Source organism: Phoxinus phoxinus, assembly GCF_949152265.1.
Source record: "Phoxinus phoxinus genome assembly, chromosome: 9".
Taxonomy (NCBI): Eukaryota; Metazoa; Chordata; class Actinopteri; order Cypriniformes; family Leuciscidae; genus Phoxinus; species Phoxinus phoxinus.
Window position 1 is genome coordinate 18,435,312 of NC_136884.1, and position 144,179 is coordinate 18,579,490.

At 34.5% G+C, this 144,179-nt stretch overlaps 1 long non-coding RNA gene across 2 annotated transcripts in view; it reads right to left on the reverse strand.

Annotated features, from left to right (window-relative positions):
• The window catches only part of LOC307003922, a 4,309-nt gene extending 3,362 nt beyond the window's left edge, over positions 1-947 (reverse strand). The window contains exons 1-2 of one of the 2 annotated variants that reach the window (XR_013798886.1): positions 446-946; positions 287-383 (exon numbers count right to left, since the gene is read on the reverse strand). This is a non-coding gene — a long non-coding RNA (uncharacterized lncRNA). Of the gene's footprint in view, positions 1-286 lie in introns of both variants that reach the window. The other variant, XR_013798885.1, reaches the window with a different exon arrangement.
• Between the last annotated feature and the right edge of the window lie 143,232 nt (positions 948-144,179).

Consider the following 144,179-nt stretch of genomic DNA (forward strand, 5'->3'; position numbering starts at 1 on the left):
ATGTAATGATGTACATATTATAATAACTAATAATTTTTTTTGCAGATGCATTGGACAATGTTTTAGTTGTTTTAAGACTCCACGTAGATTTTAAACAGATTCATCAAAGACTTTAGACTTTGACAGTGCAGAAGTTGCTAGAATTCAGTGTCAGCATCATGTTACAGCGGTTAAAGTCAGTATCCCACGTGCAAGTCATATTAGCAAATGCATAGCAGACCTTTCCACCTAGGAAAACAACTAAACAGTGAGCTATTTATTTATGCAAACAGCAACTAAAACTTACCAGTAGCTGCTAACTTCTGAGGCAGAATCTTCATCTCTTCGAGTGTGCTTCGACTTTGACTTGAAAATCTTGGCTCTGATGGTCAAATGTAGCTGAACTGAAAAAGACGTGATGTTACACTTTGTGCCAAAAATACGAAATGCTGTCATGATCACTTACCCTTTAGTAGTTCCAAACCATTTAAGACTTTCGTTCATCTTCGATAGAAAAACTGACATTTATATCCCTCCGATGAACGATTCACCAGATCTGTTCACGTTTCAAAAAGTGAATCGCAAAAAACATCACCCAATCCATATCAATCGCGTGGTTTCCTCCAAGTCCTCTAAAGAAACACGATCGCTATAAATATTTTAACAGTTTAAATTTAAACTTCTAAACCTAATCACATTCAAGGACCGCATGCACAGCAACTGAAGCTCTGAGTGAAATGCGAGCGCATTATCATAAGAACCAATCACAGCCGTTCAACGCCTCTGGAACCAATCAGGACTAGTCACGTGTGTTATGCGCATTGTTCAAATTTAAACAAGTAACGTTGCAACACCTTTTTGGAAATTAACATTTCTTTGGAAAATGTATCTATGATGCATTTCAAAAAATATGTTGCTGAAATTATTGTGGGAATTTCAGTAGTACAAAATATAATGTAATAGACAACAGCATTAAGTAGCCTTTTACAACAAATAATAATTGTGGACTTCTTTTTTGGCTGACGTAAAATAAGAAGGAGTCTTTGAGATTGTATTGAAGGTTCAAGATTGACCATTATTTGGCCAAAATAATCCTTGGGTCAAATATGGACTTATTTTTTGGCTGACAGGAGTCTTTGAGTGTGAATAGAAAGTTCAAGATTGACTATTATTTGGCCAAAAATATGTTCCCTGGGTCAAATATGGACTTCTTTTTTGGCTGACGTAACATCAAATGGAGTCTCTGAGTATGTATAGAAAGTTCAATATCGAGGATTTCTTAGGCCGTAAATATTTTCCTTGGGTCAAATATGGACTTCTGTATGGCTGATTTAACATCAGAATGAGTCTTTGAGTATGTATTGAAAGTTCAAGATTGGCCATTATTTGGCCAAAAATATGTTCCTTGGGTCAAAATGGACTTATTTTTTGGCTGACGTAACATCAGGAGTCTTTGAGTATTTATAGAAAGTTCAAGATTGACTTTATTTTGGCCAAAAATATGTTCCTTGGGTCAAATATGGACTTATTTTTTGGCTGACGTAACAATAGGAGTCTTTGAGATTGTATAGAAATTTCAAGATTGACTATTATTTGGCCAAAAATATGTTCCTTGAGTCAAATATGGACTTCTTTTTTGGCTGACGTAACATCAGGAGTCTTTCAGTATGTACAGAAAGTTCAAGATTGACTATTATTTGGCCAAAAATATGTTCCTTGGGTCAAATATGGACTTATTTTTTGGCTGCCGTAACATCAGAAGGAGTCTCTGAGTATTTATAAAAAAGTTCAAGATTGACTATTATTTGGCCAAAAATATGTTCCTTGGGTCAAATATGGACTTATTTTTTGGCTGACGTAACATCAGGAGTCTTTGAGTATGTATAGAAAGTTCAAGATTGAATATTATTTGGCCAAAAATATGTTCCTTGGGTCAAATATGGACTTATTCTTTGGCTGACATGACATCAGGAGTCTTTGAGTATGTATTGAAAGTTCAAGATTGACCTTTATTTGGCAAAAAATATGTTCCTTGGGTCAAAAATGGACTTCTTTTTTGGCTGACGTAACATAAGAAGGAGTCTTTGAGTATGTATTGAAAGTTCAAGATTGACCATTATTTGGCCAAAAATATGTTCCTTGAGTCAAATATGGACTTCTTTTTTGGCTGACGTAACATCAGGAGTCTTTGAGTATGTATAGAAAGTTCAAGATTGACTATTATTTGGCCAAAAATATGTTCCTTGGGTCAAATATGGACTTATTTTTTGGCTGCCGTAACATCAGAAGGAGTCTCTGAGTATTTATAAAAAAGTTCAAGATTGACTATTATTTGGCCAAAAATATGTTCCCTGGGTCAAATGTGGACTTATTTTTTGGCTGACGTAACATAAGAAGGAGTCTTTGAGTATGTATTGAAAGTTCAAGATTGACCATTATTTGGCCAAAAATATGTTCCTTGGGTCAATTATGGACTTCTTTATTGGCTGACGTAACATCAGAAGGAGTCTCTGAGTATGTATAGAAAGTTCAAGATTGACTATTATTTGGCCAAAAATATGTTCCTTGGGTCAAATATGGACTTATTTTTTGGCTGACATGACATCAGGAGTCTTTGAGTATGTATAGAAAGTTCAAGATTGAATATTATTTGGCCAAAAATATGTTCCTTGGGTCAAATATGGACTTATTTTTTGGCTGACATGACATCAGGAGTCTTTGAGTATGTATTGAAAGTTTAAGATTGACCATTATTTGGCAAAAAATATGTTCCTTGGGTCAAAAATGGACTTCTTTTTTGGCTGAAGTAACATAAGAAGGAGTCTTTGAGTATGTATTGAAAGTTCAAGATTGACCATTATTTGGCCAAAAATATGTTCCTTGAGTCAAATATGGACTTCTTTTTTGGCTGACGTAACATCAGGAGTCTTTGAGTATGTATAGAAAGTTCAAGATTGACTATTATTTGGCCAAAAATATGTTCCTTGGGTCAAATATGGACTTATTTTTTGGCTGCCGTAACATCAGAAGGAGTCTCTGAGTATTTATAAAAAAGTTCAAGATTGACTATTATTTGGCCAAAAATATGTTCCCTGGGTCAAATGTGGACTTATTTTTTGGCTGACGTAACATCAGAAAGAGTCTCTGAGTATTTATAGAAAGTTCAAGATTGACTATTATTTGGCCAAAAATATGTTCCTTGGGTCAAATATGGACTTATTTTTTGGCTGACGTAACATCAGGAGTCTTTGAGTATGTATAGAAAGTTCAAGATTGACTATTATTTGGCCAATAATATGTTCCTTGGGTCAAAAATTGACTTATTTTTTGGCTGACGTAACATCAAGAGTCTTTGAGTATGTATAGAAAGTTCAAGATTGACTATTATTCGGCCAAAAATATGTTCCTTGGGTCAAATAAGTACTTCTGTATGGCTGATTTACCATCAGGAGTCTTTGAGTATGTACAGAAAGTTCAAGATTGACTATTATTTGGCCAAAAATATGTTCCTTGGGTCAAATATGGACTTATTTTTTGGCTGCCGTAACATCAGAAGGAGTCTCTGAGTATTTATAAAAAAGTTCAAGATTGAATATTATTTGGCCAAAAATATGTTCCTTGGGTCAAATATGGACTTATTTTTTGGCTGACATGACATCAGGAGTCTTTGAGTATGTATTGAAAGTTCAAGATTGACCTTTATTTGGCAAAAAATATGTTCCTTGGGTCAAAAATGGACTTCTTTTTTGGCTGACGTAACATAAGAAGGAGTCTTTGAGTATAGAAAGTTCAAGATTGACTATTATTTGGCCAAAAATATGTTCCTTGGGTCAAATATGGACTTATTTTTTGGCTGCCGTAACATCAGAAGGAGTCTCTGAGTATTTATAAAAAAGTTCAAGATTGACTATTATTTGGCCAAAAATATGTTCCCTGGGTCAAATTTGGACTTATTTTTTGGCTGACGTAACATCAGAAAGAGTCTCTGAGTATTTATAGAAAGTTCAAGATTGACTATTATTTGGCCAAAAATATGTTCCTTGGGTCAAATATGGACTTATTTTTTGGCTGACGTAACATCAGGAGTCTTTGAGTATGTATAGAAAGTTCAAGATTGACTATTATTTGGCCAATAATATGTTCCTTGGGTCAAAAATTGACTTATTTTTTGGCTGACGTAACATCAGGAGTCTTTGAGTATGTATAGAAAGATCAAGATTGACTATTATTCGCCCAAAAATATGTTCCTTGGGTCAAATAAGTACTTCTGTATGGCTGATTTACCATCAGAAGGAGTCTGAGAGAAAGTATAGAAATTTCAAGATCGAGGGCAATATTTACCTTGAGTAGGTCAAAAGGGACCTCTTTATGGCTGATTTAACATCAGAAGGAGTCTCTAAATGTAAATAGTTTAAATCCATTTGAAGACCCTTTGACCAGAAATAAGTTCAAAAGGTCAGATATAGACATCTATATGGTTTATGAAGCATCAGAAGGAGTCTTTGAGTATGTATAGAAAGTTCAAGATTGACTGTTATTTGGCCAAAAATATGTTCCCTGGGTCAAATATGGACTTCTTTTTTGCCTAACGTAACATTAGAAGGAGTCTCTGAGTATGTATAGGAAGTTCAAGGTTGACTAATATTTGGCCAAAAATATGTTCCTTGGGTCAAATATGGACTTCTTTTTTGGCTGACGTAACATCAGGAGTTTTTGAGTATGAATAGAAAGTTCAAGATTGACTATTATTTGGCCAAAAATATGTTCCTTGGGTCAAATATGGACCTCTTTTTTGGCTGACGTAACATCAGGAGTCTTTGAGTATGTATAGAAAGTTCAAGATAGACTATTATTTGGCCAAAAATATGTTCCCTGGGTCAAATGTGGACTTATTTTTAGGCTGACGTAACATCTGAAGGAGTCTTTGAGTATGTATAGAAAGTTCAAGATTGACTTTTATTTGGCCAAAAATATGTTCCTTGGGTCAAAGATGGACTTATTTTTTGGCTGACGTAACATCAGGAGTCTTTGAGTATGTATAGAAAGTTCAAGATTGACTACTATTTGGCCAAAAATATGTTCCTTGGGTCAAATATGGACTTATTTTTTGGCTGACGCAACATCAGAAGGAGTCTTTGAGTATGTATAGAAAGTTCAAGATTGACTATTGTTTGGCCAAAAATATGTTCCTTGGGTCAAATATGGACTTATTTTTTGGCTGACGTAACATCAGGAGTCTTTGAGTATGTATAGAAAGTTCAAGATTGAATATTATTTGGCCAAAAATATGTTCCTTGGGTCAAATATGGACTTATTTTTTGGCTGACATGACATCAGGAGTCTTTGAGTATGTATTGAAAGTTCAAGATTGACCTTTATTTGGCAAAAAATATGTTCCTTGGGTCAAAAATGGACTTCTTTTTTGGCTGACGTAACATAAGAAGGAGTCTTTGAGTATGTATTGAAAGTTAAAGATTGACCATTATTTGGCCAAAAATATGTTCCTTGAGTCAAATATGGACTTCTTTTTTGGCTGACGTAACATCAGGAGTCTTTGAGTATGTATAGAAAGTTCAAGATTGACTATTATTTGGCCAAAAATATGTTCCTTGGGTCAAATATGGACTTATTTTTTGGCTGCCGTAACATCAGAAGGAGTCTCTGAGTATTTATAAAAAAGTTCAAGATTGACTATTATTTGGCCAAAAATATGTTCCCTGGGTCAAATGTGGACTTATTTTTTGGCTGACGTAACATCAGAAAGAGTCTCTGAGTATTTATAGAAAGTTCAAGATTGACTATTATTTGGCCAAAAATATGTTCCTTGGGTCAAATATGGACTTATTTTTTGGCTGACGTAACATCAGGAGTCTTTGAGTATGTATAGAAAGTTCAAGATTGACTATTATTTGGCCAATAATATGTTCCTTGGGTCAAAAATTGACTTATTTTTTGGCTGACGTAACATCAGGAGTCTTTGAGTATGTATAGAAAGATCAAGATTGACTATTATTCGGCCAAAAATATGTTCCTTGGGTCAAATAAGTACTTCTGTATGGCTGATTTACCATCAGAAGGAGTCTGAGAGAAAGTATAGAAATTTCAAGATCGAGGGCAATATTTACCTTGAGTAGGTCAAAAGGGACCTCTTTATGGCTGATTTAACATCAGAAGGAGTCTCTAAATGTAAATAGTTTAAATCCATTTGAAGACCCTTTGACCAGAAATAAGTTCAAAAGGTCAGATATAGACATCTATATGGTTTATGAAGCATCAGAAGGAGTCTTTGAGTATGTATAGAAAGTTCAAGATTGACTATTATTTGGCCAAAAATATGTTCCCTGGGTCAAATGTGGACTTATTTTTTGGCTGACGTAACATAAGAAGGAGTCTTTGAGTATGTATTGAAAGTTCAAGATTGACCATTATTTGGCCAAAAATATGTTCCTTGGGTCAATTATGGACTTCTTTATTGGCTGACGTAACATCAGAAGGAGTCTCTGAGTATGTATAGAAAGTTCAAGATTGACTATTATTTGGCCAAAAATATGTTCCTTGGGTCAAATATGGACTTATTTTTTGGCTGACATGACATCAGGAGTCTTTGAGTATGTATAGAAAGTTCAAGATTGAATATTATTTGGCCAAAAATATGTTCCTTGGGTCAAATATGGACTTATTTTTTGGCTGACATGACATCAGGAGTCTTTGAGTATGTATTGAAAGTTTAAGATTGACCATTATTTGGCAAAAAATATGTTCCTTGGGTCAAAAATGGACTTCTTTTTTGGCTGAAGTAACATAAGAAGGAGTCTTTGAGTATGTATTGAAAGTTCAAGATTGACCATTATTTGGCCAAAAATATGTTCCTTGAGTCAAATATGGACTTCTTTTTTGGCTGACGTAACATCAGGAGTCTTTGAGTATGTATAGAAAGTTCAAGATTGACTATTATTTGGCCAAAAATATGTTCCTTGGGTCAAATATGGACTTATTTTTTGGCTGCCGTAACATCAGAAGGAGTCTCTGAGTATTTATAAAAAAGTTCAAGATTGACTATTATTTGGCCAAAAATATGTTCCCTGGGTCAAATGTGGACTTATTTTTTGGCTGACGTAACATCAGAAAGAGTCTCTGAGTATTTATAGAAAGTTCAAGATTGACTATTATTTGGCCAAAAATATGTTCCTTGGGTCAAATATGGACTTATTTTTTGGCTGACGTAACATCAGGAGTCTTTGAGTATGTATAGAAAGTTCAAGATTGACTATTATTTGGCCAATAATATGTTCCTTGGGTCAAAAATTGACTTATTTTTTGGCTGACGTAACATCAAGAGTCTTTGAGTATGTATAGAAAGTTCAAGATTGACTATTATTCGGCCAAAAATATGTTCCTTGGGTCAAATAAGTACTTCTGTATGGCTGATTTACCATCAGGAGTCTTTGAGTATGTACAGAAAGTTCAAGATTGACTATTATTTGGCCAAAAATATGTTCCTTGGGTCAAATATGGACTTATTTTTTGGCTGCCGTAACATCAGAAGGAGTCTCTGAGTATTTATAAAAAAGTTCAAGATTGAATATTATTTGGCCAAAAATATGTTCCTTGGGTCAAATATGGACTTATTTTTTGGCTGACATGACATCAGGAGTCTTTGAGTATGTATTGAAAGTTCAAGATTGACCTTTATTTGGCAAAAAATATGTTCCTTGGGTCAAAAATGGACTTCTTTTTTGGCTGACGTAACATAAGAAGGAGTCTTTGAGTATAGAAAGTTCAAGATTGACTATTATTTGGCCAAAAATATGTTCCTTGGGTCAAATATGGACTTATTTTTTGGCTGCCGTAACATCAGAAGGAGTCTCTGAGTATTTATAAAAAAGTTCAAGATTGACTATTATTTGGCCAAAAATATGTTCCCTGGGTCAAATTTGGACTTATTTTTTGGCTGACGTAACATCAGAAAGAGTCTCTGAGTATTTATAGAAAGTTCAAGATTGACTATTATTTGGCCAAAAATATGTTCCTTGGGTCAAATATGGACTTATTTTTTGGCTGACGTAACATCAGGAGTCTTTGAGTATGTATAGAAAGTTCAAGATTGACTATTATTTGGCCAATAATATGTTCCTTGGGTCAAAAATTGACTTATTTTTTGGCTGACGTAACATCAGGAGTCTTTGAGTATGTATAGAAAGATCAAGATTGACTATTATTCGCCCAAAAATATGTTCCTTGGGTCAAATAAGTACTTCTGTATGGCTGATTTACCATCAGAAGGAGTCTGAGAGAAAGTATAGAAATTTCAAGATCGAGGGCAATATTTACCTTGAGTAGGTCAAAAGGGACCTCTTTATGGCTGATTTAACATCAGAAGGAGTCTCTAAATGTAAATAGTTTAAATCCATTTGAAGACCCTTTGACCAGAAATAAGTTCAAAAGGTCAGATATAGACATCTATATGGTTTATGAAGCATCAGAAGGAGTCTTTGAGTATGTATAGAAAGTTCAAGATTGACTGTTATTTGGCCAAAAATATGTTCCCTGGGTCAAATATGGACTTCTTTTTTGCCTAACGTAACATTAGAAGGAGTCTCTGAGTATGTATAGGAAGTTCAAGGTTGACTAATATTTGGCCAAAAATATGTTCCTTGGGTCAAATATGGACTTCTTTTTTGGCTGACGTAACATCAGGAGTTTTTGAGTATGAATAGAAAGTTCAAGATTGACTATTATTTGGCCAAAAATATGTTCCTTGGGTCAAATATGGACCTCTTTTTTGGCTGACGTAACATCAGGAGTCTTTGAGTATGTATAGAAAGTTCAAGATAGACTATTATTTGGCCAAAAATATGTTCCCTGGGTCAAATGTGGACTTATTTTTAGGCTGACGTAACATCTGAAGGAGTCTTTGAGTATGTATAGAAAGTTCAAGATTGACTTTTATTTGGCCAAAAATATGTTCCTTGGGTCAAAGATGGACTTATTTTTTGGCTGACGTAACATCAGGAGTCTTTGAGTATGTATAGAAAGTTCAAGATTGACTACTATTTGGCCAAAAATATGTTCCTTGGGTCAAATATGGACTTATTTTTTGGCTGACGCAACATCAGAAGGAGTCTTTGAGTATGTATAGAAAGTTCAAGATTGACTATTGTTTGGCCAAAAATATGTTCCTTGGGTCAAATATGGACTTATTTTTTGGCTGACGTAACATCAGGAGTCTTTGAGTATGTATAGAAAGTTCAAGATTGAATATTATTTGGCCAAAAATATGTTCCTTGGGTCAAATATGGACTTATTTTTTGGCTGACATGACATCAGGAGTCTTTGAGTATGTATTGAAAGTTCAAGATTGACCTTTATTTGGCAAAAAATATGTTCCTTGGGTCAAAAATGGACTTCTTTTTTGGCTGACGTAACATAAGAAGGAGTCTTTGAGTATGTATTGAAAGTTAAAGATTGACCATTATTTGGCCAAAAATATGTTCCTTGAGTCAAATATGGACTTCTTTTTTGGCTGACGTAACATCAGGAGTCTTTGAGTATGTATAGAAAGTTCAAGATTGACTATTATTTGGCCAAAAATATGTTCCTTGGGTCAAATATGGACTTATTTTTTGGCTGCCGTAACATCAGAAGGAGTCTCTGAGTATTTATAAAAAAGTTCAAGATTGACTATTATTTGGCCAAAAATATGTTCCCTGGGTCAAATGTGGACTTATTTTTTGGCTGACGTAACATCAGAAAGAGTCTCTGAGTATTTATAGAAAGTTCAAGATTGACTATTATTTGGCCAAAAATATGTTCCTTGGGTCAAATATGGACTTATTTTTTGGCTGACGTAACATCAGGAGTCTTTGAGTATGTATAGAAAGTTCAAGATTGACTATTATTTGGCCAATAATATGTTCCTTGGGTCAAAAATTGACTTATTTTTTGGCTGACGTAACATCAGGAGTCTTTGAGTATGTATAGAAAGATCAAGATTGACTATTATTCGGCCAAAAATATGTTCCTTGGGTCAAATAAGTACTTCTGTATGGCTGATTTACCATCAGAAGGAGTCTGAGAGAAAGTATAGAAATTTCAAGATCGAGGGCAATATTTACCTTGAGTAGGTCAAAAGGGACCTCTTTATGGCTGATTTAACATCAGAAGGAGTCTCTAAATGTAAATAGTTTAAATCCATTTGAAGACCCTTTGACCAGAAATAAGTTCAAAAGGTCAGATATAGACATCTATATGGTTTATGAAGCATCAGAAGGAGTCTTTGAGTATGTATAGAAAGTTCAAGATTGACTATTATTTGGCCAAAAATATGTTCCCTGGGTCAAATATGGACTTCTTTTTTGCCTGACGTAACATCAGAAGGAGTCTCTGAGTATGTATAGGAAGTTCAAGGTTGACTAATATTTGGCCAAAAATATGTTCCTTGGGTCAAATATGGACTTCTTTTTTGGCTGACGTAAAATCAGGAGTTTTTGAGTATGAATAGAAAGTTCAAGATTGACTATTATTTGGCCAAAAATATGTTCCTTGGGTCAAATATGGACTTATTTTTTGGCTGCCGTAACATCAGAAGGAGTCTCTGAGTATTTATAAAAAAGTTCAAGATTGACTATTATTTGGCCAAAAATATGTTCCCTGGGTCAAATGTGGACTTATTTTTTGGCTGACGTAACATCAGAAAGAGTCTCTGAGTATGTATAGAAAGTTCAAGATTGACTATTATTTGGCCAAAAATATGTACCTTTGGTCAAATATGGACTTCTTTTTTGGCTGACGTAACATAAGAAGGAGTCTTTGAGATTGTATTGAAGGTTCAAGATTGACCATTATTTGGCCAAAATAATCCTTGGGTCAAATATGGACTTATTTTTTGGCTGACAGGAGTCTTTGAGTGTGAATAGAAAGTTCAAGATTGACTATTATTTGGCCAAAAATATGTTCCCTGGGTCAAATATGGACTTCTTTTTTGGCTGACGTAACATCAAATGGAGTCTCTGAGTATGTATAGAAAGTTCAATATTGAGGATTTCTTAGGCCGTAAATATTTTCCTTGGGTCAAATATGGACTTCTGTATGGCTGATTTAACATCAGAATGAGTCTTTGAGTATGTATTGAAAGTTAAAGATTGGCCATTATTTGGCCAAAAATATGTTCCTTGGGTCAAAATGGACTTATTTTTTGGCTGACGTAACATCAGGAGTCTTTGAGTATGTATAGAAAGTTCAAGATTGACTTTATTTTGGCCAAAAATATGTTCCTTGGGTCAAATATGGACTTATTTTTTGGCTGACGTAACAATAGGAGTCTTTGAGATTGTATAGAAATTTCAAGATTGACTATTATTTGGCCAAAAATATGTCCCTTGAGTCAAATATGGACTTCTTTTTTGGCTGACGTAACATCAGGAGTCTTTGAGTATGTACAGAAAGTTCAAGATTGACTATTATTTGGCCAAAAATATGTTCCTTGGGTCAAATATGGACTTATTTTTTGGCTGCCGTAACATCAGAAGGAGTCTCTGAGTATTTATAAAAAAGTTCAAGATTGACTATTATTTGGCCAAAAATATGTTCCTTGGGTCAAATATGGACTTATTTTTTGGCTGACGTAACATCAGGAGTCTTTGAGTATGTATAGAAAGTTCAAGATTGAATATTATTTGGCCAAAAATATGTTCCTTGGGTCAAATATGGACTTCTTTTTTGGCTGACATGACATCAGGAGTCTTTGAGTATGTATTGAAAGTTCAAGATTGACCTTTATTTGGCAAAAAATATGTTCCTTGGGTCAAATATGGACTTCTTTTTTGGCTGACGTAACATCAGGAGTCTTTGAGTATGTATAGAAAGTTCAAGATTGACTATTATTTGGCCAAAAATATGTTCCTTGGGTCAAATATGGACTTATTTTTTGGCTGCCGTAACATCAGAAGGAGTCTCTGAGTATTTATAAAAAAGTTCAAGATTGACTATTATTTGGCCAAAAATATGTTCCCTGGGTCAAATGTGGACTTATTTTTTGGCTGACGTAACATCAGAAAGAGTCTCTGAGTATTTATAGAAAGTTCAAGATTGACTATTATTTGGCCAAAAATATGTTCCTTGGGTCAAATATGGACTTATTTTTTGGCTGACGTAACATCAGGAGTCTTTGAGTATGTATAGAAAGATCAAGATTGACTATTATTCGGCCAAAAATATGTTCCTTGGGTCAAATAAGTAGTTCTGTATGGCTGATTTACCATCAGAAGGAGTCTGAGAGAAAGTATAGAAATTTCAAGATCGAGGGCAATATTTACCTTGAGTAGGTCAAAAGGGACCTCTTTATGGCTGATTTAACATCAGAAGGAGTCTCTAAATGTAAATAGTTTAAATCCATTTGAAGACCCTTTGACCAGAAATAAGTTCAAAAGGTCAGATATAGACATCTATATGGTTTATGAAGCATCAGAAGGAGTCTTTGAGTATGTATAGAAAGTTCAAGATTGACTATTATTTGGCCAAAAATATGTTCCCTGGGTCAAATATGGAATTCTTTTTTGCCTGACGTAACATCAGAAGGAGTCTCTGAGTATGTATAGGAAGTTCAAGGTTGACTAATATTTGGCCAAAAATATGTTCCTTGGGTCAAATATGGACTTCTTTTTTGGCTGACGTAAAATCAGGAGTTTTTGAGTATGAATAGAAAGTTCAAGATTGACTATTATTTGGCCAAAAATATGTTCCTTGGGTCAAATATGGACTTATTTTTTGGCTGCCGTAACATCAGAAGGAGTCTCTGAGTATTTATGAAAAAGTTCAAGATTGACTATTATTTGGCCAAAAATATGTTCCCTGGGTCAAATGTGGACTTATTTTTTGGCTGACGTAACATCAGAAAGAGTCTCTGAGTATGTATAGAAAGTTCAAGATTGACTATTATTTGGCCAAAAATATGTACCTTTGGTCAAATATGGACTTCTTTTTTGGCTGACGTAACATAAGAAGGAGTCTTTGAGATTGTATTGAAGGTTCAAGATTGACCATTATTTGGCCAAAATAATCCTTGGGTCAAATATGGACTTATTTTTTGGCTGACAGGAGTCTTTGAGTGTGAATAGAAAGTTCAAGATTGACTATTATTTGGCCAAAAATATGTTCCCTGGGTCAAATATGGACTTCTTTTTTGGTTGACGTAACATCAAATGGAGTCTCTGAGTATGTATAGAAAGTTCAATATTGAGGATTTCTTAGGCCGTAAATATTTTCCTTTGGTCAAATATGGACTTCTGTATGGCTGATTTAACATCAGAATGAGTCTTTGAGTATGTATTGAAAGTTAAAGATTGGCCATTATTTGGCCAAAAATATGTTCCTTGGGTCAAAATGGACTTATTTTTTGGCTGACGTAACATCAGGAGTCTTTGAGTATGTATAGAAAGTTCAAGATTGACTTTATTTTGGCCAAAAATATGTTCCTTGGGTCAAATATGGACTTATTTTTTGGCTGACGTAACAATAGGAGTCTTTGAGATTGTATAGAAATTTCAAGATTGACTATTATTTGGCCAAAAATATGTCCCTTGAGTCAAATATGGACTTCTTTTTTGGCTGACGTAACATCAGGAGTCTTTGAGTATGTACAGAAAGTTCAAGATTGACTACTATTTGGCCAAAAATATGTTCCTTGGGTCAAATATGGACTTATTTTTTGGCTGACGCAACATCAGAAGGAGTCTTTGAGTATGTATAGAAAGTTCAAGATTGACTATTGTTTGGCCAAAAATATGTTTCTTGGGTCAAATATGGACTTCTTTTTTGCCTGACGTATCATCAGAAGGAGTCTATGAGTATGTATAAAAAGTTCAAGATTGACTATTGTTTGACCAAAAATATTTTCCATGGCTCAAATATGGACTGCTGTATGGCTGATTTAACATCAGAAGGAGTTTGAGAGAAAGTATAGAAATTTCAAGATCGAGGGCCATATTTACCTTGAGTAGGTCAAAATGCACCTCTTTATGGCTGATTTAACATCAGAAGGAGTCTCTAAATTTATATAGTTTAAATCCATTTGAAGACCCTTTGACCAGAAATAAGTTCAAAAGGTCAGATATGGACATCTATATGGCTTATGAAGCATCAGAAGGAGTCTTTGAGTATGTATAGAAAGTACAAGATTGACTATTATTTGGCCAAAAATATGTTCCCTGGGTCAAATTTGGACTTATTTTTTGGCTGACGTAACATCAGAAGGAGTCTCTATGTATAGAAAGTTCAAGATTGTCTGTTATTTGGCCAAAAATATGTTCCTCGGGTCAAATATGGGCTTCTTTATTGGCTGACGTAACATCAGAAGGAGTCTCTGAGTATGTATAGAAAGTTCAATATTGACTATTATTTGGCCAAAAATACGTTCCTTGGGTCAAACATGCACTTATTTTTTGGCTGACGTAACATCAGAAGGAGTCTCTATGTATAGAAAGTTCAAGATTGACTATTATTTGGCCAAAAATATGTTCCTTGGGTCAAATTTGGACTTCTTTTTTGGCTGACGTATCATCAGGAGTCTATGAGTATGTATAGAAAGTTCAAGATTGACTATTATTTGACCAAAAATATTTTCCATGGGTATGGACTTCTGTATGGCTGTTGTAACATCAGAAGGAGTCTGAGAGAAAGTATAGAAATTTCAAGATCGAGGGCCATATTTACCTTGAGTAGGTCAAAAGGGACCTTTTTATGGCTGATTTAACATCAGAAGGAGTCTCTAAATTGATATAGTTAAAACTTTTGAAGACCCTTTGACCAGAAATAAGTTCAAAAGGTCAGATATGGACATCTAATGGCTTATGAAGCATCAGAAGGAGTCTTTGAGTATGTATAGAAAGTTCATTTGGCCAAAAATATGTTCCTCGGGTCAAGTATGGACTTCTTTATCGGCTGACGTAACATCAGAAGGAGTCTCTGAGTATTTATGAAAAAGTTCAAGATTGACTATTATTTGGCCAAAAATATGTTCCCTGGGTCAAATGTGGACTTATTTTTTGGCTGACGTAACATCAGAAAGAGTCTCTGAGTATGTATAGAAAGTTCAAGATTGACTATTATTTGGCCAAAAATATGTTCCTTGGGTCAAATATGGACTTATTTTTTGGCTGCCGTAACATCAGAAGGAGTCTCTGAGTATTTATGAAAAAGTTCAAGATTGACTATTATTTGGCCAAAAATATGTTCCCTGGGTCAAATGTGGACTTATTTTTTGGCTGACGTAACATCAGAAAGAGTCTCTGAGTATGTATAGAAAGTTCAAGATTGACTATTATTTGGCCAAAAATATGTACCTTTGGTCAAATATGGACTTCTTTTTTGGCTGACGTAACATAAGAAGGAGTCTTTGAGATTGTATTGAAGGTTCAAGATTGACCATTATTTGGCCAAAATAATCCTTGGGTCAAATATGGACTTATTTTTTGGCTGACAGGAGTCTTTGAGTGTGAATAGAAAGTTCAAGATTGACTATTATTTGGCCAAAAATATGTTCCCTGGGTCAAATATGGACTTCTTTTTTGGCTGACGTAACATCAAATGGAGTCTCTGAGTATGTATAGAAAGTTCAATATTGAGGATTTCTTAGGCCGTAAATATTTTCCTTTGGTCAAATATGGACTTCTGTATGGCTGATTTAACATCAGAATGAGTCTTTGAGTATGTATTGAAAGTTAAAGATTGGCCATTATTTGGCCAAAAATATGTTCCTTGGGTCAAAATGGACTTATTTTTTGGCTGACGTAACATCAGGAGTCTTTGAGTATGTATAGAAAGTTCAAGATTGACTTTATTTTGGCCAAAAATATGTTCCTTGGGTCAAATATGGACTTATTTTTTGGCTGACGTAACAATAGGAGTCTTTGAGATTGTATAGAAATTTCAAGATTGACTATTATTTGGCCAAAAATATGTCCCTTGAGTCAAATATGGACTTCTTTTTTGGCTGACGTAACATCAGGAGTCTTTGAGTATGTACAGAAAGTTCAAGATTGACTACTATTTGGCCAAAAATATGTTCCTTGGGTCAAATATGGACTTATTTTTTGGCTGACGCAACATCAGAAGGAGTCTTTGAGTATGTATAGAAAGTTCAAGATTGACTATTGTTTGGCCAAAAATATGTTTCTTGGGTCAAATATGGACTTCTTTTTTGCCTGACGTATCATCAGAAGGAGTCTATGAGTATGTATAAAAAGTTCAAGATTGACTATTGTTTGACCAAAAATATTTTCCATGGCTCAAATATGGACTGCTGTATGGCTGATTTAACATCAGAAGGAGTTTGAGAGAAAGTATAGAAATTTCAAGATCGAGGGCCATATTTACCTTGAGTAGGTCAAAATGCACCTCTTTATGGCTGATTTAACATCAGAAGGAGTCTCTAAATTTATATAGTTTAAATCCATTTGAAGACCCTTTGACCAGAAATAAGTTCAAAAGGTCAGATATGGACATCTATATGGCTTATGAAGCATCAGAAGGAGTCTTTGAGTATGTATAGAAAGTACAAGATTGACTATTATTTGGCCAAAAATATGTTCCCTGGGTCAAATTTGGACTTATTTTTTGGCTGACGTAACATCAGAAGGAGTCTCTATGTATAGAAAGTTCAAGATTGTCTGTTATTTGGCCAAAAATATGTTCCTCGGGTCAAATATGGGCTTCTTTATTGGCTGACGTAACATCAGAAGGAGTCTCTGAGTATGTATAGAAAGTTCAATATTGACTATTATTTGGCCAAAAATACGTTCCTTGGGTCAAACATGCACTTATTTTTTGGCTGACGTAACATCAGAAGGAGTCTCTATGTATAGAAAGTTCAAGATTGACTATTATTTGGCCAAAAATATGTTCCTTGGGTCAAATTTGGACTTCTTTTTTGGCTGACGTATCATCAGGAGTCTATGAGTATGTATAGAAAGTTCAAGATTGACTATTATTTGACCAAAAATATTTTCCATGGGTATGGACTTCTGTATGGCTGTTGTAACATCAGAAGGAGTCTGAGAGAAAGTATAGAAATTTCAAGATCGAGGGCCATATTTACCTTGAGTAGGTCAAAAGGGACCTTTTTATGGCTGATTTAACATCAGAAGGAGTCTCTAAATTGATATAGTTAAAACTTTTGAAGACCCTTTGACCAGAAATAAGTTCAAAAGGTCAGATATGGACATCTAATGGCTTATGAAGCATCAGAAGGAGTCTTTGAGTATGTATAGAAAGTTCATTTGGCCAAAAATATGTTCCTCGGGTCAAGTATGGACTTCTTTATCGGCTGACGTAACATCAGAAGGAGTCTCTGAGTATGTATAGAAAGTTCAAGATTGAATATTATTTGGCCAAAAATATGTTAAGTGGGTCAAATATGGACTTCTTTTTTGGCTGACGTAGAAAGGATACGTCAGCCAAAGTCTCTGAGTCTCTGAGAAGGAGTCTCTGATTATGTATAGAAAGTTCAAGATTGAATATTTTTTGGCTCAATATCTGTTCATTGGGTCAAATATGGATTTATTTTTTGGCTGACGTAACATCAGAAGGAGTCTTAGGTATAGAAAGTTCGTTTTGAGAACTCTTTGGTCAGAATTATGTTTAGTAATTTATATTTTGAATGGTGTCTTCTAGAAATCAATCTGAATGTATAAGTTAATCTTTTTAAGAATCTTTGGCTTTAACCCTTATGTGCTGTTGGGGCTGTTTTCAGCCACTATGGGGTATTTTTGAGTCTTATTTTGGCCATAACTTTTTCCGTGTTTCAGCAAATGGAATGATTTTTGGTGACAAAGCTTATTTTTACACATATTTTAGGAAAATGCTTTGAAAATTTTCAAAAACTTAACAGTACACTCTGGGCAAATTCACTACCCTTTCGTTATGTTCGTGGCTGAAAACAGCCACTACTTTAAACTGCTGTAAAAATTGATCAGATAAATATTTTTTTGCCATTTTTTTTGCATAATCTATTAATCAACATCAGTCCTGTTCAAAACTACTAAATGTTTTTTAAAAAATCAAGATTTTAACTCTTTAATTGCCAAATTCATAAATTATGACACTGATTTGGGAGGGGAAAAAACACAAAATTACTTATTTTCAATATAAAATGTGATTGTGGACTGGATTTTTTTTTACCTTTTATCACAGTCTTGGACATGTCAAAGATTAGAAACAACATTGGTTTTGATGCATTGTTAGTTTTTGTGCAGCATCAGATTTTAACTTTTTCTCCCTCATTTACTGTTCGTGGCTGTTTTTGCCCCATTGACTTCCATTATAACCACATTTTTTGATTGCAAAGCCATGACACCATATAATCATGCATTTTTGATTGTTGGTGGTTTTCCCTGTTGGGAAGAGGTAAAAATTTAAATTTTTACTGTTGATAACCAGGTGGCACCATTAACCCTTTAGATAGGCCTGTGCAAAAATAAGTTTAGTTTCTGGCTTTTACATGGAGTTATATGGAGTATAATAGCATAATAAAGTGTGTGTGTGTGTGTGTGTGTGTGTGTGTGTGTGTGTGTGTGTGTGTGTGTGTGTGTGTGTGTGTGTGTGTGTGTGTGTGTGTGTGTGTGTGTGTGTGTGTGTGTGTGTGTGAGAGAGAGAGAGAACTCACCTTGATGCGTCTGAGAAAATCAAAATATGCACCTCAGAACTACATGGAGTAAACAAAAACAAAGTAAGTGTATTTATGCATCTGCCTTTTGATAATGAGAAATGCAGACTAAATAAAAACTAAGCAAGTGGATTTGAACACTTGCATGCAAGCCTGCTGGTCATTTGATGGTGAGAAGAGCAGGCAACATGAGAAAGGGCTTGACTTGTAGTGAAGTTTTAGAGATGATCATGCAGCCTGACCCCTCCAGCGAGCTGCAGGATGTATTGTCTTCTCCCTCTGACACCACAGACTCAGGAGAGGCAGATCCTGATTTGGATGTGGCACCCTCATCATCCTCTCTAGCTTCCACTGAAGGCGAGGAGGATTCGGAGGATCCTGGGTCTGGGTGGATTGGGAGAAACGGCGAAGTGTGGTTTTCCACCAACGCGGAGACAACTCCCTTTCTTCAGCCTGCCAGAGGCGTGACTCCAGGGCCGACGAGATGATTGACCTCATTGTCAGCATGACCAACCTCCAAAACGCAGAGCTCTGCTGATTTCTTGAACAGATTGAACACAGAATCGATGTTATGGACCCTTGCGATGGCATAGCGCGTCGGCCGTGAAGTCATGCCTCTGGCAGGCTGAAGAAAGGGAGTTGTCTCCGCGTTGGTGGAAAACCACACTTCGCCGTTTCTCCCAATCCACCCAGACCCAGGATCCTCCGAATCCTCCTCGCCTTCAGTGGAAGCTAGAGAGGATGATGAGGGTGCCACATCCAAATCAGGATCTGAGTCTCCTGAGTCTGTGGTGTCAGAGGGAGAAGACAATACATCCTGCAGCTCGCTGGACGGGTCAGGCTGCATGATCATCTCTAAAACTTCACTACAAGTCAAGCCCTTTCTCATGTTGCCTGCTCTTCTCACCATCAAATGACCAGCAGGCTTGCATGCAAGTGTTCAAATCCACTTGCTTTGTTTTTGTTTAGTCTGCATTTCTCACCATCAAAAGGCAGCAGATGCATAAATACACTTACTTTGTTTTTGTTTACTCCATGTAGTTCTAAGAGCTGAGGTGCATATTTTGATTTTCTCAGACGCATCAAGGTGAGTTCTCTCTCTCTCTCTCACACAACACACACACACACACACACACACACACACACACACACACACACACACACACACACACACACACACACACACACACACACTTTCCACCAACCACCAACAATCAAAAATGCATGATTTTATGGTGTCATGGCTTTGCAATCAAAAAATGTGGTTATAATGGAAGTCAATGGGGCAAAAACAGCCACGAACAGTAAATGAGGGAGAAAAAGTTAAAATCTGATGCTGCACAAAAACTAACAATGCATCAAAACCAATGTTGTTTCTAATCTTTGACATGTCTAAGACTGTGATAAAAGGTAAAAAAAAATCCAGTCCACAATCACATTTTATATTGAAAATAAGTAATTTTGTGTTTTTTCCCCTCCCAAATCAGTGACATAATTTATGAATTTGGCAATTAAAGAGTTAAAATCTTGATTTTTTTTAAAAACATTTAGTAGTTTTGAACAGGACTGATGTTGATTAATAGATTTATGCAAAAAAAATGGCAAAAAAATATTTATCTGATCAATTTTTACAGCAGTTTAAAGTAGTGGCTGTTTTCAGCCACGAACATAACGAAAGGATGGGAATTTGAACAATGCACAAGGGTTAAACAAGTTCAGTATTTCAATAAGGAACCTCTAATTTTCTATAAGAGTCTATAAGTGTATATAGTTTAAAACTTTTTGAAGACCTTTGACCAGAAATAAGTTCAATAGGTCAGATATGGACATCTATATTGCTTATGAATCATCAGAAGGAGTCTATGAGTATGTATAGAAAGTTCAAGATCGAGGATTCTATGGCCGTAAATATTTTCCTTGGGTCAAATATGGACTTCTGTATGGCCGATGTAACATCAGAAGGGGTCTAAGAGAAAGTATAGAAATTTCAAGATCGAGTACTTTAGGGCCATATTTAAGTTGAGTAGGTCAAAAGAGACCTCTGTATGGCTGATTTAACATCAGAATGAGATTCTAAGTGTATATAGTTTAAATCCATTTGAGGACCCTGAGACAAGAAATAAATTCAATTGGTCAGATATGGACTTCTATATGGACATCTTATGGCTTATGAAGCATCAGAAGGAGTCTTTGAGTATGTATAGAATTTTCAAGATTGACTATTATTTTGCCAAAAATATGTTCCTTGGGTTTAAAATAATCTTTGAGCAACAACATGTTCAGTATTTCAAAATGGAACCTCTGTTTGTCTGATTTAACATTAGAAGGAGTTCAAGGACTCGATTCGAGAATCGAGGACACTTTTTCCAGTAATATATTCAGACGGTCAAAAGTTGCCTGTAGGGCTTATGTAAAATCGAAATGTTTCAGCGAGCATGTTATAGAAAGTTCAAGTTTCGAGTACTGTTTGGCCAGAAATATGTTGTAAAGTACATAATTGAGGATTTTCATTGCATGAATGCAATTCGTAGTGTATTGTAGAGATAAGAATTTATGAGCTGTTGCGTGACAATGCATACAATAACTAAATAATTCCGATGTGCAACGTAGAGATAACATAAGTGCTGTTGCACTGCATTGCACAGACGATCTAACGATGTGCATTGAAGAATATCATACAAGCTACGGAATGAGTTAGTTCTTGAATGCATTGCAATGCAACAAAATGCATGTTCGTTTTATTGTTATTCTTCAATGCACAACACTTCATCTTATGTGAAAGCGATGCAACAGCAGATTGCATTGCAATCTTAAACGCACTTCGGATTGAGTTAGTACTTAAATGCATTGCAAGCCAACAAAATGCATATTACTTTTATTGTTATTCTTCAATGCACAACGCTTGATTGTATGTGCAAGCGATGCAACAGCAGATTGTATTGCAATATCTTAAACGCAATTCGGATTGAGTTAGTACTTGAATGCATTGCAAGCATACAAAATACATGTTAGTTTTATTGTTATTCTTCAATTCACAACGCTTGATCGTATGTGCAAGCGATGCAACAGCAGATTGCAATTGCAATATCTTGAATGCACTTCGGATTGAGTTAGTACTTGAATGCTTTGCAAGCCAAAAAAAATGCATGTTACTTTTATTGGTTTTCTTCAAAGCACCACGCTTGATCGTAAGAGCAAAGCGATGCAAGCAGATTGCTTTTCAAATATTTTCAAAAAACTTCGGATTGAATTAGTTCTTGAATGCATAGCAATGCAATAAAGTGCATATTACTTTTATTGCTATCCTTCAATGCACAACGCTTGGTTGTTTGTGCAAGCGATTTAACAGCAGATTGCATTGCAATATCTTCAACGCACTTCGGATTGAGTTAGTACTTGAATGCATTGCAAGCCAACAAAATGCATATTACTTTTATTGTTATTCTTCAATGCACAACGCTTGATCGTATGTGCAAGCGATGCAACAGCAGATTGCATTGCAAATATCTTCATAGCACCTCGGATTGAGTTAGTTCTTGAATGCATTGCAATGCAACAAAGTGCATTTCACTTATTCTTCAATGCACAACGATTGATCATATGTGCAAGCGATGCAACAGCAGATTGCATTGCAATATCTTCAACGCACTTCGGAATGAGTTAGTTCTTGAATGCATTGCAATGCAACAAAATGCATGTTCGTTTTATTGTTATTCTTCAATGCACAACACCTCATCTTATGTGAAAGTGATGCAACAGCAGATTGCATTGCAATCTTAAACGCACTTCGGATTGAGTTAGTACTTAAATTCATTGCAAGCCAACAAAATGCATATTACTTTTATTGTTATTCTTCAATGCACAACGCTTGATTGTATGTGCAAGCGATGCAACAGCAGATTGCATTGCAATATCTTAAACGCACTTCGGATTGAGTTAGTCTTGAATGCATTGCAAGCCAACATAATGCATGTTACTTTTATTGTTATTCTTCAATGCACAACGCTTGATCGTATGTGCAAGCGATGCAACAGCAGATTGCAATTGCAATATCTTCAACACACTTCGGATTGAGTTAGTACTTGAATGCATTGCAAGCCAACAAAATGCATGTTAGTTTTATTGTTATTCTTCAATGCACAACGCTTGATCGTATGTGCAAGCGATGCAACAGCAGATTGTATTGCAATATCTTCAACGCACTTCGGATTGAGTTAGTACTTGAATGCATTGCAAGCCAACAAAATGCATATTACTTTTATTGTTATTCTTCAATGCACAACGCTTGATCGTATGTGCAAGCGATGCAACAGCAGATTGCATTGCAATATCTTCAACGCACTTCGGATTGAGTTATTACTTTAATGCATTGCAAGCCAATAAAATGCATGTTAGTTTCATTGTTATTCTTCAATGCACAACGCTTGATCGTATGTGCAAGCGATGCAACAGCAGATTGCATTGCAGTATCTTAAACGCACTTCGGATTGAGTTAGTACTTGAATGCATTGCAAGCCAACAAAATGCATGTTAGTTTTATTGTTATTCTTCAATGCACAACGCTTGATCGTATGTGCAAGCGATGCAACTGCAGATTGCATTGCAATATCTTCGATAAACTACGGAATGAGTTAGTTCTTGAATGCATTGCAGTGCCACAAAGTGCTATTACTCATATGTTATTCTTTAATGCACAACGCTTGATCGTATGTGCAAGCGATGCAACAGCAGATTGTATTGCAAATATCTTCATAGCACTTCGGATTGAGATAGTTCTTGAATGCATTGCAATGCAACAAATTGCATTTTACTTATTCTTCAATGCACAACGCTTGATCGTATGTACAAGCGATGCAACAGCAGATTGCATTGCAATATCTTCAACACACTTCGGATTGAGTTAGTACTTGAATGCATTGCAAGCCAACAAAATGCATGTTAGTTTTATTGTTATTCTTCAATGCACAACGCTTGATCGTATGTGCAAGCGATGCAACAGCAGATTGCATTCCAATATCTTCAACACACTTCGGATTGAGTTAGTACTTGAATGCATTGCAAGCCAACAAAATGCATGTTAGTTTTATTGTTATTCTTCAATGCACAACGCTTGATCGTATGTGCAAGCGATGCAACAGCAGATTGCATTGCAATATCTTCAACGCACTTCGGATTGAGTCAGTACTTGAATGCATTGCAAGCCAACTTGCAACTTTGCATGTTACTTTTATTGTTATTCTTCGATGAACAACGCTTGATCATAAGTGCAAGCGATACAACAGCAATATCTTCAACGCACTTCGGATTGAGTTAGTACTTGAATGCATTGCAAGCCAACAAAATGCATGTTAGTTTTATTGTTATTCTTCAATGCACAACGCTTGATCGTATGTGCAAGCGATGCAACAGCAGATTGCATTGCAATATCTTCAACGCACTTCGGATTGAGTTAGTACTTGAATGCATTGCAAGCCAACTTGCAACTTTGCATGTTACTTTTATTGTTATTCTTCGATGCACAACGCTTGATCATAAGTGCAAGCGATACAACAGCAATATCTTCAACGCACTTCGGATTGAGTTAGTACTTGAATGCATTGCAAGCCAACAAAATACATGTTAGTTTTATTGTTATTCTTCAAAGCACCACGCTTGATCGTAAGAGCAAAGCGATGCAAGCAGATTGCTTTTCAAATATTTTCAAAAAACTTCGGATTGAATTAGTTCTTGAATGCATTGCAAACCAACAAAATGCATGTTAGTTTTATTGTTATTCTTCAATGCACAACGCTTGATCGTATGTGCAAGCGATGCAACTGCAGATTGCATTGCAATATCTTCAATAAACTACGGAATGAGTTAGTTCTTGAATGCATTGCAATGCCACAAAGTGCTATTACTCATATGTTATTCTTTAATGCACAACGCTTGATCGTATGTGCAAGCGATGCAACAGCAGATTGCATTGCAATATCTTCAACGCACTTCGGATTGAGTTATTACTTTAACGCATTGCAAGCCAATAAAATGCATGTTAGTTTTATTGTTATTCTTCAATGCACAACGCTAGATCGTAAGTGCAAGCGATGCAACAGCAGATTGCATTGCAATATCTTAAACGCACTTCGGATTGAGTTAGTACTTGAATGCATTGCAAGCCAACAAAATGCATGTTAGTTTTATTGTTATTCTTCAATGCACAACGCTTGATCGTATGTGCAAGCGATGCAACTGCAGATTGCATTGCAATATCTTCGATAAACTACGGAATGAGTTAGTTCTTGAATGCATTGCAGTGCCACAAAGTGCTATTACTCATATGTTATTCTTTAATGCACAACGCTTGATCGTATGTGCAAGCGATGCAACAGCAGATTGTATTGCAAATATCTTCATAGCACTTCGGATTGAGATAGTTCTTGAATGCATTGCAATGCAACAAATTGCATTTTACTTATTCTTCAATGCACAACGCTTGATCGTATGTGCAAGCGATGCAACAGCAGATTGCATTGCAATATCTTCAACGCAATTCGGATTGAGTTAGTACTTGAATGCATTGCAAGCCAACAAAATGCATGTTAGTTTTATTGTTATTCTTCAATGCACAACGCTTGATCGTATGTGCAAGCGATGCAACAGCAGATTGCATTGCAATATCTTCAGCGCACTTCGGATTGAGTTAGTACTTGAATGCATTGCAAGCCAACTTGCAACTTTGCATGTTACTTTTATTGTTATTCTTCGATGCACAACGCTTCGTGTAAGTGCAAGCGATACAACAGCAATATCTTCAACGCACTTCGGATTGAGTTAGTACTTGAATGCATTGCAAGCCAACAAAATGCATGTTAGTTTTATTGTTATTCTTCAATGCACAACGCTTGATCGTATGTGCAAGCGATGCAACAGCAGATTGCATTGCAATATCTTCAACGCACTTCGGATTGAGTTAGTACTTGAATGCATTGCAAGCCAACTTGCAACTTTGCATGTTACTTTTATTGTTATTCTTCGATGCACAACGCTTGATCATAAGTGCAAGCGATACAACAGCAATATCTTCAACGCACTTCGGATTGAGTTAGTACTTGAATGCATTGCAAGCCAACAAAATACATGTTAGTTTTATTGTTATTCTTCAAAGCACCACGCTTGATCGTAAGAGCAAAGCGATGCAAGCAGATTGCTTTTCAAATATTTTCAAAAAACTTCGGATTGAATTAGTTCTTGAATGCATTGCAAACCAACAAAATGCATGTTAGTTTTATTGTTATTCTTCAATGCACAACGCTTGATCGTATGTGCAAGCGATGCAACTGCAGATTGCAATATCTTCAATAAACTACGGAATGAGTTAGTTCTTGAATGCATTGCAATGCCACAAAGTGCTATTACTCATATGTTATTCTTTAATGAACAACGCTTGATCGTATGTGCAAGCGATGCAACAGCAGATTGCATTTCAAATATCTTCATAGCACTTCGGATTGAGTTAGTTCTTGAATGCATTGCAATTCAACAAAATGCATGTTCGTTTTATTGTTATTCTTCAATGCACAACGCTTCATCTTATGTGAAAGCGATGCAACAGCAGATTGCATTGCAATATCTTCAACGCACTTCGGAATGAGTTAGTTCTTGAATGCATTGCAATGCAACAAAATGCATGTTCGTTTTATTGTTATTCTTCAATGCACAACGCTTCATCTTATGTGAAAGTGATGCAACAGCAGATTGCATTGCAATCTTAAACGCACTTCGGATTGAGTTAGTACTTAAATGCATTGCAAGCCAACAAAATGCATTTTACTTTTATTGTTATTCTTCAATGCACAACGCTTGATTGTATGTTCAAACGATGCAACAGCAGATTGCATTGCAATATCTTAAACGCACTTCGGATTGAGTTAGTTCTTGAATGCATTGCAATGCAACAAAGTGCTTTTACTCATGTTATTCTTCAATGCACAAATGCTTGATCGTATGTGCAAGCGATGCTACCGCAGATTGCATTGCACTTCTTTTCAATGCACTACGGAATTAGTTAGTTCTTGAATGCATTGCAATGCAACAAATTGCATGTTATTTATGTGTTATTCTTTATGTACAATGACAAGGTTCTTTGCACAACGGCATAAGGTTTTCTAAAGCATTGCAACTGCTGCTAAAAAGATTTCCCTTCAATAAACAACTGAATAAATTAAGTTATAGTATGGAAATGCAAAAGCACATGTGTAATTTTATGTCATTTCTTTTTATTGCACAAAGGAATAAGTTAGACCTTTCATACAATGGAATGAAAATACATAAATGTTATCTCTTTAACGCACATGGGAATTAGTTAGTTCTGGTATCGTTAGATCCGCTGTGCAATGCATATACAACAGCACTCATTTGTCTCTTTAATGCACAAAGGAATGATGCATTCGGGCATGCATTGAAATGCAATATGTTATCTCTTTAAATGCACAAGGGATTTAGTTAGTACTTGTATTCAATTGCAATTCAACAAGCTTGTATGATGTTCTTTAACTCACATCGTTAGATCGTGTTGCATATGCAGTGCAACAGCACGTTATCTCTTCGTTGCACAATGGAATAAGTCGGTTCTTGTATGCACTGAAATGCGTGCATGTTCTATGAACATTGCAATGCAATACAACATCACTCATGTTATCTCTTCAATGCACAAAGTAATGCAACATTTCCTTAGTTGGCTTATATGTTATTTTTCAATGCACAACGCAATGCTATTTGTGCAACTATAATTTTATGTTTTCTCTTTAATGCACATGGGAATTAGTTAGATCTGGTATGCAAGTGCAATGCAACAAGCGCATAGCTTGTATGATATTCTTCAATGCACATCGTTAGATCGTCTTTGCAATGCAGTGCAAACAGCACTTATGTTATCTCTACGTTGCACATCGGAATTATTTAGTTATTGTATGCATTGTCATGCAACAGCTCATGAATTATTATCTCTACAATACACTACGAATTGCATTCATGCAATGAAAATCCTCAATTATGTACTTTACAACATATTTCTGGCCAAAGAGTACTCAAAACTTGAACTTTCTAGAACATGCTTGCTGAAACATTTCGTTTTTTCATAAGCCCTAAAGGCAACTTTTGACCGTCTGAATATATTACTGGAAAAAGTGTCCTCGATTCTCGAATCGAGTCCTTAAACTCCTTCTGATGTTAAATCAGACAAACAGAGGTTCCATTTTGAAATACTGAACATGTTTTAGCTCAAAGATTATTTTAAACCCAAGGAACATATTTTTGGCCAAATAATAGTAAATCTTGAAAATTCTATACATACTCAAAGACTCCTTCTGATGCTTCATAAGCCATAAGATGTCCATATACAAGTCCATATCTGACCAATTGAATTTATTTCTTGTCTCAGGGTCCTCAAATGGATTTAAACTATATACACTTAGAATCTCATTCTGATGTTAAATCAGCCATACAGAGGTCTCTTTTGACCTACTCAACTTAAATATGGCCCTAAAGTACTCGATCTTGAAATTTCTATACTTTCTCTTAGACCCCTTCTGATGTTACATCGGCCATACAGAAGTCCATTTTTGACCCAAGGAAAATATTTACGGCCATAGAATCCTCGATCTTGAACTTTCTATACATACTCATAGACTCCTTCTGATGATTCATAAGCAATATAGATGTCCATATCTGACCTATTGAACTTATTTCTGGTCAAAGGTCTTCAAAAAGTTCTATATACACTTATAGACTCTTATAGAAAATTAGAGGTTCCTTATTGAAATACTGAACTTGTTTATAGCCAAAGATTCTTAAAAAGATTAACTTATACATTCATATTGATTTCTAGAAGACACCATTCAAAATATAAATTACTAAACATATTTCTGACCAAAGAGTTCTCAAAACGAATTTTCTATACCTAAGACTCCTTCTGATGTTACGTCAGCCAAAAAATAAGTCCATATTTGACCCAATGAACAGATATTGAGCCAAAAAATATTAAATCTTGAACTTTCTATACATAATCAGAGACTCCTTCTCAGAGACTCAGAGACTTTGGCTGACGTTCCTTTCTACGTCAGCCAAAAAAGAAGTCCATATTTGACCCAATTAACATATTTTTGGCCAAATAATATTCAATCTTGAACTTTCTATACATACTCAGAGACTCCTTCTGATGTTACGTCAGCCAATAAAGAAGTCCATACTTGACCCGAGGAACATATTTTTGGCCAAATAATAGTCAATCTTGAACTTTCTATACATACTCAAAGACTCCTTCTGATGCTTCATAAGCCATTAGATGTCCATATCTGACCTTTTGAACTTATTTCTGGTCAAAGGGTCTTCAAAAAGTTTTAAACTATATCAATTTAGAGACTCCTTCTGATGTTAAATCAGCCATAAACAGGTCCCATTTGACCTACTAAAGGTAAATATGGCCCTCGATCTTGAAATTTCTATACTTTCTCTCAGACTCCTTCTGATCAGCCATATTTAGACAGAATATATTATAGACAGAAGTCCATATTTGACCCATGGAAAATATTTTTAGCCAAATAATTGTCAATCTTGAACTTTCTATACATACTCATAGACACCTGAAGATACGTCAGCCAAAAAAGAAGTCCATATTTGACCAAAGAAACTTATCTTTGGCCAAATAATAGTCAATCTTGAACTTTCTATACATAGAGACTCATTCTGATGTTACGTCAGCCAAAAAATAAGTCCAAATTTGACCCAGGGAACATATTTTTGGCCAAATAATAGTCAATCTTGAACTTTCTATACATACTCAAAAACTCCTTCTGATGCTTCATAAGCCGTATAGATGTCCATATCTGACCTTATCTGAACTTATTTCTGGTCAAAGGGTCTTCAAATGGATTTAAAGTATATAAATTTAGAGACTCCTTCTGATGTTAAATCAGCCATAAAGAGGTCCCTTTTGACCTACTCAAGGTAAATATGGCCCTCGATCTTGAAATTTCTATACTTTCTCTCAGACTCCTTCTGATGTTAAATCAGCCATACATAAGTCCATATTTGAGCCATGGAAAATATTTTTGGTCAAAAAATAGTCAATCTTGAACTTTTTATACATACTCATAGACTCCTTCTGATGATACGTCAGCCAAAAAAGAAGTCCATATTTGACCCAAGAAACATATTTTTGGCCAAATAATAGTCAATCTTGAACTTTCTATACATACTCAAAGACTCCTGATGTTACGTCAGCCAAAAAATAAGTCCATCTTTGACCCAAGGAACATAATTTTGGCCAAATAATAGTCAATCTTGAACTTTCTATACATACTCAAAGACTCCTTCGGATGTTACGTCAGCCTAAAAATAAGTCCATATTTGACCCAGGGAACATATTTTTGGCCAAATAATAGTCAATCTTGAACTTTCTATTCATACTCAAAAACTCCTGATGTTACGTCAGCAAAAAAATAAGTCCATTTTGACCCAAGGAACATATTTTTGGCCAAATAATGGTCAATCTTGAACTTTCAATACATACTCAAAGACTCATTCTGATGTTAAATCAGCCATACAGAAGTCCATATTTGACCCAAGGAAAATATTTACGGCCTAAGAAATCCTCGATATTGAACTTTCTATTCATACATTTTGATGTTACGTCAGCCAAAAAAGGCTGTATGGCTGTATCAGCCATACAGAAGTCCATATTTGACCCAAGGAAAATATTTACGGCCTAAGAAATCCTCGATATTGAACTTTCTATTCATACATTTGATGTTACGTCAGCCAAAAAAGAAGTCCATATTTGACCCAGGGAACATATTTTTGGCCAAATAATAGTCAATCTTGAACTTTCTATTCACACTCAAAGATTCCCGATGTTACGTCAGCCAAAAAATAAGTCCGTATTTGACCCAAGGATCATTTTGGCCAAATAATGGTCAATCTTGAACCTTCAATACATACTCAAAGACTCTTTCTTATGTTACGTCATTCAAAAAAGAAGTCCATATTTGACCAAAGGTACATATTTTTGGCCAAATAATAGTCAATCTTGAACTTTCTATACATACTCAGAGACTCCTTCTGATGTTACGTCAGCCAAAAAATAAGTCCATATTTGACCCAAGGAACATATTTTTGGCCAAATAATGGTCAATCTTGAACTTTCAATACATACTCAAAGACTCCTTCTTATTTTACGTCAGCCAAAAAAGAAGTCCATTTTTGACCCAAGGAACATATTTTTGGCCAAATAATGGTCAATCTTGAACTTTCAATACATACTCAAAGACTCCTGATGTCATGTCAGCCAAAAAATAAGTCCATATTTGACCCAAGGAACATATTTTTGGCCAAATATTATTCAATCTTGAACTTTCTATACATACTCAAAGACTCCTGATGTTACGTCAGCCAAAAAATAAGTCCATATTTGACCCAAGGAACATATTTTTGGCCAAATAATAGTCAATCTTGAACTTTTTTATAAATACTCAGAGACTCCTTCTGATGTTACGGCAGCCAAAAAATAAGTCCATATTTGACCCAAGGAACATATTTTTGGCCAAATAATAGTCAATCTTGAACTTTCTATACATACTCAAAGACTCCTGATGTTACGTCAGCCAAAAAAGAAGTCCATATTTGACTCAAGGAACATATTTTTTGCCAAATAATAGTCAAACTTGAAATTTCTATACAAACTCAAAGACTCCTATTGTTACGTCAGCCAAAAAATATGTCCATATTTGACCCAAGGAACATATTTTTGGCCAAAATAAAGTCAATCTTGAACTTTCTATACATACTCAAAGTCTCCTGATGTTACGTCAGCCAAAAAATAAGTCCATTTTGACCCAAGGAACATATTTTTGGCCAAATAATGGTCAATCTTGAACTTTCAATACATACTCAAAGACTCATTCTGATGTTAAATCAGCCATACAGAAGTCCATATTTGACCCAAGGAAAATATTTACGGCCTAAGAAATCCTCGATATTGAACTTTCTATACATACTCAGAGACTCCATTTGATGGAACGTCAGCCAAAAAAGAAGTCCATATTTGACCCAGGGAACATATTTTTGGCCAAATAATAGTCAATCTTGAACTTTCTATTCACACTCAAAGTCTCCTGATGTTACGTCAGCCAAAAAATAAGTCCATATTTGACCCAAGGATAATTTTGGCCAAATAATGGTCAATCTTGAACCTTCAATACATACTCAAAGACTCCTTCTTATGTTACGTCAGCCAAAAAAGAAGTCCATATTTGACCAAAGGTACATATTTTTGGCCAAATAATAGTCAATCTTGAACTTTCTATACATACTCAGAGACTCTTTCTGATGTTACGTCAGCCAAAAAATAAGTCCACATTTGACCCAGGGAACATATTTTTGGCCAAATAATAGTCCATCTTGAACTTTTTTATAAATACTCAGAGACTCCTTCTGATGTTACGTCAGCCAAAAAATAACTCCATATTTGACCCAAGGAACATATTTTTGGCCAAATAATAGTCAATCTTGATCTTTCTATACATACTCAAAGACTCCTGATGTTACGTCAGCCAAAAAATAAGTCCATATTTGACCCAGGGAACATATTTTTGGCCAAATAATGGTCAATCTTGAACTTTCAATACATACTCAAAGACTTCTGATGTCATGTCAGCCAAAAAATAAGTCCATATTTGACCCAAGAAACATATTTTTGGCCAAATATTATTCAATCTTGAACTTTCTATACATACTCAAAGACTCCTGATGTTACGTCAGCCAAAAAAGAAGTCCATATTTGACCTAAGGAACATATTTTTGGGCAAATATTATTCAATCTTGAACTTTCTATACATACTCAAATACTCCTTCTGATGTTACGGCAGCCAAAAAATAAGTCCATATTTGACCCAAGGAACATATTTTTGGCCAAATAATAGTCAATCTTGAACTTTCTATACATACTCAAAGACTCCTGATGTTACGTCAGCCAAAAAAGAAGTCCATATTTGACTCAAGGAACATATTTTTGGCCAAATAATAGTCAATCTTGAAATTTCTATACAAACTCAAAGACTCCTATTGTTACGTCAGCCAAAAAATATGTCCATATTTGACCCAAGGAACATATTTTTGGCCAAAATAAAGTCAATCTTGAACTTTCTATATATACTCAAAGACTCCTGATGTTACGTCAGCCAAAAAATAAGTCCATTTTGACCCAAGGAACATATTTTTGGCCAAATAATGGTCAATCTTGAACTTTCAATACATACTCAAAGACTCATTCTGATGTTAAATCAGCCATACAGAAGTCCATATTTGACCCAAGGAAAATATTTACGGCCTAAGAAATCCTCGATATTGAACTTTCTTTACATACTCAGAGACTCCATTTGATGTTACGTCAGCCAAAAAAGAAGTGCATATTTGACCCAGGGAACATATTTTTGGCCAAATAATAGTCAATCTTGAAATTTCTATACAAACTCAAAGACTCCTATTGTTACGTCAGCCAAAAAAATAAGTCCATATTTGTCCCAAGGAACATATTTTTGGCCAAAATAAAGTATATCTTGAACTTTCTATACATACTCAAAGACTCCTGATGTTACGTCAGCCAAAAAAGAAGTGCATATTTGACCCAGGGAACATATTTTTGGCCAAATAATAGTCAATCTTGAACTTTCTATTCACACTCAAAGACTCCTGATGTTACGTCAGCCAAAAAATAAGTCCATATTTGACCCAAGGATCATGTTTTTGGCCAATAAATGGTCAATCTTGAACCTTCAATACATACTCAAAGACTCCTGATGTTATGTCAGGCAAAAAAATAAGTCAGTATTTGACCCAAGGAACATATTTTTGGCCAAATAATGGTCAATCTTGAACTTTCAATACATACTTAAGGACTCCTGATGTTACGTCAGCCAAAACAAAAGTCCATATTTGACACAAGGAACATATTTTTGGCCAAATAATGGTCAATCTTGAACTTTCAATACATATTTAAATACTCTTGATGTTATGTCAGCCAAAATATAAGTCCATATTTGACCCAAGAAACATATTTTTGGCCAAATAATGGTCAATCTTGAACTTTCAATACATATTTAAAGACTTCTGATGTTATGTCAGCCAAAAAATAAGTCCATATTTGAACCAACATATTTTTGGCCAAAAAATTGTCAATCTTGAACTTTCAATACATACTCAAAGACTCCTTCTGATGTTACGTAAGCCACAAAAGAAGTCCATATTTGACCCAAGGAACATATTTTTGGCCAAATAATAGTCAATCTTGAACTTTCTATACATACTCAAAGACTCCTGATGTTACGTCAGCCAAAAAATAAGTCCATCTTTGACCTAAGGAACATATTTTTGGCAAATTAATAGTCAATCTTGAACTTTCTATACATACTCATAGACTCCTTCTGATGTTACGTCAGCCAAAAAAGAAGTCGACATTTGACCCAAGGAATATATTTTTGGCCAAATAATAGTCAATCTTGAACTTTCTATACATACTCAAAGACTCCTGATGTTACGTCAGCCAAAAAATAAGTCCACATTTGACCCATAGAAAATATTTTCGGCCAAATAATAGTCAATCTTGAACTTTCTATACATACTCAGAGACTCCTTCTGATGTTACGAAAGCCAAAAAATAAGTCCATATTTGACCCAAGGAACATATTTTTGGCCAAATAATAGTCAATCTTGATCTTTCTATACATACTCAAAGACTCCTTCTTATGTTATACGTCAGCCAAAAAAGAAGTCCATTTTTGACCCAAGGAACATATTTTTTGCCAAATAATGGTCAATCTTGAACTTTCAATACATACTCAAAGACTCCTGATGTCATGTCAGCCAAAAAATAAGTCCATATTTGACCCAAGGAACATATTTTTGGCCAAATATTATTCAATCTTGAACTTTCTATACATACTCAAAGACTCCTGATGTTACGTCAGCCAAAAAAGAAGTCCATATTTGACCCAAGGAACATATTTTTGGCCAAATAATAGTCAATCTTGAACTTTTTTATAAACACTCAGAGACTTCTTCTGATGTTACGGCAGCCAAAAAATAAGTCCATATTTGACCCAAGGAACATATTTTTGGCCAAATAATAGTCAATCTTGAACTTTCTATACATACTCAAAGACTCCTGATGTTACGTCAGCCAAAAAAGAAGTCCATATTTGACTCAAGGAACATATTTTTGGCCAAATAATAGTCAATCTTGAAATGTCTATACAAACTCAAAGACTCCTATTGTTACGTCAGCCAAAAAATATGTCCATATTTGACCCAAGGAACATATTTTTGGCCAAAATAAAGTCAATCATGAACTTTCTATATATACTCAAAGACTCCTGATGTTACGTCAGCCAAAAAATAAGTCCATTTTGACCCAAGGAACATATTTATGGCCAAATAATGGTCAATCTTGAACTTTCAATACATACTCAAAGACTCATTCTGATGTTAAATCAGCCATACAGAAGTCCATATTTGACCCAAGGAAAATATTTACGGCCTAAGAAATCCTCGATATTGAACTTTCTATACATACTCAGAGACTCCATTTGATGTTACGTCAGCCAAAAAAGAAGTCCATATTTGACCCGAGGAACATATTTTTGGCCAAATAATAGTCAATCTTGAACTTTCTATACCTACTCAGAGACTCTTTCTGATGTTACCTCAGCCAAAAAATAAGTCCACATTTGACCCAAGGAACATATTTTTGGCCAAATAATAGTCAATCTTGAACTTTCTATACATACTCAAAGACTCCTTCTGATGTTACGTAAGCCACAAAAGAAGTCCATATTTGACCCAAGGAACATATTTTTGGCCAAATAATAGTCAATCTTGAACTTTCTATACATACTCAAAGACTCCTGATGTTACGTCAGACAAAAAATAAGTCCATCTTTGACCTAAGGAACATATTTTTGGCAAATTAATAGTCAATCTTGAACTTTCTATACATACTCATAGACTCCTTCTGATGTTACGTCAGCCAAAAAAGAAGTCGACATTTGACCCAAGGAATATATTTTTGGCCAAATAATAGTCAATCTTGAACTTTCTATACATACTCAAAGACTCCTGATGTTACGTCAGCCAAAAAATAAGTCCACATTTGACCCATAGAAAATATTTTCGGCCAAATAATAGTCAATCTTGAACTTTCTATACATACTCAGAGACTCCTTCTGATGTTACGAAAGCCACAAAATAAGTCCATATTTGACCCAAGGAACATATTTTTGGCCAAATAATAGTCAATCTTGATCTTTCTATACATACTCAAAGACTCCGGATGTTACGTCAGCCAAAAAATAAGTCCATATTTGACCCAAGGAACATATTTTTGGCCAAATAATGGTCAATCTTGAACTTTCTATACATACTCAAAGACTCCTTTTTATGTTATACGTCAGCCAAAAAAGAAGTCCATTTTTGACCCAAGGAACATATTTTTTGCCAAATAATGGTCAATCTTGAACTTTCAATACATACTCAAAGACTCCTGATGTCATGTCAGCCGAAAAATAAGTCCATATTTGACCCAAGGAACATATTTTTGGCCAAATATTATTCAATCTTGAACTTTCTATACATACTCAAAGACTCCTGATGTTACGTCAGCCAAAAAAGAAGTCCATATTTGACCCAAGGAACATATTTTTGGCCAAATAATAGTCAATCTTGAACTTTTTTATAAATACTCAGAGACTTCTTCTGATGTTACGGCAGCCAAAAAATAAGTCCATATTTGACCCAAGGAACATATTTTTGGCCAAATAATAGTCAATCTTGAACTTTCTATACATACTCAAAGACTCCTGATGTTACGTCAGCCAAAAAAGAAGTCCATATTTGACTCAAGGAACATATTTTTGGCCAAATAATAGTCAATCTTGAAATGTCTATACAAACTCAAAGACTCCTATTGTTACGTCAGCCAAAAAATATGTCCATATTTGACCCAAGGAACATATTTTTGGCCAAAATAAAGTCAATCTTGAACTTTCTATATATACTCAAAGACTCCTGATGTTACGTCAGCCAAAAAATAAGTCCATTTTGACCCAAGGAACATATTTTTGGCCAAATAATGGTCAATCTTGAACTTTCAATACATACTCAAAGACTCATTCTGATGTTAAATCAGCCATACAGAAGTCCATATTTGACCCAAGGAAAATATTTACGGCCTAAGAAATCCTCGATATTGAACTTTCTATACATACTCAGAGACTCCATTTGATGTTACGTCAGCCAAAAAAGAAGTCCATATTTGACCCGAGGAACATATTTTTGGCCAAATAATAGTCAATCTTGAACTTTCTATACCTACTCAGAGACTCTTTCTGATGTTACCTCAGCCAAAAAATAAGTCCACATTTGACCCAAGGAACATATTTTTGGCCAAATAATAGTCAATCTTGAACTTTCTATACATACTCAAAGACTCCTTATGTTACGTAAGCCAAAAAAGAGGTCCATATTTGACCCAAGGAACATTTTTTTGGCCAAATAATAGTCAATCTTGAACTTTCTATACATACTCAAAGACTCCTGATGTTACGTCAGCCAAAAAATAAGTCCATCTTTGACCTAAGGAACATATTTTTGGCCAAATAATAGTCAATCTTGAACTTTCTATACATACTCAAAGACTCCTTCTGATGCTTCATAAGCCATATAGATGTCTATATCTGACCTTTTGAACTTATTTCTGGTAAAAGGGTCTTCAAATGGATTTAAACTATATACATTTAGAGACTCCTTCGGATGTTAAATCAGCCATAAAGAGGTCCCTTTTGACCTACTCAAGGTAAATATTGCCCTCGATCTTGAAATTTCTATACTTTCTCTCAGACTCCTTCTGATGGTAAATCAGCCATACAGAAGTCCATATTTGACCCAAGGAACATATTTTTGGCCGAATAATAGTCAATCTTGATCTTTCTATACATACTCAAAGACTCCTGATGTTACGTCAGCCAAAAAATAAGTCCACATTTGACCCAGGGAACATATTTTTGGCCAAATAATAGTCAATCTTGAACTTTTTTATAAATACTCAGAGACTCCTTCTGATGTTACGGCAGCCAAAAAATAAGTCCATATTTGACCCAAGGAACATATTTTTGGCCAAATAATAGTCAATCTTGAACTTTCTATACATACTCAAAGACTCCTGATGTTACGTCAGCCAAAAAAGAAGTCCATATTTGACTCAAGGAACATATTTTTGGCCAAATAATGGTCAATCTTGAACTTTCAATACATACTCAAAGACTCCTTCTTATGTTACGTCAGCCAAAAAAGAAGTCCATTTTTGACCCAAGGAACATATTTTTTGCCAAATAATAGTCAATCTTGAACTTTCAATACATACTCAAAGACTCCTGATGTCATGTCAGCCAAAAAATAAGTCCATATTTGACCCAAGGAACATATTTTTGGCCAAATAATATTCAATCTTGAACTTTCTTTACATACTCAAAGACTCCTGATGTTACGTCAGCCAAAAAATAAGTCCATATTTGACCCAAGGAACATATTTTTGGCCAAATAATAGTCAATCTTGAAATTTCTATACAATCTCAAAGACTCCTATTGTTACGTCAGCCAAAAAATAAGTCCATATTTGACCCAAGGAACATATTTTTGGCCAAAATAAAGTCAATCTTGAACTTTCTATACATACTCAAAGACTCCTGATGTTACGTCAGCCAAAAAATAAGTCCATTTTGACCCAAGGAACATATTTTTGGCCAAATAATGGTCAACCTTGAACTTTCAATACATACTCAAAGACTCATTCTGATGTTACGGCAGCCAAAAAATAAGTCCATATTTGACCAAAGGAACATATTTTTGGCCAAATAATGGTCAATCTTGAACTTTCAATACATACTCAAAGACTTCTGATGTCATGTCAGCCAAAAAATAAGTCCATATTTGACCCAAAAAACATATTTTTGGCCAAATATTATTCAATCTTGAACTTTCTATACATACTCAAAGACTCCTGATGTTACGTCAGCCAAAAAAGAAGTCCATATTTGACCCAAGGAACATATTTTTGGGCAAATATTATTCAATCTTGAACTTTCTATACATACTCAAAGACTCCTTCTGATGTTACGGCAGCCAAAAAATAAGTCCATATTTGACACAAGGAACATATTTTTGGCCAAATAATAGTCAATCTTGAACTTTCTATACATACTCAAAGACTCCTGATGTTACGTCAGCCAAAAAAGAAGTCCATATTTGACTCAAGGAACATATTTTTGGCCAAATAATAGTCAATCTTGAAATTTCTATACAAACTCAAAGACTCCTATTGTTACGTCAGCCAAAAAATATGTCCATATTTGACCCAAGGAACATATTTTTGGCCAAAATAAAGTCAATCTTGAACTTTCTATATATACTCAAAGACTCCTGATGTTACGTCAGCCAAAAAAGAAGTCCATTTTGACCCAAGGAACATATTTTTGGCCAAATAATGGTCAATCTTGAACTTTCAATACATACTCAAAGACTCATTCTGATGTTAAATCAGCCATACAGAAGTCCATATTTGACCCAAGGAAAATATTTACGGCCTAAGAAATCCTCGATATTGAACTTTCTTTACATACTCAGAGACTCCATTTGATGTTACGTCAGCCAAAAAAGAAGTGCATATTTGACCCAGGGAACATATTTTTGGCCAAATAATAGTCAATCTTGAAATTTCTATACAAACTCAAAGACTCCTATTGTTACGTCAGCCAAAAAAGAAGTCCATATTTGACCCAAGGAACATATTTTTGGCCAAAATAAAGTAAATCTTGAACTTTCTATACATACTCAAAGACTCCTGATGTTACGTCAGCAAAAAAATAAGTCAATTTTCATCAGGAGTCTTTGAGTATGTATAGAAAGTTCAAGATTGAATATTATTTGGCCAAAAATATGTTCCTTGGGTCAAATATGGACTTATTTTTTGGCTGACATGACATCAGGAGTCTTTGAGTATGTATTGAAAGTTCAAGATTGACCATTATTTGGCAAAAAATATGTTCCTTGGGTCAAAAATGGACTTCTTTTTTGGCTGACGTAACATAAGAAGGAGTCTTTGAGTATGTATTGAAAGTTCAAGATTGACCATTATTTGGCCAAAAATATGTTCCTTGAGTCAAATATGGACTTCTTTTTTGGCTGACGTAACATCAGGAGTCTTTGAGTATGTATAGAAAGTTCAAGATTGACTTTATTTTGGCCAAAAATATGTTCCTTGGGTCAAATATGGACTTATTTTTTGGCTGACGTAACAATAGGAGTCTTTGAGATTGTATAGAAATTTCAAGATTGACTATTATTTGGCCAAAAATATGTTCCTTGAGTCAAATATGGACTTCTTTTTTGGCTGACGTAACATCAGGAGTCTTTGAGTATGTTCAGAAAGTTCAAGATTGACTATTATTTGGCCAAAAATTTGTTCCTTGGGTCAAATATGGACTTATTTTTTGGCTGCCGTAACATCAGAAGGAGTCTCTGAGTATTTATAAAAAAGTTCAAGATTGACTATTATTTGGCCAAAAATATGTTCCTTGGGTCAAATATGGACTTATTTTTTGGCTGACGTAACATCAGGAGTCTTTGAGTATGTATAGAAAGTTCAAGATTGAATATTATTTGGCCAAAAATATGTTCCTTGGGTCAAATATGGACTTATTTTTTGGCTGACATGACATCAGGAGTCTTTGAGTATGTATTGAAAGTTCAAGATTGACCATTATTTGGCAAAAAATATGTTCCTTGGGTCAAAAATTGACTTCTTTTTTGGCTGACGTAACATAAGAAGGAGTCTTTGAGTATGTATTGAAATATCAAGATTGACCATTATTTGGCCAAAAATATGTTCCTTGGGTCAAATATTGACTTATTTTTTTGCCTGACATAACATCAGGAGTCTTTGAGTATGTATTGAAGGTTCAAGATTGACCATTTTTTGGCCAAAAACATGATCCTTGGGTCAAATATGGACTTATTTTTTGGCTGACGTAACATCAGGAGTCTTTGAGTGTGAATAGAAAGTTCAATATCGAGGATTTCTTAGGCCGTAAATATTTTCCTTGGGTCAAATATGGACTTCTGTATGGCTGATTTAACATCAGAATGAGTCTTTGAGTATGTATTGAAAGTTCAAGATTGAGCATTATTTGGCCAAAAATATGTTCCTTGGGTCAAAATGGACTTATTTTTTGGCTGACGTAACATCAGGAGTCTTTGAGTATGTATAGAAAGTTCAAGATTGACTTTATTTTGGCCAAAAATATGTTCCTTGGGTCAAATATGGACTTATTTTTTGGGTGACGTAACATCTTGAGTCTTTGAGTATGTATAGAAAGTTCAAGATTGAATAATATTTGGCCAAAAATATGTTCCTTGGGTCAAATATGGACTTATTTTTTGGCTGACATGACTTCAGGAGTCTTTGAGTATGTATTGAAAGTTCAAGATTGACCATTATTTGGCAAAAAATATGTTCCTTGGGTCAAAAATGGACTTCTTTTTTGGCTGACGTAACATAAGAAGGAGTTTTTGAGTATATATTGAAAGTTCAAGATTGACCATTATTTGGCCAAAAATATTTTCCTTGGGTCAAATATGGACTTCTTTTTTGGCTGACGTAACATAAGAAGGAGTCTTTGAGTATGTATTGAAAGTTCAATATTGACCATTATTTGGCCAAAAATATGTTCCTTGAGTCAAATATGGACTTCTTTTTTGGCTGACGTAACATCAGGAGTCTTTGAGTATGTATAGAAAGTTCAAGATTGACTATTATTTAGCCAAAAATATGTTCCTTGGGTCAAATATGGACTTATTTTTTGGCTGCCGTAACATCAGAAGGAGTCTCTGAGTATTTATAAAAAAGTTCAAGATTGACTATTATTTGGCCAAAAATATGTTCCCTGGGTCAAATGTGGACTTATTTTTTGGCTGACGTAACATCAGGAGTCTTTGAGTATGTATTGAAAGTTCAAGATTGACCATTATTTGGCCAAAAATATGTTCCTTGGGTCAAAATGGATTTATTTTTTGGCTGACGTAACATCAGGAGTCTTTGAGTATGTATTGAAAGTTCAAGATTGACCATTATTTGGCAAAAAATATGTTCCTTGGGTCAAAAATGGACTTCTTTTTTGGCTGACGTAACATAAGAAGGAGTCTTTGAGTATGTATTGAAAGTTCAAGATTGACCATTATTTGGCCAAAAATATGTTCCTTGAGTCAAATATGGACTTCTTTTTTGGCTGACGTAACATCAGGAGTCTTTGAGTATGTATAGAAAGTTCAAGATTGACCATTATTTGGCCAAAAATATGTTTCTTGGGTCAAATATGGACTTATTTTTTGGCTGACATAACATCAAGAGTATTTAAATATGTATTGAAAGTTCAAGATTGACCATTATTTGGCCAAAAATATGTTCCTTGGGTCAAATATGGACTTCTTTTTTGGCTGACGTAACATAAGAAGGAGTCTTTGAGTATGTATTGAAAGTTCAAGATTGACCATTATTTGGCCAAAAATATGTTCCTTGTGTCAAATATGGACTTTTGTTTTGGCTGACGTAACATCAGGAGTCCTTAAGTATGTATTGAAAGTTCAAGATTGACCATTATTTGGCCAAAAATATGTTCCTTGGGTCAAATATTGACTTATTTTTTTGCCTGACATAACATCAGGAGTCTTTGAGTATGTATTGAAGGTTCAAGATTGACCATTTATTGGCCAAAAACATGATCCTTGGGTCAAATATGGACTTATTTTTTGGCTGACGTAACATCAGGAGTCTTTGAGTGTGAATAGAAAGTTCAAGATTGACTATTATTTGGCCAAAAATATGTTCCCTGGGTCAAATATGGACTTCTTTTTTGGCTGACGTAACATCAAATGGAGTCTCTGAGTATGTATAGAAAGTTCAATATCGAGGATTTCTTAGGCCGTAAATATTTTCCTTGGGTCAAATATGGACTTCTGTATGGCTGATTTAACATAAGAAGGAGTCTTTGATTATGTATTGAAAGTTCAAGATTGACCATTATTTGGCCAAAAATATGTTCCTTGAGTCAAATATGGACTTCTTTTTTGGCTGACGTAACATCAGGAGTCTTTGAGTATGTATAGAAAGTTCAAGATTGACCATTATTTGGCCAAAAATATGTTCCTTGGGTCAAATATGGACTTATTTTTTGGCTGACGTAACATCAGAAGGAGTCTCTGAGTATTTATAAAAAAGTTCAAGATTGACTATTATTTGGCCAAAAATATGTTCCCTGGGTCAAATGTGGACTTATTTTTTGGCTGACGTAACATCAGAAAGAGTCTCTGAGTATGTATAGAAAGTTCAAGATTGACTATTATTTGGCCAAAAATATGTTCCTTTGGTCAAATATGGACTTCTTTTTTGGCTGACGTAACATAAGAAGGAGTCTTTGAGATTGTATTGAAGGTTCAAGATTGACCATTATTTGGCCAAAATAATCCTTGGGTCAAATATGGACTTATTTTTTGGCTGACAGGAGTCTTTGAGTGTGAATAGAAAGTTCAAGATTGGCCATTATTTGGCCAAAAATATGTTCCTTGGGTCAAAATGGACTTATTTTTTGGCTGACGTAACATCAGGAGTCTTTGAGTATGTATAGAAAGTTCAAGATTGACTTTATTTTGGCCAAAAATATGTTCCTTGGGTCAAATATGGACTTATTTTTTGGCTGACGTACCAATAGGAGTCTTTGAGATTGTATAGAAATTTCAAGATTGACTATTATTTGGCCAAAAATATGTTCCTTGAGTCAAATATGGACTTCTTTTTTGGCTGACGTAACATCAGGAGTCTTTGAGTATGTACAGAAAGTTCAAGATTGACTATTATTTGGCCAAAAATATGTTCCTTGGTTCAAATATGGACTTATTTTTTGGCTGCCGTAACATCAGAAGGAGTCTCTGAGTATTTATAAAAAAGTTCAAGATTGACTATTATTTGGCCAAAAATATGTTCCTTGGGTCAAATATGGACTTATTTTTTGGCTGACGTAACATCAGGAGTCTTTGAGTATGTATAGAAAGTTCAAGATTGAATATTATTTGGCCAAAAATATGTTCCTTGGGTCAAATATGGACTTATTTTTTGGCTGACATGACATCAGGAGTCTTTGAGTATGTATTGAAAGTTCAAGATTGACCTTTATTTGGCAAAAAATATGTTCCTTGGGTCAAAAATGGACTTCTTTTTTGGCTGACGTAACATAAGAAGGAGTCTTTGAGTATGTATTGAAAGTTCAAGATTGACTATTATTTGGCCAAAAATATGTTCCTTGAGTCAAATATGGACTTCTTTTTTGGCTGACGTAACATCAGGAGTCTTTGAGCATGTATAGAAAGTTCAAGATTGACTATTATTTGGCCAAAAATATGTTACTTGGGTCAAATATGGACTTATTTTTTGGCTGCCGTAACATCAGAAGGAGTCTCTGAGTATTTATAAAAAAGTTCAAGATTGACTATTATTTGGCCAAAAATATGTTCCTTGGGTCAAATATGGACTTATTTTTTGGCCGACGTAACATCAGGAGTCTTTGAGTATGTATAGAAAGTTCAAGATTGAATATTATTTGGCCAAAAATATGTTCCTTGGGTCAAATATGGACTTATTTTTTGGCTGACATGACATCAGGAGTCTTTGAGTATGTATTGAAAGTTCAAGATTGACCTTTATTTGGCAAAAAATATGTTCCTTGGGTCAAAAATGGACTTCTTTTTTGGCTGACGTAACATAAGAAGGAGTCTTTGAGTATGTATTGAAAGTTCAAGATTGACTATTATTTGGCCAAAAATATGTTCCTTGAGTCAAATATGGACTTCTTTTTTGGCTGACGTAACATCAGGAGTCTTTGAGCATGTATAGAAAGTTCAAGATTGACTATTATTTGGCCAAAAATATGTTACTTGGGTCAAATATGGACTTATTTTTTGGCTGCCGTAACATCAGAAGGAGTCTCTGAGTATTTATAAAAAAGTTCAAGATTGACTATTATTTGGCCAAAAATATGTTCCCTGGGTCAAATGTGGACTTATTTTTTGGCTGACGTAACATCAGGAGTCTTTGAGTATGTATAGAAAGTTCAAGATTGACTATTATTTGGCAAATAATATGTTCCTTGGGTCAAAAATTGACTTATTTTTTGGCTGACGTAACATCAGGAGTCTTTGAGTATGTATAGAAAGATCAAGATTGACTATTATTCGGCCAAAAATATGTTCCTTGGGTCAAATAAGTACTTCTGTATGGCTGATTTACCATCAGAAGGAGTCTGAGAGAAAGTATAGAAATTTCAAGATCGAGGGCAATATTTACCTTGAGTAGGTCAAAAGGGACCTCTTTATGGCTGATTTAACATCAGAAGGAGTCTCTAAATGTAAATAGTTTAAATCCATTTGAAGACCCTTTGACCAGAAATAAGTTCAAAAGGTCAGATATAGACATCTATATGGTTTATGAAGTATCAGAAGGAGTCTTTGAGTATGTATAGAAAGTTCAAGATTGACTATTATTTGGCCAAAAATATGTTCCCTGGGTCAAATATGGACTTCTTTTTTGCCTGACGTAACATCAGAAGGAGTCTCTGAGTATATATAGGAAGTTCAAGGTTGACTAATATTTGGCCAAAAATATGTTCCTTGGGTCAAATATGGACTTCTTTTTTGGCTGACGTAACATCAGGAGTTTTTGAGTATGAATAGAAAGTTCAAGATTGACTATTATTTGGCCAAAAATATGTTCCTTGGGTCAAATATGGACTTATTTTTTGGCTGCCTTAACATCAGAAGGAGTCTCTGAGTATTTATAAAAAAGTTCAAGATTGACTATTATTTGGCCAAAAATATGTTCCCTGGGTCAAATGTGGACTTCTTTTTTGGCTGACGTAAAATAAGAAGGAGTCTTTGAGATTGTATTGAAGGTTCAAGATTGACCATTATTTGGCCAAAATAATCCTTGGGTCAAATATGGACTTATTTTTTGGCTGACAGGAGTCTTTGAGTGTGAATAGAAAGTTCAAGATTGACTATTATTTGGCCAAAAATATGTTCCCTGGGTCAAATATGGACTTCTTTTTTGGCTGACGTAACATCAAATGGAGTCTCTGAGTATGTATAGAAAGTTCAATATCGAGGATTTCTTAGGCCGTAAATATTTTCCTTGGGTCAAATATGGACTTCTGTATGGCTGATTTAACATCAGAATGAGTCTTTGAGTATGTATTGAAAGTTCAAGATTGGCCATTATTTGGCCAAAAATATGTTCCTTGGGTCAAAAAGGACTTATTTTTTGGCTGACGTAACATCAGGAGTCTTTGAGTATGTATAGAAAGTTCAAGATTGACTTTATTTTGGCCAAAAATATGATCCTTGGGTCAAATATGGACTTATTTTTTGGCTGACGTAACAATAGGAGTCTTTGAGATTGTATAGAAATTTCAAGATTGAATATTATTTGGCCAAAAATATGTTCCTTTGGTCAAAAATGGACTTCTTTTTTGGCTGACGTAACATAAGAAGGAGTCTTTGAGTATGTATTGAAAGTTCAAGATTGACCATTATTTGGCCAAAAATATGTTCCTTGAGTCAAATATGGACTTCTTTTTTGGCTGACGTAACATCAGGAGTCTTTGAGTATGTATAGAAAGTTCAAGATTGACTATTATTTGGCCAAAAATATGTTCCTTGGGTCAAATATGGACTTATTTTTTGGCTGCCGTAACATCAGAAGGAGTCTCTGAGTATTTATAAAAAAGTTCAAGATTGACTATTATTTGGCCAAAAATATGTTCCCTGGGTCAAATGTGGACTTATTTTTTGGCTGACGTAACATCAGAAAGAGTCTCTGAGTATTTATAGAAAGTTCAAGATTGACTATTATTTGGCCAAAAATATGTTCCTTGGGTCAAATATGGACTTATTTTTTGGCTGACGTAACATCAGGAGTCTTTGAGTATGTATAGAAAGTTCAAGATTGACTATTATTTGGCCAATAATATGTTCCTTGGGTCAAAAATTGACTTATTTTTTGGGTGACGTAACATCAGGAGTCTTTGAGTATGTATAGAAAGATCAAGATTGACTATTATTCGGCCAAAAATATGTTCCTTGGGTCAAATAAGTACTTCTGTATGGCTGATTTACCATCAGGAGTCTTTGAGTATGTACAGAAAGTTCAAGATTGACTATTATTTGGCCAAAAATATGTTCCTTGGGTCAAATATGGACTTATTTTTTGGCTGCCGTAACATCAGAAGGAGTCTCTGAGTATTTATAAAAAAGTTCAAGATTGACAATTATTTGGCCAAAAATATGTTCCTTGGGTCAAATATGGACTTATTTTTTGGCTGACGTAACATCAGGAGTCTTTGAGTATGTATTGAAAGTTCAAGATTGACCTTTATTTGGCAAAAAATATGTTCCTTGGGTCAAAAATGGACTTCTTTTTTGGCTGACGTAACATAAGAAGGAGTCTTTGAGTATGTATTGAAAGTTCAAGATTGACCATTATTTGGCCAAAAATATGTTCCTTGAGTCAAATATGGACTTCTTTTTTGGCTGACGTAACATCAGGAGTCTTTGAGTATGTATAGAAAGTTCAAGATTGACTATTATTTGGCTAAAAATATGTTCCTTGGGTCAAATATGGACTTATTTTTTGGCTGCCGTAACATCAGAAGGAGTGTCTGAGTATTTATAAAAAAGTTCAAGATTGACTATTATTTGGCCAAAAATATGTTCCCTGGGTCAAATGTGGACTTATTTTTTGGCTGCCGTAACATCAGAAAGAGTCTCTGAGTATTTATAGAAAGTTCAAGATTGACTATTATTTGGCCAAAAATATGTTCCTTGGGTCAAATATGGACTTATTTTTTGGCTGACGTAACATCAGGAGTCTTTGAGTATGTATAGAAAGTTCAAGATTGACTATTATTTGGCCAATAATATGTTCCTTGGGTCAAAAATTTACTTATTTTTTGGCTGACGTAACATCAGGAGTCTTTGAGTATGTATAGAAAGATCAAGATTGACTATTATTCGGCCAAAAATATGTTCCTTGGGTCAAATAAGTACTTCTGTATGGCTGATTTACCATCAGAAGGAGTCTGAGAGAAAGTATAGAAATTTCAAGATCGAGGGCAATATTTACCTTGAGTAGGTCAAAAGGGACCTCTTTATGGCTGATTTAACATCAGAAGGAGTCTCTAAATGTAAATAGTTTAAATCCATTTGAAGACCCTTTGACCAGAAATAAGTTCAAAAGGTCAGATATAGACATCTATATGGTTTATGAAGCATCAGAAGGAGTCTTTGAGTATGTATAGAAAGTTCAAGATTGACTATTATTTGGCCAAAAATATGTTCCCTGGGTCAAATATGGACTTCTTTTTTGCCTGACGTAACATCAGAAGGAGTCTCTGAGTATGTATAGGAAGTTCAAGGTTGACTAATATTTGGCCAAAAATATGTTCCTTGGGTCAAATATGGACTTATTTTTTGGCTGATATAGAAAGGAACGTCAGCCAAAGACTCTGAGTCTCTGAGAAGGAGTCTCTGAGTATGTATAGAAAGTTCAAGATTGACTACTATTTGGCCAAAAATATGTTCCTTGGGTCAAATATGGACTTCTTTTGTGGCTGACGTAACATCAGAAGGAGTCTTTGAGTATGTATTGAAAGTTCAAGATTGACAATTTTTTGGCCAAAAATATGTTGGTTCAAATATGGACTTATTTTTTGGCTGACATAACATCAGGAGTCTTTAAATATGTATTGAAAGTTCAAGATTGACCATTATTTGGCCAAAAATATGTTTCTTGGGTCAAATATGGACTTATTTTTTGGCTGACATAACATCAAGAGTATTTAAATATGTATTGAAAGTTCAAGATTGACCATTATTTGGCCAAAAATATGTTCCTTGGGTCAAATATGGACTTCTTTTTTGGCTGACGTAACAAAAGAAGGAGTCTTTGAGTATGTATTGAAAGTTCAAGATTGACCATTATTTGGCCAAAAATATGTTCCTTGTGTCAAATATGGACTTTTGTTTTGGCTGACGTAACATCAGGAGTCCTTAAGTATGTATTGAAAGTTCAAGATTGACCATTATTTGGCCAAAAATATGTTCCTTGGGTCAAATATTGACTTATTTTTTTGCCTGACATAACATCAGGAGTCTTTGAGTATGTATTGAAGGTTCAAGATTGACCATTTATTGGCCAAAAACATGATCCTTGGGTCAAATATGGACTTATTTTTTGGCTGACGTAACATCAGGAGTCTTTAAGTGTGAATAGAAAGTTCAAGATTGACTATTATTTGGCCAAAAATATGTTCCCTGGGTCAAATATGGACTTCTTTTTTGGCTGACGTAACATCAAATGGAGTCTCTGAGTATGTATAGAAAGTTCAATATCGAGGATTTCTTAGGCCGTAAATATGTTCCTTGGGTCAAATATTGACTTATTTTTTTGCCTGACATAACATCAGGAGTCTTTGAGTATGTATTGAAGGTTCAAGATTGACCATTTATTGGCCAAAAACATGATCCTTGGGTCAAATATGGACTTATTTTTTGGCTGACGTAACATCAGGAGTCTTTGAGTGTGAATAGAAAGTTCAAGATTGACTATTATTTGGCCAAAAATATGTTCCCTGGGTCAAATATGGACTTCTTTTTTGGCTGACGTAACATCAAATGGAGTCTCTGAGTATGTATAGAAAGTTCAATATCGAGGATTTCTTAGGCCGTAAATATTTTCCTTGGGTCAAATATGGACTTCTGTATGGCTGATTTAACATAAGGAGTCTTTGAGTATGTATTGAAAGTTCAAGATTGACCATTATTTGGCCAAAAATATGTTCCTTGGGTCAAATATGGACTTATTTTTTGGCTGACGTAACATCAGAAGGAGTCTCTGAGTATTTATAAAAAAGTTCAAGATTGACTATTATTTGGCCAAAAATATGTTCCCTGGGTCAAATGTGGACTTATTTTTTGGCTGACGTAACATCAGAAAGAGTCTCTGAGTATGTATAGAAAGTTCAAGATTGACTATTATTTGGCCAAAAATATGTTCCTTTGGTCAAATATGGACTTCTTTTTTGGCTGACGTAACATAAGAAGGAGTCTTTGAGATTGTATTGAAGGTTCAAGATTGACCATTATTTGGCCAAAATAATCCTTGGGTCAAATATGGACTTATTTTTTGGCTGACAGGAGTCTTTGAGTGTGAATAGAAAGTTCAAGATTGACTATTATTTGGCCAAAAATATGTTCCCTGGGTCAAATATGGACTTCTTTTTCGGCTGACGTAACATCAAATGGAGTCTCTGAGTATGTATAGAAAGTTCAATATCGAGGATTTCTTAGGCCGTAAATATTTTCCTTGGGTCAAATATGGACTTCTGTATGGCTGATTTAACATCAGAATGAGTCTTTGAGTATGTATTGAAAGTTCAAGATTGGCCATTATTTGGCCAAAAATATGTTCCTTGGGTCAAAATGGACTTATTTTTTGGCTGACGTAACATCAGGAGTCTTTGAGTATTTATAGAAAGTTCAAGATTGACTTTATTTTGGCCAAAAATATGTTCCTTGGGTCAAATATGGACTTATTTTTTGGCTGACGTACCAATATGAGTCTTTGAGATTGTATAGAAATTTCAAGATTGACTATTATTTGGCCAAAAATATGTTCCTTGAGTCAAATATGGACTTCTTTTTTGGCTGACGTAACATCAGGAGTCTTTGAGTATGTACAGAAAGTTCAAGATTGACTATTATTTGGCCAAAAATATGTTCCTTGGTTCAAATATGGACTTATTTTTTGGCTGCCGTAACATCAGAAGGAGTCTCTGAGTATTTATAAAAAAGTTCAAGATTGACTATTATTTGGCCAAAAATATGTTCCTTGGGTCAAATATGGACTTATTTTTTGGCTGACGTAACATCAGGAGTCTTTGAGTATGTATAGAAAGTTCAAGATTGAATATTATTTGGCCAAAAATATGTTCCTTGGGTCAAATATGGACTTATTTTTTGGCTGACATGACATCAGGAGTCTTTGAGTATGTATTGAAAGTTCAAGATTGACCTTTATTTGGCAAAAAATATGTTCCTTGGGTCAAAAATGGACTTCTTTTTTGGCTGACGTAACATAAGAAGGAGTCTTTGAGTATGTATTGAAAGTTCAAGATTGACTATTATTTGGCCAAAAATATGTTCCTTGAGTCAAATATGGACTTCTTTTTTGGCTGACGTAACATCAGGAGTCTTTGAGTATGTATAGAAAGTTCAAGATTGACTATTATTTGGCCAAAAATATGTTCCTTGGGTCAAATATGGACTTATTTTTTGGCTGCCGTAACATCAGAAGGAGTCTCTGAGTATTTATAAAAAAGTTCAAGATTGACTATTATTTGGCCAAAAATATGTTCCCTGGGTCAAATGTGGACTTATTTTTTGGCTGACGTAACATCAGAAAGAGTCTCTGAGTATTTATAGAAAGTTCAAGATTGACTATTATTTGGCCAAAAATATGTTCCTTGGGTCAAATATGGACTTATTTTTTGGCTGACGTAACATCAGGAGTCTTTGAGTATGTATAGAAAGTTCAAGATTGACTATTATTTGGCAAATAATATGTTCCTTGGGTCAAAAATTGACTTATTTTTTGGCTGACGTAACATCAGGAGTCTTTGAGTATGTATAGAAAGATCAAGATTGACTATTATTCGGCCAAAAATATGTTCCTTGGGTCAAATAAGTACTTCTGTATGGCTGATTTACCATCAGAAGGAGTCTGAGAGAAAGTATAGAAATTTCAAGATCGAGGGCAATATTTACCTTGAGTAGGTCAAAAGGGACCTCTTTATGGCTGATTTAACATCAGAAGGAGTCTCTAAATGTAAATAGTTTAAATCCATTTGAAGACCCTTTGACCAGAAATAAGTTCAAAAGGTCAGATATAGACATCTATATGGTTTATGAAGCATCAGAAGGAGTCTTTGAGTATGTATAGAAAGTTCAAGATTGACTATTATTTGGCCAAAAATATGTTCCCTGGGTCAAATATGGACTTCTTTTTTGCCTGACGTAACATCAGAAGGAGTCTCTGAGTATATATAGGAAGTTCAAGGTTGACTAATATTTGGCCAAAAATATGTTCCTTGGGTCAAATATGGACTTCTTTTTTGGCTGACGTAACATCAGGAGTTTTTGAGTGTGAATAGAAAGTTCAAGATTGACTATTATTTGGCCAAAAATATGTTCCTTGGGTCAAATATGGACTTATTTTTTGGCTGCCGTAACATCAGAAGGAGTCTCTGAGTATTTATAAAAAAGTTCAAGATTGACTATTATTTGGCCAAAAATATGTTCCCTGGGTCAAATGTGGACTTCTTTTTTGGCTGACGTAAAATAAGAAGGAGTCTTTGAGATTGTATTGAAGGTTCAAGATTGACCATTATTTGGCCAAAATAATCCTTGGGTCAAATATGGACTTATTTTTTGGCTGAACGGAGTCTTTGAGTGTGAATAGAAAGTTCAAGATTGACTATTATTTGGCCAAAAATATGTTCCCTGGGTCAAATATGGACTTCTTTTTTGGCTGACGTAACATCAAATGGAGTCTCTGAGTATGTATAGAAAGTTCAATATCGAGGATTTCTTAGGCCGTAAATATTTTCCTTGGGTCAAATATGGACTTCTGTATGGCTGATTTAACATCAGAATGAGTCTTTGAGTATGTATTGAAAGTTCAAGATTGGCCATTATTTGGCCAAAAATATGTTCATTGGGTCAAAATGGACTTATTTTTTGGCTGACGTAACATCAGGAGTCTTTGAGTATGTATAGAAAGTTCAAGATTGACTTTATTTTGGCCAAAAATATGTTCCTTGGGTCAAATATGGACTTATTTTTTGGCTGACGTAACAATAGGAGTCTTTGAGATTGTATAGAAATTTCAAGATTGACTATTATTTGGCCAAAAATATGTTCCTTGAGTCAAATATGGACTTCTTTTTTGGCTGACGTAACATCAGGAGTCTTTGAGTATGTACAGAAAGTTCAAGATTGACTATTATTTGGCCAAAAATATGTTCCTTGGGTCAAATATGGACTTATTTTTTGGCTGCCGTAACATCAGAAGGAGTCTCTGAGTATTTATAAAAAAGTTCAAGATTGACTATTATTTGGCCAAAAATATGTTCCTTGGGTCAAATATGGACTTATTTTTTGGCTGACGTAACATCAGGAGTCTTTGAGTATGTATAGAAAGTTCAAGATTGAATATTATTTGGCCAAAAATATGTTCCTTGGGTCAAATATGGACTTATTTTTTGGCTGACATGACATCAGGAGTCTTTGAGTATGTATTGAAAGTTCAAGATTGACCTTTATTTGGCAAAAAATATGTTCCTTTGGTCAAAAATGGACTTCTTTTTTGGCTGACGTAACATAAGAAGGAGTCTTTGAGTATGTATTGAAAGTTCAAGATTGACCATTATTTGGCCAAAAATATGTTCCTTGAGTCAAATATGGACTTCTTTTTTGGCTGACGTAACATCAGGAGTCTTTGAGTATGTATAGAAAGTTCAAGATTGACTATTATTTGGCCAAAAATATGTTCCTTGGGTCAAATATGGACTTATTTTTTGGCTGCCGTAACATCAGAAGGAGTCTCTGAGTATTTATAAAAAAGTTCAAGATTGACTATTATTTGGCCAAAAATATGTTCCCTGGGTCAAATGTGGACTTATTTTTTGGCTGACGTAACATCAGAAAGAGTCTCTGAGTATTTATAGAAAGTTCAAGATTGACTATTATTTGGCCAAAAATATGTTCCTTGGGTCAAATATGGACTTATTTTTTGGCTGACGTAACATCAGGAGTCTTTGAGTATGTATAGAAAGTTCAAGATTGACTATTATTTGGCCAATAATATGTTCCTTGGGTCAAAAATTGACTTATTTTTTGGGTGACGTAACATCAGGAGTCTTTGAGTATGTATAGAAAGATCAAGATTGACTATTATTCGGCCAAAAATATGTTCCTTGGGTCAAATAAGTACTTCTGTATGGCTGATTTACCATCAGGAGTCTTTGAGTATGTACAGAAAGTTCAAGATTGACTATTATTTGGCCAAAAATATGTTCCTTGGGTCAAATATGGACTTATTTTTTGGCTGCCGTAACATCAGAAGGAGTCTCTGAGTATTTATAAAAAAGTTCAAGATTGACTATTATTTGGCCAAAAATATGTTCCTTGGGTCAAATATGGACTTATTTTTTGGCTGACGTAACATCAGGAGTCTTTGAGTATGTATTGAAAGTTCAAGATTGACCTTTATTTGGCAAAAAATATGTTCCTTGGGTCAAAAATGGACTTCTTTTTTGGCTGACGTAACATAAGAAGGAGTCTTTGAGTATGTATTGAAAGTTCAAGATTGACCATTATTTGGCCAAAAATATGTTCCTTGAGTCAAATATGGACTTCTTTTTTGGCTGACGTAACATCAGGAGTCTTTGAGTATGTATAGAAAGTTCAAGATTGACTATTATTTGGCTAAAAATATGTTCCTTGGGTCAAATATGGACTTATTTTTTGGCTGCCGTAACATCAGAAGGAGTGTCTGAGTATTTATAAAAAAGTTCAAGATTGACTATTATTTGGCCAAAAATATGTTCCCTGGGTCAAATGTGGACTTATTTTTTGGCTGACGTAACATCAAAAAGAGTCTCTGAGTATTTATAGAAAGTTCAAGATTGACTATTATTTGGCCAAAAATATGTTCCTTGGGTCAAATATGGACTTATTTTTTGGCTGACGTAACATCAGGAGTCTTTGAGTATGTATAGAAAGATCAAGATTGACTATTATTCGGCCAAAAATATGTTCCTTGGGTCAAATAAGTACTTCTGTATGGCTGATTTACCATCAGAAGGAGTCTGAGAGAAAGTATAGAAATTTCAAGATCGAGGGCAATATTTACCTTGAGTAGGTCAAAAGGGACCTCTTTATGGCTGATTTAACATCAGAAGGAGTCTCTAAATGTAAATAGTTTAAATCCATTTGAAGACCCTTTGACCAGAAATAAGTTCAAAAGGTCAGATATAGACATCTATATGGTTTATGAAGCATCAGAAGGAGTCTTTGAGTATGTATAGAAAGTTCAAGATTGACTATTATTTGGCCAAAAATATGTTCCCTGGGTCAAATATGGACTTCTTTTTTGCCTGACGTAACATCAGAAAGAGTCTCTGAGTATGTATAGGAAGTTCAAGGTTGACTAATATTTGGCCAAAAATATGTTCCTTTGGTCAAATATGGACTTATTTTTTGGCTGACATAGAAAGGAACGTCAGCCAAAGACTCTGAGTCTCTGAGAAGGAGTCTCTGAGTATGTATAGAAAGTTCAAGATTGACTACTATTTGGCCAAAAATATGTTCCTTGTGTCAAATATGGACTTCTTTTGTGGCTGACGTAACATCAGAAGGAGTCTTTGAGTATGTATTGAAAGTTCAAGATTGACAATTTTTTGGCCAAAAATATGTTGGTTCAAATATGGACTTATTTTTTGGCTGACATAACATCAGGAGTCTTTAAATATGTATTGAAAGTTCAAGATTGACCATTATTTGGCCAAAAATATGTTTCTTGGGTCAAATATGGACTTATTTTTTGGCTGACATAACATCAAGAGTATTTAAATATGTATTGAAAGTTCAAGATTGACCATTATTTGGCCAAAAATATGTTCCTTGGGTCAAATATGGACTTCTTTTTTGGCTGACGTAACAAAAGAAGGAGTCTTTGAGTATGTATTGAAAGTTCAAGATTGACCATTATTTGGCCAAAAATATGTTCCTTGTGTCAAATATGGACTTTTGTTTTGGCTGACGTAACATCAGGAGTCCTTAAGTATGTATTGAAAGTTCAAGATTGACCATTATTTGGCCAAAAATATGTTCCTTGGGTCAAATATTGACTTATTTTTTTGCCTGACATAACATCAGGAGTCTTTGAGTATGTATTGAAGGTTCAAGATTGACCATGTATTGGCCAAAAACATGATCCTTGGGTCAAATATGTACTTATTTTTTGGCTGACGTAACATCAGGAGTCTTTAAGTGTGAATAGAAAGTTCAAGATTGACTATTATTTGGCAAAAAATATGTTCCCTGGGTCAAATATGGACTTCTTTTTTGGCTGACGTAACATCAAATGGAGTCTCTGAGTATGTATAGAAAGTTCAATATCGAGGATTTCTTAGGCCGTAAATATTTTCCTTGGGTCAAATATGGACTTCTGTATGGCTGATTTAACATCAGAATGAGTCTTTGAGTATGTATTGAAAGTTCAAGATTGACCATTATTTGGCCAAAAATATGTTCCTTGGGTCAAAATGGACTTATTTTTTGGCTGACGTAACATCAGGAGTCTTTGAGTATGTATTGAAAGTTCAAGATTGACCATTATTTGGCAAAAAATATGTTCCTTGGGTCAAAAATGGACTTCTTTTTTGGCTGACGTAACATAAGAAGGAGTCTTTGAGTATGTATTGAAAGTTCAAGATTGACCATTATTTGGCCAAAAATATGTTCCTTGAGTCAAATATGGACTTATTTTTTGGCTGACGTAACATCAGGAGTCTTTGAGTATGTATTGAAAGTTCAAGATTGACCATTATTTGGCCAAAAATATGTTCCTTGGGTCAAATATGGACTTATTTTTTGGCTGACGTAACATCAGAAGGAGTCTCTGAGTATTTATAAAAAAGTTCAAGATTGACTATTATTTGGCCAAAAATATGTTCCCTGGGTCAAATGTGGACTTATTTTTTGGCTGACGTAACATCAGAAAGAGTCTCTGAGTATGTATAGAAAGTTCAAGATTGACTATTATTTGGCCAAAAATATGTACCTTTGGTCAAATATGGACTTCTTTTTTGGCTGACGTAACATAAGAAGGAGTCTTTGAGATTGTATTGAAGGTTCAAGATTGACCATTATTTGGCCAAAATAATCCTTGGGTCAAATATGGACTTATTTTTTGGCTGACAGGAGTCTTTGAGTGTGAATAGAAAGTTCAAGATTGACTATTATTTGGCCAAAAATATGTTCCCTGGGTCAAATATGGACTTCTTTTTTGGCTGACGTAACATCAAATGGAGTCTCTGAGTATGTATAGAAAGTTCAATATCGAGGATTTCTTAGGCCGTAAATATTTTCCTTGGGTCAAATATGGACTTCTGTATGGCTGATTTAACATCAGAATGAGTCTTTGAGTATGTATTGAAAGTTCAAGATTGACCATTATTTGGCCAAAAATATGTTTCTTGGGTCAAATATGGACTTATTTTTTGGCTGACATAACATCAAGAGTATTTAAATATGTATTGAAAGTTCAAGATTGACCATTATTTGGCCAAAAATATGTTCCTTGGGTCAAATATGGACTTCTTTTTTGGCTGACGTAACATAAGAAGGAGTCTTTGAGTATGTATTGAAAGTTCAAGATTGACCATTATTTGGCCAAAAATATGTTCCTTGTGTCAAATATGGACTTTTGTTTTGGCTGACGTAACATCAGGAGTCCTTAAGTATGTATTGAAAGTTCAAGACTGACCATTATTTGGCCAAAAATATGTTCCTTGGGTCAAATATTGACTTATTTTTTTTTCCTGACATAACATCAGGAGTCTTTGAGTATGTATTGAAGGTTCAAGATTGACCATTTATTGGCCAAAAACATGATCCTTAGGTCAAATATGGACTTATTTTTTGGCTGACGTAACATCAGGAGTCTTTTAGTGTGAATAGAAAGTTCAAGATTGACTATTATTTGGCCAAAAATATGTTCCCTGGGTCAAATATGGACTTCTTTTTTGGCTGACGTAACATCAAATGGAGTCTCTGAGTATGTATAGAAAGTTCAATATCGAGGATTTCTTAGGCCGTAAATATTTTCCTTGGGTCAAATATGGACTTCTGTATGGCTGATTTAACATCAGAATGAGTCTTTGAGTATGTATTGAAAGTTCAAGATTGACCATTATTTGGCCAAAAATTTGTTCCTTGGGTCAAAATGGACTTATTTTTTGGCTGACGTAACATCAGGAGTCTTTGAGTATGTATAGAAAGTTCAAGATTGACCATTATTTGGCCAAAAATATGTTCCTTGGGTCAAATATGGACTTATTTTTTGGCTGACGTAACATCAGAAGGAGTCTCTGAGTATTTATAAAAAAGTTCAAGATTGACTATTATTTGGCCAAAAATATGTTCCCTGGGTCAAATGTGGACTTATTTTTTGGCTGACGTAACATCAGAAAGAGTCTCTGAGTATGTATAGAAAGTTCAAGATTGACTATTATTTGGCCAAAAATATGTTCCTTTGGTCAAATATGGACTTCTTTTTTGGCTGACGTAACATAAGAAGGAGTCTTTGAGATTGTATTGAAGGTTCAAGATTGACCATTATTTGGCCAAAATAATCCTTGGGTCAAATATGGACTTATTTTTTGGCTGACAGGAGTCTTTGAGTGTGAATAGAAAGTTCAAGATTGACTATTATTTGGCCAAAAATATGTTCCCTGGGTCAAATATGGACTTCTTTTTTGGCTGACGTAACATCAAATGGAGTCTCTGAGTATGTATAGAAAGTTCAATATCGAGGATTTCTTAGGCCGTAAATATTTTCCTTGGGTCAAATATGGACTTCTGTATGGCTGATTTAACATCAGAATGAGTCTTTGAGTATGTATTGAAAGTTCAAGATTGTCCATTATTTGGCCAAAAATTTGTTCCTTGGGTCAAAATGGACTTATTTTTTGGCTGACGTAACATCAGGAGTCTTTGAGTATGTATAGAAAGTTCAAGATTGACCATTATTTGGCCAAAAATATGTTCCTTGGGTCAAATATGGACTTATTTTTTGGCTGACGTAACATCAGAAGGAGTCTCTGAGTATTTATAAAAAAGTTCAAGATTGACTATTATTTGGCCAAAAATATGTTCCCTGGGTCAAATGTGGACTTATTTTTTGGCTGACGTAACATCAGAAAGAGTCTCTGAGTATGTATAGAAAGTTCAAGATTGACTATTATTTGGCCAAAAATATGTTCCTTTGGTCAAATATGGACTTCTTTTTTGGCTGACGTAACATAAGAAGGAGTCTTTGAGATTGTATTGAAGGTTCAAGATTGACCATTATTTGGCCAAAATAATCCTTGGGTCAAATATGGACTTATTTTTTGGCTGACAGGAGTCTTTGAGTGTGAATAGAAAGTTCAAGATTGACTATTATTTGGCCAAAAATATGTTCCCTGGGTCAAATATGGACTTCTTTTTTGGCTGACGTAACATCAAATGGAGTCTCTGAGTATGTATAGAAAGTTCAATATCGAGGATTTCTTAGGCCGTAAATATTTTCCTTGGGTCAAATATGGACTTCTGTATGGCTGATTTAACATCAGAATGAGTCTTTGAGTATGTATTGAAAGTTCAAGATTGGCCATTATTTGGCCAAAAATATGTTCCTTGGGTCAAAATGGACTTATTTTTTGGCTGACGTAACATCAGGAGTCTTTGAGTATGTATAGAAAGTTCAAGATTGACTTTATTTTGGCCAAAAATATGTTCCTTGGGTCAAATATGGACTTATTTTTTGGCTGACGTAACAATAGGAGTCTTTGAGATTGTATAGAAATTTCAAGATTGACTATTATTTGGCCAAAAATATGTTCCTTGAGTCAAATATGGACTTCTTTTTTGGCTGACGTAACATCAGGAGTCTTTGAGTATGTACAGAAAGTTCAAGATTGACTATTATTTGGCCAAAAATATGTTCCTTGGTTCAAATATGGACTTATTTTTTGGCTGCCGTAACATCAGGAGTCTTTGAGTATGTATTGAAAGTTCAAGATTGACCATTATTTGGCCAAAAATATGTTCCTTGTGTCAAATATGGACTTTTGTTTTGGCTGACGTAACATCAGGAGTCCTTAAGTATGTATTGAAAGTTCAAGATTGACCATTATTTGGCCAAAAATATGTTCCTTGAGTCAAATATGGACTTCTTTTTTGGCTGACGTAACATCAGGAGTCTTTGAGTATGTATAGAAAGTTCAAGATTGACTATTATTTGGCCAAAAATATGTTCCTTGTGTCAAATATGGACTTATTTTTTGGCTGCCGTAACATCAGAAGGAGTCTCTGAGTATTTATAAAAAAGTTCAAGATTGACTATTATTTGGCCAAAAATATGTTCCCTGGGTCAAATGTGGACTTATTTTTTGGCTGACGTAACATCAGAAAGAGTCTCTGAGTATTTATAGAAAGTTCAAGATTGACTATTATTTGGCCAAAAATATGTTCCTTGGGTCAAATATGGACTTATTTTTTGGCTGACGTAACATCAGGAGTCTTTGAGTATGTATAGAAAGTTCAAGATTGACTATTATTTGGCCAATAATATGTTCCTTGGGTCAAAAATTGACTTATTTTTTGGGTGACGTAACATCAGGAGTCTTTGAGTATGTATAGAAAGATCAAGATTGACTATTATTCGGCCAAAAATATGTTCCTTGGGTCAAATAAGTACTTCTGTATGGCTGATTTACCATCAGGAGTCTTTGAGTATGTACAGAAAGTTCAAGATTGACTATTATTTGGCCAAAAATATGTTCCTTGGGTCAAATATGGACTTATTTTTTGGCTGCCGTAACATCAGAAGGAGTCTCTGAGTATTTATAAAAAAGTTCAAGATTGACAATTATTTGGCCAAAAATATGTTCCTTGGGTCAAATATGGACTTATTTTTTGGCTGACGTAACATCAGGAGTCTTTGAGTATGTATTGAAAGTTCAAGATTGACCTTTATTTGGCAAAAAATATGTTCCTTGGGCCAAAAATGGACTTCTTTTTTGGCTGACGTAACATAAGAAGGAGTCTTTGAGTATGTATTGAAAGTTCAAGATTGACCATTATTTGGCCAAAAATATGTTCCTTGAGTCAAATATGGACTTCTTTTTTGGCTGACGTAACATCAGGAGTCTTTGAGTATGTATAGAAAGTTCAAGATTGACTATTATTTGGCTAAAAATATGTTCCTTGGGTCAAATATGGACTTATTTTTTGGCTGCCGTAACATCAGAAGGAGTGTCTGAGTATTTATAAAAAAGTTCAAGATTGACTATTATTTGGCCAAAAATATGTTCCCTGGGTCAAATGTGGACTTATTTTTTGGCTGACGTAACATCAGGAGTCTTTGAGTATGTATAGAAAGTTCAAGATTGACTTTATTTTGGCCAAAAATATGTTCCTTGGGTCAAATATGGACTTATTTTTTGGCTGACGTAACAATAGGAGTCTTTGAGATTGTATAGAAATTTCAAGATTGACTATTATTTGGCCAAAAATATGTTCCTTGAGTCAAATATGGACTTCTTTTTTGGCTGACGTAACATCAGGAGTCTTTGAGTATGTACAGAAAGTTCAAGATTGACTATTATTTGGCCAAAAATATGTTCCTTGGTTCAAATATGGACTTATTTTTTGGCTGCCGTAACATCAGGAGTCTTTGAGTATGTATTGAAAGTTCAAGATTGACCATTATTTGGCCAAAAATATGTTCCTTGTGTCAAATATGGACTTTTGTTTTGGCTGACGTAACATCAGGAGTCCTTAAGTATGTATTGAAAGTTCAAGATTGACCATTATTTGGCCAAAAATATGTTCCTTGAGTCAAATATGGACTTCTTTTTTGGCTGACGTAACATCAGGAGTCTTTGAGTATGTATAGAAAGTTCAAGATTGACTATTATTTGGCCAAAAATATGTTCCTTGGGTCAAATATGGACTTATTTTTTGGCTGCCGTAACATCAGAAGGAGTCTCTGAGTATTTATAAAAAAGTTCAAGATTGACTATTATTTGGCCAAAAATATGTTCCCTGGGTCAAATGTGGACTTATTTTTTGGCTGACGTAACATCAGAAAGAGTCTCTGAGTATTTATAGAAAGTTCAAGATTGACTATTATTTGGCCAAAAATATGTTCCTTGGGTCAAATATGGACTTATTTTTTGGCTGACGTAACATCAGGAGTCTTTGAGTATGTATAGAAAGTTCAAGATTGACTATTATTTGGCCAATAATATGTTCCTTGGGTCAAAAATTGACTTATTTTTTGGGTGACGTAACATCAGGAGTCTTTGAGTATGTATAGAAAGATCAAGATTGACTATTATTCGGCCAAAAATATGTTCCTTGGGTCAAATAAGTACTTCTGTATGGCTGATTTACCATCAGGAGTCTTTGAGTATGTACAGAAAGTTCAAGATTGACTATTATTTGGCCAAAAATATGTTCCTTGGGTCAAATATGGACTTATTTTTTGGCTGCCGTAACATCAGAAGGAGTCTCTGAGTATTTATAAAAAAGTTCAAGATTGACAATTATTTGGCCAAAAATATGTTCCTTGGGTCAAATATGGACTTATTTTTTGGCTGACGTAACATCAGGAGTCTTTGAGTATGTATTGAAAGTTCAAGATTGACCTTTATTTGGCAAAAAATATGTTCCTTGGGCCAAAAATGGACTTCTTTTTTGGCTGACGTAACATAAGAAGGAGTCTTTGAGTATGTATTGAAAGTTCAAGATTGACCATTATTTGGCCAAAAATATGTTCCTTGAGTCAAATATGGACTTCTTTTTTGGCTGACGTAACATCAGGAGTCTTTGAGTATGTATAGAAAGTTCAAGATTGACTATTATTTGGCTAAAAATATGTTCCTTGGGTCAAATATGGACTTATTTTTTGGCTGCCGTAACATCAGAAGGAGTGTCTGAGTATTTATAAAAAAGTTCAAGATTGACTATTATTTGGCCAAAAATATGTTCCCTGGGTCAAATGTGGACTTATTTTTTGGCTGCCGTAACATCAGAAAGAGTCTCTGAGTATTTATAGAAAGTTCAAGATTGACTATTATTTGGCCAAAAATATGTTCCTTGGGTCAAATATGGACTTATTTTTTGGCTGACGTAACATCAGGAGTCTTTGAGTATGTATAGAAAGTTCAAGATTGACTATTATTTGGCCAATAATATGTTCCTTGGGTCAAAAATTGACTTATTTTTTGGCTGACGTAACATCAGGAGTCTTTGAGTATGTATAGAAAGATCAAGATTGACTATTATTCGGCCAAAAATATGTTCCTTGGGTCAAATAAGTACTTCTGTATGGCTGATTTACCATCAGAAGGAGTCTGAGAGAAAGTATAGAAATTTCAAGATCGAGGGCAATATTTACCTTGAGTAGGTCAAAAGGGACCTCTTTATGGCTGATTTAACATCAGAAGGAGTCTCTAAATGTAAATAGTTTAAATCCATTTGAAGACCCTTTGACCAGAAATAAGTTCAAAAGGTCAGATATAGACATCTATATGGTTTATGAAGCATCAGAAGGAGTCTTTGAGTATGTATAGAAAGTTCAAGATTGACTATTATTTGGCCAAAAATATGTTCCCTGGGTCAAATATGGACTTCTTTTTTGCCTGACGTAACATCAGAAGGAGTCTCTGAGTATGTATAGGAAGTTCAAGGTTGACTAATATTTGGCCAAAAATATGTTCCTTGGGTCAAATATGGACTTATTTTTTGGCTGACATAGAAAGGAACGTCAGCCAAAGACTCTGAGTCTCTGAGAAGGAGTCTCTGAGTATGTATAGAAAGTTCAAGATTGACTACTATTTGGCCAAAAATATGTTCCTTGGGTCAAATATGGACTTCTTTTGTGGCTGACGTAACATCAGAAGGAGTCTTTGAGTATGTATTGAAAGTTCAAGATTGACAATTTTTTGGCCAAAAATATGTTGGTTCAAATATGGACTTATTTTTTGGCTGACATAACATCAGGAGTCTTTAAATATGTATTGAAAGTTCAAGATTGACCATTATTTGGCCAAAAATATGTTTCTTGGGTCAAATATGGACTTATTTTTTGGCTGACATAACATCAAGAGTATTTAAATATGTATTGAAAGTTCAAGATTGACCATTATTTGGCCAAAAATATGTTCCTTGGGTCAAATATGGACTTCTTTTTTGGCTGACGTAACAAAAGAAGGAGTCTTTGAGTATGTATTGAAAGTTCAAGATTGACCATTATTTGGCCAAAAATATGTTCCTTGTGTCAAATATGGACTTTTGTTTTGGCTGACGTAACATCAGGAGTCCTTAAGTATGTATTGAAAGTTTAAGATTGACCATTATTTGGCCAAAAATATGTTCCTTGGGTCAAATATTGACTTATTTTTTTGCCTGACATAACATCAGGAGTCTTTGAGTATGTATTGAAGGTTCAAGATTGACCATTTATTGGCCAAAAACATGATCCTTGGGTCAAATATGGACTTATTTTTTGGCTGACGTAGCATCAGGAGTCTTTAAGTGTGAATAGAAAGTTCAAGATTGACTATTATTTGGCCAAAAATATGTTCCCTGGGTCAAATATGGACTTCTTTTTTGGCTGACGTAACATCAAATGGAGTCTCTGAGTATGTATAGAAAGTTCAATATCGAGGATTTCTTAGGCCGTAAATATGTTCCTTGGGTCAAATATTGACTTATTTTTTTGCCTGACATAACATCAGGAGTCTTTGAGTATGTATTGAAGGTTCAAGATTGACCATTTATTGGCCAAAAACATGATCCTTGGGTCAAATATGGACTTATTTTTTGGCTGACGTAACATCAGGAGTCTTTGAGTGTGAATAGAAAGTTCAAGATTGACTATTATTTGGCCAAAAATATGTTCCCTGGGTCAAATATGGACTTCTTTTTTGGCTGACGTAACATCAAATGGAGTCTCTGAGTATGTATAGAAAGTTCAATATCGAGGATTTCTTAGGCCGTAAATATTTTCCTTGGGTCAAATATGGACTTCTGTATGGCTGATTTAACATAAGAAGGAGTCTTTGAGTATGTATTGAAAGTTCAAGATTGACCATTATTTGGCCAAAAATATGTTCCTTGGGTCAAATATGGACTTATTTTTTGGCTGACGTAACATCAGAAGGAGTCTCTGAGTATTTATAAAAAAGTTCAAGATTGACTATTATTTGGCCAAAAATATGTTCCCTGGGTCAAATGTGGACTTATTTTTTGGCTGACGTAACATCAGAAAGAGTCTCTGAGTATGTATAGAAAGTTCAAGATTGACTATTATTTGGCCAAAAATATGTTCCTTTGGTCAAATATGGACTTCTTTTTTGGCTGACGTAACATAAGAAGGAGTCTTTGAGATTGTATTGAAGGTTCAAGATTGACCATTATTTGGCCAAAATAATCCTTGGGTCAAATATGGACTTATTTTTTGGCTGACAGGAGTCTTTGAGTGTGAATAGAAAGTTCAAGATTGACTATTATTTGGCCAAAAATATGTTCCCTGGGTCAAATATGGACTTCTTTTTCGGCTGACGTAACATCAAATGGAGTCTCTGAGTATGTATAGAAAGTTCAATATCGAGGATTTCTTAGGCCGTAAATATTTTCCTTGGGTCAAATATGGACTTCTGTATGGCTGATTTAACATCAGAATGAGTCTTTGAGTATGTATTGAAAGTTCAAGATTGGCCATTATTTGGCCAAAAATATGTTCCTTGGGTCAAAATGGACTTATTTTTTGGCTGACGTAACATCAGGAGTCTTTGAGTATGTACAGAAAGTTCAAGATTGACTATTATTTGGCCAAAAATATGTTCCTTGGGTCAAATATGGACTTATTTTTTGGCTGCCGTAACATCAGAAGGAGTCTCTGAGTATTTATAAAAAAGTTCAAGATTGACTATTATTTGGCCAAAAATATGTTCCTTGGGTCAAATATGGACTTATTTTTTGGCCGACGTAACATCAGGAGTCTTTGAGTATGTATAGAAAGTTCAAGATTGAATATTATTTGGCCAAAAATATGTTCCTTGGGTCAAATATGGACTTATTTTTTGGCTGACATGACATCAGGAGTCTTTGAGTATGTATTGAAAGTTCAAGATTGACCTTTATTTGGCAAAAAATATGTTCCTTTGGTCAAAAATGGACTTCTTTTTTGGCTGACGTAACATAAGAAGGAGTCTTTGAGTATGTATTGAAAGTTCAAGATTGACCATTATTTGGCCAAAAATATGTTCCTTGAGTCAAATATGGACTTCTTTTTTGGCTGACGTAACATCAGGAGTCTTTGAGTATGTATAGAAAGTTCAAGATTGACTATTATTTGGCCAAAAATATGTTCCTTGGGTCAAATATGGACTTATTTTTTGGCTGCCGTAACATCAGAAGGAGTCTCTGAGTATTTATAAAAAAGTTCAAGATTGACTATTATTTGGCCAAAAATATGTTCCCTGGGTCAAATGTGGACTTATTTTTTGGCTGACGTAACATCAGAAAGAGTCTCTGAGTATTTATAGAAAGTTCAAGATTGACTATTATTTGGCCAAAAATATGTTCCTTGGGTCAAATATGGACTTATTTTTTGGCTGACGTAACATCAGGAGTCTTTGAGTATGTATAGAAAGTTCAAGATTGACTATTATTTGGCAAATAATATGTTCCTTGGGTCAAAAATTGACTTATTTTTTGGCTGACGTAACATCAGGAGTCTTTGAGTATGTATAGAAAGATCAAGATTGACTATTATTCGGCCAAAAATATGTTCCTTGAGTCAAATATGGACTTCTTTTTTGGCTGACGTAACATCAGGAGTCTTTGAGTATGTACAGAAAGTTCAAGATTGACTATTATTTGGCCAAAAATATGTTCCTTGGGTCAAATATGGACTTATTTTTTGGCTGCCGTAACATCAGAAGGAGTCTCTGAGTATTTATAAAAAAGTTCAAGATTGACTATTATTTGGCCAAAAATATGTTCCTTGGGTCAAATATGGACTTATTTTTTGGCTGACGTAACATCAGGAGTCTTTGAGTATGTATAGAAAGTTCAAGATTGACTTTATTTTGGCCAAAAATATGTTCCTTGGGTCAAATATGGACTTATTTTTTGGCTGACGTAACAATAGGAGTCTTTGAGATTGTATAGAAATTTCAAGATTGACTATTATTTGGCCAAAAATATGTTCCTTGAGTCAAATATGGACTTCTTTTTTGGCTGACGTAACATCAGGAGTCTTTGAGTATGTACAGAAAGTTCAAGATTGACTATTATTTGGCCAAAAATATGTTCCTTGGGTCAAATATGGACTTATTTTTTGGCTGCCGTAACATCAGAAGGAGTCTCTGAGTATTTATAAAAAAGTTCAAGATTGACTATTATTTGGCCAAAAATATGTTCCTTTGGTCAAATATGGACTTATTTTTTGGCTGACGTAACATCAGGAGTCTTTGAGTATGTATAGAAAGTTCAAGATTGAATATTATTTGGCCAAAAATATGTTCCTTGGGTCAAATATGGACTTATTTTTTGGCTGACATGACATCAGGAGTCTTTGAGTATGTATTGAAAGTTCAAGATTGACCTTTATTTGGCAAAAAATATGTTCCTTTGGTCAAAAATGGACTTCTTTTTTGGCTGACGTAACATAAGAAGGAGTCTTTGAGTATGTATTGAAAGTTCAAGATTGACCATTATTTGGCCAAAAATATGTTCCTTGAGTCAAATATGGACTTCTTTTTTGGCTGACGTAACATCAGGAGTCTTTGAGTATGTATAGAAAGTTCAAGATTGACTATTATTTGGCCAAAAATATGTTCCTTGGGTCAAATATGGACTTATTTTTTGGCTGCCGTAACATCAGAAGGAGTCTCTGAGTATTTATAAAAAAGTTCAAGATTGACTATTATTTGGCCAAAAATATGTTCCCTGGGTCAAATGTGGACTTATTTTTTGGCTGACGTAACATCAGAAAGAGTCTCTGAGTATTTATAGAAAGTTCAAGATTGACTATTATTTGGCCAAAAATATGTTCCTTGGGTCAAATATGGACTTATTTTTTGGCTGACGTAACATCAGGAGTCTTTGAGTATGTATAGAAAGTTCAAGATTGACTATTATTTGGCCAATAATATGTTCCTTGGGTCAAAAATTGACTTATTTTCTGGGTGACGTAACATCAGGAGTCTTTGAGTATGTATAGAAAGATCAAGATTGACTATTATTCGGCCAAAAATATGTTCCTTGGGTCAAATAAGTACTTCTGTATGGCTGATTTACCATCAGGAGTCTTTGAGTATGTACAGAAAGTTCAAGATTGACTATTATTTGGCCAAAAATATGTTCCTTGGGTCAAATATGGACTTATTTTTTGGCTGCCGTAACATCAGAAGGAGTCTCTGAGTATTTATAAAAAAGTTCAAGATTGACTATTATTTGGCCAAAAATATGTTCCTTGGGTCAAATATGGACTTATTTTTTGGCTGACGTAACATCAGGAGTCTTTGAGTATGTATTGAAAGTTCAAGATTGACCTTTATTTGGCAAAAAATATGTTCCTTGGGTCAAAAATGGACTTCTTTTTTGGCTGACGTAACATAAGAAGGAGTCTTTGAGTATGTATTGAAAGTTCAAGATTGACCATTATTTGGCCAAAAATATGTTCCTTGAGTCAAATATGGACTTCTTTTTTGGCTGACGTAACATCAGGAGTCTTTGAGTATGTATAGAAAGTTCAAGATTGACTATTATTTGGCTAAAAATATGTTCCTTGGGTCAAATATGGACTTTTTTTTTGGCTGCCGTAACATCAGAAGGAGTGTCTGAGTATTTATAAAAAAGTTCAAGATTGACTATTATTTGGCCAAAAATATGTTCCCTGGGTCAAATGTGGACTTATTTTTTGGCTGACGTAACATCAGAAAGAGTCTCTGAGTATTTATAGAAAGTTCAAGATTGACTATTATTTGGCCAAAAATATGTTCCTTGGGTCAAATATGGACTTATTTTTTGGCTGACGTAACATCAGGAGTCTTTGAGTATGTATAGAAAGATCAAGATTGACTATTATTCGGCCAAAAATATGTTCCTTGGGTCAAATAAGTACTTCTGTATGGCTGATTTACCATCAGAAGGAGTCTGAGAGAAAGTATAGAAATTTCAAGATCGAGGGCAATATTTACCTTGAGTAGGTCAAAAGGGACCACTTTATGGCTGATTTAACATCAGAAGGAGTCTCTAAATGTAAATAGTTTAAATCCATTTGAAGACCCTTTGACCAGAAATAAGTTCAAAAGGTCAGATATAGACATCTATATGGTTTATGAAGCATCAGAAGGAGTCTTTGAGTATGTATAGAAAGTTCAAGATTGACTATTATTTGGCCAAAAATATGTTCCCTGGGTCAAATATGGACTTCTTTTTTGCCTGACGTAACATCAGAAAGAGTCTCTGAGTATGTATAGGAAGTTCAAGGTTGACTAATATTTGGCCAAAAATATGTTCCTTTGGTCAAATATGGACTTATTTTTTGGCTGACATAGAAAGGAACGTCAGCCAAAGACTCTGAGTCTCTGAGAAGGAGTCTCTGAGTATGTATAGAAAGTTCAAGATTGACTACTATTTGGCCAAAAATATGTTCCTTGTGTCAAATATGGACTTCTTTTGTGGCTGACGTAACATCAGAAGGAGTCTTTGAGTATGTATTGAAAGTTCAAGATTGACAATTTTTTGGCCAAAAATATGTTGGTTCAAATATGGACTTATTTTTTGGCTGACATAACATCAGGAGTCTTTAAATATGTATTGAAAGTTCAAGATTGACCATTATTTGGCCAAAAATATGTTTCTTGGGTCAAATATGGACTTATTTTTTGGCTGACATAACATCAAGAGTATTTAAATATGTATTGAAAGTTCAAGATTGACCATTATTTGGCCAAAAATATGTTCCTTGGGTCAAATATGGACTTCTTTTTTGGCTGACGTAACAAAAGAAGGAGTCTTTGAGTATGTATTGAAAGTTCAAGATTGACCATTATTTGGCCAAAAATATGTTCCTTGTGTCAAATATGGACTTTTGTTTTGGCTGACGTAACATCAGGAGTCCTTAAGTATGTATTGAAAGTTCAAGATTGACCATTATTTGGCCAAAAATATGTTCCTTGGGTCAAATATTGACTTATTTTTTTGCCTGACATAACATCAGGAGTCTTTGAGTATGTATTGAAGGTTCAAGATTGACCATGTAATGGCCAAAAACATGATCCTTGGGTCAAATATGTACTTATTTTTTGGCTGACGTAACATCAGGAGTCTTTAAGTGTGAATAGAAAGTTCAAGATTGACTATTATTTGGCAAAAAATATGTTCCCTGGGTCAAATATGGACTTCTTTTTTGGCTGACGTAACATCAAATGGAGTCTCTGAGTATGTATAGAAAGTTCAATATCGAGGATTTCTTAGGCCGTAAATATTTTCCTTGGGTCAAATATGGACTTCTGTATGGCTGATTTAACATCAGAATGAGTCTTTGAGTATGTATTGAAAGTTCAAGATTGACCATTATTTGGCCAAAAATATGTTCCTTGGGTCAAAATGGACTTATTTTTTGGCTGACGTAACATCAGGAGTCTTTGAGTATGTATTGAAAGTTCAAGATTGACCATTATTTGGCAAAAAATATGTTCCTTGGGTCAAAAATGGACTTCTTTTTTGGCTGACGTAACATAAGAAGGAGTCTTTGAGTATGTATTGAAAGTTCAAGATTGACCATTATTTGGCCAAAAATATGTTCCTTGAGTCAAATATGGACTTATTTTTTGGCTGACGTAACATCAGGAGTCTTTGAGTATGTATTGAAAGTTCAAGATTGACCATTATTTGGCCAAAAATATGTTCCTTGGGTCAAATATGGACTTATTTTTTGGCTGACGTAACATCAGAAGGAGTCTCTGAGTATTTATAAAAAAGTTCAAGATTGACTATTATTTGGCCAAAAATATGTTCCCTGGGTCAAATGTGGACTTATTTTTTGGCTGACGTAACATCAGAAAGAGTCTCTGAGTATGTATAGAAAGTTCAAGATTGACTATTATTTGGCCAAAAATATGTACCTTTGGTCAAATATGGACTTCTTTTTTGGCTGACGTAACATAAGAAGGAGTCTTTGAGATTGTATTGAAGGTTCAAGATTGACCATTATTTGGCCAAAATAATCCTTGGGTCAAATATGGACTTATTTTTTGGCTGACAGGAGTCTTTGAGTGTGAATAGAAAGTTCAAGATTGACTATTATTTGGCCAAAAATATGTTCCCTGGGTCAAATATGGACTTCTTTTTTGGCTGACGTAACATCAAATGGAGTCTCTGAGTATGTATAGAAAGTTCAATATCGAGGATTTCTTAGGCCGTAAATATTTTCCTTGGGTCAAATATGGACTTCTGTATGGCTGATTTAACATCAGAATGAGTCTTTGAGTATGTATTGAAAGTTCAAGATTGACCATTATTTGGCCAAAAATATGTTTCTTGGGTCAAATATGGACTTATTTTTTGGCTGACATAACATCAAGAGTATTTAAATATGTATTGAAAGTTCAAGATTGACCATTATTTGGCCAAAAATATGTTCCTTGGGTCAAATATGGACTTCTTTTTTGGCTGACGTAACATAAGAAGGAGTCTTTGAGTATGTATTGAAAGTTCAAGATTGACCATTATTTGGCCAAAAATATGTTCCTTGTGTCAAATATGGACTTTTGTTTTGGCTGACGTAACATCAGGAGTCCTTAAGTATGTATTGAAAGTTCAAGATTGACCATTATTTGGCCAAAAATATGTTCCTTGGGTCAAATATTGACTTATTTTTTTTTCCTGACATAACATCAGGAGTCTTTGAGTATGTATTGAAGGTTCAAGATTGACCATTTATTGGCCAAAAACATGATCCTTGGGTCAAATATGGACTTATTTTTTGGCTGACGTAACATCAGGAGTCTTTTAGTGTGAATAGAAAGTTCAAGATTGACTATTATTTGGCCAAAAATATGTTCCCTGGGTCAAATATGGACTTCTTTTTTGGCTGACGTAACATCAAATGGAGTCTCTGAGTATGTATAGAAAGTTCAATATCGAGGATTTCTTAGGCCGTAAATATTTTCCTTGGGTCAAATATGGACTTCTGTATGGCTGATTTAACATCAGAATGAGTCTTTGAGTATGTATTGAAAGTTCAAGATTGACCATTATTTGGCCAAAAATTTGTTCCTTGGGTCAATATGGACTTATTTTTTGGCTGACGTAACATCAGGAGTCTTTGAGTATGTATAGAAAGTTCAAGATTGACCATTATTTGGCCAAAAATATGTTCCTTGGGTCAAATATGGACTTATTTGTTGGCTGACGTAACATCAGAAGGAGTCTCTGAGTATTTATAAAAAAGTTCAAGATTGACTATTATTTGGCCAAAAATATGTTCCCTGGGTCAAATGTGGACTTATTTTTTGGCTGACGTAACATCAGAAAGAGTCTCTGAGTATGTATAGAAAGTTCAAGATTGACTATTATTTGGCCAAAAATATGTTCCTTTGGTCAAATATGGACTTCTTTTTTGGCTGACGTAACATAAGAAGGAGTCTTTGAGATTGTATTGAAGGTTCAAGATTGACCATTATTTGGCCAAAATAATCCTTGGGTCAAATATGGACTTATTTTTTGGCTGACAGGAGTCTTTGAGTGTGAATAGAAAGTTCAAGATTGACTATTATTTGGCCAAAAATATGTTCCCTGGGTCAAATATGGACTTCTTTTTTGGCTGACGTAACATCAAATGGAGTCTCTGAGTATGTATAGAAAGTTCAATATCGAGGATTTCTTAGGCCGTAAATATTTTCCTTGGGTCAAATATGGACTTCTGTATGGCTGATTTAACATCAGAATGAGTCTTTGAGTATGTATTGAAAGTTCAAGATTGTCCATTATTTGGCCAAAAATTTGTTCCTTGGGTCAAAATGGACTTATTTTTTGGCTGACGTAACATCAGGAGTCTTTGAGTATGTATAGAAAGTTCAAGATTGACCATTATTTGGCCAAAAATATGTTCCTTGGGTCAAATATGGACTTATTTTTTGGCTGACGTAACATCAGAAGGAGTCTCTGAGTATTTATAAAAAAGTTCAAGATTGACTATTATTTGGCCAAAAATATGTTCCTTGGGTCAAATATGGACTTATTTTTTGGCTGACGTAACAATAGGAGTCTTTGAGATTGTATAGAAATTTCAAGATTGACTATTATTTGGCCAAAAATATGTTCCTTGAGTCAAATATGGACTTCTTTTTTGGCTGACGTAACATCAGGAGTCTTTGAGTATGTACAGAAAGTTCAAGATTGACTATTATTTGGCCAAAAATATGTTCCTTGGTTCAAATATGGACTTATTTTTTGGCTGCCGTAACATCAGGAGTCTTTGAGTATGTATTGAAAGTTCAAGATTGACCATTATTTGGCCAAAAATATGTTCCTTGTGTCAAATATGGACTTTTGTTTTGGCTGACGTAACATCAGGAGTCCTTAAGTATGTATTGAAAGTTCAAGATTGACCATTATTTGGCCAAAAATATGTTCCTTGGGTCAAATATTGACTTATTTTTTTGCCTGACATAACATCAGGAGTCTTTGAGTATGTATTGAAGGTTCAAGATTGACCATTTATTGGCCAAAAACATGATCCTTGGGTCAAATATGGACTTATTTTTTGGCTGACGTAACATCAGGAGTCTTTTAGTGTGAATAGAAAGTTCAAGATTGACTATTATTTGGCCAAAAATATGTTCCCTGGGTCAAATATGGACTTCTTTTTTGGCTGACGTAACATCAAATGGAGTCTCTGAGTATGTATAGAAAGTTCAATATCGAGGATTTCTTAGGCCGTAAATATTTTCCTTGGGTCAAATATGGACTTCTGTATGGCTGATTTAACATCAGAATGAGTCTTTGAGTATGTATTGAAAGTTCAAGATTGACCATTATTTGGCCAAAAATTTGTTCCTTGGGTCAAAATGGACTTATTTTTTGGCTGACGTAACATCAGGAGTCTTTGAGTATGTATAGAAAGTTCAAGATTGACCATTATTTGGCCAAAAATATGTTCCTTGGGTCAAATATGGACTTATTTTTTGGCTGACGTAACATCAGAAGGAGTCTCTGAGTATTTATAAAAAAGTTCAAGATTGACTATTATTTGGCCAAAAATATGTTCCCTGGGTCAAATGTGGACTTATTTTTTGGCTGACGTAACATCAGAAAGAGTCTCTGAGTATGTATAGAAAGTTCAAGATTGACTATTATTTGGCCAAAAATATGTTCTTTTGGTCAAATATGGACTTCTTTTTTGGCTGACGTAACATAAGAAGGAGTCTTTGAGATTGTATTGAAGGTTCAAGATTGACCATTATTTGGCCAAAATAATCCTTGGGTCAAATATGGACTTATTTTTTGGCTGACAGGAGTCTTTGAGTGTGAATAGAAAGTTCAAGATTGACTATTATTTGGCCAAAAATATGTTCCCTGGGTCAAATATGGACTTCTTTTTTGGCTGACGTAACATCAAATGGAGTCTCTGAGTATGTATAGAAAGTTCAATATCGAGGATTTCTTAGGCCGTAAATATTTTCCTTGGGTCAAATATGGACTTCTGTATGGCTGATTTAACATCAGAATGAGTCTTTGAGTATGTATTGAAAGTTCAATATTGGCCATTATTTGGCCAAAAATATGTTCCTTGGGTCAAAATGGACTTATTTTTTGGCTGACGTAACATCAGGAGTCTTTGAGTATGTATAGAAAGTTCAAGATTGACTTTATTTTGGCCAAAAATATGTTCCTTGGGTCAAATATGGACTTATTTTTTGGCTGACGTAACAATAGGAGTCTTTGAGATTGTATAGAAATTTCAAGATTGACTATTATTTGGCCAAAAATATGTTCCTTGAGTCAAATATGGACTTCTTTTTTGGCTGACGTAACATCAGGAGTCTTTGAGTATGTACAGAAAGTTCAAGATTGACTATTATTTGGCCAAAAATATGTTCCTTGGTTCAAATATGGACTTATTTTTTGGCTGCCGTAACATCAGAAGGAGTCTCTGAGTATTTATAAAAAAGTTCAAGATTGACTATTATTTGGCCAAAAATATGTTCCTTGGGTCAAATATGGACTTATTTTTTGGCTGACGTAACATCAGGAGTCTTTGAGTATGTATAGAAAGTTCAAGATTGAATATTATTTGGCCAAAAATATGTTCCTTGGGTCAAATATGGACTTATTTTTTGGCTGACATGACATCAGGAGTCTTTGAGTGTGTATTGAAAGTTCAAGATTGACCTTTATTTGGCAAAAAATATGTTCCTTGGGTCAAAAACGGACTTCTTTTTTGGCTGACGTAACATAAGAAGGAGTCTTTGAGTATGTATTGAAAGTTCAAGATTGACTATTATTTGGCCAAAAATATGGTCCTTGAGTCAAATATGGACTTCTTTTTTGGCTGACGTAACATCAGGAGTCTTTGAGTATGTATAGAAAGTTCAAGATTGACTATTATTTGGCCAAAAATATGTTCCTTGGGTCAAATATGGACTTATTTTTTGGCTGCCGTAACATCAGAAGGAGTCTCTGAGTATTTATAAAAAAGTTCAAGATTGACTATTATTTGGCCAAAAATATGTTCCCTGGGTCAAATGTGGACTTATTTTTTGGCTGACGTAACATCAGAAAGAGTCTCTGAGTATTTATAGAAAGTTCAAGATTGACTATTATTTGGCCAAAAATATGTTCCTTGGGTCAAATATGGACTTATTTTTTGGCTGACGTAACATCAGGAGTCTTTGAGTATGTATAGAAAGTTCAAGATTGACTATTATTTGGCAAATGATATGTTCCTTGGGTCAAAAATTGACTTATTTTTTGGCTGACGTAACATTAGGAGTCTTTGAGTATGTATAGAAAGATCAAGATTGACTATTATTCGCCCAAAAATATGTTCCTTGGGTCAAATAAGTACTTCTGTATGGCTGATTTACCATCAGAAGGAGTCTGAGAGAAAGTATAGAAATTTCAAGATCGAGGGCAATATTTACCTTGAGTAGGTCAAAAGGGACCTCTTTATGGCTGATTTAACATCAGAAGGAGTCTCTAAATGTAAATAGTTTAAATCCATTTGAAGACCCTTTGACCAGAAATAAGTTCAAAAGGTCAGATATAGACATCTATATGGTTTATGAAGCATCAGAAGGAGTCTTTGAGTATGTATAGAAAGTTCAAGATTGACTATTATTTGGCCAAAAATATGTTCCCTGGGTCAAATATGGACTTCTTTTTTGCCTGACGTAACATAAGAAGGAGTCTCTGAGTATATATAGGAAGTTCAAGGTTGACTAATATTTGGCCAAAAATATGTTCCTTGGGTCAAATATGGACTTCTTTTTTGGCTGACGTAACATCAGGAGTTTTTGAGTATGAATAGAAAGTTCAAGATTGACTATTATTTGGCCAAAAATATGTTCCTTGGGTCAAATATGGACTTATTTTGTGGCTGCCGTAACATCAGAAGGAGTCTCTGAGTATTTATAAAAAAGTTCAAGATTGACTATTATTTGGCCAAAAATATGTTCCCTGGGTCAAATGTGGACTTCTTTTTTGGCTGACGTAAAATAAGAAGGAGTCTTTGAGATTGTATTGAAGGTTCAAGATTGACCATTATTTGGCCAAAATAATCCTTGGGTCAAATATGGACTTATTTTTTGGCTGACAGGAGTCTTTGAGTGTGAATAGAAAGTTCAAGATTGACTATTATTTGGCCAAAAATATGTTCCCTGGGTCAAATATGGACTTCTTTTTTGGCTGACGTAACATCAAATGGAGTCTCTGAGTATGTATAGAAAGTTCAATATCGAGGATTTCTTAGGCCGTAAATATTTTCCTTGGGTCAAATATGGACTTCTGTATGGCTGATTTAACATCAGAATGAGTCTTTGAGTATGTATTGAAAGTTCAAGATTGGCCATTATTTGGCCAAAAATATGTTCCTTGGGTCAAAATGGACTTATTTTTTGGCTGACGTAACATCAGGAGTCTTTGAGTATTTATAGAAAGTTCAAGATTGACTTTATTTTGGCCAAAAATATGTTCCTTGGGTCAAATATGGACTTATTTTTTGGCTGACGTAACAATAGGAGTCTTTGAGATTGTATAGAAATTTCAAGATTGACTATTATTTGGCCAAAAATATGTTCCTTGAGTCAAATATGGACTTCTTTTTTGGCTGACGTAACATCAGGAGTCTTTCAGTATGTACAGAAAGTTCAAGATTGACTATTATTTGGCCAAAAATTTGTTCCTTGGGTCAAATATGGACTTATTTTTTGGCTGCCGTAACATCAGAAGGAGTCTCTGAGTATTTATAAAAAAGTTCAAGATTGACTATTATTTGGCCAAAAATATGTTCCTTGGGTCAAATATGGACTTATTTTTTGGCTGACGTAACATCAGGAGTCTTTGAGTATGTATAGAAAGTTCAAGATTGAATATTATTTGGCCAAAAATATGTTCCTTGGGTCAAATATGGACTTATTCTTTGGCTGACATGACATCAGGAGTCTTTGAGTATGTATTGAAAGTTCAAGATTGACCTTTATTTGGCAAAAAATATGTTCCTTGGGTCAAAAATGGACTTCTTTTTTGGCTGACGTAACATAAGAAGGAGTCTTTGAGTATGTATTGAAAGTTCAAGATTGACCATTATTTGGCCAAAAATATGTTCGTTGAGTCAAATATGGACTTCTTTTTTGGCTGACGTAACATCAGGAGTCTTTGAGTATGTATAGAAAGTTCAAGATTGACTATTATTTGGCCAAAAATATGTTCCTTGGGTCAAATATGGACTTATTTTTTGGCTGCCGTAACATCAGAAGGAGTCTCTGAGTATTTATAAAAAAGTTCAAGATTGACTATTATTTGGCCAAAAATATGTTCCCTGGGTCAAATGTGGACTTATTTTTTGGCTGACGTAACATCAGGAGTCTTTCAGTATGTACAGAAAGTTCAAGATTGACTATTATTTGGCCAAAAATATGTTCCTTGGGTCAAATATGGACTTATTTTTTGGCTGCCGTAACATCAGAAGGAGTCTCTGAGTATTTATAAAAAAGTTCAAGATTGACTATTATTTGGCCAAAAATATGTTCCTTGGGTCAAATATGGACTTATTTTTTGGCTGACGTAACATCAGGAGTCTTTGAGTATGTATAGAAAGTTCAAGATTGAATATTATTTGGCCAAAAATATGTTCCTTGGGTCAAATATGGACTTATTCTTTGGCTGACATGACATCAGGAGTCTTTGAGTATGTATTGAAAGTTCAAGATTGACCTTTATTTGGCAAAAAATATGTTCCTTGGGTCAAAAATGGACTTCTTTTTTGGCTGACGTAACATAAGAAGGAGTCTTTGAGTATGTATTGAAAGTTCAAGATTGACCATTATTTGGCCAAAAATATGTTCCTTGAGTCAAATATGGACTTCTTTTTTGGCTGACGTAACATCAGGAGTCTTTGAGTATGTATAGAAAGTTCAAGATTGACTATTATTTGGCCAAAAATATGTTCCTTGGGTCAAATATGGACTTATTTTTTGGCTGCCGTAACATCAGAAGGAGTCTCTGAGTATTTATAAAAAAGTTCAAGATTGACTATTATTTGGCCAAAAATATGTTCCCTGGGTCAAATGTGGACTTATTTTTTGGCTGACGTAACATAAGAAGGAGTCTTTGAGTATGTATTGAAAGTTCAAGATTGACCATTATTTGGCCAAAAATATGTTCCTTGGGTCAATTATGGACTTCTTTATTGGCTGACGTAACATCAGAAGGAGTCTCTGAGTATGTATAGAAAGTTCAAGATTGACTATTATTTGGCCAAAAATATGTTCCTTGGGTCAAATATGGACTTATTTTTTGGCTGACGTAACATCAGAAGTCTATGAGTATGTATAGAAAGTTTAAGATTGACTATTATTTGGCCAAAAATGTTTTCCTTGGGTCAAAATGGACTTATTTTTTGGCTGACGTAACAATAGGAGTCTTTGAGTTTGTATAGAAATTTCAAGATTGACTACTATTTGGCCAAAAATATGTTCCTTGGGTCAAATATGGACTTCTTTTGTGGCTGACGTAACATCAGGAGTCTTTAAATATGTATTGAAAGTTCAAGATTGACAATTTTTTGGCCAAAAATATGTTGGTTCAAATATGGACTTATTTTTTGGCTGACATAACATCAGGAGTCTTTAAATATGTATTGAAAGTTCAAGATTGACCATTATTTGGCCAAAAATATGTTTCTTGGGTCAAATATGGACTTATTTTTTGGCTGACATAACATCAAGAGTATTTAAATATGTATTGAAAGTTCAAGATTGACCATTATTTGGCCAAAAATATGTTCCTTGTGTCAAATATGGACTTCTTTTTTGGCTGACGTAACATAAGAAGGAGTCTTTGAGTATGTATTGAAGGTTCAAGATTGACCATTTATTGGCCAAAAACATGATCCTTGGGTCAAATATGGACTTATTTTTTGGCTGACGTAACATCAGGAGTCTTTGAGTGTGAATAGAAAGTTCAAGATTGACTATTATTTGGCCAAAAATATGTTCCCTGGGTCAAATATGGACTTCTTTTTTGGCTGACGTAACATCAAATGGAGTCTCTGAGTATGTATAGAAAGTTCAATATCGAGGATTTCTTAGGCCGTAAATATTTTCCTTGGGTCAAATATGGACTTATGTATGGCTGATTTAACATCAGAATGAGTCTTTGAGTATGTATTGAAAGTTCAAGATTGACCATTATTTGGCCAAAAATTTGTTCCTTGGGTCAAAATGGACTTATTTTTTGGCTGACGTAACATCAGGAGTCTTTGAGTATGTATAGAAAGTTCAAGATTGACCATTATTTGGCCAAAAATATGTTCCTTGGGTCAAATATGGACTTATTTTTTGGCTGACGTAACATCAGAAGGAGTCTCTGAGTATTTATAAAAAAGTTCAAGATTGACTATTATTTGGCCAAAAATATGTTCCCTGGGTCAAATGTGGACTTATTTTTTGGCTGACGTAACATCAGAAAGAGTCTCTGAGTATGTATAGAAAGTTCAAGATTGACTATTATTTGGCCAAAAATATGTTCCTTTGGTCAAATATGGACTTCTTTTTTGGCTGACGTAACATAAGAAGGAGTCTTTGAGATTGTATTGAAGGTTCAAGATTGACCATTATTTGGCCAAAATAATCCTTGGGTCAAATATGGACTTATTTTTTGGCTGACAGGAGTCTTTGAGTGTGAATAGAAAGTTCAAGATTGACTATTATTTGGCCAAAAATATGTTCCCTGGGTCAAATTTGGACTTCTTTTTTGGCTGACGTAACATCAAATGGAGTCTCTGAGTATGTATAGAAAGTTCAATATCGAGGATTTCTTAGGCCGTAAATATTTTCCTTGGGTCAAATATGGACTTCTGTATGGCTGATTTAACATCAGAATGAGTCTTTGAGTATGTATTGAAAGTTCAAGATTGGCCATTATTTGGCCAAAAATATGTTCCTTGGGTCAAAATGGACTTATTTTTTGGCTGACGTAACATCAGGAGTCTTTGAGTATGTATAGAAAGTTCAAGATTGACTTTATTTTGGCCAAAAATATGTTCCTTGGGTCAAATATGGACTTATTTTTTGGCTGACGTAACAATAGGAGTCTTTGAGATTGTATAGAAATTTCAAGATTGACTATTATTTGGTCAAAAATATGTTCCTTGAGTCAAATATGGACTTCTTTTTTGGCTGACGTAACATCAGGAGTCTTTGAGTATGTACAGAAAGTTCAGGATTGACTATTATTTGGCCAAAAATATGTTCCTTGGTTCAAATATGGACTTATTTTTTGGCTGCCGTAACATCAGAAGGAGTCTCTGAGTATTTATAAAAAAGTTCAAGATTGACTATTATTTGGCCAAAAATATGTTCCTTGGGTCAAATATGGACTTATTTTTTGGCTGACGTAACATCAGGAGTCTTTGAGTATGTATAGAAAGTTCGTTTTGAGAACTCTTTGGTCAGAAATATGTTTAGTAATTTATATTTTGAATGGTGTCTTCTAGAAATCAATCTGAATGTATAAGTTAATCTTTTTAAGAATATTTGGCTTTAAACAAGTTCAGTATTTCAATAAGGAACCTCTAATTTTCTATAAGAGTCTATAAGTGTATATAGTTTAAAACTTTTTGAAGACCTTTCACCAGAAATAAGTTCAATAGGTCAGATATGGACATCTATATTGCTTATGAATCATCAGAAGGAGTCTATGAGTATGTATAGAAAGTTCAAGATCGAGGATTCTATGGCCGTAAATATTTTCCTTGGGTCAAATATGGACTTCTGTATGGCCGATGTAACATCAGAAGGGGTCTAAGAGAAAGTATAGAAATTTCAAGATCGAGTACTTTAGGGCCATATTTAAGTTGAGTAGGTCAAAAGAGACCTCTGTATGGCTGATTTAACATCAGAATGAGATTCTAAGTGTATAAAGGTTAAATCCATTTGAGGACCCTGAGACAAGAAATAAATTCAATTGGTCAGATATGGACTTCTATATGGACATCTTATGGCTTATGAAGCATCAGAAGGAGTCTTTGAGTATGTATAGAATTTTCAAGATTGACTATTATTTTGCCAAAAATATGTTCCTTGGGTTTAAAATAATCTTTGAGCAACAACATGTTCAGTATTTCAAAATGGAACCTCTGTTTGTCTGATTTAACATCAGAAGGAGTTCAAGGACTCGATTCGAGAATCGAGGACACTTTTTCCAGTAATATATTCAGACGGTCAAAAGTTGCCTGTAGGGCTATGAAAAAACGAAATGTTTCAGCAAGCATGTTATAGAAAGTTCAAGTTTCGAGTACTGTTTGGCCAGAAATATGTTGTAAAGTACATAATTGAGGATTTTCATTGCATGAATGCAATTCGTAGTGTATTGTAGAGATAAGAATTTATGAGCTGTTGCATGACAATGCATACAATAACTAAATAATTCCGATGTGCAACGTAGAGATAACATAAGTGCTGTTGCACTGCATTGCACAGACGATCTAACGATGTGCATTGAAGAATATCATACAAGCTACGGAATGAGTTAGTTCTTGAATGCATTGCAATGCAACAAAATGCATGTTCGTTTTATTGTTATTCTTCAATGCACAACACTTCATCTTATGTGAAAGCGATGCAACAGCAGATTGCATTGCAATCTTAAACGCACTTCGGATTGAGTTAGTACTTAAATGCATTGCAAGCCAACAAAATGCATATTACTTTTATTGTTATTCTTCAATGCACAACGCTTGATTGTATGTGCAAGCGATGCAACAGCAGATTGTATTGCAATATCTTAAACGCAATTCGGATTGAGTTAGTACTTGAATGCATTGCAAGCATACAAAATACATGTTAGTTTTATTTTTATTTTTCAATTCACAACGCTTGATCGTATGTGCAAGCGATGCAACAGCAGATTGCAATTGCAATATCTTCAATGCACTTCGGATTGAGTTAGTACTTGAATGCTTTGCAAGCCAAAAAAAATGCATGTTACTTTTATTGGTTTTCTTCAAAGAACCACGCTTGATCGTAAGAGCAAAGCGATGCAAGCAGATTGCTTTTCAAATATTTTCAAAAAACTTCGGATTGAATTAGTTCTTGAATGCATAGCAATGCAATAAAGTGCATATTACTTTTATTGCTATCCTTCAATGCACAACGCTTGGTTGTTTGTGCAAGCGATTTAACAGCAGATTGCATTGCAATATCTTCAACGCACTTCGGATTGAGTTAGTACTTGAATGCATTGCAAGCCAACAAAATGCATATTACTTTTATTGTTATTCTTCAATGCACAACGCTTGATCGTATGTGCAAGCGATGCAACAGCATATTGCATTGCAATATCTTCAACGCACTTCGGATTGAGTTATTTAATGCATTGCAAGCCAACAAAATGCATGTTAGTTTTATTGTTATTCTTCAATGCACAACGCTTGATCGTATGGGCAAGCGATGCAACAGCAGATTGCATTGCAATATCTTAAACGCACTTCGGATTGAGTTAGTACTTGAATGCATTGCAAGCCAACAAAATTCATGTTAGTTTTATTGTTATTCTTCAATGCACAACGCTTGATCGTATGTGCAAGCGATGCAACTGCAGATTGCATTGCAATGTCTTCAATAAACTACGGAATGAGTTAGACCTTGAATGCATTGCAATGCCACAAAGTGCAATTACTCATATGTTATTCTTTAATGCACAACGCTTGATCGTATGTGCAAGCGATGCAACAGCAGATTGCATTGCAAATATCTTCATAGCACCTCGGATTGAGTTAGTTCTTGAATGCATTGCAATGCAACAAAGTGCATTTCACTTATTCTTCAATGCACAACGCTTGATCATATGTGCAAGCGATGCAACAGCAGATTGCATTGCAATATCTTCAACGCACTTCGGAATGAGTTAGTTCTTGAATGCATTGCAATGCAACAAAATGCATGTTCGTTTTATTGTTATTCTTCAATGCACAACACCTCATCTTATGTGAAAGCGATGCAACAGCAGATTGCATTGCAATCTTAAACGCACTTCGGATTGAGTTAGTACTTAAATTCATTGCAAGCCAACAAAATGCTTATTACTTTTATTGTTATTCTTCAATGCACAACGCTTGATTGTATGTGCAAGCGATGCAACAGCAGATTGCATTGCAATATCTTAAACGCACTTCGGATTGAGTTAGTACTTGAATGCATTGCAAGCCAACAAAATGCATGTTACTTTTATTGTTATTCTTCAATGCACAACGCTTGATCGTATGTGCAAGCGATGCAACAGCAGATTGCATTGCAATATCTTCAACGCACTTCGGATTGAGTTAGTACTTGAATGCATTGCAAGCCAACAAAATGCATATTACTTTTATTGTTATTCTTCAATGCACAACGCTTGATCGTATGTGCAAGCGATGCAACAGCAGATTGCATTGCAATATCTTCAACGCACTTCAGATTGAGTTATTACTTTAATGCATTGCAAGCCAATAAAATGCATGTTAGTTTCATTGTTATTCTTCAATGCACAACGCTTGATCGTATGTGCAAGCGATGCAACAGCAGATTGCATTGCAATATCTTCAACGCACTTCGGATTGAGTTAGTACTTGAATGCATTGCAAGCCAACTTGCAACTTTGCATGTTACTTTTATTGTTATTCTTCGATGCACAACGCTTGATCATAAGTGCAAGGATACAACAGCAATATCTTCAACGCACTTCGGATTGAGTTAGTACTTGAATGCATTGCAAGCCAACAAAATACATGTTAGTTTTATTGTTATTCTTCAAAGCACCACGCTTGATCGTAAGAGCAAAGCGATGCAAGCAGATTGCTTTTCAAATATTTTCAAAAAACTTCTGATTGAATTAGTTCTTGAATGCATTGCAAACAAACAAAATGCATGTTAGTTTTATTGTTTTCTTCAATGCACAACGCTTGATCGTATGTGCAAGCGATGCAACTGCAGATTGCATTGCAATATCTTCAATAAACTACGGAATGAGTTAGTTTTTGAATGCATTGCAATGCCACAAAGTGCTATTACTCATATGTTATTCTTTAATGCACAAGGCTTGATCGTATGTGCAAGCGATGCAACAGCAGATTGCATTGCAATATCTTCAACGCACTTCGGATTGAGTTATTACTTTAATGCATTGCAAGCCAATAAAATGCATGTTAGTTTTATTGTTATTCTTCAATGCACAACGCTTGATCGTATGTGCAAGCGATGCAACAGCAGATTGCATTGCAATATCTTCGATAAACTACGGAATGAGTTAGTTCTTGAATGCATTGCAGTGCCACAAAGTGCTATTACTCATATGTTATTCTTTAATGCACAACGCTTGATCGTATGTGCAAGCGATGCAACAGCAGATTGTATTGCAAATATCTTCATAGCACTTCGGATTGAGATAGTTCTTGAATGCATTGCAATGCAACAAATTGCATTTTACTTATTCTTCAATGCACAACGCTTGATCGTATGTGCAAGCGATGCAACTGCAGATTGCATTGCAATATCTTCAATAAACTACGGAATGAGTTAGTTTTTGAATGCATTGCAATGCCACAAAGTGCTATTACTCATATGTTATTCTTTAATGCACAAGGCTTGATCGTATGTGCAAGCGATGCAACAGCAGATTGCATTGCAATATCTTCAACGCACTTCGGATTGAGTTATTACTTTAATGCATTGCAAGCCAATAAAATACATGTTAGTTTTATTGTTATTCTTCAAAGCACCACGCTTGATCGTAAGAGCAAAGCGATGCAAGCAGATTGCTTTTCAAATATTTTCAAAAAACTTCTGATTGAATTAGTTCTTGAATGCATTGCAAACAAACAAAATGCATGTTAGTTTTATTGTTATTCTTCAATGCACAACGCTTGATCGTATGTGCAAGCGATGCAACTGCAGATTGCATTGCAATATCTTCAATAAACTACGGAATGAGTTAGTTTTTGAATGCATTGCAATGCCACAAAGTGCTATTACTCATATGTTATTCTTTAATGCACAAGGCTTGATCGTATGTGCAAGCGATGCAACAGCAGATTGCATTGCAATATCTTCAACGCACTTCGGATTGAGTTATTACTTTAATGCATTGCAAGCCAATAAAATGCATGTTAGTTTTATTGTTATTCTTCAATGCACAACGCTTGATCGTATGTGCAAGCGATGCAACAGCAGATTGCATTGCAATATCTTCGATAAACTACGGAATGAGTTAGTTCTTGAATGCATTGCAGTGCCACAAAGTGCTATTACTCATATGTTATTCTTTAATGCACAACGCTTGATCGTATGTGCAAGCGATGCAACAGCAGATTGTATTGCAAATATCTTCATAGCACTTCGGATTGAGATAGTTCTTGAATGCATTGCAATGCAACAAATTGCATTTTACTTATTCTTCAATGCACAACGCTTGATCGTATGTGCAAGCGATGCAACTGCAGATTGCATTGCAATATCTTCAATAAACTACGGAATGAGTTAGTTTTTGAATGCATTGCAATGCCACAAAGTGCTATTACTCATATGTTATTCTTTAATGCACAAGGCTTGATCGTATGTGCAAGCGATGCAACAGCAGATTGCATTGCAATATCTTCAACGCACTTCGGATTGAGTTATTACTTTAATGCATTGCAAGCCAATAAAATGCATGTTAGTTTTATTGTTATTCTTCAATGCACAACGCTTGATCGTATGTGCAAGCGATGCAACAGCAGATTGCATTGCAATATCTTCGATAAACTACGGAATGAGTTAGTTCTTGAATGCATTGCAGTGCCACAAAGTGCTATTACTCATATGTTATTCTTTAATGCACAACGCTTGATCGTATGTGCAAGCGATGCAACAGCAGATTGTATTGCAAATATCTTCATAGCACTTCGGATTGAGATAGTTCTTGAATGCATTGCAATGCAACAAATTGCATTTTACTTATTCTTCAATGCACAACGCTTGATCGTATGTGCAAGCGATGCAACAGCAGATTGCATTGCAATATCTTCAACGCAATTCGGATTGAGTTAGTACTTGAATGCATTGCAAGCCAACAAAATGCATGTTAGTTTTATTGTTATTCTTCAATGCACAACGCTTGATCGTATGTGCAAGCGATGCAACAGCAGATTGCATTGCAATATATTCAACGCACTTCGGATTGAGTTAGTACTTGAATGCATTGCAAGCCAACTTGCAACTTTGCATGTTACTTTTATTGTTATTCTTCGATGCACAACGCTTGATCATAAGTGCAAGCGATACAACAGCAATATCTTCAACGCACTTCGGATTGAGTTAGTACTTGGAATGCATTGCAAGCCAACAAAATGCATGTTAGTTTTATTGTTATTCTTCAATGCACAACGCTTGATCGTATGTGCAAGCGATGCAACAGCAGATTGCATTGCAATATCTTCAACGCACTTCGGATTGAGTTAGTACTTGAATGAATTGCAAGCCAACTTGCAACTTTGCATGTTACTTTTATTGTTATTCTTCGATGCACAACGCTTGATCATAAGTGCAAGGATACAACAGCAATATCTTCAACGCACTTCGGATTGAGTTAGTACTTGAATGCATTGCAAGCCAACAAAATACATGTTAGTTTTATTGTTATTCTTCAAAGCACCACGCTTGATCGTAAGAGCAAAGCGATGCAAGCAGATTGCTTTTCAAATATTTTCAAAAAACTTCTGATTGAATTAGTTCTTGAATGCATTGCAAACAAACAAAATGCATGTTAGTTTTATTGTTATTCTTCAATGCACAACGCTTGATCGTATGTGCAAGCGATGCAACTGCAGATTGCATTGCAATATCTTCAATAAACTACGGAATGAGTTAGTTTTTGAATGCATTGCAATGCCACAAAGTGCTATTATTCATATGTTATTCTTTAATGCACAAGGCTTGATCGTATGTGCAAGCGATGCAACAGCAGATTGCATTGCAATATCTTCAACGCACTTCGGATTGAGTTATTACTTTAATGCATTGCAAGCCAATAAAATGCATGTTAGTTTTATTGTTATTCTTCAATGCACAACGCTTGATCGTATGTGCAAGCGATGCAACAGCAGATTGCATTGCAATATCTTCGATAAACTACGGAATGAGTTAGTTCTTGAATGCATTGCAGTGCCACAAAGTGCTATTACTCATATGTTATTCTTTAATGCACAACGCTTGATCGTATGTGCAAGCGATGCAACAGCAGATTGTATTGCAAATATCTTCATAGCACTTCGGATTGAGATAGTTCTTGAATGCATTGCAATGCAACAAATTGCATTTTACTTATTCTTCAATGCACAACGCTTGATCGTATGTGCAAGCGATGCAACAGCAGATTGCATTGCAATATCTTCAACGCAATTCGGATTGAGTTAGTACTTGAATGCATTGCAAGCCAACAAAATGCATGTTAGTTTTATTGTTATTCTTCAATGCACAACGCTTGATCGTATGTGCAAGCGATGCAACAGCAGATTGCATTGCAATATCTTCAACGCACTTCGGATTGAGTTAGTACTTGAATGCATTGCAAGCCAACTTGCAACTTTGCATGTTACTTTTATTGTTATTCTTCGATGCACAACGCTTGATCATAAGTGCAAGCGATACAACAGCAATATCTTCAACGCACTTCGGATTGAGTTAGTACTTGGAATGCATTGCAAGCCAACAAAATGCATGTTAGTTTTATTGTTATTCTTCAATGCACAACGCTTGATCGTATGTGCAAGCGATGCAACAGCAGATTGCATTGCAATATCTTCAACGCACTTCGGATTGAGTTAGTACTTGAATGCATTGCAAGCCAACTTGCAACTTTGCATGTTACTTTTATTGTTATTCTTCGATGCACAACGCTTGATCATAAGTGCAAGGATACAACAGCAATATCTTCAACGCACTTCGGATTGAGTTAGTACTTGAATGCATTGCAAGCCAACAAAATACATGTTAGTTTTATTGTTATTCTTCAAAGCACCACGCTTGATCGTAAGAGCAAAGCGATGCAAGCAGATTGCTTTTCAAATATTTTCAAAAAACTTCGGATTGAATTAGTTCTTGAATGCATTGCAAACCAACAAAATGCATGTTAGTTTTATTGTTATTCTTCAATGCACAACGCTTGATCGTATGTGCAAGCGATGCAACTGCAGATTGCAATATCTTCAATAAACTACGGAATGAGTTAGTTCTTGAATGCATTGCAATGCCACAAAGTGCTATTACTCATATGTTATTCTTTAATGAACAACGCTTGATCGTATGTGCAAGCGATGCAACAGCAGATTGCATTTCAAATATCTTCATAGCACTTCGGATTGAGTTAGTTCTTGAATGCATTGCAATTCAACAAAATGCATGTTCGTTTTATTGTTATTCTTCAATGCACAACGCTTCATCTTATGTGAAAGCGATGCAACAGCAGATTGCATTGCAATATCTTCAACGCACTTCGGAATGAGTTAGTTCTTGAATGCATTGCAAGCCAACAAAATGCATGTTAGTTTTATTGTTATTCTTCAATGCACAACGCTTGATCGTATGTGCAAGCGATGCAACAGCAGATTGCATTGCAATATCTTCAACGCACTTCGGATTGAGTTAGTACTTGAATGCATTGCAAGCCAACTTGCAACTTTGCATGTTACTTTTATTGTTATTCTTCGATGCACAACGCTTGATCATAAGTGCAAGCGATACAACAGCAATATCTTCAACGCACTTCGGATTGAGTTAGTACTTGGAATGCATTGCAAGCCAACAAAATGCATGTTAGTTTTATTGTTATTCTTCAATGCACAACGCTTGATCGTATGTGCAAGCGATGCAACAGCAGATTGCATTGCAATATCTTCAACGCACTTCGGATTGAGTTAGTACTTGAATGCATTGCAAGCCAACTTGCAACTTTGCATGTTACTTTTATTGTTATTCTTCGATGCACAACGCTTGATCATAAGTGCAAGGATACAACAGCAATATCTTCAACGCACTTCGGATTGAGTTAGTACTTGAATGCATTGCAAGCCAACAAAATACATGTTAGTTTTATTGTTATTCTTCAAAGCACCACGCTTGATCGTAAGAGCAAAGCGATGCAAGCAGATTGCTTTTCAAATATTTTCAAAAAACTTCGGATTGAATTAGTTCTTGAATGCATTGCAAACCAACAAAATGCATGTTAGTTTTATTGTTATTCTTCAATGCACAACGCTTGATCGTATGTGCAAGCGATGCAACTGCAGATTGCAATATCTTCAATAAACTACGGAATGAGTTAGTTCTTGAATGCATTGCAATGCCACAAAGTGCTATTACTCATATGTTATTCTTTAATGAACAACGCTTGATCGTATGTGCAAGCGATGCAACAGCAGATTGCATTTCAAATATCTTCATAGCACTTCGGATTGAGTTAGTTCTTGAATGCATTGCAATTCAACAAAATGCATGTTCGTTTTATTGTTATTCTTCAATGCACAACGCTTCATCTTATGTGAAAGCGATGCAACAGCAGATTGCATTGCAATATCTTCAACGCACTTCGGAATGAGTTAGTTCTTGAATGCATTGCAATGCAACAAAATGCATGTTCGTTTTATTGTTATTCTTCAATGCACAACGCTTGATCTTATGTGAAAGTGATGCAACAGCAGATTGCATTGCAATCTTAAACGCACTTCGGATTGAGTTAGTACTTAAATGCATTGCAAGCCAACAAAATGCATTTTACTTTTATTGTTATTCTTCAATGCACAACGCTTGATTGTATGTTCAAACGATGCAACAGCAGATTGCATTGCAATATCTTAAACGCACTTCGGATTGAGTTAGTTCTTGAATGCATTGCAATGCAACAAAGTGCTTTTACTCATGTTATTCTTCAATGCACAAATGCTTGATCGTATGTGCAAGCGATGCTACCGCAGATTGCATTTCAAATATCTTCATAGCACTTCGGATTGAGTTAGTTCTTGAATGCATTGCAATGCAACAAAATGCATGTTCGTTTTATTGTTATTCTTCAATGCACAACGCTTGATTGTATGTTCAAACGATGCAACAGCAGATTGCATTGCAATATCTTAAACAGACTTCGGATTGAGTTAGTTCTTGAATGCATTGCAATGCAACAAAGTGCTTTTACTCCTGTTATTCTTCAATGCACAAATGCTTGATCGTATGTGCAAGCGATGCTACCGCAGATTGCATTGCACTTCTTTTCAATGCACTACGGAATTAGTTAGTTCTTGAATGCATTGCAATGCAACAAATTGCATGTTATTTATGTGTTATTCTTTATGTACAATGACAAGGTTCTTTGCACAACGGCATAAGGTTTTCTAAAGCATTGCAACTGCTGCTAAAAAGATTTCCCTTCAATAAACAACTGAATAAATTAAGTTATAGTATGGAAATGCAAAAGCACATGTGTAATTTTATGTCATTTCTTTTTATTGCACAAAGGAATAAGTTAGACCTTTCATACAATGGAATGAAAATACATAAATGTTATCTCTTTAACGCACATGGGAATTAGTTAGTTCTGGTATCGTTAGATCCGCTGTGCAATGCATATACAACAGCACTCATTTGTCTCTTTAATGCACAAAGGAATGATGCATTCGGGCATGCATTGAAATGCAATATGTATATTATTCTTTAATTCACAACATTATATCGTGCAATGCAACAACATATGTTATCTCTTTAAATGCACAAGGGATTTAGTTAGTACTTGTATTCAATTGCAATTCAACAAGCGCACAGCTTGTATGATGTTCTTCAACGCACATCGTTAGATCGTGTTGCATATGCAGTGCAACAGCACTAACGTTATCTCTTCGTTGCACAATGGAATAAGTCGGTTCTTGTATGCACTGAAATGCGTGCATGTTCTATGAACATCGTTAGATCGTCTGTGCAATGCAATACAACATCACTCATGTTATCTCTTCAATGCACAAAGTAATGCAACATTTCCTTAGTTGGCTTATATGTTATTTTTCAATGTACAACGCAATGCTATTTGTGCAACTATAATTTTATGTTTTCTCTTTAATGCACATGGGAATTAGTTAGATATGGTATGCAAGTGCAATGCAACAAGCGCATAGCTTGTATGATATTCTTCAATGCACATCGTTAGATCGTCTGTGCAATGCAGTGCAAACAGCACTTATGTTATCTCTACGTTGCACATCGGAATTATTTAGTTATTGTATGCATTGTCATGCAACAGCTCATAAATTCTTATCTCTACAATACACTACGAATTGCATTCATGCAATGAAAATCCTCAATTATGTACTTTACAACATATTTCTGGCCAAAGAGTACTCGAAACTTGAACTTTCTATAACATGCTTGCTGAAACATTTCGTTTTTTCATAAGCCCTACAGGCAACTTTTGACCGTCTGAATATATTACTGGAAAAAGTGTCCTCGATTCTCGAATCGAGTCCTTAAACTCCTTCTGATGTTAAATCAGACAAACAGAGGTTCCATTTTGAAATACTGAACATGTTTTTGCTCAAAGATTATTTTAAACCCAAGGAACATATTTTTGGCCAAATAATAGTAAATCTTGAAAATTCTATACATACTCAAAGACTCCTTCTGATGCTTCATGAGCCATAAGATGTCCATATAGAAGTCCATATCTGACCAATTGAATTTATTTCTTGTCTCAGGGTCCTCAAATGGATTTAAACTATATACACTTAGAATCTCATTCTGATGTTAAATCAGCCATACAGAGGTCTCTTTTGACCTACTCAACTTAAATATGGCCCTAAAGTACTCGATCTTGAAATTTCTATACTTTCTCTTAGACCCCTTCTGATGTTACATCGGCCATACAGAAGTCCATATTTGACCCAAGGAAAATATTTACGGCCATAGAATCCTCGATCTTGAACTTTCTATACATACTCATAGACTCCTTCTGATGATTCATAAGCAATATAGATGTCCATATCTGACCTTTTGAACTTATTTCTGGTCAAAGGGACTTCAAAAAGTTTTAAACTATATCAATTTAGAGACTCCTTCTGATGTTAAATCAGCCATAAAAAGGTCCCTTTTGACCTACTCAAGGTAAATATGGCCCTCGATCTTGAAATTTCTATACTTTCTCTCAGACTCCTTCTGATCAGCCATATTTAGACAGAATATATTATAGACAGAAGTCCATATTTGACCCATGGAAAATATTTTTAGCCAAATAATAGTCAATCTTGAACTTTCTATACATACTCATAGACACCTGAAGATACGTCAGCCAAAAAAGAAGTCCATATTTGACCAAAGAAACTTATCTTTGGCCAAATAATAGTCAATCTTGAACTTTCTATACATACTCAAAAACTCCTTCTGATGCTTCATCAGCCATATAGATGTCCATATCTGACCTTTTGAACTTATTTCCGGTCAAAGGGTCTTCAAATGGATTTACACTATAAAAATTTAGAGACTCCTTCTGATGTTAAATCAGCCATAAAGAGGTCCCTTTTGACCTACTCAAGGTAAATACGGCCCTCGATCTTGAAATTTCTATACTTTCTCTCAGACTCCTTCTGATGTTAAATCAGCCATACAGAAGTCCATATTTGAGCCATGGAAAATATTTTTGGCCAAATAATAGTCAATCTTGAACTTTTTATACATACTCATAGACTCCTTCTGATGATACGTCAGCCAAAAAAGAAGTCCATATTTGACCCAAGAAACATATTTTTGGCCAAATAATAGTCAATCTTGAACTTTCAATACATACTCAAAGACTCATTCTGATGTTAAATCAGCCATACAGAAGTCCATATTTGACCCAAGGAAAATATTTACGGCCTAAGAAATCCTCGATATTGAACTTTCTATACATACTCAGAGACTCCATTTGATGTTACGTCAGCCAAAAAAGAAGTCCATATTTGACCCAGGGAACATATTTTTGGCCAAATAATAGTCAATCTTGAACTTTCTATTCACACTCAAAGACTCCTGATGTTACGTCAGCCAAAAAATAAGTCCATATTTGACCCAAGGATCATTTTGGCCAAATAATGGTCAATCTTGAACCTTCAATACATACTCAAAGACTCCTTCTTATGTTACGTCAGCCAAAAAAGAAGTCCATATTTGACCAAAGGTACATATTTTTGGCCAAATAATAGTCAATCTTGAACTTTCTATACATACTCAGATAGTCTTTCTGATGTTACGTCAGCCAAAAAATAAGTCCACATTTGACCCAGGGAACATATTTTTGGCCAAATAATAGTCAATCTTGAACTTTTTTATAAATACTCAGAGACTCCTTCTGATGTTACGTCAGCCAAAAAATAAGTCCATATTTGACCCAAGGAACATATTTTTGGCCAAATAATGGTCAATCTTGAACTTTCAATACATACTCAAAGACTCCTTCTTATTTTACGTCAGCCAAAAAAGAAGTCCATTTTTGACCCAAGGAACATATTTTTTGCCAAATAATGGTCAATCTTGAACTTTCAATACATACTCAAAGACTCCTGATGTCATGTCAGCCAAAAAATAAGTCCATATTTGACCCAAGGAACATATTTTTGGCGAAATATTATTCAATCTTGAACTTTCTATACATACTCAAAGACTCCTAATGTTACGTCAGCCAAAAAATAAGTCCATATTTGACCCAAGGAACATATTTTTGGCCAAATAAGAGTCAATCTTGAACTTTTTTATAAATACTCAGAGACTCCTTCTGATGTTACGTCAGCCAAAAAAGAAGTCCATATTTGACTCAAGGAACATATTTTTTGCCAAATAATAGTCAATCTTGAAATTTCTATACAAACTCAAAGACTCCTATTGTTACGTCAGCCAAAAAATATGTCCATATTTGACCCAAGGAACATATTTTTGGCCAAAATAAAGTCAATCTTGAACTTTCTATACATACTCAAAGACTCCTGATGTTACGTCAGCCAAAAAATAAGTCCATTTTGACCCAAGGAACATATTTTTGGCCAAATAATAGTCAATCTTGAACTTTTTTATAAATACTCAGAGACTCCTTCTGATGTTACGTCAGCCAAAAAATAACTCCATATTTGACCCAAGGAACATATTTTTGGCCAAATAATAGTCAATCTTGATCTTTCTATACATACTCAAAGACTCCTGATGTTACGTCAGCCAAAAAATAAGTCCATATTTGACCCAAGGAACATATTTTTGGCCAAATAATGGTCAATCTTGAACTTTCAATACATACTCAAAGACTTCTGATGTCATGTCAGCCAAAAAATAAGTCCATATTTGACCCAGGGAACATATTTTTGGCCAAATATTATTCAATCTTGAACTTTCTATACATACTCAAAGACTCCTGATGTTACGTCAGCCAAAAAAGAAGTCCATATTTGACCCAAGGAACATATTTTTGGCCAAATAATATTCAATCTTGAACTTTCTTTACATACTCAAAGACTCCTGATGTTACGTCAGCCAAAAAATAAGTCCATATTTGACCCAAGGAACATATTTTTGGCCAAATAATAGTCAATCTTGAAATTTCTATACAATCTCAAAGACTCCTATTGTTACGTCAGCCAAAAAATAAGTCCATATTTGACCCAAGGAACATATTTTTGGCCAAAATAAAGTCAATCTTAAACTTTCTATACATACTCAAAGACTCCTGATGTTACGTCAGCCAAAAAATAAGTCCATTTTGACCCAAGGAACATATTTTTGGCCAAATAATGGTCAATCTTGAACTTTCAATACATACTCAAAGACTCATTCTGATGTTAAATCAGCCATACAGAAGTCCATATTTGACCCAAGGAAAATATTTACGGCCTAAGAAATCCTCGATATTGAACTTTCTATACATACTCAGAGACTCCATTTGATGTTACGTCAGCCAAAAAAGAAGTCCATATTTGACCCAGGGAACATATTTTTGGCCAAATAATAGTCAATCTTGAACTTTCTATTCACATTTAAAGACTCCTGTCAGCCAAAAAATAAGTCCATATTTGACCCAAGGATTATTTTGGCCAAATAATGGTCAATCTTGAACCTTCAATACATACTAAAAGACTCCTTCTTATGTTACGTCAGCCAAAAAAGAAGTCCATATTTGACCAAAGGTACATATTTTTGGCCAAATAATAGTCAAACTTGAACTTTCTATACATACTCAGAGACTCTTTCTGATGTTACGTCAGCCAAAAAGTAAGTCCACATTTGACCCAGGGAACATATTTTTGGCCAAATAATAGTCAATCTTGAACTTTTTTATAAATACTCAGAGACTCCTTCTGATGTTACGTCAGCCAAAAAAAAAGTCCATATTTGACCCAAGGAACATATTTTTGGCCAAATAATAGTCAATCTTGAACTTTCTATACATACTCAGAGACTCTTTCTGATGTTACGTCAGCCAAAAAATAAGTCCACATTTGACCCAGGGAACATATTTTTGGCCAAATAATAGTCAATCTTGAACTTTCTATACATACTCAAAGACTCCTGATGTTACGTCAGCCAAAAAAGAAGTCCATATTTGACTTAAGGAACATATTTTTGGCCAAATAATGGTCAATCTTGAACTTTCAATACATACTCAAAGACTCCTTCTTATGTTACTTCAGCCAAAAAAGAAGTCCATTTTTGACCCAAGGAACATATTTTTTGCCAAATAATGGTCAATCTTGAACTTTCAATACATACTCAAAGACTCCTGATGTCTTGTCAGCCAAAAAATAAGTCCATATTTGACCCAAGGAACATATTTTTGGCCAAATAATATTCAATCTTGAACTTTCTATACATACTCAAAGACTCCTGATGTTACGTCAGCCAAAAAATAAGTCCATATTTGACCCAAGGAACATATTTTTGGCCAAATAATAGTCAATCTTGAACTTTTTTATAAATACTCAGAGACTCCTTCTGATGTTACGGCAGCCAAAAAATAAGTCCATATTTGACACAAGGAACATATTTTTGGCCAAATAATAGTCAATCTTGAACTTTCTGTACATACTCAAAGACTCCTGATGTTACGTCAGCCAAAAAAGAAGTCCATATTTGACTCAAGGAACATATTTTTGGCCAAATAATAGTCAATCTTGAAATTTCTATACAATCTCAAAGACTCCTATTGTTACGTCAGCCAAAAAATAAGTCCATATTTGACCCAAGGAACATATTTTTGGCCAAAATAAAGTCAATCTTGAACTTTCTGTACATACTCAAAGACTCCTGATGTTACGTCAGCCAAAAAAGAAGTCCATATTTGACTCAAGGAACATATTTTTGGCCAAATAATAGTCAATCTTGAAATTTCTATACAATCTCAAAGACTCCTGATGTTACGTCAGCCAAAAAATAAGTCCATTTTGACCCAAGGAACATATTTTTGGCCAAATAATGGTCAATCTTGAACTTTCAATACATACTTAAAGACTCCTGCTGTTACGTCAGCCAAAACAAAAGTCCATATTTGACACAAGGAACATATTTTTGGCCAAATAATGGTCAATCTTGAACTTTCAATACATACTCAAAGACTCCTTCTTATGTTACGTCAGCCAAAAAAGAAGTCCATATTTGACCCAAGGAACATATTTTTGGCCAAATAATGGTCAATCTTGAACTTTCAATACATATTTAAAGACTCCTGATGTTATGTCAGCCAAAAAATAAGTCCACATTTGACCCAGGGAACATATTTTTGGCCAAATAATAGTCAATCTTGAACTTTTTTATAAATACTCAGAGACTCCTTCTGATGTTACGGCAGCCAAAAAATAAGTCCATATTTGACCCAAGGAACATATTTTTGGCCAAATAATAGTCAATCTTGAACTTTCTATACATACTCAAAGACTCCTGATGTTACGTCAGCCAAAAAATAAGTCCATATTTGACTTAAGGAACATATTTTTGGCCAAATAATGGTCAATCTTGAACTTTCAATACATACTCAAAGAATCCTTCTTATGTTACTTCAGCCAAAAAAGAAGTCCATTTTTGACCCAAGGAACATATTTTTTGCCAAATAATGGTCAATCTTGAACTCTCAATACATACTCAAAGACTCCTGATGTCTTGTCAGCCAAAAAATAAGTCCATATTTGACCCAAGGAACATATTTTTGGCCAAATAATATTCAATCTTGAACTTTCTATACATACTCAAAGACTCCTGATGTTACGTCAGCCAAAAAATAAGTCCATATTTGACCCAAGGAACATATTTTTGGCCAAATAATAGTCAATCTTGAACTTTTTTATAAATACTCAGAGACTCCTTCTGATGTTACGGCAGCCAAAAAATAAGTCCATATTTGACACAAGGAACATATTTTTGGCCAAATAATAGTCAATCTTGAACTTTCTGTACATACTCAAAGACTCCTGATGTTACGTCAGCCAAAAAAGAAGTCCATATTTGACTCAAGGAACATATTTTTGGCCAAATAATAGTCAATCTTGAAATTTCTATACAATCTCAAAGACTCCTATTGTTACGTCAGCCAAAAAATAAGTCCATATTTGACCCAAGGAACATATTTTTGGCCAAAATAAAGTCAATCTTGAACTTTCTGTACATACTCAAAGACTCCTGATGTTACGTCAGCCAAAAAAGAAGTCCATATTTGACTCAAGGAACATATTTTTGGCCAAATAATAGTCAATCTTGAAATTTCTATACAATCTCAAAGACTCCTGATGTTACGTCAGCCAAAAAATAAGTCCCTTTTGACCCAAGGAACATATTTTTGGCCAAATAATGGTCAATCTTGAACTTTCAATACATACTTAAAGACTCCTGCTGTTACGTCAGCCAAAACAAAAGTCCATATTTGACACAAGGAACATATTTTTGGCCAAATAATGGTCAATCTTGAACTTTCAATACATACTCAAAGACTCCTTCTTATGTTACGTCAGCCAAAAAAGAAGTCCATATTTGACCCAAGGAACATATTTTTGGCCAAATAATGGTCAATCTTGAACTTTCAATACATATTTAAAGACTCCTGATGTTATGTCAGCCAAAAAATAAGTCCATATTTGACCCAAGAAACATATTTTTGGCCAAATAATGGTCAATCTTGAACTTTCAATACATATTTAAAGACTCCTGATGTTTTGTCAGCCAAAAAATAAGTTCATATTTGAACCAACATATTTTTGGCCAAAAAATGGTCAATCTTGAACTTTCAATACATACTCAGAGACTCCATTTGATGTTACGTCAGCCAAAAAAGAAGTCCATATTTGACCCAGGGAACATATTTTTGGCCAAATAATAGTCAATCTTGAACTTTCTATTCACATTTAAAGACTCCTGTCATCCAAAAAATAAGTCCATATTTGACCCAAGGATTATTTTGGCCAAATAATGGTCAATCTTGAACCTTCAATACATACTCAAAGACTCCTTCTTATGTTACGTCAGCCAAAAAAGAAGTCCACATTTGACCAAAGGTACATATTTTTGGCCAAATAATAGTCAATCTTGAACTTTCTATACATACTCAGAGACTCTTTCTGATGTTACGTCAGCCAAAAAATAAGTCCACATTTGACCCAGGGAACATATTTTTGGCCAAATAATAGTCAATCTTGAACTTTTTTATAAATACTCAGAGACTCCTTCTGATGTTACGTCAGCCAAAAAATAAGTCCATATTTGACCCAAGGAACATATTTTTGGCCAAATATTAGTCAACCTTGAACTTCCTTTACATACTCAGAGACTCCTTCTGATGTTACGTCAGCCAAAAAAGAAGTTCATATTTGACCCAAGGATCATATTTTTGGCCAAATAATAGTCAATCTTGAACTTTCTATACATAGAGACTCCTTCTGATGTTACGTCAGCCAAAAAATAAGTCCATCTTTGACCTAAGGAACATATTTTTGGCAAAATAATAGTCAATATTGAACTTTCTATACATACTCAGAGACTCCTTCTGATGTTACGTCAGCCAAAAAATAAGTCCACATTTGACCCAGGGAACATATTTTTGGCCAAAAAATAGTCAATCTTGAATTTTATATTCATACTGAAAAACTCCTGATGTTACGTCAGCCTAAAAAATAAGTCCACATTTGACCCAGGGAACATATTTTTGGCCAAATAATAGTCAATCTTGAACTTTCTATACATACTCAGAGACTCCTTCTGATGTTACGTCAGCCAATAAAGAAGTCCATATTTGACCCGAGGAACATATTTTTTTGCCAAATAATGGTCAATCTTGAACTTTCTATACATACTCAGAGACTCCTTCTCAGAGACTCAGAGACTTTGGCTGACAATCCTTTCTATGTCAGCCAAAAAAGAAGTCCATATTTGACCCAAGGAACATATTTTTGGCCAAATATCAGTCAACCTTGAACTTCCTATACATACTCAGAGACTCCTTCTGATGTTACGTCAGCCAAAAAAGAAGTCCATATTTGACCCAGGGAACATATTTTTGGCCAAATATTAGTCAATCTTGAACTTTCTATACATACTCATAGACTCCTTCTGATGTTACGTCAGCCAAATAAGAGGTCCATATTTGACCCAAGGAACATATTTATGGCCAAATAATAGTCAATCTTGAACTTTCTATTCATATTCAAAAACTCCTGTTACGTCAGCCAAAAAATAAGTCCATATTTTACCCAAAGAACATATTTTTGGCCAAATAATAGTCAATCTTGAACTTTCTATACATAATCAGAGACTCCTTCTCAGAGACTCAGAGACTTTGGTTGACGTTTCTTTCTATGTCAGCCAAAAAAGAAGTCCATATTTGACCCAAGAAACATTTTTTGGGCCAAATATTAGTCAACCTTGAACTTCCTATACATACTCAGAGACTCCTTCTGATGTTATGTCAGCCAAAAAAGAAGTCCATATTTGACCCAGGGAACATATTTTTGGCCGAATAATAGTCAATCTTGAACTTTCTATATATACTCAAAGACTCCTGATGCTTCATAAGCCATACATATGTCCATATCTGACCTTTTGAACTTATTTCTGGTCAAAGGGTCTTCAAATGGATTTAAACTATATAAATTTAGAGACTCCTTCTGATGTTAAATCAGCCATAAAGAGGTCCCTTTTGACCTACTCAAGGTAAATATGGCCCTCGATCTTGAAATTTCTATACTTTCTCTCAGACTCCTTCTGATGTTAAAACAGCCATACAGAAGTCCATATTTGACCCATGGAAAATATTTTTGGTCAAATAATAGTCAATCTTGAACTTTCTATACATACTCATAGACTCCTGATGATACGTCAGCCAAAAAAGAAGTCCATATTTGACACAAGGAACATATTTTGGCCAAATAATAGTCAATTTTGAACTTTCTATACATACTCAGAGACTCATTCTGATCTTACGTCAGCCAAAAAATAAGTCCAAATTTGACACAGGGAACATATTTTTGGCCAAATAATAGTCAATCTTGAACTTTCTATACATACTCAAAGACTCCTGATGTTACGTCAGCCAAAAAAGAAGTCCATATTTGACCCATAGAAAATATTTTTGGCCAAATAATAGTCAATCTTGAACTTTCTATACATACTCATAAACTCCTTCTGATGCTTCATAAGCAATATAGATGTCCATACCTGACCTATTGAACTTATTTCTGGTCAAAGGGTCATCAAAAAGTTTTAAACTATATACACTTATAGACTCCTTCTAATGTTAAATCAGACAATTAGAGGTTCCTTTTTGAAATACTGAACTTGTTTATGGCCAAAGATTCCTTAAAGATTAAGTTATAGCCTACATTCAGATTATTTTCTTCTGATGTCAGGAAGACCCCATTCAAAATATGAATTACTAAACATATTTCAGACCAAAGAGTTCTCAAAACGAACTTTCTATACATACTCAAAGACTCCTTCTGATGTTACGTCAGCCAAAAAATAAGTCCATATTTGACCCAATGAACATATTTTTGGCCAAATAATATTCAATCTTGAACTTTCTATACATACTCAGAGACTCTTTCTGATGTTACGTCAGCCAAATAAGAAGTCCATATTTGAACCAAGGAACATATTTTTGGCCAAATAATAGTCAATCTTGATCTTTCTATACATACTCAAAGACTCCTGATGTTACGTCAGCCAAAAAATAAGTCCATCTTTGACCTAAGGAACATATTTTTGGCCAAATAATAGTCAATCTTGAACTTTCTATACATACTCAAAGACTCCTTCTGATGCTTCATAAGCCATATAGATGTCTATATCTGACCTTTTGAACTTATTTCTGGTCAAAGGGTCTTCAAATGGATTTAAACTATATACATTTAGAGACTCCTTCTGATGTTAAATCAGCCATAAAGAGGTCCCTTTTGACCTACTCAAGGTAAATATTGCCCTCGATCTTGAAATTTCTATACTTTCTCTCAGACTCCTTCTGATGTTAAATCAGCCATACAGAAGTCCATATTTGACCCAAGGAAAATATTTTTGGCCAAATAATAGTAAATCTTGAACTGTCTATACATACTCAAAGACTCCTTCTGATGTTACGTCAGCCAAAAAATAAGTCCACATTTGACCCAAGGAACATATTTTTGGCCAAATAATAGTCAATCTTGAACTTTCTATACATACTCAAAGACTCCTGATGTTACGTCAGCCAAAAAAGAAGTCCATATTTGACTCAAGGAACATATTTTTGGCCAAATAATAGTCAATCTTGAAATTTCTATACAAACTCAAAGACTCCTATTGTTACGTCAGCCAAAAAATATGTCCATATTTGACCCAAGGAACATATTTTTGGCCAAATAATAGTCAATCTTGAACTTTCTATACATACTCAGAGACTCTTTCTGATGTTACGTCAGCCAAAAAATAAGTCCATATTTGACTCAAGGAACATATTTTTGGCCAAATAATAGTCAATCTTGAAATTTCTATACAAACTCAAAGACTCCTATTGTTACGTCAACCAAAAAATATGTCCATATTTGACCCAAGGAACATATTTTTGGCCAAAATAAAGTCAATCTTGAACTTTCTATACATACTCAAAGACTCCTGATGTTACGTCAGCCAAAAAATAAGTCCATTTTGACCCAAGTAACATATTTTTGGCCAAATAATGGTCAATCTTGAACTTTCAATACATACTCAAAGACTCATTATGATGTTAAATCAGCCATACAGAAGTCCATATTTGACCCAAGGAAAATATTTACGGCCTAAGAAATCCTCGATATTGAACTTTCTATACATACTCAGAGACTCCATTTGATGTTACGTCAGCCAAAAAAGAAGTCCATTTTTGACCCAAGGAAAATATTTACGGCCTAAGAAGTCCTCGATATTGAACTTTCTATACATACTCAGAGACTCCATTTGATGTTACGTCAGCCAAAAAAGAAGTCCATATTTGACCCAGGGAACATATTTTTGGCCAAATAATAGTCAATCTTGAACCTTCAATACATACTCCAAGACTCCTTCTTATGTTACGTCAGCCAAAAAAGAAGTCCATATTTGACCAAAGGTACATATTTTTGGCCAAATAATAGTCAATCTTGAACTTTCTATACATACTCAGAGACTCTTTCTGATGTTACGTCAGCCAAAAAATAAGTCCACATTTGACCCAGGGAACATATTTTTGGCCAAATAATAGTCAATCTTGAACTTTTTTATAAATACTCAGAGACTCCTTCTGATGTTACGTCAGCCAAAAAATAAGTCCATATTTGACCCAAGGAACATATTTTTGGCCAAATAATAGTCAATCTTGAACTTTCTATACATACTCAGAGACTCTTTCTGATGTTACGTCAGCCAAAAAATAAGTCCACATTTGACCCAGGGAACATATTTTTGGCCAAATAATAGTCAATCTTGAACTTTTTTATAAATACTCAGAGACTCCTTCTGATGTTACGGCAGCCAAAAAATAAGTCCATATTTGACCCAAGGAACATATTTTTGGCCAAATAATAGTCAATCTTGAACTTTCTATACATACTCAAAGACTCCTGATGTTACGTCAGCCAAAAAAGAAGTCCATATTTGACTCAAGGAACATATTTTTGGCCAAATAATAGTCAATCTTGAACTTTCAATACATACTCAAAGACTCCTTCTTATGTTACTTCAGCCAAAAAAGAAGTCCATTTTTGACCCAAGGAACATATTTTTTGCCAAATAATGGTCAATCTTGAACTTTCAATACATACTCAAAGACTCCTGATGTCATGTCAGCCAAAAAATAAGTCCATATTTGACCCAAGGAACATATTTTTGGCCAAATAATATTCAATCTTGAACTTTCTATACATACTCAAAGACTCCTGATGTTACGTCAGCCAAAAAATAAGTCCATATTTGACCCAAGGAACATATTTTTGGCCAAATAATAGTCAATCTTGAACTTTTTTATAAATACTCAGAGACTCCTTCTGATGTTACGGCAGCCAAAAAATAAGTCCATATTTGACACAAGGAACATATTTTTGGCCAAATAATAGTCAATCTTGAACTTTCTGTACATACTCAAAGACTCCTGATGTTACGTCAGCCAAAAAAGAAGTCCATATTTGACTCAAGGAACATATTTTTGGCCAAATAATAGTCAATCTTGAAACTTCTATACAAACTCAAAGACTCCTATTGTTACGTCAGCCAAAAAATATGTCCATATTTGACCCAAGGAACATATTTTTGGCCAAATAATAGTCAATCTTGAACTTTCTATACATACTCAGAGACTCTTTCTGATGTTACGTCAGCCAAAAAATAAGTCCATATTTGACTCAAGGAACATATTTTTGGCCAAATAATAGTCAATCTTGAAATTTCTATACAAACTCAAAGACTCCTATTGTTACGTCAACCAAAAAATATGTCCATATTTGACCCAAGGAACATATTTTTGGCCAAAATAAAGTCAATCTTGAACTTTCTATACATACTCAAAGACTCCTGATGTTACGTCAGCCAAAAAATAAGTCCATTTTGACCCAAGTAACATATTTTTGGCCAAATAATGGTCAATCTTGAACTTTCAATACATACTCAAAGACTCATTCTGATGTTAAATCAGCCATACAGAAGTCCATATTTGACCCAAGGAAAATATTTACGGCCTAAGAAATCCTCGATATTGAACTTTCTTTACATACTCAGAGACTCCATTTGATGTTACGTCAGCCAAAAAAGAAGTGCATATTTGACCCAGGGAACATATTTTTGGCCAAATAATAGTCAATCTTGAAATTTCAATACAAACTCAAAGACTCCTATTGTTACGTCAGCCAAAAAATAAGTCCATATTTGACCCAAGGAACATATTTTTGGCCAAAATAAAGTAAATCTTGAACTTTCTATACATACTCAAAGACTCCTGATGTTACGTCAGCCAAAAAATAAGTCCATTTTGACCCAAGGAACATTTTTTTGGCCAAATAATAGTCAATCTTGAACTTTCTATACATACTCAAAGACAATATTGAACTTTCTATACATACTCAGAGACTCCTTCTGATGTTACGTCAGCCAAAAAATAAGTCCATTTTGACCCAAGGAAAACATTTTTGGCCAAATAATAGTCAATCTTAAACTTTCTATACATACTTTATAGACTTCTGATGTTACGTCAGCCAAAAAATAAGTCCATATTTGACTCAAGGAACATATTTTTGGCCAAATAATGGTCAATCTTGAACTTTCAATACATACTCAAAGACTCCTTCTTATGTTACGTCAGCCAAAAAAGAAGTCCATTTTTGACCCTAGGAACATATTTTTGGCCAAATAATGGTCAATATTGAACTTTCTATACATACTCAGAGACTCCTTCTGATGTTACGTCAGCCAATAAAGAAGTCCATATTTGACCCGAGGTACATATTTTTTTGCCAAATAATAGTCAATCTTGAACTTTCTATACATACTCAGAGACTCCTTCTCAGAGACTCAGAGACTTTGGCTGACGTTCCTTTCTATGTCAGCCAAAAAAGAAGTCCATATTTGACCCAAGGAACATATTTTTGGCCAAATATTAGTCAACCTTGAACTTCCTATACATACTCAGAGACTCCTTCTGATGTTACGTCAGCCAAAAAAGAAGTCCATATTTGACCCAAGGAACATATTTTTGGCCAAATATTAGTCAACCTTGAACTTCCTATACATACTCAGAGACTCCTTCTGATGTTACGTCAGCCAAAAAAGAAGTCCATATTTGACCCAGAGAACATATTTTTGGCCAAATAATAGTCAATCTTGAACTTTCTATACATACTCAAAGACTCCTTCTGATGCTTCATAAGCCATATAGATGTCTATATCTGACCCTTTGAACTTATTTCTGGTCAAAGGGTCTTCAAATGGATTTAAACTATATACATTTAGAGACTCCTTCGGATGTTAAATCAGCCATAAAGAGGTCCCTTTTGGCCTACTCAAGGTAAATATTGCCCTCGATCTTGAAATTTCTATACTTTCTCTCAGACTCCTTCTGATGGTAAATCAGCCATACAGAAGTCCATATTTGACCCAAGGAACATATTTTTGGCCGAATAATAGTCAATCTTGATCTTTCTATACATACTCAAAGACTCCTGATGTTACGTCAGCCAAAAAATAAGTCCACATTTGACCCAGGGAACATATTTTTGGCCAAATAATAGTCAATCTTGAACTTTCTATACATACTCAAAGACTCCTGATGTTACGTCAGCCAAAAAAGAAGTCCATATTTGACTCAAGGAACATATTTTTGGCCAAATAATGGTCAATCTTGAACTTTCAATACATACTCAAAGACTCCTTCTTATGTTACGTCAGCCAAAAAAGAAGTCCATTTTTGACCCAAGGAACATATTTTTTGCCAAATAATGGTCAATCTTGAACTTTCAATACATACTCAAAGACTCCTGATGTCATGTCAGCCAAAAAATAAGTCCATATTTGACCCAAGGAACATATTTTTGGCCAAATAATATTCAATCTTGAACTTTCTTTACATACTCAAAGACTCCTGATGTTACGTCAGCCAAAAAATAAGTCCATATTTAACCCAAGGAACATATTTTTGGCCAAATAATAGTCAATCTTGAAATTTCTATACAATCTCATAGACTCCTATTGTTACGTCAGCCAAAAAATAAGTCCATATTTGACCCAAGGAACATATTTTTGGCCAAAATAAAGTCAATCTTGAACTTTCTATACATACTCAAAGACTCCTGATGTTACGTCAGCCAAAAAATAAGTCCATTTTGACCCAAGGAACATATTTTTGGCCAAATAATGGTCAACCTTGAACTTTCAATACATACTCAAAGACTCATTATGATGTTAAATCAGCCATACAGAAGTCCATATTTGACCCAAGGAAAATATTTACGGCCTAAGAAATCCTCGATATTGAACTTTCTATACATACTCAGAGACTCCATTTGATGTTACGTCAGCCAAAAAAGAAGTCCATTTTTGACCCAAGGAAAATATTTACGGCCTAAGAAGTCCTCGATATTGAACTTTTTATACATACTCAGAGACTCCATTTGATGTTACGTCAGCCAAAAAAGAAGTCCATATTTGACCCAGGGAACATATTTTTGGCCAAATAATAGTCAATCTTGAACCTTCAATACATACTCCAAGACTCCTTCTTATGTTACGTCAGCCAAAAAAGAAGTCCATATTTGACCAAAGGTACATATTTTTGGCCAAATAATAGTCAATCTTGAACTTTCTATACATACTCAGAGACTCTTTCTGATGTTACGTCAGCCAAAAAATAAGTCCACATTTGACCCAGGGAACATATTTTTGGCCAAATAATAGTCAATCTTGAACTTTTTTATAAATACTCAGAGACTCCTTCTGATGTTACGTCAGCCAAAAAATAAGTCCATATTTGACCCAAGGAACATATTTTTGGCCAAATAATAGTCAATCTTGAACTTTCTATACATACTCAGAGACTCTTTCTGATGTTACGTCAGCCAAAAAATAAGTCCACATTTGACCCAGGGAACATATTTTTGGCCAAATAATAGTCAATCTTGAACTTTTTTATAAATACTCAGAGACTCCTTCTGATGTTAAGGCAGCCAAAAAATAAGTCCATATTTGACCCAAGGAACATATTTTTGGCCAAATAATAGTCAATCTTGAACTTTCTATACATACTCAAAGACTCCTGATGTTACGTCAGCCAAAAAAGAAGTCCATATTTGACTCAAGGAACATATTTTTGGCCAAATAATAGTCAATCTTGAACTTTCAATACATACTCAAAGACTCCTTCTTATGTTACTTCAGCCAAAAAAGAAGTCCATTTTTGACCCAAGGAACATATTTTTTGCCAAATAATGGTCAATCTTGAACTTTCAATACATACTCAAAGACTCCTGATGTCATGTCAGCCAAAAAATAAGTCCATATTTGACCCAAGGAACATATTTTTGGCCAAATAATATTCAATCTTGAACTTTCTATACATACTCAAAGACTCCTGATGTTACGTCAGCCAAAAAATAAGTCCATATTTGACCCAAGGAACATATTTTTGGCCAAATAATAGTCAATCTTGAACTTTTTTATAAATACTCAGAGACTCCTTCTGATGTTACGGCAGCCAAAAAATAAGTCCATATTTGACACAAGCAACATATTTTTGGCCAAATAATAGTCAATCTTGAACTTTCTGTACATACTCAAAAACTCCTGATGTTACGTCAGCCAAAAAAGAAGTCCATATTTGACTCAAGGACTATATTTTTGGCCAAATAATAGTCAATCTTGAAATTTCTATACAATCTCAAAGACTCCTATTGTTACGTCAGCCAAAAAATAAGTCCATATTTGACCCAAGGAACATATTTTTGGCCAAAATAAAGTCAATCTTGAACTTTCTATACATATTCAAAGACTCCTGATGTTACGTCAGCCAAAAAATAAGTCCATTTTGACCCAAGGAACATATTTTTGGCCAAATAATGGTCAATCTTGAACTTTCAATACATACTCGAAGACTCATTCTGATGTTAAATCAGCCATACAGAAGTCCATATTTGACCCAAGGAAAATATTTACGGCCTAAGAAATCCTCGATATTGAACTTTCTATACATACTCAGAGACTCCATTTGATGTTACGTCAGCCAAAAAAGAAGTCCATATTTGACCCAGGGAACATATTTTTGGCCAAATAATAGTCAATCTTGAACTTTCTATTCACACTCAAAGACTCCTGTCAGCCAAAAAATAAGTCCATATTTGACCCAAGGATCATTTTGGCCAAATAATGGTCAATCTTGAACCTTCAATACATACTCAAAGACTCCTTCTTATGTTACGTCAGCCAAAAAAGAAGTCCATATTTGACCAAAGGTACATATTTTTGGCCAAACAAGAGTCAATCTTGAACTTTCTATACATACGCAAAGACTCCTTCTGATGTTACGTCAGCCAAAAAATAAGTCCATATTTGACCCAAGGAACATATTTTTGGCCAAATAATAGTCAATCTTGAACTTTCTATACATACTCAGAGACTCTTTCTGATGTTACGTCAGCCAAAAAATAAGTCCATATTTGACTCAAGGAACATATTTTTGGCCAAATAATAGTCAATCTTGAAATTTCTATACAAACTCAAAGACTCCTATTGTTACGTCAACCAAAAAATATGTCCATATTTGACCCAAGGAACATATTTTTGGCCAAAATAAAGTCAATCTTGAACTTTCTATACATACTCAAAGACTCCTAATGTTACGTCAGCCAAAAAATAAGTCCATTTTGACCCAAGTAACATATTTTTGGCCAAATAATGGTCAATCTTGAACTTTCAATACATACTCAAAGACTCATTCTGATGTTAAATCAGCCATACAGAAGTCCATATTTGACCCAAGGAAAATATTTACGGCCTAAGAAATCCTTGATATTGAACTTTCTATACAGACTCAGAGACTCCATTTGATGTTACGTCAGCCAAAAAAAAAGTCCATATTTGACCCAGGGAACATATTTTTGGCCAAATAATAGTCAATCTTTAACTTTCTATTCACACTCAAAGACTCCTGATTTTACGTCAGCCAAAAAATAAGTCCATATTTGACCCAAGGATCATTTTGGCCAAATAATTGTCAATCTTGAACCTTCAATACATACTCAAAGACTCCTTCTTATGTTACGTCAGCCAAAAAAGAAGTCCATATTTGACCAAAGGTACATATTTTTGGCCAAATAATAGTCATTCTTGAACTTTCTATACATGCTCAGAGACTCTTTCTGATGTTACGTCAGCCACAAAATATGTCCACATTTGACCCAGGGAACATATTTTTGGCCAAATAATAGTCAATCTTGAACTTTTTTATAAATACTCAGAGACTCCTTCTGATGTTACGTCAGCCAAAAAATAAGTCCATATTTAACCCAAGGAACATATTTTTGGCCAAATAATAGTCAATCTTGATCTTTCTATACATACTCAAAGACTCCTGATGTTACGTCAGCCAAAAAATAAGTCCATATTTGACCCAAGGAACATATTTTTGGCCAAATAATGGTCAATCTTGAACTTTCAATACATACTCAAAGACTCCTTCTTATGTTACGTCAGCCAAAAAAGAAGTCCATTTTTGACCCAAGGAACATATTTTTTGCCAAATAATGGTCAATCTTGAACTTTCAATACATACTCAAAGACTCCTGATGTCATGTCAGCCAAAAAACAAGTCCATATTTGACCCAAGGAACATATTTTTGGCCAAATATTATTCAATCTTGAACTTTCTATACATACTCAAAGACTCCTGATGTTACGTCAGCCAAAAAAGAAGTCCATATTTGACCCAAGGAACATATTTTTGGCCAAATAATAGTCAATCTTGAACTTTTTTATAAATACTCAGAGACTCCTTCTGATGTTACGGCAGCCAAAAAATAAGTCCATATTTGACCCAAGGAACATATTTTTGGCCAAATAATAGTCAATCTTGAACTTTCTATACATACTCAAAGACTCCTGATGTTACGTCAGCCAAAAAAGAAGTCCATATTTGACTCAAGGAACATATTTTTGGCCAAATAATAGTCAATCTTGAAATTTCTATACAAACTCAAAGACTCCTATTGTTACGTCAACCAAAAAATATGTCCATATTTGACCCAAGGAACATATTTTTGGCCAAAATAAAGTCAATCTTGAACTTTCTATACATACTCAAAGACTCCTGATGTTACGTCAGCCAAAAAATAAGTCCATTTTGACCCAAGTAACATATTTTTGGCCAAATAATGGTCAATCTTGAACTTTCAATACATACTCAAAGACTCATTCTGATGTTAAATCAGCCATACAGAAGTCCATATTTGACCCAAGGAAAATATTTACGGCCTAAGAAATCCTCGATATTGAACTTTCTATACATACTCAGAGACTCCATTTGATGTTACGTCAGCCAAAAAAAAAGTCCATATTTGACCCAGGGAACATATTTTTGGCCGAATAATAGTCAATCTATAACTTTCTATTCACACTCAAAGACTCCTGATGTTACGTCAGCCAAAAAATAAGTCCATATTTGACCCAAGGATCATTTTGGCCAAATAATGGTCAATCTTGAACCTTCAATACATACTCAAAGACTCCTTCTTATGTTACGTCAGCCAAAAAAGAAGTCCATATTTGACCAAAGGTACATATTTTTGGCCAAATAATAGTCATTCTTGAACTTTCTATACATGCTCAGAGACTCTTTCTGATGTTACGTCAGCCACAAAATATGTCCACATTTGACCCAGGGAACATATTTTTGGCCAAATAATAGTCAATCTTGAACTTTTTTATAAATACTCAGAGACTCCTTCTGATGTTACGTCAGCCAAAAAATAAGTCCATATTTAACCCAAGGAACATATTTTTGGCCAAATAATAGTCAATCTTGATCTTTCTATACATACTCAAAGACTCCTGATGTTACGTCAGCCAAAAAATAAGTCCATATTTGACCCAAGGAACATATTTTTGGCCAAATAATGGTCAATCTTGAACTTTCAATACATACTCAAAGACTCCTTCTTATGTTACGTCAGCCAAAAAAGAAGTCCATTTTTGACCCAAGGAACATATTTTTTGCCAAATAATGGTCAATCTTGAACTTTCAATACATACTCAAAGACTCCTGATGTCATGTCAGCCAAAAAACAAGTCCATATTTGACCCAAGGAACATATTTTTGGCCAAATATTATTCAATCTTGAACTTTCTATACATACTCATAGACTCCTGATGTTACGTCAGCCAAAAAAGAAGTCCATATTTGACCCAAGGAACATATTTTTGGCCAAATAATAGTCAATCTTGAACTTTTTTATAAATACTCAGAGACTCCTTCTGATGTTACGGCAGCCAAAAAATAAGTCCATATTTGACCCAAGGAACATATTTTTGGCCAAATAATAGTCAATCTTGAACTTTCTATACATACTCAAAGACTCCTGATGTTACGTCAGCCAAAAAAGAAGTCCATATTTGACTCAAGGAACATATTTTTGGCCAAATAATAGTCAATCTTGAAATTTCTATACAAACTCAAAGACTCCTATTGTTACGTCAACCAAAAAATATGTCCATATTTGACCCAAGGAACATATTTTTGGCCAAAATAAAGTCAATCTTGAACTTTCTATACATACTCAAAGACTCCTGATGTTACGTCAGCCAAAAAATAAGTCCATTTTGACCCAAGTAACATATTTTTGGCCAAATAATGGTCAATCTTGAACTTTCAATACATACTCAAAGACTCATTCTGATGTTAAATCAGCCATACAGAAGTCCATATTTGACCCAAGGAAAATATTTACGGCCTAAGAAATCCTCGATATTGAACTTTCTATACATACTCAGAGACTCCATTTGATGTTACGTCAGCCAAAAAAAAAGTCCATATTTGACCCAGGGAACATATTTTTGGCCGAATAATAGTCAATCTATAACTTTCTATTCACACTCAAAGACTCCTGATGTTACGTCAGCCAAAAAATAAGTCCATATTTGACCCAAGGATCATTTTGGCCAAATAATGGTCAATCTTGAACCTTCAATACATACTCAAAGACTCCTTCTTATGTTACGTCAGCCAAAAAAGAAGTCCATATTTGACCAAAGGTACATATTTTTGGCCAAATAATAGTCATTCTTGAACTTTCTATACATGCTCAGAGACTCTTTCTGATGTTACGTCAGCCACAAAATATGTCCACATTTGACCCAGGGAACATATTTTTGGCCAAATAATAGTCAATCTTGAACTTTTTTATAAATACTCAGAGACTCCTTCTGATGTTACGTCAGCCAAAAAATAAGTCCATATTTAACCCAAGGAACATATTTTTGGCCAAATAATAGTCAATCTTGATCTTTCTATACATACTCAAAGACTCCTGATGTTACGTCAGCCAAAAAATAAGTCCATATTTGACCCAAGGAACATATTTTTGGCCAAATAATGGTCAATCTTGAACTTTCAATACATACTCAAAGACTCCTTCTTATGTTACGTCAGCCAAAAAAGAAGTCCATTTTTGACCCAAGGAACATATTTTTTGCCAAATAATGGTCAATCTTGAACTTTCAATACATACTCAAAGACTCCTGATGTCATGTCAGCCAAAAAACAAGTCCATATTTGACCCAAGGAACATATTTTTGGCCAAATATTATTCAATCTTGAACTTTCTATACATACTCAAAGACTCCTGATGTTACGTCAGCCAAAAAAGAAGTCCATATTTGACCCAAGGAACATATTTTTGGCCAAATAATAGTCAATCTTGAACTTTTTTATAAATACTCAGAGACTCCTTCTGATGTTACGGCAGCCAAAAAATAAGTCCATATTTGACCCAAGGAACATATTTTTGGCCAAATAATAGTCAATCTTGAACTTTCTATACATACTCAAAGACTCCTGATGTTACGTCAGCCAAAAAAGAAGTCCATATTTGACTCAAGGAACATATTTTTGGCCAAATAATAGTCAATCTTGAAATTTCTATACAAACTCAAAGACTCCTATTGTTACGTCAACCAAAAAATATGTCCATATTTGACCCAAGGAACATATTTTTGGCCAAAATAAAGTCAATCTTGAACTTTCTATACATACTCAAAGACTCCTGATGTTACGTCAGCCAAAAAATAAGTCCATTTTGACCCAAGTAACATATTTTTGGCCAAATAATGGTCAATCTTGAACTTTCAATACATACTCAAAGACTCATTCTGATGTTAAATCAGCCATACAGAAGTCCATATTTGACCCAAGGAAAATATTTACGGCCTAAGAAATCCTCGATATTGAACTTTCTATACATACTCAGAGACTCCATTTGATGTTATGTCAGCCAAAAAAAAAGTCCATATTTGACCCAGGGAACATATTTTTGGCCGAATAATAGTCAATCTATAACTTTCTATTCACACTCAAAGACTCCTGATGTTACGTCAGCCAAAAAATAAGTCCATATTTGACCCAAGGATCATTTTGGCCAAATAATGGTCAATCTTGAACCTTCAATACATACTCAAAGACTCCTTCTTATGTTACGTCAGCCAAAAAAGAAGTCCATATTTGACCAAAGGTACATATTTTTGGCCAAATAATAGTCAATCTTGAACATCTATACATGCTCAGAGACTCTTTCTGATGTTACGTCAGCCACAAAATAAGTCCACATTTGACCCAGGGAACATATTTTTGGCCAAATAATAGTCAATCTTGATCTTTCTATACATACTCAAAGACTCCTTCTTATGTTACGTCAGCCAAAAAATAAGTCCATATTTGACCCAAGGAACATATTTTTGGCCAAATAATGGTCAATCTTGAACTTTCAATACATACTCAAAGACTCCTTCTTATGTTACGTCAGCCAAAAAAGAAGTCCATTTTTGACCCAAGGAACATATTTTTGGCCAAATAATAGTCAATCTTGATCTTTCTATACATACTCAAAGACTCCTGATGTTACGTCAGCCAAAAAATAAGTCCATATTTGACCCAAGGAACATATTTTTGGCCAAATAATGGTCAATCTTGAACTTTCAATACATACTCAAAGACTCCTTCTTATGTTACGTCAGCCAAAAAAGAAGTCCATTTTTGACCCAAGGAACATATTTTTGGCCAAATAATGGTCAATCTTGAACTTTCAATACATACTCAAAGACTCCTGATGTCATGTCAGCCAAAAAACAAGTCCATATTTGACCCAAGGAACATATTTTTGGCCAAATATTATTCAATCTTGAACTTTTTGTACATACTCAAAGACTCCTGATGTCATGTCAGCCAAAAAAGAAGTCCATATTTGACCCAAGGAACATATTTTTGGCCAAATAATAGTCAATCTTGAACTTTTTTATAAATACTCAGAGACTCCTTCTGATGTTACGGCAGCCAAAAAATAAGTCCATATTTGACCCAAGGAACATATTTTTGGCCAAATAATAGTCAATCTTGAACTTTCTATACATACTCAAAGACTCCTGATGTTACGTCAGCCAAAAAAGAAGTCCATATTTGACTCAAGGAACATATTTTTGGCCAAATAATAGTCAATCTTGAAATTTCTATACAAACTCAAAGACTCCTATTGTTACGTCAGCCAAAAAATATGTCCATATTTGACCCAAGGAACATATTTTTGGCCAAAATAAAGTCAATCTTGAACTTTCTATACATACTCAAAGACTCCTGATGTTACGTCAGCCAAAAAATAAGTCCATTTTGACCCAAGTAACATATTTTTGGCCAAATAATGGTCAATCTTGAACTTTCAATACATACTCAAAGACTCATTCTGATGTTAAATCAGCCATACAGAAGTCCATATTTGACCCAAGGAAAATATTTACGGCCTAAGAAATCCTCGATATTGAACTTTCTATACATACTCAGAGACTCCATTTGATGTTACGTCAGCCAAAAAAAAAGTCCATATTTGACCCAGGGAACATATTTTTGGCCAAATAATAGTCAATCTTTAACTTTCTATTCACACTCAAAGACTCCTGATGTTACGTCAGCCAAAAAATAAGTCCATATTTGACCCAAGGATCATTTTGGCCAAATAATGGTCAATCTTGAACCTTCAATACATACTCAAAGACTCCTTCTTATGTTACGTCAGCCAAAAAAGAAGTCCATATTTGACCAAAGGTACATATTTTTGGCCAAATAATAGTCAATCTTGAACATCTATACATGCTCAGAGACTCTTTCTGATGTTACGTCAGCCACAAAATAAGTCCACAATTGACCCAGGGAACATATTTTTGGCCAAATAATAGTCAATCTTGAACTTTTTTATAAATACTCAGAGACTCCTTCTGATGTTACGTCAGCCAAAAAATAAGTCCATATTTAACCCAAGGAACATATTTTTGGCCAAATAATAGTCAATCTTGATCTTTCTATACATACTCAAAGACTCCTGATGTTACGTCAGCCAAAAAATAAGTCCATATTTGACCCAAGGAACATATTTTTGGCCAAATAATGGTCAATCTTGAACTTTCAATACATACTCAAAGACTCCTTCTTATGTTACGTCAGCCAAAAAAGAAGTCCATTTTTGACCCAAGGAACATATTTTTGGCCAAATAATGGTCAATCTTGAACTTTCAATACATACTCAAAGACTCCTGATGTCATGTCAGCCAAAAAACAAGTCCATATTTGACCCACGGAACATATTTTTGGCCAAATATTATTCAATCTTGAACTTTTTGTACATACTCAAAGACTCCTGATGTCATGTCAGCCAAAAAAGAAGTCCATATTTGACCCAAGGAACATATTTTTTTGCCAAATAATAGTCAATCTTGAACTTTTTTATAAATACTCAGAGACTCCTTCTGATGTTACGGCAGCCAAAAAATAAGTCCATATTTGACCCAAGGAACATATTTTTGGCCAAATAATAGTCAATCTTGAACTTTCTATACATACTCAAAGACTCCTGATGTTACGTCAGCCAAAAAAGAAGTCCATATTTGACTCAAGGAACATATTTTTGGCCAAATAATAGTCAATCTTGAAATTTCTATACAAACTCAAAGACTCCTATTGTTACGTCAGCCAAAAAATATGTCCATATTTGACCCAAGGAACATATTTTTGGCCAAAATAAAGTCAATCTTGAACTTTCTATATATACTCAAAGACTCCTGATGTTACGTCAGCCAAAAAATAAGTCCATTTTGACCCAAGGAACATATTTTTGGCCAAATAATGGTCAATCTTGAATTTTCAATACATACTCAAAGACTCATTCTGATGTTAAATCAGCCATACAGAAGTCCATATTTGACCCAAGGAAAATATTTACGGCCTAAGAAATCCTCGATATTGAACTTTCTATACATACTCAGAGACTCCATTTGATGTTACGTCAGCCAAAAAAGAAGTCCATATTTGACCCAGGGAACATATTTTTGGCCAAATAATAGTCAATCTTTAACTTTCTATTCACACTCAAAGACTCCTGATGATACGTCAGCCAAAAAATAAGTCCATATTTGACCCAAGGATCAATTTGGCCAAATAATGGTCAATCTTGAACCTTCAATACATACTCAAAGACTCCTTCTTATGTTACGTCAGCCAAAAAAGAAGTCCATATTTGACCAAAGGTACATATTTTTGGCCAAATAATAGTCAATCTTGAACTTTCTATACATACTCAGAGACTTTTTCTGATGTTACGTCAGCAAAAAAATAAGTCCACATTTGACCCAGGGAACATATTTTTGGCCAAATAATAGTCAATCTTGAACTTTTTTATAAATACTCAGAGACTCCTTCTGATGTTACGTCAGCCAAAAAATAAGTCCACATTTGACCCAAGGAACATATTTTTGGCCAAATAATAGCCAATCTTGATCTTTCTATACATACTCAAAGACTCCTGATGTTACGTCAGCCAAAAAATAAGTCCATATTTGACCCAAGGAACATATTTTTGGCCAAATAATGGTCAATCTTGAACTTTCAATACATACTCAAAGACTCCTTCTTATGTTACGTCAGCCAAAAAAGAAGTCCATTTTTGACCCAAGGAACATATTTTTTGCCAAATAATGGTCAATCTTGAACTTTCAATACATACTCAAAGACTCCTGATGTCATGTCAGCCAAAAAACAAGTCCATATTTGACCCAAGGAACATATTTTTGGCCAAATATTATTCAATCTTGAACTTCCTATACATACTCAAAGACTCCTGATGTTACATCAGCCAAAAAAGAAGTCCATTTTTGACCCAAGGAACATATTTTTGGCCAAATAATAGTCAATCTTGAACTTTTTTATAAATACTCAGAGACTCCTTCTGATGTTACGGCAGCCAAAAAATAAGTCCATATTTGACCCAAGGAACATATTTTTGGCCAAATAATAGTCAATCTTGAACTTTCTTTACATACTCAAAGACTCCTGATGTTACGTCAGCCAAAAAAGAAGTCCATATTTGACTCAAGGAACATATTTTTGGCCAAATAATAGTCAATCTTGAAATTTCTATACAAACTCAAAGACTCCTATTGTTACGTCAGCCAAAAAATATGTCCATATTTGACCCAAGGAACATATTTTTGGCCAAAATAAAGTCAATCTTGAACTTTCTATATATACTCAAAGACTCCTGATGTTACGTCAGCCAAAAAATAAGTCCATTTTGACCCAAGGAACATATTTTTGGCCAAATAATGGTCAATCTTGAACTTTCAATACATACTCAAAGACTCATTCTGATGTTAAATCAGCCATACAGAAGTCCATATTTGACCCAAGGAAAATATTTACGGCCTAAGAAATCCTCGATATTGAACTTTCTATACATACTCAGAGACTCCATTTGATGTTACGTCAGCCAAAAAAGAAGTCCATATTTGACCCAGGGAACATATTTTTGGCCAAATAATAGTCAATCTTTAACTTTCTATTCACACTCAAAGACTCCTGATGATACGTCAGCCAAAAAATAAGTCCATATTTGACCCAAGGATCATTTTGGCCAAATAATGGTCAATCTTGAACCTTCAATACATACTCAAAGACTCCTTCTTATGTTACGTCAGCCAAAAAAGAAGTCCATATTTGACCAAAGGTACATATTTTTGGCCAAATAATAGTCATTCTTGAACTTTCTATACATGCTCAGAGACTCTTTCTGATGTTACGTCAGCCACAAAATAAGTCCACAATTGACCCAGGGAACATATTTTTGGCCAAATAATAGTCAATCTTGAACTTTTTTATAAATACTCAGAGACTCCTTCTGATGTTACGTCAGCCAAAAAATAAGTCCATATTTAACCCAAGGAACATATTTTTGGCCAAATAATAGTCAATCTTGATCTTTCTATACATACTCAAAGACTCCTGATGTTACGTCAGCCAAAAAATAAGTCCATATTTGACCCAAGGAACATATTTTTGGCCAAATAATGGTCAATCTTGAACTTTCAATACATACTCAAAGACTCCTTCTTATGTTACGTCAGCCAAAAAAGAAGTCCATTTTTGACCCAAGGAACATATTTTTGGCCAAATAATGGTCAATCTTGAACTTTCAATACATACTCAAAGACTCCTGATGTCATGTCAGCCAAAAAACAAGTCCATATTTGACCCACGGAACATATTTTTGGCCAAATATTATTCAATCTTGAACTTTTTGTACATACTCAAAGACTCCTGATGTCATGTCAGCCAAAAAAGAAGTCCATATTTGACCCAAGGAACATATTTTTTTGCCAAATAATAGTCAATCTTGAACTTTTTTATAAATACTCAGAGACTCCTTCTGATGTTACGGCAGCCAAAAAATAAGTCCATATTTGACCCAAGGAACATATTTTTGGCCAAATAATAGTCAATCTTGAACTTTCTATACATACTCAAAGACTCCTGATGTTACGTCAGCCAAAAAAGAAGTCCATATTTGACTCAAGGAACATATTTTTGGCCAAATAATAGTCAATCTTGAAATTTCTATACAAACTCAAAGACTCCTATTGTTACGTCAGCCAAAAAATATGTCCATATTTGACCCAAGGAACATATTTTTGGCCAAAATAAAGTCAATCTTGAACTTTCTATATATACTCAAAGACTCCTGATGTTACGTCAGCCAAAAAATAAGTCCATTTTGACCCAAGGAACATATTTTTGGCCAAATAATGGTCAATCTTGAATTTTCAATACATACTCAAAGACTCATTCTGATGTTAAATCAGCCATACAGAAGTCCATATTTGACCCAAGGAAAATATTTACGGCCTAAGAAATCCTCGATATTGAACTTTCTATACATACTCAGAGACTCCATTTGATGTTACGTCAGCCAAAAAAGAAGTCCATATTTGACCCAGGGAACATATTTTTGGCCAAATAATAGTCAATCTTTAACTTTCTATTCACACTCAAAGACTCCTGATGATACGTCAGCCAAAAAATAAGTCCATATTTGACCCAAGGATCAATTTGGCCAAATAATGGTCAATCTTGAACCTTCAATACATACTCAAAGACTCCTTCTTATGTTACGTCAGCCAAAAAAGAAGTCCATATTTGACCAAAGGTACATATTTTTGGCCAAATAATAGTCAATCTTGAACTTTCTATACATACTCAGAGACTTTTTCTGATGTTACGTCAGCAAAAAAATAAGTCCACATTTGACCCAGGGAACATATTTTTGGCCAAATAATAGTCAATCTTGAACTTTTTTATAAATACTCAGAGACTCCTTCTGATGTTACGTCAGCCAAAAAATAAGTCCACATTTGACCCAAGGAACATATTTTTGGCCAAATAATAGCCAATCTTGATCTTTCTATACATACTCAAAGACTCCTGATGTTACGTCAGCCAAAAAATAAGTCCATATTTGACCCAAGGAACATATTTTTGGCCAAATAATGGTCAATCTTGAACTTTCAATACATACTCAAAGACTCCTTCTTATGTTACGTCAGCCAAAAAAGAAGTCCATTTTTGACCCAAGGAACATATTTTTTGCCAAATAATGGTCAATCTTGAACTTTCAATACATACTCAAAGACTCCTGATGTCATGTCAGCCAAAAAACAAGTCCATATTTGACCCAAGGAACATATTTTTGGCCAAATATTATTCAATCTTGAACTTCCTATACATACTCAAAGACTCCTGATGTTACATCAGCCAAAAAAGAAGTCCATTTTTGACCCAAGGAACATATTTTTGGCCAAATAATAGTCAATCTTGAACTTTTTTATAAATACTCAGAGACTCCTTCTGATGTTACGGCAGCCAAAAAATAAGTCCATATTTGACCCAAGGAACATATTTTTGGCCAAATAATAGTCAATCTTGAACTTTCTTTACATACTCAAAGACTCCTGATGTTACGTCAGCCAAAAAAGAAGTCCATATTTGACTCAAGGAACATATTTTTGGCCAAATAATAGTCAATCTTGAAATTTCTATACAAACTCAAAGACTCCTATTGTTACGTCAGCCAAAAAATATGTCCATATTTGACCCAAGGAACATATTTTTGGCCAAAATAAAGTCAATCTTGAACTTTCTATATATACTCAAAGACTCCTGATGTTACGTCAGCCAAAAAATAAGTCCATTTTGACCCAAGGAACATATTTTTGGCCAAATAATGGTCAATCTTGAACTTTCAATACATACTCAAAGACTCATTCTGATGTTAAATCAGCCATACAGAAGTCCATATTTGACCCAAGGAAAATATTTACGGCCTAAGAAATCCTCGATATTGAACTTTCTATACATACTCAGAGACTCCATTTGATGTTACGTCAGCCAAAAAAGAAGTCCATATTTGACCCAGGGAACATATTTTTGGCCAAATAATAGTCAATCTTTAACTTTCTATTCACACTCAAAGACTCCTGATGATACGTCAGCCAAAAAATAAGTCCATATTTGACCCAAGGATCATTTTGGCCAAATAATGGTCAATCTTGAACCTTCAATACATACTCAAAGACTCCTTCTTATGTTACGTCAGCCAAAAAAGAAGTCCATATTTGACCAAAGGTACATATTTTTGGCCAAATAATAGTCATTCTTGAACTTTCTATACATGCTCAAAGACTCCTGATGTTACGTCAGCCAAAAAATAAGTCCATATTTGACCCAAGGAACATATTTTTGGCCAAATAATGGTCAATCTTGAACTTTCAATACATACTCAAAGACTCCTTCTTATGTTACGTCAGCCAAAAAAGAAGTCCATTTTTGACCCAAGGAACATATTTTTTGCCAAATAATGGTCAATCTTGAACTTTCAATACATACTCAAAGACTCCTGATGTCATGTCAGCCAAAAAACAAGTCCATATTTGACCCAAGGAACATATTTTTGGCCAAATATTATTCAATCTTGAACTTTCTATACATACTCAAAGACTCCTGATGTTACGTCAGCCAAAAAAGAAGTCCATATTTGACCCAAGGAACATATTTTTGGCCAAATAATAGTCAATCTTGAACTTTTTTATAAATACTCAGAGACTCCTTCTGATGTTACGGCAGCCAAAAAATAAGTCCATATTTGACCCAAGGAACATATTTTTGGCCAAATAATAGTCAATCTTGAACTTTCTATACATACTCAAAGACTCCTGATGTTACGTCAGCCAAAAAAGAAGTCCATATTTGACTCAAGGAACATATTTTTGGCCAAATAATAGTCAATCTTGAAATTTCTATACAAACTCAAAGACTCCTATTGTTACGTCAACCAAAAAATATGTCCATATTTGACCCAAGGAACATATTTTTGGCCAAAATAAAGTCAATCTTGAACTTTCTATACATACTCAAAGACTCCTGATGTTACGTCAGCCAAAAAATAAGTCCATTTTGACCCAAGTAACATATTTTTGGCCAAATAATGGTCAATCTTGAACTTTCAATACATACTCAAAGACTCATTCTGATGTTAAATCAGCCATACAGAAGTCCATATTTGACCCAAGGAAAATATTTACGGCCTAAGAAATCCTCGATATTGAACTTTCTATACATACTCAGAGACTCCATTTGATGTTACGTCAGCCAAAAAAAAAGTCCATATTTGACCCAGGGAACATATTTTTGGCCGAATAATAGTCAATCTATAACTTTCTATTCACACTCAAAGACTCCTGATGTTACGTCAGCCAAAAAATAAGTCCATATTTGACCCAAGGATCATTTTGGCCAAATAATGGTCAATCTTGAACCTTCAATACATACTCAAAGACTCCTTCTTATGTTACGTCAGCCAAAAAAGAAGTCCATATTTGACCAAAGGTACATATTTTTGGCCAAATAATAGTCATTCTTGAACTTTCTATACATGCTCAGAGACTCTTTCTGATGTTACGTCAGCCACAAAATATGTCCACATTTGACCCAGGGAACATATTTTTGGCCAAATAATAGTCAATCTTGAACTTTTTTATAAATACTCAGAGACTCATTCTGATGTTACGTCAGCCAAAAAATAAGTCCATATTTAACCCAAGGAACATATTTTTGGCCAAATAATAGTCAATCTTGATCTTTCTATACATACTCAAAGACTCCTGATGTTACGTCAGCCAAAAAATAAGTCCATATTTGACCCAAGGAACATATTTTTGGCCAAATAATGGTCAATCTTGAACTTTCAATACATACTCAAAGACTCCTTCTTATGTTACGTCAGCCAAAAAAGAAGTCCATTTTTGACCCAAGGAACATATTTTTTGCCAAATAATGGTCAATCTTGAACTTTCAATACATACTCAAAGACTCCTGATGTCATGTCAGCCAAAAAACAAGTCCATATTTGACCCAAGGAACATATTTTTGGCCAAATATTATTCAATCTTGAACTTTCTATACATACTCAAAGACTCCTGATGTTACGTCAGCCAAAAAAGAAGTCCATATTTGACCCAAGGAACATATTTTTGGCCAAATAATAGTCAATCTTGAACTTTTTTATAAATACTCAGAGACTCCTTCTGATGTTACGGCAGCCAAAAAATAAGTCCATATTTGACCCAAGGAACATATTTTTGGCCAAATAATAGTCAATCTTGAACTTTCTATACATACTCAAAGACTCCTGATGTTACGTCAGCCAAAAAAGAAGTCCATATTTGACTCAAGGAACATATTTTTGGCCAAATAATAGTCAATCTTGAAATTTCTATACAAACTCAAAGACTCCTATTGTTACGTCAACCAAAAAATATGTCCATATTTGACCCAAGGAACATATTTTTGGCCAAAATAAAGTCAATCTTGAACTTTCTATACATACTCAAAGACTCCTGATGTTACGTCAGCCAAAAAATAAGTCCATTTTGACCCAAGTAACATATTTTTGGCCAAATAATGGTCAATCTTGAACTTTCAATACATACTCAAAGACTCATTCTGATGTTAAATCAGCCATACAGAAGTCCATATTTGACCCAAGGAAAATATTTACGGCCTAAGAAATCCTCGATATTGAACTTTCTATACATACTCAGAGACTCCATTTGATGTTACGTCAGCCAAAAAAGAAGTGCATATTTGACCCAGGGAACATATTTTTGGCCAAATAATAGTCAATCTTGAAATTTCTATACAAACTCAAAGACTCCTATTGTTACGTCAGCCAAAAAATAAGTCCATATTTGACCCAAGGAACATATTTTTGGCCAAAATAAAGTAAATCTTGAACTTTCTATACATACTCAAAGACTCCTGATGTTACGTCAGCAAAAAAATAAGTCAATTTTCATCAGGAGTCTTTGAGTATGTATAGAAAGTTCAAGATTGAATATTATTTGGCCAAAAATATGTTCCTTGGGTCAAATATGGACTTATTTTTTGGCTGACATGACATCAGGAGTCTTTGAGTATGTATTGAAAGTTCAAGATTGACCATTATTTGGCAAAAAATATGTTCCTTGGGTCAAAAATGGACTTCTTTTTTGGCTGACGTAACATAAGAAGGAGTCTTTGAGTATGTATTGAAAGTTCAAGATTGACCATTATTTGGCCAAAAATATGTTCCTTGAGTCAAATATGGACTTCTTTTTTGGCTGACGTAACATCAGGAGTCTTTGAGTATGTATAGAAAGTTCAAGATTGACTTTATTTTGGCCAAAAATATGTTCCTTGGGTCAAATATGGACTTATTTTTTGGCTGACGTAACAATAGGAGTCTTTGAGTTTGTATAGAAATTTCAAGATTGACTATTATTTGGCCAAAAATATGTTCCTTGAGTCAAATATGGACTTCTTTTTTGGCTGACGTAACATCAGGAGTCTTTGAGTATGTACAAAAAGTTCAAGATTGACTATTATTTGGCCAAAAATATGTTCCTTGGGTCAAATATGGACTTATTTTTTGGCTGCCGTAACATCAGAAGGAGTCTCTGAGTATTTATAAAAAAGTTCAAGATTGACTATTATTTGGCCAAAAATATGTTCCTTGGGTCAAATATGGACTTATTTTTTGGCTGACGTAACATCAGGAGTCTTTGAGTATGTATAGAAAGTTCAAGATTGAATATTATTTGGCCAAAAATATGTTCCTTGGGTCAAATATGGACTTATTTTTTGGCTGACATGACATCAGGAGTCTTTGAGTATGTATTGAAAGTTCAAGATTGACCATTATTTGGCCAAAAATATGTTCCTTGAGTCAAATATGGACTTCTTTTTTGGCTGACGTAACATCAGGAATCTTTAAGTATGTATAGAAAGTTCAAGATTGACTATTATTTGGCCAAAAATATGTTCCTTGGGTCAAATATGGACTTATTTTTTGGCTGCCGTAACATCAGAAGGAGTCTCTGAGTATTTATAAAAAAGTTCAAGATTGACTATTATTTGGCCAAAAATATGTTCCCTGGGTCAAATGTGGACTTATTTTTTGGCTGACGTAACATCAGAAAGAGTCTCTGAGTATTTATAGAAAGTTCAAGATTGACTATTATTTGGCCAAAAATATGTTCCTTGGGTCAAATATGGACTTATTTTTTGGCTGACGTAACATCAGGAGTCTTTGAGTATGTATAGAAAGTTCAAGATTGACTATTATTTGGCCAATAATATGTTCCTTGGGTCAAAAATTGACTTATTTTTTGGCTGACGTAACATCAGGAGTCTTTGAGTATGTATAGAAAGATCAAGATTGACTATTATTCGGCCAAAAATATGTTCCTTGGGTCAAATATGGACTTCTGTATGGCTGATTTACCATCAGAAGGAGTCTGAGAGAAAGTATAGAAATTTCAAGATCGAGGGCAATATTTACCTTGAGTAGGTCAAAAGGGACCTCTTTATGGCTGATTTAACATCAGAAGGAGTCTCTAAATGTATATAGTTTAAATCTATTTGAAGACCCTTTGACCAGAAATAAGTTCAAAAGGTCAGATATAGACATCTATATGGTTTATGAAGCATCAGAAGGAGTCTTTGAGTATGTATAGAAAGTTCAAGGTTGACTAATATTTGGCCAAAAATATGTTCCTTGGGTCAAATATGGACTTCTTTTTTGGCTGACATAGAAAGGAACGTCAGCCAAAGACTCTGAGTCTCTGAGAAGGAGTCTCTGAGTATATATAGAAAGTTCAAGATTGACTATTATTTGGCAAAAAAATATGTACCTCGGGTCAAATATGGACTTCTTTATTGGCTGACGTAACATCAGAAGGAGTCTCTGAGTATGTATAGACAGTTCAATATTGACTATTATTTGGCCAAAAATATGTTCCTTGGGTCAAAGATGGACTTATTTTTTGGCTGACGTAACATCTGGAGTCTTTGAGTATGTATTGAAAGTTCAAGATTGACAATTTTTTGGCCAAAAATATGTTGGTTCAAATATGGACTTATTTTTTGGCTGACATAACATCAGGAGTCTTTAAATATGTATTGAAAGTTCAAGATTGACCATTATTTGGCCAAAAATATGTTTCTTGGGTCAAATATGGACTTATTTTTAGGCTGACATAACATCAAGAGTATTTAAATATGTATTGAAAGTTCAAGATTGACCATTATTTGGCCAAAAATATGTTCCTTGGGTCAAATATGGACTTCTTTTTTGGCTGACGTAACATAAGAAGGAGTCTTTGAGTATGTATTGAAATATCAAGATTGACCATTATTTGGCCAAAAATATGTTCCTTGGGTCAAATATTGACTTATTTTTTTGCCTGACATAACATCAGGAGTCTTTGAGTATGTATTGAACGTTCAAGATTGACCATTTTTTGGCCAAAAACATGATCCTTGGGTCAAATATGGACTTATTTTTTGGCTGACGTAACATCAGGAGTCTTTGAGTGTGAATAGAAAGTTCAAGATTGACTATTATTTGGCCAAAAATATGTTCCCTGGGTCAAATATGGACTTCTTTTTTTGGCTGACGTAACATCAAATGGAGTCTCTGAGTATGTATAGAAAGTTCAATATCGAGGATTTCTTAGGCCGTAAATATTTTCCTTGGGTCAAATATGGACTTCTGTATGGCTGATTTAACATCAGAATGAGTCTTTGAGTATGTATTGAAAGTTCAAGATTGAGCATTATTTGGCCAAAAATATGTTCCTTGGGTCAAAATGGACTTATTTTTTGGCTGACGTAACATCAGGTGTCTTTGAGTATGTATAGAAAGTTCAAGATTGACTTTATTTTTGCCAAAAATATGTTCCTTGGGTCAAATATGGACTTATTTTTTGGCTGACATGACATCAGGAGTCTTTGAGTATGTATTGAAAGTTCAAGATTGACCATTATTTGGCAAAAAATATGTTCCTTGGGTCAAAAATGGACTTCTTTTTTGGCTGACGTAACATAAGAAGGAGTCTTTGAGTATGTATTGAAAGTTCAAGATTGACCATTATTTGGCCAAAAATATGTTCCTTGGGTCAAATATGGACTTCTTTTTTGGCTGACGTAACATAAGAAGGAGTCTTTGAGTATGTATTGAAAGTTCAATATTGACCATTATTTGGCCAAAAATATGTTCCTTGAGTCAAATATGGACTTCTTTTTTGGCTGACGTAACATCAGGAGTCTTTGAGTATGTATAGAAAGTTCAAGATTGACTATTATTTGGCCAAAAATATGTTCCTTGGGTCAAATATGGACTTATTTTTTGGCTGCCGTAACATCAGAAGGAGTCTCTGAGTATTTATAAAAAAGTTCAAGATTGACTATTATTTGGCCAAAAATATGTTCCCTGGGTCAAATGTGGACTTATTTTTTGGCTGACGTAACATCAGAAAGAGTCTCTGAGTATTTATAGAAAGTTCAAGATTGACTATTATTTGCCCAAAAATATGTTCCTTGGGTCAAATATGGACTTATTTTTTGGCTGACGTAACATCAGAAGGAGTCTTTGAGTATGTATAGAAAGTTCAAGATTGACTATTATTTGGCCAATAATATGTTTCTTGGGTCAAAAATTGACTTATTTTTTGGCTGACGTAACATCAGGAGTCTTTGAGTATGTATAGAAAGATCAAGATTGACTATTATTCGGCCAAAAATATGTTCCTTGGATCAAATATGGACTTCTGTATGGCTGATTTACCATCAGAAGGAGTCTGAGAGAAAGTATAGAAATTTCAAGATCGAGGGCAATATTTACCTTGAGTAGGTCAAAAGGGACTTCTTTATGGCTGATTTAACATCAGAAGGAGTCTCTAAATGTAAATAGTTTAAATCCATTTGAAGACCCTTTGACCAGAAATAAGTTCAAAAGGTCAGATATAGACATCTATATGGTTTATGAAGCATCAGAAGGAGTCTTTGAGTATGTATAGAAAGTTCAAGATTGACTATTATTTGGCCAAAAATATGTTCCCTGGGTCAAATATGGACTTCTTTTTTGCCTGACGTAACATCAGAAGGAGTCTCTGAGTATGTATAGGAAGTTCAAGGTTGACTAATATTTGGCCAAAAATATGTTCCTTGGGTCAAATATGGACTTCTTTTTAAGCTGACATAGAAAGGAACGTCAGCCAAAGTCTCTGAGTCTCTGAGAAGGAGTCTCTGAGTATGTATAGAAAGTTCAAGATTGACTATTATTTGGCAAAAAAATATGTACCTCGGGTCAAATATGGACTTCTTTATTGGCTGACGTAACATCAGAAGGAGTCTCTGAGTATGTATTGAAAGTTCAATATTGACTATTATTTGGCCAAAAATATGTTCCTTGGGTCAAAAATTTACTTCTTTTTTGGCTGACGTAACATAAGAAGGAGTCTTTGAGTATGTATTGAAAGTTCAAGATTGACCATTATTTGGCCAAAAATATGTTCCTTGGGTCAATTATGGACTTCTTTATTGGCTGACGTAACATCAGAAGGAGTCTCTGAGTATGTATAGAAAGTTCAAGATTGACTATTATTTGGCCAAAAATATGTTCCTTGGGTCAAATATGGACTTATTTTTTGGCTGACGTAACATCAGAAGTCTATGAGTATCTATAGAAAGTTTAAGATTGACTATTATTTGGCCAAAAATGTTTTCCTTGGGTCAAAATGGACTTATTTTTTGGCTGACGTAACAATAGGAGTCTTTGAGTTTGTATAGAAATTTCAAGATTGACTACTATTTGGCCAAAAATATTTTCCTTGGGTCAAATATGGACTTCTGTATGGCTTATTTACCATCAGAAGGAGTCTGAGAGAAAGTATAGAAATTTCAAGATCGAGGGCAATATTTACCTTGAGTAGGTCAAAAGGGACCTCTTTATGGCTGATTTAACATCAGAAGGAGTCTCTAAATGTATATAGTTTAAATCCATTTGAAGGCCCTTTGACCAGAAATAAGTTGAAAAGGTCAGATGTAGACATCTATATGGCTTATGAAGCATCAGAAGGAGTCTTTGAGTATGTATAGAAAGTTCAAGATTGACTATTATTTGGCCAAAAATATGTTCCCTGGGTCAAATATGGACTTATTTTTTGGCTGACGTAACATCAGAAGGAGTCTCTGAGTATGTATAGGAAGTTCAAGGTTGACTAATATTTGGCCAAAAATATGTTCCTTGGGTAAAATATGGACTTCTTTTTTGGCTGACGTAACATCAGGAGTTTTTGAGTATGAATAGAAAGTTCAAGATTGACTATTATTTGGCCCAAAATATGTTCCTTGGGTCAAATATGGACCTCTTTTTTGGCTGACGTAACATCAGGAGTCTTTGAGTATGTATAGAAAGTTCAAGATAGACTATTATTTGGCCAAAAATATGTTCCCTGGGTCAAATGTGGACTTATTTTTAGGCTGACGTAACATCTGAAGGAGTCTTTGAGTATGTATAGAAAGTTCAAGATTGACTATTATTTGGCCAAAAATATGTTCCTTGGGTCAAAGATGGACTTATTTTTTGGCTGACGTACCATCAGGAGTCTTTGAGTATGTATAGAAAGTTCAAGATTGAATAATAATTGGCCAAAAATATGTTCCTTGGGTCAAATATGGACTTCTTTTTTGGCTGACGTAACATAAGAAGGAGTCTTTGAGTATGTATTGAAGGTTCAAGATTGACCATTATTTGGCCAAAATAATCCTTGGGTCAAATATGGACTTATTTTTTGGCTGACACAGGAGTCTTTGAGTGTGAATAGAAAGTTCAAGATTGACTATTATTTGGCCAAAAATATGTTCCCTGGGTCAAATATGGACTTCTTTTTTGGCTGACGTAACATCAAATGGAGTCTCTGAGTATGTATAGAAAGTTCAATATCGAGGATTTCTTAGGCCGTAAATATTTTCCTTGGGTCAAATATGGACTTCTGTATGGCTGATTTAACATCAGAATGAGTCTTTGAGTATGTATTGAAAGTTCAAGATTGACCATTATTTGCCCAAAAATATGTTCCTTGGGTCAAAATGGACTTATTTTTTGGCTGACGTAACATCAGGAGTCTTTGATTATGTATAAAAAGTTCAAGATTGACTATTATTTGGCCAAAAATATGTTCCTTGGGTCAAATATGGACTTATTTTTTGGCTGACGTAACATCAGGAGTCTTTGAGTATGTATAGAAAGTTCAAGATTGACTATTATTTGGCCAAAAATATGTTCCTTGGGTCAAATATGGACTTATTTTTTGGCTGACATGACATCAGGAGTCTTTGAGTATGTATAGAAAGTTCAAGATTGAATATTATTTGGCCAAAAATATGTTCCTTGGGTCAAAAATTGACTTATTTTTTGGCTGACATGACATCAGGAGTCTTTGAGTATGTATTGAAAGTTCAAGATTGACCATTATTTGGCAAAAAATATGTTCCTTGGGTCAAAAATGGACTTCTTTTTTGGCTGACGTAACATAAGAAGGAGTCTTTGAGTATGTATTGAAAGTTCAATATTGACCATTATTTGGCCAAAAATATGTTCCTTGAGTCAAATATGGACTTCTTTTTTGGCTGACGTAACATCAGGAGTCTTTGAGTATGTATAGAAAGTTCAAGATTGACTATTATTTGGCCAAAAATATGTTCCTTGGGTCAAATATGGACTTATTTTTTGGCTGCCGTAACATCAGAAGGAGTCTCTGAGTATTTATAAAAAAGTTCAAGATTGACTATTATTTGGCCAAAAATATGTTCCTTGGGTCAAATGTGGACTTATTTTTTGGCTGACGTAACATCAGTAGTCTTTGAGTATGTATAGAAAGTTCAAGATTGACTTTATTTTGGCCAAAAATATGTTCCTTCGGTCAAATATGGACTTATTTTTTGGCTGACCTAACAATAGGAGTCTTTGAGATTGTATAGAAATTTCAAGATTGACTATTATTTGGCCAAAAATATGTTCCTTGAGTCAAATATGGATTTCTTTTTTGGCTGACGTAACATCAGGAGTCTTTGAGTATGTACAGAAAGTTCAAGATTGACTATTATTTGGCCAAAAATATGTTCCTTGGGTCAAATATGGACTTATTTTTTGGCTGCCGTAACATCAGAAGGAGTCTCTGAGTATTTATAAAAAAGTTCAAGATTGACTATTATTTGGCCAAAAATATGTTCCTTGGGTCAAATATGGACTTATTTTTTGGCTGACGTAACATCAGGAGTCTTTGAGTATGTATAGAAAGTTCAAGATTGAATATTATTTGGCCAAAAATATGTTCCTTGGGTCAAATATGGACTTCTGTATGGCTGATTTACCATCAGAAGGAGTCTGAGAGAAAGTATAGAAATTTCAAGATCGAGGGCAATATTTACCGTGAGTAGGTCAAAAGGGACCTCTTTATGGCTGATTTAACATCAGAAGGAGTCTCTAAATGTATATAGTTTAAATCCATTTGAAGACCCTTTGACCAGAAATAAGTTCAAAAGGTCAGATATAGACATCTATATGGTTTATGAAGCATCAGAAGGAGTCTTTGAGTATGTATAGAAAGTTCAAGATTGACTATTATTTGGCCAAAAATATGTTCCCTTGGTCAAATATGGACTTCTTTTTTGCCTGACGTAACATCAGAAGGAGTCTCTGAGTATGTATAGGAAGTTCAAGGTTGACTAATATTTGGCCAAAAATATGTTCCTTGGGTCAAATATGGACTTCTTTTTAAGCTGACATAGAAAGGAACGTCAGCCAAAGTCTCTGAGTCTCTGAGAAGGAGTCTCTGAGTATGTATAGAAAGTTCAAGATTGACTATTATTTGGCCAAAAATATGTTCCCTGGGTCAAATATGGACTTCTTTTTTGGCTGACGTAACATCAAATGGAGTCTCTGAGTATGTATAGAAAGTTCAATATCGAGGATTTCTTAGGCCGTAAATATTTTCCTTGGGTCAAATATGGACTTCTGTATGGCTGATTTAACATCAGAATGAGTCTTTGAGTATGTATTGAAAGTTCAAGATTGACCATTATTTGGCCAAAAATATGTTCCTTGGGTCAAAATGGACTTATTTTTTGGCTGACGTAACATCAGGAGTCTTTGAGTATGTATTGAAAGTTCAAGATTGACCATTATTTGGCAAAAAATATGTTCCTTGGGTCAAAAATGGACTTCTTTTTTGGCTGACGTAACATAAGAAGGAGTCTTTGAGTATGTATTGAAAGTTCAAGATTGACCATTATTTGGCCAAAAATATGTTCCTTGAGTCAAATATGGACTTCTTTTTTGGCTGACGTAACATCAGGAGTCTTTGAGTATTTATAAAAAAGTTCAAGATTGACTATTATTTGGCCAAAAATATGTTCCCTGGGTCAAATGTGGACTTATTTTTTGTCTGACGTAACATCAGAAAGAGTCTCTGAGTATGTATAGAAAGTTCAAGATTGACTATTATTTGGCCAAAAATATGTACCTTTGGTCAAATATGGACTTCTTTTTTGGCAGACGTAACATAAGAAGGAGTCTTTGAGATTGTATTGAAGGTTCAAGATTGACCATTATTTGGCCAAAATAATCCTTGGGTCAAATATGGACTTATTTTTTGGCTGACAGGAGTCTTTGAGTGTGAATAGAAAGTTCAAGATTGACTATTATTTGGCCAAAAATATGTTCCCTGGGTCAAATATGGACTTCTTTTTTGGCTGACGTAACATCAAATGGAGTCTCTGAGTATGTATAGAAAGTTCAATATCGAAGATTTCTTAGGCCGTAAATATTTTCCTTGGGTCAAATATGGACTTCTGTATGGCTGATTTAACATCAGAATGAGTCTTTGAGTATGTATTGAAAGTTCAAGATTGGCCATTATTTGGCCAAAAATATGTTCCTTCGGTCAAAATGGACTTATTTTTTGGCTGACGTAACTTCAGGAGTCTTTGAGTATGTATAGAAAGTTCAAGATTGACTTTATTTTGGCCAAAAATATGTTCCTTGGGTCAAATATGGACTTATTTTTTGGCTGACGTAACAATAGGAGTCTTTGAGATTGTATAGAAATTTCAAGATTGACTATTATTTGGCCAAAAATATGTTCCTTGAGTCAAATATGGACTTCTTTTTTGGCTGACGTAACATCAGGAGTCTTTGAGTATGTACAGAAAGTTCAAGATTGACTATTATTTGGCCAAAAATATGTTCCTTGGGTCAAATATGGACTTATTTTTTGGCTGCCGTAACATCAGAAGGAGTCTCTGAGTATTTATAAAAAAGTTCAAGATTGACTATTATTTGGCCAAAAATATGTTCCTTGGGTCAAATATGGACTTATTTTTTGGCTGACGTAACATCAGGAGTCTTTGAGTATGTATTGAAAGTTCAAGATTGACCATTATTTGGCAAAAAATATGTTCCTTGGGTCAAAAATGGACTTCTTTTTTGGCTGACGTAACATAAGAAGGAGTCTTTGAGTATGTATTGAAAGTTCAAGATTGACCATTATTTGGCCAAAAATATGTTCCTTGAGTCAAATATGGACTTCTTTTTTGGCTGACGTAACATCAGGAGTCTTTGAGTATGTATAGAAAGTTCAAGATTGACTATTATTTGGCCAAAAATATGTTCCTTGTGTCAAATATGGACTTATTTTTTGGCTGACGTAACATCAGAAGGAGTCTCTGAGTATTTATAAAAAAGTTCAAGATTGACTATTATTTGGCCAAAAATATGTTCCCTGGGTCAAATGTGGACTTATTTTTTGGCTGACGTAACATCAGAAAGAGTCTCTGAGTATGTATAGAAAGTTCAAGATTGACTATTATTTGGCCAAAAATATGTACCTTTGGTCAAATATGGACTTCTTTTTTGGCTGACGTAACATAAGAAGGAGTCTTTGAGATTGTATTGAAGGTTCAAGATTGACCATTATTTGGCCAAAATAATCCTTGGGTCAAATATGGACTTATTTTTTGGCTGACAGGAGTCTTTGAGTGTGAATAGAAAGTTCAAGATTGACTATTATTTGGCCAAAAATATGTTCCCTGGGTCAAATATGGACTTCTTTTTTGGCTGACGTAACATCAAATGGAGTCTCTGAGTATGTATAGAAAGTTCAATATCGAAGATTTCTTAGGCCGTAAATATTTTCCTTGGGTCAAATATGGACTTCTGTATGGCTGATTTAACATCAGAATGAGTCTTTGAGTATGTATTGAAAGTTCAAGATTGGCCATTATTTGGCCAAAAATATGTTCCTTGGGTCAAAATGGACTTATTTTTAGGCTGACGTAACTTCAGGAGTCTTTGAGTATGTATAGAAAGTTCAAGATTGACTTTATTTTGGCCAAAAATATGTTCCTTGGGTCAAATATGGACTTATTTTTTGGCTGACGTAACAATAGGAGTCTTTGAGATTGTATAGAAATTTCAAGATTGACTATTATTTGGCCAAAAATATGTTCCTTGAGTCAAATATGGACTTCTTTTTTGGCTGACGTAACATCAGGAGTCTTTGAGTATGTACAGAAAGTTCAAGATTGACTATTATTTGGCCAAAAATATGTTCCTTGGGTCAAATATGGACTTATTTTTTGGCTGCCGTAACATCAGAAGGAGTCTCTGAGTATTTATAAAAAAGTTCAAGATTGACTATTATTTGGCCAAAAATATGTTCCTTGGGTCAAATATGGACTTATTTTTTGGCTGACGTAACATCAGGAGTCTTTGAGTATGTATAGAAAGTTCAAGATTGAATATTATTTGGCCAAAAATATGTTCCATGGGTCAAATATGGACTTCTGTATGGCTGATTTACCATCAGAAGGAGTCTGAGAGAAAGTATAGAAATTTCAAGATCGAGGGTAATATTTACCGTGAGTAGGTCAAAAGGGACCTCTTTATGGCTGATTTAACATCAGAAGGAGTCTCTAAATGTATATAGACATCTATATGGTTTATGAAGCATCAGAAGGAGTCTTTGAGTATGTATAGAAAGTTCAAGATTGACAATTATTTGGCCAAAAATATGTTCCCTGGGTCAAATATGGACTTCTTTTTTGCCTGACGTAACATCAGAAGGAGTCTCTGAGTATGTATTGAAAGTTCAAGATTGACCATTATTTGGCCTAAAATATGTTCCTTGGGTCAAATATGGACTTCTTTTTTGGCTGACGTAACATAAGAAGGAGTCTTTGAGTATGTATTGAAAGTTCAAGATTGACCATTATTTGGCCAAAAATATGTTCCTTGTGTCAAATATGGACTTTTGTTTTGGCTGACGTAACATCAGGAGTCCTTAAGCATGTATTGAAAGTTCAAGATTGACCATTATTTGGCCAAAAATATGTTCCTTGGGTCAAATATTGACTTATTTTTTTGCCTGACATAACATCAGGAGTCTTTGAGTATGTATTGAAGGTTCAAGATTGACCATTTATTGGCCAAAAACATGATCCTTGGGTCAAATATGGACTTATTTTTTGGCTGACGTAACATCAGGAGTCTTTGAGTGTGAATAGAAAGTTCAAGATTGACTATTATTTGGCCAAAAATATGTTCCCTGGGTCAAATATGGACTTCTTTTTTGGCTGACGTAACATCAAATGGAGTCTCTGAGTATGTATAGAAAGTTCAATATCGAGGATTTCTTAGGCCGTAAATATTTTCCTTGGGTCAAATATGGACTTCTGTATGGCTGATTTAACATAAGAAGGAGTCTTTGAGTATGTATTGAAAGTTCAAGATTGACCATTATTTGGCCAAAAATATGTTCCTTGAGTCAAATATGGACTTCTTTTTTGGCTGACGTAACATCAGGAGTCTTTGAGTATGTATAGAAAGTTCAAGATTGACCATTATTTGGCCAAAAATATGTTCCTTGGGTCAAATATGGACTTATTTTTTGGCTGACGTAACAATGGGAGTCTTTGAGATTGTATAGAAATTTCAAGATTGACTATTATTTGGCCAAAAATATGTTCCTTGAGTCAAATATGGACTTCTTTTTTGGCTGACGTAACATCAGGAGTCTTTGAGTATGTACAGAAAGTTCAAGATTGACTATTATTTGGCCAAAAATATGTTCCTTGGGTCAAATATGGACTTATTTTTTGGCTGCCGTAACATCAGAAGGAGTCTCTGAGTATTTATAAAAAAGTTCAAGATTGACTATTATTTGGCCAAAAATATGTTCCTTGGGTCAAATATGGACTTATTTTTTGGCTGACGTAACATCAGGAGTCTTTGAGTATGTATAGAAAGTTCAAGATTGAATATTATTTGGCCAAAAATATGTTCCTTGGGTCAAATATGGACTTATTTTTTGGCTGACATGACATCAGGAGTCTTTGAGTATGTATTGAAAGTTCAAGATTGACCATTATTTGGCAAAAAATATGTTGCTTGGGTCAAAAATTGACTTCTTTTTTGGCTGACGTAACATAAGAAGGAGTCTTTGAGTATGTATTGAAAGTTCAAGATTGACCATTATTTGGCCAAAAATATGTTCCTTGAGTCAAATATGGACTTCTTTTTTGGCTGACGTAACATCAGGAGTCTTTAAGTATGTATAGAAAGTTCAAGATTGACTATTATTTGGCCAAAAAATATGTTCCTTGGGTCAAATATGGACTTATTTTTTGGCTGCCGTAACATCAGAAGGAGTCTCTGAGTATTTATAAAAAAGTTCAAGATTGACTATTATTTGGCCAAAAATATGTTCCCTGGGTCAAATGTGGACTTATTTTTTGGCTGACGTAACATCAGAAAGAGTCTCTGAGTATTTATAGAAAGTTCAAGATTGACTATTATTTGGCCAAAAATATGTTCCTTGGGTCAAATATGGACTTATTTTTTGGCTGACGTAACATCAGGAGTCTTTGAGTATGTATAGAAAGTTCAAGATTGACTATTATTTGGCCAATAATATGTTCCTTGGGTCAAATATGGACTTATTTTTTGGCTGACGTAACATCAGGAGTCTTTGAGTATGTATAGAAAGTTCAAGATTGAATATTATTTGGCCAAAAATATGTTCCTTGGGTCAAATATGGACTTATTTTTTGGCTGACATGACATCAGGAGTCTTTGAGTATGTATTGAAAGTTCAAGATTGACCATTATTTGGCAAAAAATATGTTGCTTGGGTCAAAAATTGACTTCTTTTTTGGCTGACGTAACATAAGAAGGAGTCTTTGAGTATGTATTGAAAGTTCAAGATTGACCATTATTTGGCCAAAAATATGTTCCTTGAGTTAAATATGGACTTCTTTTTTGGCTGACGTAACATCAGGAGTCTTTAAGTATGTATAGAAAGTTCAAGATTGACTATTATTTGGCCAAAAATATGTTCCTTGGGTCAAATATGGACTTATTTTTTGGCTGCCGTAACATCAGAAGGAGTCTCTGAGTATTTATAAAAAAGTTCAAGATTGACTATTATTTGGCCAAAAATATGTTCCCTGGGTCAAATGTGGACTTATTTTTTGGCTGACGTAACATCAGAAAGAGTCTCTGAGTATTTATAGAAAGTTCAAGATTGACTATTATTTGGCCAAAAATATGTTCCTTGGGTCAAATATGGACTTATTTTTTGGCTGACGTAACATCAGGAGTCTTTGAGTATGTATAGAAAGTTCAAGATTGACTATTATTTGGCCAATAATATGTTCCTTGGGTCAAAAATTGACTTATTTTTTGGCTGTCGTAACATCAGGAGTCTTTGAGTATGTATAGAAAGATCAAGATTGACTATTATTCGGCCAAAAATATGTTCCTTGGGTCAAATATGGACTTCTGTATGGCTGATTTACCATCAGAAGGAGTCTGAGAGAAAGTATAGAAATTTCAAGATCGAGGGCAATATTTACCTTGAGTAGGTCAAAAGGGACCTCTTTATGGCTGATTTAACATCAGAAGGAGTCTCTAAATGTATATAGTTTAAATCTATTTGAAGACCCTTTGACCAGAAATAAGTTCAAAAGGTCAGATATAGACATCTATATGGTTTATAAAGCATCAGAAGGAGTCTTTGAGTATGTATAGAAAGTTCAAGATTGACTATTATTTGGCCAAAAATATGTTCCCTGGGTCAAATATGGACTTCTTTTTTGCCTGACGTAACATCAGAAGGAGTCTCTGAGTATGTATAGGAAGTTCAAGGTTGACTAATATTTGGCCAAAAATATGTTCCTTGGGTCAAATATGGACTTCTTTTTTGGCTGACATAGAAAGGAACGTCAGCCAAAGACTCTGAGTCTCTGAGAAGGAGTCTCTGAGTATGTATAGAAAGTTCAAGATTGACTATTATTTGGCAAAAAAATATGTACCTCAGGTCAAATATGGACTTCTTTATTGGCTGACATAAAATCAGAAGGAGTCTCTGAGTATGTATAGACAGTTCAATATTGACTATTATTTGGCCAAAAATATGTTCCTTGGGTCAAAGATGGACTTATTTTTTGGCTGACGTAACATCAGGAGTCTTTGAGTATGTATAGAAAGTTCAAGATTGACTATTATTTGGCCAAAAATATGTTCCTTGGGTCAAATATGGACTTCTTTTGTGGCTGACGTAACATCAGAAGGAGTCTTTGAGTATGTATTGAAAGTTCAAGATTGACTATTTTTTGGCCAAAAATATGTTGGTTCAAATATGGACTTATTTTTTGGCTGACATAACATCAGGAGTCTTTAAATATGTATTGAAAGTTCAAGATTGACCATTATTTGGCCAAAAATATGTTTCTTGGGTCAAATATGGACTTATTTTTAGGCTGACATAACATCAAGAGTATTTAAATATGTATTGAAAGTTCAAGATTGACCATTATTTGGCCAAAAATATGTTCCTTGGGTCAAATATGGACTTCTTTTTTGGCTGACGTAACATAAGAAGGAGTCTTTGAGTATGTATTGAAAGTTCAAGATTGACCATTATTTGGCCAAAAATATGTTCCTTGGGTCAAATATGGACTTCTTTTTTGGCTGACGTAACATAAGAAGGAGTCTTTGAGTATGTATTGAAGGTTCAAGTTTGACCATTTATTGGCCAAAAACATGATCCTTGGGTCAAATATGGACTTATTTTTTGGCTGACGTAACATCAGGAGTCTTTGAGTGTGAATAGAAAGTTCAAGATTGACTATTATTTGGCCAAAAATATGTTCCCTGGGTCAAATATGGACTTCTTTTTTGGCTGACGTAACATCAAATGGAGTCTCTGAGTATGTATAGAAAGTTCAATATCGAGGATTTCTTAGGCCGTAAATATTTTCCTTGGGTCAAATATGGACTTCTGTATGGCTGATTTAACATCAGAATGAGTCTTTGAGTATGTATTGAAAGTTCAAGATTGACCATTATTTGGCCAAAAATATGTTCCTTGGGTCAAAATGGACTTATTTTTTGGCTGACGTAACATCAGGAGTCTTTGAATATGTATAGAAAGTTCAAGATTGACTTTATTTTGGCCAAAAATATGTTCCTTGGGTCAAATATGGACGTATTTTTTGGCTGACGTAACAATAGGAGTCTTTGAGATTGTATAGAAATTTCAAGATTGACTATCATTTGGCCAAAAATATGTTCCTTGAGTCAAATATGGACTTCTTTTTTGGCTGACGTAACATCAGGAGTCTTTGAGTATGTACAGAAAGTTCAAGATTGACTATTATTTGGCCAAAAATATGTTCCTTGTGTCAAATATGGACTTATTTTTTGGCTGCCGTAACATCAGAAGGAGTCTCTGAGTATTTATAAAAAAGTTCAAGATTGACTATTATTTGGCCAAAAATATGTTCCTTGGGTCAAATATGGACTTATTTTTTGGCTGACGTAACATCAGGAGTCTTTGAGTATGTATAGAAAGTTCAAGATTGAATATTATTTGGCCAAAAATATGTTCCTTGGGTCAAATATGGACTTATTTTTGGCTGACATGACATCAGGAGTCTTTGAGTATGTATTGAAAGTTCAAGATTGACCATTATTTGGCAAAAAATATGTTCCTTGGGTCAAAAATGGACTTCTTTTTTTGCTGAAGTAACATAAGAAGGAGTCTTTGAGTATGTATTGAAAGTTCAAGATTGACCATTATTTGGCCAAAAATATGTTTCTTGAGTCAAATATGGACTTCTTTTTTGGCTGACGTAACATCAGGAGTCTTTGAGTATGTATAGAAAGTTCAAGATTGACTATTATTTGGCCAAAAATATGTTCCTTGGGTCAAATATGGACTTATTTTTTGGCTGCCGTAACATCAGAAGGAGTCTCTGAGTATTTATAAAAAAGTTTAAGATTGACTATTATTTGGCCAAAAATATGTTCCCTGGGTCAAATGTGGACTTATTTTTTGGCTGACGTAACATCAGAAAGAGTCTCTGAGTATGTATAGAAAGTTCAAGATTGACTATTATTTGGCCAAAAATATGTTCCTTGGGTCAAATATGGACTTATTTTTTGGCTGACGTAACATCAGAAGGAGTCTCTGAGTATTTATAAAAAAGTTCAAGATTGACTATTATTTGGCCAAAAATATGTTCCCTGGGTCAAATGTGGACTTATTTTTTGGCTGACATGACATCAGGAGTCTTTGAGTATGTATTGAAAGTTCAAGATTGACCATTATTTGGCCAAAAATATGTACCTTTGGTCAAATATGGACTTCTTTTTTGGCTGACGTAACATAAGAAGGAGTCTTTGAGTATGTATTGAAGGTTCAAGATTGACCATTATTTGGCCAAAATAATCCTTGGGTCAAATATGGACTTATTTTTTGGCTGACACAGGAGTCTTTGAGTGTGAATAGAAAGTTCAAGATTGACTATTATTTGGCCAAAAATATGTTCCCTGGGTCAAATATGGACTTCTTTTTTGGCTGACGTAACATCAAATGGAGTCTCTGAGTATGTATAGAAAGTTCAATATCGAGGATTTCTTAGGCCGTAAATATTTTCCTTGGGTCAAATATGGACTTCTGTATGGCTGATTTAACATCAGAATGAGTCTTTGAGTATGTATTGAAAGTTCAAGATTGACCATTATTTGGCCAAAAATATGTTCCTTGGGTCAAAATGGACTTATTTTTTGGCTGACGTAACATCAGGAGTCTTTGAGTATGTATAGAAAGTTCAAGATTGACTATTATTTGGCCAAAAATATGTTCCTTGGGTCAAATATGGACTTATTTTTTGGCTGACGTAACATCAGGAGTCTTTGAGTATGTATAGAAAGTTCAAGATTGAATATTATTTGGCCAAAAATATGTTCCTTGGGTCAAATATGGACTTATTTTTTGGCTGACGTAACAATAGGAGTCTTTGAGATTGTATAGAAATTTCAAGATTGACTATTATTTGGCCAAAAATATGTTCCTTGAGTCAAATATGGATTTCTTTTTTGGCTGACGTAACATCAGGAGTCTTTGAGTATGTACAGAAAGTTCAAGATTGACTATTATTTGGCCAAAAATATGTTCCTTGGGTCAAATATGGACTTATTTTTTGGCTGCCGTAACATCAGAAGGAGTCTCTGAGTATTTATAAAAAAGTTCAAGATTGACTATTATTTGGCCAAAAATATGTTCCTTGGGTCAAATATGGACTTATTTTTTGGCTGACGTAACATCAGGAGTCTTTGAGTATGTATAGAAAGTTCAAGATTGAATATTATTTGGCCAAAAATATGTTCCTTGGGTCAAATATGGACTCATTTTTTGGCTGCCGTAACATCAGAAGGAGTCTCTGAGTATTTATAAAAAAGTTCAAGATTGACTATTATTTGGCCAAAAATATGTTCCCTGGGTCAAATGTGGACTTATTTTTTGGCTGACGTAACATCAGAAAGAGTCTCTGAGTATTTATAGAAAGTTCAAGATTGACTATTATTTGGCCAAAAATATGTTCCTTGGGTCAAATATGGACTTATTTTTTGGCTGACGTAACATCAGGAGTCTTTGAGTATGTATAGAAAGATCAAGATTGACTATTATTTGGCCAAAAATATGTTCCTTGGGTCAAATATGGACTTATTTTTTGGCTGACGTAACATCAGGAGTCTCTGAGTATTTATAAAAAAGTTCAAGATTGACTATTATTTGGCCAAAAATATGTTCCCTGGGTCAAATGTGGACTTATTTTTTGGCTGACGTAACATCAGAAAGAGTCTCTGAGTATGTATAGAAAGTTCAAGATTGACTATTATTTGGCCAAAAATATGTACCTTTGGTCAAATATGGACTTCTTTTTTGGCTGACGTAACATAAGAAGGAGTCTTTGAGTATGTATTGAAGGTTCAAGATTGACCATTATTTGGCCAAAATGATCCTTGGGTCAAATATGGACTTATTTTTTGGCTGACAGGAGTCTTTGAGTGTGAATAGAAAGTTCAAGATTGACTATTATTTGGCCAAAAATATGTTCCTTGGGTCAAATATGGACTTATTTTTTGGCTGCCGTAACATCAGAAGGAGTCTCTGAGTATTTATAAAAAAGTTTAAGATTGACTATTATTTGGCCAAAAATATGTTCCCTGGGTCAAATGTGGACTTATTTTTTGGCTGACGTAACATCAGAAAGAGTCTCTGAGTATGTATAGAAAGTTCAAGATTGACTATTATTTGGCCAAAAATATGTTCCTTGGGTCAAATATGGACTTATTTTTTGGCTGACGTAACATCAGAAGGAGTCTCTGAGTATTTATAAAAAAGTTCAAGATTGACTATTATTTGGCCAAAAATATGTTCCCTGGGTCAAATGTGGACTTATTTTTTGGCTGACATGACATCAGGAGTCTTTGAGTATGTATTGAAAGTTCAAGATTGACCATTATTTGGCAAAAAATATGTACCTTTGGTCAAATATGGACTTCTTTTTTGGCTGACGTAACATAAGAAGGAGTCTTTGAGTATGTATTGAAGGTTCAAGATTGACCATTATTTGGCCAAAATAATCCTTGGGTCAAATATGGACTTATTTTTTGGCTGACACAGGAGTCTTTGAGTGTGAATAGAAAGTTCAAGATTGACTATTATTTGGCCAAAAATATGTTCCCTGGGTCAAATATGGACTTCTTTTTTGGCTGACGTAACATCAAATGGAGTCTCTGAGTATGTATAGAAAGTTCAATATCGAGGATTTCTTAGGCCGTAAATATTTTCCTTGGGTCAAATATGGACTTCTGTATGGCTGATTTAACATCAGAATGAGTCTTTGAGTATGTATTGAAAGTTCAAGATTGACCATTATTTGGCCAAAAATATGTTCCTTGGGTCAAATATGGACTTATTTTTTGGCTGACGTAACATCAGGAGTCTCTGAGTATTTATAAAAAAGTTCAAGATTGACTATTATTTGGCCAAAAATATGTTCCCTGGGTCAAATGTGGACTTATTTTTTGGCTGACGTAACATCAGAAAGAGTCTCTGAGTATGTATAGAAAGTTCAAGATTGACTATTATTTGGCCAAAAATATGTACCTTTGGTCAAATATGGACTTCTTTTTTGGCTGACGTAACATAAGAAGGAGTCTTTGAGTATGTATTGAAGGTTCAAGATTGACCATTATTTGGCCAAAATGATCCTTGGGTCAAATATGGACTTATTTTTTGGCTGACAGGAGTCTTTGAGTGTGAATAGAAAGTTCAAGATTGACTATTATTTGGCCAAAAATATGTTCCCTGGGTCAAATATGGACTTCTTTTTTGGCTGACGTAAC